This window comes from Ochlerotatus camptorhynchus, unplaced genomic scaffold (assembly GCF_037179485.1).
Source record: "Ochlerotatus camptorhynchus isolate MF236.1 unplaced genomic scaffold, CSIRO-AGI_Acam_v1.1 ptg000011l, whole genome shotgun sequence".
Taxonomy (NCBI): domain Eukaryota; kingdom Metazoa; phylum Arthropoda; class Insecta; order Diptera; family Culicidae; genus Ochlerotatus; species Ochlerotatus camptorhynchus.
This window is the reverse complement of record NW_027040503.1, coordinates 243179-345567: the sequence shown is the minus strand read 5'-3', so window position 1 is coordinate 345567 and position 102389 is coordinate 243179. Positions and strand designations below refer to the sequence as shown.

General features: G+C 39.6%; 3 protein-coding genes, 1 non-coding gene and 1 pseudogene across 4 annotated transcripts; 1 reads left to right on the top strand and 4 right to left on the bottom strand.

Moving 5' to 3' along the window:
* Positions 1-12461: 12461 nt before the first annotated feature.
* LOC135700326 (endochitinase-like) lies at positions 12462-14101 on the bottom strand. The gene is made up of 3 exons (XM_065220819.1): positions 14000-14101; positions 13235-13868; positions 12462-13173 (listed from the first exon to the last, which is right to left on the bottom strand). The coding sequence occupies exons 1-3, from the start codon at positions 14013-14015 to the stop codon at positions 12588-12590; spliced, it is 1236 nt and encodes a 411-aa protein (XP_065076891.1). The 5' UTR covers positions 14016-14101; the 3' UTR covers positions 12462-12587.
* An 8854-nt stretch (positions 14102-22955) lies between these two features.
* LOC135700216 (uncharacterized) lies at positions 22956-66924 on the bottom strand. Its single transcript, XM_065220663.1, has 11 exons — positions 66819-66924; positions 51649-52406; positions 51386-51583; positions 51034-51327; positions 50503-50976; positions 40915-41134; positions 40559-40851; positions 24594-24612; positions 24274-24339; positions 23659-24214; positions 22956-23593 (listed from the first exon to the last, which is right to left on the bottom strand). The coding sequence occupies exons 1-11, from the start codon at positions 66820-66822 to the stop codon at positions 22984-22986; spliced, it is 3492 nt and encodes a 1163-aa protein (XP_065076735.1). The 5' UTR covers positions 66823-66924; the 3' UTR covers positions 22956-22983.
* Positions 25061-26996, bottom strand: LOC135700495 (endochitinase-like). The gene is made up of 3 exons (XM_065221034.1): positions 26913-26996; positions 26151-26766; positions 25061-26088 (listed from the first exon to the last, which is right to left on the bottom strand). The coding sequence occupies exons 1-3, from the start codon at positions 26926-26928 to the stop codon at positions 25479-25481; spliced, it is 1242 nt and encodes a 413-aa protein (XP_065077106.1). The 5' UTR covers positions 26929-26996; the 3' UTR covers positions 25061-25478.
* A 14102-nt stretch (positions 66925-81026) lies between the features above and the next one.
* Positions 81027-81686, top strand: LOC135700207 (uncharacterized; annotated as a pseudogene).
* Positions 81687-92355: 10669 nt separating this feature from the next.
* LOC135700532 (U2 spliceosomal RNA) lies at positions 92356-92550 on the bottom strand. The gene has a single exon (XR_010517583.1). It is a non-coding gene; the product is annotated as a U2 spliceosomal RNA (small nuclear RNA).
* Between the last annotated feature and the right edge of the window lie 9839 nt (positions 92551-102389).

Here is a 102389-nt window from a genome sequence, read left to right as displayed (position 1 = left end):
TGTTTAAAATGTTGATGTGGGATACGTCCAACACATTTTAAAGTGGAGTAGATCAATGTGTGGATCTTGTGTTGTGGTTCAGTAGGAGTAGGTAGGAGTCTCATGTACGCTACCTGTGGAGCTCTCGATCAAGCAAGAAGTGCAAGTTTTGAAGGAAAATCTGGTGTGCCCGTTTTCCTTGGCTGTCTCCGTGGGCAGAATTCATAGGACAGAATCACAGCTTGGCCGTTCGATCACCAGCCAAATTAAGTTACCAGCTTGTCAACCGGAAGCCCACCACCCTTAGTCGAGGCCCGACCTGGCCATTGCTGCTGATTATCGTCCAGACGCTCAGCCCACAGCATCGTATGGTCACTTTGGGCAGCGCTGTCGCCATCTCGGCCAACAAAATTGTTTTGACAACGCGCTCTTCGTGGTCGGCTCGTCAGTGTTCGTCGTCAGCCCCTGGTATCGCTTGGCGGCAGCAGTTTCACCACGTGCATGCATCGTCGCTCCGGCCATCACGCATTCCGTGGACCCGCACTGTCGGTCTGTCAGCTCGCTAGCCAATCATTCGCCGGCCTTACCTCGACGCCGTACCACGGCCAGCTTTGATCCACAATCCGTCCTTCGTAGCCGTACCACCATTGTTCGCCACTGGTCCCGGCTATTGCTGACCGACTATACGGCCGAAATGACATCACACCGGCCAACTCTAAAACCGTTGTCCACTATTCCCACCGGCCAAATAAAGCTACAGGTAACATAAAGGGTGGAACGTTCAAAAATTGGTCAAGTATGATTAAGTGCACATGTTATTGTATTTTTCTTTTTGAAGTTCAATGACTACAAAACTACAGGAAAATTATTTGATTAGGCTTCCGATTTGTAACGCTGTTGTTCAGCACCATAAAGCTGAATGTCAATTTGCTTTGAAAAGTTTCTCATTTCCAACTGTTTTCTGAGTTTTCTTGAGGTTCCGCTTAACGATTGCCCAATATTTTTCAATTGTGTGTAGCTCAGGGGGTAAGTCAGAGTGACTTACCCGCTGAGCTACACACAATTGAAAAATTGTGCTAACACGCACAGAAACACACTTCGACACACTTCAAACACCCACAAACATCCTTCTGCTGCATGGTAAGCAAATTTTTCAATCAATTCTGGTACCACTGCAAATAATGTTGACATTCGATTGTTATCTTGGTGTTTTGAAAAAAAAAGAGAAAAAACTGCCGGGAAAGAAAAACATTCTGGATTTGAATTGAAAACCTCGAGGAAAACCACCATTCCGAAGAAAAGGAAATACGAAACCGGTTGGGATTCACGAAAGCAGCAGCGTCAGGAGGAACAGATGCTAGATAATGAGAAGATGTCTTGCAAGGAAACCAAGACAAACGCAACGGAACAGTTTCTGATCACTGCTCCACAAATGAATTGCAAATTGCACCCATTGCTTGATCCTACTTCACTGGTGGCACGTGCCCATTTGTCTTCCTCATGCAGCAAGAGGGCCAATGCCCGTGTCATGGACCAATCTTCGGACAAGTTAACTTGAACGGTAGCCGCATGCTGAGTAATATTTGATCTCTACAATTGCGAAACGATAATGGAACTCTATACTAATACAGCTGACGCAGTAAGTCACTTTGAGTCGGTGCTCCGGGCTGCGGTCGTATTAGCTCCAAAGAATCCTCCCGCCGGCCGGTTTGCTTTTTCATTAAACGAACAACAGTAAAGGAGTCGCAATGGAATCTGTCATTTTCGTTATGTTATGGTTGAGGATATGATTGCCAGTAAGTATATTTTTTGGTTGAAGTTTTGACAGCTCGGTCAACACGATAAAACACCCAGAAACACCTACCGCAGGGCTGGTAGCGAGTCACTTTTTAGTGACTTGGTCACTTTTTTCAAGCCAGTCACTAAAAATTCTCTTTTTTAAGGCCAAGTCACTAAAGTCACTTTTTCTTGTAATCAGTCACTATTTTCAACTTTTTTAGCGAGAATTTATTTCAAGATTGATCATTCTTTGCTTGGTGGCGTTTAAACGTTTTTCTATATCTACAGGATGTCTACTCATTTTTCAAAATAGAACTATCTGAGTTTTCCAAATTTTTCCAGTACTTTAACGGATAAATTCCAGGTTTATAATAAGAAAGCTATTTTTAAAATGCGTTAAAAATCTGCTTTTTTAGGTAGATCACAAACAACAGCAATTTACTCAAACTTTTTTTTAAGAAATGGCAATTAGTTTTAAAGAAACATTAGTTTTAAATTTAGAAAAAAAAAAATCAGGATAGTTCCATGATGTGCTGAAAAAAAAATCGAAAACCCTCAAGATGTCCCGAGAATTTTTGGGAAATTTAAAAATGTTTACGGGAATTCCATTTATTTCCGAGCAGAATCGAGATCTTTAATAGAATTGAGAGCTTTAGGGAAGCTTCGGGAACATCAAGACAGATTGGAGAATCAAAGGGCAGTTCAAATAATTTCAAGAAAATTGAAGAAACCTTAAAGATTTCCGGAAACTTCAGCAAAGCTCCGAGAGAATTTCTGGAACGTTATAAAAATTATATGAACATTCGGAAAACGTGAGAGTATTTTAAGCGTGTGTACTATGGAGATTTCAAGAAATTAAAAAAAAAGCGAGAACTTTTAGCAATCAGTGATATCTTTAAGAAATTCCAGAGAACCTGTTATAAATTTAGATACTTTTAGATAGTTTCATGATATTCAGACGAAGTTCCGAGTACTTCAAGGATGATCAAATAGCTTCAGAATAATCCCATTAACTTAAGCAAATTTGCAGAGCCTTACGAGGAGTTCCGTGGAATTATGGGATATTCCAAGAATTCTATGATTGATCCGAAAACGTCAGAAGCGTCAGGGAACTATGAATATATATCAGAAAATTTGATGGGTTATTAAACAAATTTAGAGAACCTCAGGTAACCATAGATAAGTTCAGGGAAAATAAGTGAGCGTTTATAATGGTTATAATACTTAAGGAAAATTGTAGAAACTTCAAGACAACGTTAGAAACATTGATGAAACTTTCGGAAGTCCTATAAAGTTCAGGGAAGGGGAAGAATTTGATTAGAAGTATTGTGAGCATCAGGCTAGTTTCTCAAACTATAAAAGAATTTTAGGGCAGTTTCATTAACTTCAGCAAAAATTTGAGAACTTTCAAGTAGTTCTGAAGACCTCAGAAAAGTTCATTCTGATTTCCATTGAAATATTCCTCAACATTTCAATAAAGCTATCCTCCTAATTCAATTTTCTTTTAGTTTTTCTCGGAATTACCTTGAAATTCTTTACAATAAGAAACCCTTCTCCAAATATTAATTGAATTCATTTCACTACTTTTGAGTTTCACTAGTTCCCTTGGAATTCTACTCACATTAAAAGTCTCCTAAGAATTCAGTGGCAGAAATGATTTTTACTCCAGATACTTGAAAATTTCTTGAAGTATTATAGCTTTTAAGTCCAGAACTACCTAGTTCAAATTTAAAATTTCTAAGAAATATGCATGTTCCAAACCAAAAAAAAACATCTAAAGCCTCTGTTTTTTTTTTTTAAATATATTTGTTACTGAATATTAATCCACTGTGGATCTTTAAAGTTCAAAGTGTGAATGTAAATAACGAGAAACATTAAATGCTCGTATTTTAAATTTTTTAATTTCGTTAAATATCCTTAGTAAGAAATTTATTTAATTCTCTGAGCCTTCCAGGTATTTTAAGGAAAAATAAAATTTCCTTAGGATTCCCGGTTTTCCAGGGTTTTGCAGTTAGTAGACACCCTGACTAATACCGTGGGTTTGGCCAATAGTTTGGTTTTCTATTGAATCTTTCGTTTTAAAGGTTCATATCGTATATAAGTGTTTATAAGATACTTGTTGAATAAGTCTAAAATATCAAACATTTATTTTCTGTAAGGTCACTTTTTAGTCACTATTTTTACAACTATAAGTCACTATTTGGTCACTTATTTCTTCAACATGGTCACTAAAATCACTATTTTTGATGCAGTTATCGCTACCAGCCCTGCTACCGACACCCAAAAACATACATGAAATACAATAAGCACAGACACACGGTGGCAGAGTTACTTACTCCCTGGTGCAGCTCCGGTGAGTTTGGAGGGTTTTTGTCGTTGGGTACGACTTGCACGTTGTTGGCGGTATACCGTTCCTGAGCCATTTTCCCGTAGTGACAGGAAGCGAGGTCTGGCCAAAACAGCACGGAACAACTGTGTTTCTTCAAAAAAAGTAGAAGGGTCTGTGCCTAGGGGCACAAACGGAAGCTTGACGTAGGACCGCTAGTGGACGGAATAAATGTGAAGAGCATTAAGTTCTTTTAAGGTTCAATTTACTTTGATGCATTTTTTAAAAATTCAAAAGCAGTTTTTTTCGACGCATTATTTTAGATTGCAAAAAGCTCGCGTCATTTTGTGTAAAATATCAAAAGGAATCCAATAGTGCGAGCTTTTTGCAATTTGAAATAATGGGTCGGAAAAAACTGCTTTTGAAATTTTCCAAAAAGCATCAAAGTAAATTGAACCTTAATTGATCAAATCAGGCATAACATTTGATAACGGCACAAAAACATTTGTAAACAAACATTCTAAGGCCCTTTACACGCGAACTAAAGTACGCCCACGCAAACCAATACCACTTTCGGAAAGGTGATAGTTGCCCCTATGCGATGATGTTGTTGGTTTGCGTGGGCGTACTTTGGTTCGCGTGTAAAGGGCCTAAGAAGGTTTGTTTACAAATGCTTTTGTGCCGTTATCAAATGTTATGCCTGAAATATCTATTATCTCAACTCTTTCCGGTTTTGAATTGTAGGCGATCCAAATTTGTAGTAATCTTTTTCAAAAAGAAAGTTAATTACGAGATTCAAACAAAATCACTTGCACCCCTGCTTCCAAGTTTGTGTGGTCGTTGGGGGCTTGTGGTTCTGAATATGGACAAACAAGCATAGATAAATTCTATTCCAACTCTTTACTGATGTAAGCTTGATGGCCCTGAAAAGGGCCGTTTTATTGAAGAGGACATCCATGGCCACTTACGTTTGGCGTGTTTAGAGTAGGTGACAGCATCACGGACCTCATTTTCCACGAACACCTTCAGCACACCTCGTAGATCAGACCGGAGATACGTCAGACACTGCGACGGCGAGCCAGACGACGGATGGTGGTTACCTCGAAGAATTTGCGATGACGATTGGCACCTCCTTTGCCACGACCTACTGCTACTATTGCTCACCACGCCGTCCGAAGCGAAAATGAGCTGATACCAGACAGCAGCGCTGCTTTATATCTTTTTAGGTTAAAGCAGAATGATGTGCAACCAAGTGGTATAAAAGCTACAAAGACTCCTCCCATTATGAGTAGTTTGTTAGCGACACTGGCTATTTTCTTTTTGCGTACACGGCGAATGAGAACGCCCCAAATTTGAGTTTAGTTCACTCACAATCGCCAAAAGTGTAGGAACTCAGCGATGAGTAAATTTGTCTCGTGATTTCCTGTGGAAAACCTAAAAATCTGCCAGAAAATGAGGAAATTGACGAAAATTTTATTCAGTCTCGGAGTAGTACCAATAGACTGAGTGAATCCAATCTTTACTCTTCTCAAATTCGGGATTTTTCCCTGGAAAAAACCTGGGAAAACAGGAGGAATATTTACTCATCGCTGAGTTCCTGCACTTATTTCTGAGATAACTAAACTCAAATTTGAGTCGTTCTCATTCGCCGTGATAGATATCGGCGCCGGTGGTTAGCGTAATTACCTCTCACCCCAGCAGGCCTGGGTCCAATCTCAGTCGGCGCCATCGGCATGTTCTAAGCATAACATCTCTGGGAGCTGCCTCCCTGGCGTCGGTAGCATTCAAGGGGGGGAGGTGGCTGTCAAATACGAACAATCGTCGCCTACCTCGCATGCCTCGCATAACTGGTTCCAAACGTAAACACGCCATAAGAAACATACAGCGTTTGTTTACGCTTGGAACCAGTTTCATACAAGAATGATCAGTAGGCTGATTTGACAGCACGTCCCCCCCCCCAGGTAGCATTGGAGCTCAGTACGGAAAACAAATCTCGCGTCACTTTTCAATAGGTCCTATCTACATTGATCGATTCTCTTCATCGACACTCTCTTTCGTAAATAACTCGGCTTCACAAATCTGGATCAACAATAGAAAAGAGCCCATCAGCATTTGTAAACAAACCGTTCCAAAGCCCTTTACTCACAAAGCGAAGGCCACCCATCAGCATTTGTAAACAAACCGTTCCAAAGCCCTTTACTCACAAAGCGAAGGCCACCCACACAAACCAAGACCATCATCGGATAGGGGAAACTTCTACCTACAAGATATTGGTGTTGGTTTGTGTGAGCGGCCTTCGATTTGTGAGGCTTTGGAACGGTTTGTTTACAAATGCTGATGAGCCCTATTCTATTGTTGATCCAGAAATGTTTCCTGCCGTCTTCGTCGAATTAGATGCTAGATTGTTGCTTCTTTCATCGAAAATATCCGGCCGTGGCGATTCAAAGTTGATCAAGGTTGATCAAAACAATTTGTATCCCTGCTTCCAGTTTGATTACATGAGCATTTTGTGAGGTCGGTGGTTCTGAATATGGACAAACAGGCAGATGAATTCTATTCCTACTCTTTACTGTAATAAGCTTGGTGGCCCTGAAAAGAGCCGTTTTGTTTCCAATGTTGGTGATGATTTAACCTCTGAAACCAAACAGAGTGCGTCTCTGTCACTTCAAAAACGTAGATGACATCCATGGCCGCTTACGCTTGGCGTGTTTAGTGTAGGTGACAGCATCACAGATCTCATTTTTCAGGAACACCTTCAGCACACCTCGTAAATCAAACCGGAGATACGTCAGACACCGCCACGGCGAGCCAGACGACGGATGGTGGTTATCTCGAAGAATTTGCGTTTGGTTCTGAACATGGCGATGAGTGTGTAAAATATTACGCAATTCCATCCTCCCTATTCACACGCACCCGAGGATCGGAGGCGAATGCCACTTCGACTTGTTTCGTCTACTTACTACTCTCTGACGACTGTGCTGGGGAAGCAGCATATGCATGTAGGTAATTGGTGGATTTGTTAGTTAATTCGACGCTTTTGGACAATGCTGAACATTTACCAGTTTTTCAATAGTTTCTTGTTGAAAATCAACATTCGGAAACATTGTTATCAATGCGTAGCCATATTTCTGATCGATTGGTGATAAAATTATTGAAATTGGACCAGGGGTAGCTGAGTTATTAACGTTCAAAATCTTTCTTAATTTGTTACATGTTCCATTTTGGGTTTTCACAAAGTGTACCCCCATATAGAAATCAAAGACGTAGTCCTACGTCAAAAGGCTACAATCGTTTTTGAAAACATGGTGCACAGGTGCAAATCGCCTGCCAAACCAAGTATTTTTTCGGGAATTTCGACAACTTTTTCTGTTTAAAGTTATCTTGAACCTTTCCTTTTCCGGTAGCCGTGTAAACTCTTGACCTGGGAGCTACTTGAAATCCGCCTTGACGTATATTTCATCGTTTATTAAAACGCAATCAAATTTCTGACGCAATCAATCTGCATGGGAATAATTTGGATTTCGCTTATGCGCGATTTTGATACGCTGTTCCTTTTGCTTCGACGCCATTTTGACTACTGAATTGAAAATGACAAAAATAAAATTGAGACAACATTCCGTGCACACAGACCTACAAAATGAGGGATGTTCAAGTTTTTTTAAATCCATGCTTAAAAAACGCCAAATATTGAGTCGACCAATTGTTGACCGCTCCTCCCTTTATATATTTCTGCTATAGGTCTTCTCACATCCGAAAAGTCTCCTACGTCAATACGCCCTGACATCCGGAACCTTTAAGGGACTTGAGTGCCCACCCCGGGAGCTGCCGTTGGTAAAGACCAGCAGCTTGAGGCTTTGGGTGGGTTTCCTTTAGGAATTCAGCGATTCCGGGACTGAAAAGTAGTTTTATAAGATATACCGAGCCGCGGTCCAATGCAAGAAAATAGAAATTTGGAGTGAATAAGTGAGTGAAATGAATTATGTCGAAAAAATAGAAAAAAGGTTGCCGACTGGACTTGAACCACGAACGTTGCGATTATCATACCTGAACTTTCTCCGCTGCTCTCTCCATGCTTCGGAACATGGATAGGCTAAAAGCGAATAAAAAGCGCTCATAGTACGATAACTCGTTTTCGTATACTTTTTTTTCTACTGAACGGGAAATGGAGAGAATCGTGGCAAGTGTGTGCATCGTTCAACAATGTTATAACTAAAGCTTACTGGTTTAGTTGAAAGCGTAGACAGAACACGGAATAAAAAAGATGAAAAATCATTGCATCGTCTGCAAGGTCAGCTTATATCATTCACTGCGGAGGATGATAGAAACATTAAATGTAATACATTTTTGGTTTGCGTGTAGTATGATGAGCTTTGGCATAGTCAGAAAATAGGGTAATGTTGTTCTGGGCATATAATATAACTTTTATTGGACTATTTTTTGATATTAAATGTGTCGCATGATAAGTTTTGGATTAAGTCAGAAACAGGTTACTTCCCCGGGATTTCCCAAAGCATATCTAGATGTGACCAATGCACAATGGTCCCAATGGCGTATTTAGAAAGACAAATATTTTCATCTTAGTATTCTTCTTTGGCCACATTCTGTGTTTTCTGAACGAAGACGAAGATTGGATTTTCCAACAAAGTGGAGCCATGTATTTTAAAATGGATTAACTGTAAAGTGACTTAACGTTAGCTTTTTATATCAAAAATTACTGAACTCTGATTTGAGCAGTTTAAAATAGCGGTTGCCTACCACGTAAACTTTATCATGGAGCAATATTATGACATTTTTTCTTCTAAAACTTTGAGCAACAGAGGTTTTATTTATAACCTGAAATTTATTGATACATCTTCTAAAAATCTCTGGTAGAAGAACGTCCTTAAACTGATTGGCTTATTACTAATTGAAAAATCTTCCAAAGGCCGTTTGCAATGCTGAGTTTCAAAATTATTTCAAACTACTCGACAGTTCTAAAATTTGAAACTGTCAAAAACCAAACTATCAGCGCAACGCACAGTTTTAAAAGGTGTTTGGTAACATATGTGTGCGTGTACACAGTTTGTCTGCCTTGGTGATTTTAGCACGAATCGGATCACCTGATGGCCTCTGGAATAATTTCTGAACAACCTGGTATCGTAAGAGAATATCTCAGAGTCATAATTTGAATTTTTGAACAGTTTGGGATCTTCAGAATAGTGCCCGATAAACCAGATATCTTCAGAATAGAACCTGAAGACTTAGCGGCGCCGGTGGTGTAGTGGTAAGCATGATTGCCTCTCACCCCAGAAGGCCTGGGTTCAATCCCAGTCGGCGCTTCCTGGATTTTCCGAGGCATAAAATCTCTGATCACGCCGTTGGTCCCCGGTCCATGAGTTGGTTTATCGATAGCGTAGCGTCCAGGTGTGGGAGCCAGTGCTGTAAATTCTCAAAATCATTTGAACATTTTTGATGAAAATGAGAAAAGTAGCTATTCGCTATAAAAGGGGACCTCGTTCGAATGGGTGATGTCAGTTGCTTAGTCATTTGACGAAGGCATGGATCATTCTCATTTGAGAAACGCTATATATCATTCAATTGAGTGTAACCTACACATAAACGGAGCTCTGGTCGACATTCCGGCGAGAAAGCTAAGCCAACCCGACACCAACCTGACTTCTACCAAACCCCAACCCGATGTTGACCCGACAACGACCCGACATAAACCCAAAATTGACCCGACAACAACACGGCATTGGGTCGACATCAACCTTAAATTATGTGGAGATGTGATTTGAATTGTTTAGCAGTTTGAAATAATAGTACCTGATCAACCTGGAGTCTTGAACAAGTACCCAGAGGTCTTTATGGAAATCTTAAAATTCATTAAGGTCTTTGGAATAATTTTGGAGCTGCCTGGAATCATATGGGAGGATATTTGAGAAATGTGATTTAGATAGCTGGATAGTTGGATATTTTCAGAATGATACCTGATCTTTCTGAAGTCTTGAAAAAGAAACCCGAGGTTATCATGGAGATCTCTGATCACCTAAAGGTCTTGAGAATAATTTCTGAGCAACCTGGTGTCATGAGAGAACATCTTTTCCTTTAATTTAACGTCGGTCTCTGTTCCGCAATCTAGTGCCAATCACCGACGGACATCGATTGCCATCCATTGACGGCAATCGAATGTGCAGGAAGGCAGCTTCCACACCTGCGTAGGATATCGCACCCATTCACAACACACATGGGCCGGGACCAACGGCTTTACTTCCCTTCCGAAGGAAGACGTGACCAGAGATTTTTATGCCTCAGAAAAATCCCACCGACCTCGGCCGGGATTGAACCCAGACCCATTGGGGTGTTAGAAAGCAGTCACGCTTCCCACTACACCACCGGCGCCGGCTATGAGAGAACATCTAAATAACGTGATTTGAATTATTGAATAGTTGAAGATCTTCATAATAATATTTTCATGAAATTCTGTGAAGATCCATGCATTTCCACGAAGTTCTACAGGGTGATTTAGATGTCATCGATTTCACAAATATTCAATTCTCAATGGGTAAAATGGGTGTATGTTCATTTTCGATATCGTTCATTTTTGATATTGTTCATTTTCATGACAATTGTGGCTTGTAAATAAAGGTAAAGGGAGAGAGATTTGAATTAAAATATGCTAAGTTGAAGGTTATATACAGTGTATCTCACAATTGAACGTACAGCTGTCCGTATATTTCACAAAAATAGCTGTACTAGCACAACTTAAAAATATAGATTTCTACATTTTTGGCTGCCATTTATAACCATTTATTGGTTATCGGTATAGCATTGGGCTTATTTGGATAATGTGTAAGAAGTTAGAACTATTTTAGAAAAAAAAACTAGATTTCCTCACAAAAAAAAAACACACACACACACACACATTTTCTTGAAATGCAATGATCTAATCATATTGAAATTTTGCTAATCTGTAGTCATAATAAAGATCTTTAAAATGTCGCTAATTTTACTAAAAACCGCCTACTATGAAAAAAGTTGAAAATCGACCGAAACTAAATTACTCAAACTTCTTACTGCCAATAAAATCCAAAGCTATACTGAGAAATCAATAAATAGTTTTTCAATCACTAGCCAAGATTTCAAAAATCTATCTACTCACAGTCTTTCAAAAAATTGCCCATTCAGGTGTACGCTTAATTTTGAGATACACTGTCGCGTACACATATCTGGAATATACTGATATCAATTTTTTTTTTCACCATTTTTCAAAGTGACACTTATTCCGAATCACCCTGTATACTATACAGGGTGATTACTTAGTGATACTGTAATATACTATGGAATTCCTGGAACTTCTATGATGTTCCCCGATCATTTATTAAATACTTCTCACACCTGCAATGCAATGATACTCCCTGAAACATTTTTAAAATACAAGTTCCATAAAGTTTACTATTCTCTGTGAAGTTCTCCTATTTTTGTGTGAAGCTCTTCGTATTTTTATGAAGTTCTCCGATGAAGTCCCCTAACTCGTCAGAAGTTCCCAAAACTTCTGTAAAATTCCCAAATTTCTATGAAATCCTCTCAACTACTATGAATTTCTCTGAACATTTACGAGAAACATCTATGAGCCCGTTCAAATAGTACGTAACGCAAAAAAGTGGATTTTTGAATACACCCCCTCTCGTCATTCACTTTTCCTATACCTAATATTTGGCGTCTATAGCATTGCCAGATTAACTCCCATCCCCTCTTGCGTTATGTAATATATGAATGGGTCCTATAAATACTTCAAAAGAAATTTGAAACAGAGTTCCATTCGTGTTTCAAACCAGCTCAGAAATAAAACAGAATTGTCGAGCAGTTGCAAATCTGGTGCAAAACAGTGCTCGAATAATGAAACTGCAATTCAGAATTGCGAGGGGTGCGTTTCTGTTCTACACACTTAGAAATACCTAATATTACACTTGACAGAATCCATCTTTGACATAAAGGATGAGACGTTAACAAACATGTCATGTAAAATTAAATGCTCCGAGACTGAAAAGTTCGAAAGCACGTTTGATTGAGCTGAATTTCGCGTCTATCATGACTCAATTTTTTTTTTCTAAATCTAAATCTTTTTTTTTAAATCCCCTTCAAAATTAAACCTGTTGTGCTCATTGTGCGTTGATACGACATAAAATTTCTCAATTCACAATTCGGTACGTCGAACGTCGATATTGATTGAGATCGGTAAAGGAACACTTTTTGGGAAAACGTGTGACACCAAGCGCTCAGATTTATCATGCCATTCTGTTCGTCACTCCATCATAGGTGCAAGCAAAGTGCAAACTGCCAAAAACCTTGTGCTCATATGAAGGTGATATTTTTTTTTGTTATAATTCTCATCTCATTAGTCGAAGTAATATGCTGAGATTTATTTTTAGTAATTAAATAGTTTTTGACACACTTGTTCGCGTCGTCGGTCGTACGGCACTTATAAATATAAATAAAATCACAGTTTTATCACGCCATGCGTTCATGGCCACGTATATAGAGTTTCCTTTTTCGTTTCTTCGTAGTACTTATGGATTACCCTGGTTAGCGGATACGGTTTTCCGCAGTGTCCACGATAATCATCCAAATCGAGCGAGAAAGCATATATTCCAGCCAGGCGATTCTTTACCGCCCAGTCAATTTTCGCTCTCAACGATCGTTCATCCTCGTAGCCAATCCACTCGACACTGTCGAAGGCATACGGACATTGTGCCGCTTCGTCCCATCGTATCGTCATGTTGGGAAGAATTGTACAGATTTCACAATACCCTAGGTATCCGGGTTCGTTGGTATACTCTCCAGCAGATCCTGCCCCAATAGTTGTTGCTCCGACGGCGTTGTCCTCCGGGGTGGATAGAAGATACGTCCTGCCGAACAGGGGGACACCGAGAACAACTTTGTTGGCAGGACAACCCCCACGTAACCACTGGTTGACTCCGTTTTGAACGTTCAATCCTTCGAAGTTACCTTCGTCGTGTGCACGGTCTGCCATCGGACTATGTACGTCCGCAAAATTATTCCACCAACCGCGTAGATCGTAGCCAATTACGTGGATAAAGTCCGCTGCCCTGTTGAACATTGTAATGATTAGAAGTGATCGGTGAATCAGAAATTATTAGCATTACTTACTCGCATAGGGCATCAATTTGGTACCCGACATCGATCCGTGAACGATCCGCTGGAACTTGCACGCTGACCTCCCAATCTCGCCTGGCATCCGTAAATGCCTTCTGCAGCTCTCGAATCAGATAGTAGAAATTATCCTTATCAGTGACGTTTCCACCGCGTTCGAAGTTCCCTGGGTACATCCAAACCACCTCCAACCCATCGAAGCTATACTTGTGCAAGAACTTCACCGCACTGGCCACAAATCTTTTTCTTCGCTCACGGTTTTCAGTCATCTTGCTAAACTTCTCTCCACCATGACCCCAACCACCGATGGCGGCCAGCAGTTTCAAGTTCGCAAACTTATCCTTCAGCGCCGCAAACCGACGGAACCCATTTTCTCCTATATCGAAATCCGGTTGCATCGAAGTCACCTCGTACGTTTTCTCGTGTATGGCCACAAAGTTGTACACCACATGTGAACAAAGGTCTCCGGGAATGTCCTCGATCGTGTAGGCTCCATCGTTCTGCCTCGCACGGGACCACGTCGTGTAGTGGCAGATGAATCTTCTTCCGTTGGAGCTATCGTCGACGAGACCTTCAACTCGATCGACCAAGGTCGCGGAGAAAAACACCAACAACAAAGCCGAGAGCGCCACTATAAGAGACGTAGATGATCATTAATTAAGTATGCAATGTTTCGCACTATCGATCATGAGAACTGATTTCAATAGAGTTGATGATATCAGCTAAAATCTGTATCTGTATTAGCCTAGTAACTACACTTACCACCTTTACTGGACATGTTGATGTTGCAACGGTCGTGATCAAACCGCAACTGAACGTGCGATCTACCGCTACCACCGGTCTTTATTGATGCGCTGATCTGGAAAAACTGGAAATGTGAAGCTGTTTATAAACACATCTATTATGGCTGTGGCTCTACGGAGATGACTAATGTGTGATATCCCTACCTAGGTAGAAGCCCTTTTGCGATTCGCAAGTCGTCTGTGGTTGCGTGAATGTCGATGAATAACTTCCATAGAGTGTCTCGTAGCAAATTGCGCCCTGGTAGGGAATTTGGTGCGTTGCTGATCTGCTGCAAAGTCGTTTGTTCTTTGTGGTAATAATGGTTTGAGGTAGATAATACTCTGGAGTTTTGATCGCGTAATGTTTCTTGGCAACCAATTGAGTTGCAATAAAACGTGTGAAGCTCTAGTAAATTGTTGGTCAGCTCGTGATCTGAGTAATCTTTAACAGGTCAGTGCGGAGAGTGGGATGTTTTTGTTTATATCGACAAAATACCATTTTGTTGTTGTTGTTTATGCATTTGATTTAAAAGGTTTGATATGATTTTGAAAGTGCGCTTATTTTGACATGCTTTATTCCAAAAAATCCCTATACTTCGCGCACCTAATCAATGATCAAAAATCCATACAAGCAAATTGTTGATAAGGCCTAATAAATAAACAATGCCCATGAATGCATAAAAGACCCAGTGACTTTTAGCAAAAATTACTGGTCTTCTGGAATCGATTAATAACCACCTGAATTTTAATATGCTCACATAAAGTGAACTGTTTTGTTCTGAAATTATCGTAAAATATACCAAAACTTAGTTAGCCCAGACCACGATAAACTGGGTTTTTCTCGGATTGCTGTTTTCCCACATGCGTTTATGAGCAGTATAGTATAGAAGGTTTGTTGAGAAAGATGCACATTGCACACATTATATGCATTGCTGTCGATAGAGATACTTATACTGATTTGAAAGCAAAAGCAAACAGTCGGATTTTTTTAGTCTTCAGCGTATCAGCTTCCGTCATTGGTAGCTTCAAATTGATTACTAGGATGGTTTTTCAAATTCATTGGGTATTTCCCTATACTCCAAACAAAAAAGCATAATAAATTAAATAAGTTCGTTTTAATTTGCAATCAGATTGTCTATCAGATTCTGAGAGTCATAACAAGCTGTGTGCAATGCATTCGCATTCTAATGACCTGATCCATTCACAGTGACCTACTACTGTTAACTACTCCGTCGACCCAGGGTTTCCAACAGATGCCTTTTAGTTGTTTTTATTTTGCATGGAAATCCCAAAACGAGATATTTTTTAATATGCATTGTGTAGGCTTCATAAAATTGTAATAGCCGAGAAATGGCTGTACTTTTCAATGTGCGCCGAATTTTAATTAGCGTAAATTAACACACCTTCTCAAGGGGAAAGACCAACCGAATTGGAAACAACACAACATCACTTGTCTGTGCCGTACACTTTCAGATATTCGGTATTCATCTCACTATTTTTTTTTTCTTGGGTTAGGGGCTCGCTTTAGCAAGAAAAACCTGTTTTAACGACAATCTTGGATGGTTCAGCCGGTTAATCCAGCTACTCTGTTCATTGAAGACCACTACTTCCTATGTTTTTTTCTTTGTGACTGAATTACACCTTGAGCATTCGGTTTAAATTTGATACCTTGTATGAACTGTAAACAGCAATCTTTTATTTTTTGTTGAATGATGCGAAAATTGTAAATCATGGTGAATCGAAAACATTCGTTTAATTCCTGTTTGATCAATATCAGATAGTGATTTTCTTGTTAACCGCATCATCAAGAAAATCCCACTCGGTGACATTTGATTGGCATCTGGAACAATTGGGATGCTACGTTCGTAATTGTATAAATCGCCTGAATCATAGAAGGAAATTTCTTCTTTGCTCTGCGCCAGTTCATGTGTAGGTAAATATTTGAGATTATTGCTTTAAATTGTGCAATATATGAGCCTTAGGATTTTATACAAAGATACATCATCAACACAGAACTTTTCTCTTCGAAAACTGTCAACTTCCAGACGACGGTGTGGTTTCCGTAAGAGGTCCGCATGCCGTGGAGTTGCAAGGACCATTGCAAAATTCCTTAAATAACTTGTCTTCTTGGGCTAGGAATCTAGGGATCAAATTCTCGCAACAGAAAACTTAACTGGTAGTGTTTACTCGAAAGCGGTACCCAGCCCAAATGCAGCTTAATCTTTTGGACAGAAACATTACTCAATCATTGTCTTTCAAGTACCTTGGGGTCTGGTTTAATTCAAAGTGCATTTGGAATGCCAAAATTACGTATTTGAAGCAAGAATGTCAACAGAGGCTCAACTTTCTCCGTTCAATTTGCGGCACATGGTGGGGTGCTCATCCGGGAGACCTCATAACGCTTTATAAAATAACTATTCTCTATGTTCTAGAGTACGGCTCTTTCTGCTTTCTGTCGGCAAGAAAATATCACATAATAAAATTCTACGTATTGCTCTCGACTGTATGCACTCAACGCATAACATGAGTCTCGAGGTTCTGGCAGGAGTAAACCCCTCCAGAAACGTTTCTGGGAGCTCACTCTCAGAATACCAATCAAATGCGGAGTGACAAACACACTTATAATTGAAAATTTTGAAGAAATTCTTGGGCTGAACAGACAATCTCGATTTATGAGAATCTATCATATCCAGACCATGCTCACTTCACCAATCGCAGTTCCTCAATTGAATATGATCTGACCATGAAACAAGCAACTCATGGTATTTCCGGATCAACTTTGACCTATTATTGACCAACAAGTCAATTACACGAAAAGACATTTTACAGACGGGTCCCGTCTCAATGGATTCACTGGCTTCGGTGTCTTCAATGAAAACTATAGCGCCTTCCGCAAGCTTCAGGAACCTTGTTCCGTATTTGTTGCTGAGCTGGCAGCAATTACAATCCTCGGATAGTCTCAGCTCGAACGAGGCTATTCGGTCGATGAAACAAGGTACTTACTTACTTACTTAAGGGTCCTGTGCACCACCAGCGCGGCGGTGCAAAGGGCCAACGTGAAAGACTTCCATCCTGGGCGGCTTCCTCGCTTTTGCCTTGACCTGGGCCCAGGTCAGATTCCTATCGACTTGCTTAATTTCCTTATTGAGGCTCCGCCGCCATGAGCCCCTGGGTCTGCCTCTGCTGCGATGTCCTGCCGGATTCCAATCCAGCGCTTGCTTGCAGATTTCGTTTCCGCCCCGTCGAAGTGTGTGGCCGACCCACCTCCACTTTCGCTCTCGAATTTTTGTTGCTATCGGCTTCTGATGACATCGACGATGGAGCTCGGCATTCGAGATCCAGTTGTGAGGCCACCATGCACGAATTATATACCGCAGGCATCGGTTGATGAAGACCTGCAGCTTTTGAGTGTTCTCCGCTGATACATACCACGTATCGCTGGCGTATAACAACACAGATTTCACGTTCGAAATTTCGGATTTTGGTGCGTTGACTTATCTGGTTGGATCTCCATACGTTTCGTAAACTCGCAAAGGCAGCCCTAGCCTTCTTGATTCGTGCACCTATGTCGCTCTTGGTCCCGCCGTCCGACGCTATTTGGTTGCCAAGATATTGGAAACTTTCGACCTTCTCCACTGCTTGACCCACTACCGTAAAGTTGGAAGGGTTGCCCGTGTTGATATCCAACGATGTGATCTTGTTGACTTTGATGGTGAGACCCGTCGCAGAGGAGCGTTCGGCTAGGTCATTTAGCTTACTCTGCATATCAGAGCGCCGTTGTGCTAGTAGAGCAACATCATCAGCCAAATCGAAGTCGTTGAGATGCTCCATGGTGATAGGCTGCCAAAGCAGCCCACGGTTCGGTACACGGTCAATTGCACCTACCATGATCTCGTCGATTACGATGAGAAACAGTAGCGGTGATAGTATACATCCTTGTCTCACACCAGCGACTACCCGGATAGGGTCGGACAAGGCTCCGTTATGCAGAACTCTGCACGTGAATGCCTCATACTGCGCTTCGATGAGGTTGACGATTTTATCCGGGACTCCCTTGCGTCTCAGGGCGCCCCACAGATTCTCGTGATTGAGACGGTCGAAAGCTTTTTCGTAGTCAATGAATACTAAATAAAGGGACTCTTGGAATTCATTGACCTGCTCCAGGATGATGCGGAGCGTGACAATATGGTCCACACAAGATCTTCCGGCACGGAATCCTGCCTGCTGCCGTCGGAGAGTCGCGTCTATCCGATTCAGGATAACTTTGCACAGAACTTTGAGAACAATACACAGTAAGATGATGCCTCGCCAATTGTCGCACACAGTCAGATCCCCCTTCTTTGGGACCTTCACTAAGATGCCCTGCATCCAGTCGGCCGGAAAAGTCGCGGTGTCCCAGATATTACAGAATAGTTGATGCAACATTTGTGCGGATAGCATGGGGTCAGCTTTGCGCATCTCTGCTTATATGCGATCGACACCTGGAGCCTTGTTGGATTTCATGCTTCGGATAGCTGCTTCAATCTCCTGCAGTGATGGGGCCTCGGAATTGACGCGAGTGATGCGCCGCACCCTAGGCGGATCATGCCGAGATGTTGATGGCTGGTTGGCCGTCGAAACTTGAAGAAGTTGTTCGAAGTGCTCAAACTAGCGTTTCAGCTGGTCAGTGGGGTCGGTAAGCAACTGTCCAGTCGTGTCCTTCACTGGCATCCTCGGGTTCATCCTTGCTCCACTCAGGCGTCGTGAGATATCGTAGAGGAGGCCAGTGTTTGCGGCTTTCTCCCCTTCGTCGGCCAGGGAGTTTGCCCACGCTCGTTTATCCCGTCTGCAAGAGCGCTTGACTTCCTTCTCTAGAGCCGAGTACCGTTGACGGGCTTCGTTCTTGGCTCCTCTGGTTCTCGCCCGCTCTATCGCGGCTTTTGCTTCTCTACGGTCCTCAATCTTCCGCCAGGTTTCATCTGTGATCCACTCTTTCCTCTGGGTGCGCAGCTCACCCAAGTTGTTCTCGCTTGTTTCTATAAAGGCATTCTTGATGGCCGTCCATTGTTCTTCTACGCTGCCACCTTCTGAAACGTCCGCAGCTCGAGTCTCAAGTTCTTCAACAAAATACCTTTTTACCGCTGGATCTTCAAGTCGGCGTGTGTTGAACCACCGCCCGAGTCTCTCCTCCCGTCGCTGGATCCGCGCCATGCGTAGGCGGATTGCGCCGATTAGAAGGTGATGGTCAGACGCGATGTCGGCACTGCGTTTATTCCGGACATCAAGAAGGCTCCGTCTCCATTTTCGACTGATGCAGATGTGGTCGATCTGATTTTTGGTATGTCCATCACGGGAAACCCATATGACTTTGTGCACTGGCCGATGGGGGAAGAGCGAGCCCCCGATCACCATGTCGTTATTGCCACAAAATTCTGCAAACAGCTCACCGTTCTCGCTCATTCAGTCCGTGTTGTCGGAGCCGATCTTCGCATTGAAGTCGCCAGTGTAGATCTTGATGTCATCCTTTGGAACCTTATCCACGATGGCAACGGGTTTATATCAAAATACTAGCCAACACCCAACCGGTGGATGTAAGATTCGCTTACAATTATGTGGGATTCATCATCAGAGGATGTAAGTGGAGAACGCATGAACCGAGGATGCGATATACCTAGCTTCGGTCCAATGCAAGAAAATTGGAGACCGAAAAATGTAGAGTGTATTAGTGAGGTAAATTAATTATGTCGAAAAAAATAAGAAAAAGGTTGCCGACTGGACAAGAACAACGAACGTTGCGATTATCAGACCTGTGCTTTCTCCACTGCTCTCTCCATGCTTCTGAATATGGATAGCCTAAAAGCAAACAAGAAGCGCTCATTTCCTCTCACACTCGACTTCGTATGCTTTTTCTGCTGGAGAGATTCGAGGCAAGGATGTGCGTTGTTCTACCATGTCATACATAAAAATCAAGGCAAATGCTTGCTTGTGTAGGTGAAAGCACAGACAGAACACGAAATAAAAAAGGCAAAAAACCATTACATCGCCTGCAAGGTCAACTTCTAACATTCGTTGCGATGTTCATGAACAGAGGATGATAGGAAATTAAACTAACATTCATTGTAATAGATTTTTGGTTTGCGTGAAGGTTGCTAGTTGTTTGATCTCATGATTTAAATTGATCGCATTGACAAGACCTACGATTAGAACTAAAAAAAAATTGATTTAAATCTTGTGTGAAAATTCTGAAAATCGACTTGAAAACATTTTTTAATTATTTCTTATTATTTTATTAGCGAGATTTTTAGCACAATGACTAATTCATCTCGTCATCTCGAAAAACATAGTTTTAATAAAAATACGTTTAAAGTTTCGCATCTGCTATACGTGGTTACAACTATACCTGCGCTGTTCAATACGAATTTGATAGGTTTTCTGTGTCTACCACGTACTTCACAACCTCTTTTCGTAACTTACAGGTACAAAATATCATTATAACATCTAATGGTTTCATAAACAGAATGCGACTGAAATTTTGATTTACTGTCAAAATTTCAATCGCATGAAAAGCTGAGCTAAAATGAAGGAAATCTATCCAAATTTATTATGCTCGTCCTTCTCGGTCATTCTGGTAACTGAAACAAGCTGGGACGAAAGCGGGAAAAGTGAAGAAATCTTTGGAAATGCCTTTAATGTATTCAGAGACGACAGAAATTTTCATACAACTCAGAAGAAGTCAGACGGTGGAGTCCTTATAGCTCTTTCGGCTAATTTTAACTCAGAACTCCTCTTTACACCAAAATTTACAGAATTTGAGCATATTTGGGTGAAATCACACATAGCCGGTGAAACGCACGTGTTCGCCTCAGTGTATTTCCAACCATGCTCATAAAAGCACTTTTGAAGCCTTCTTCCAAAGTGCTGAACAAATTCTATCTGAGCTTCCTCCTGAGGTTAAAGTTAACATCTATGAAGACTTTAATCAACGCCATGCTGACTTCATTCTGGACTCTGAAAATCAATGTATCTTACTCCCAGTGTCAATTGGCAATTATTTTTAAAGAATGTAGGAAATGTCGAAATTGGTATAGACGTGTTCTGCAAAATTTTATCAGAAATAATTTCGGAAGAAATTCCTTTGAAGAAAAAAAAGACGCAACAGAAACTCACAAAATCCAGTCTGGTATAACAGACAAATAAAAAACTTGAAAAATTGGAAGCAAAATGCACATAAAATTTATAAAAAAAACACAATAGTAGTAATAATTTATTAATTTATTTGGATATATGCGATCAACTGAATTTAGCTATCAGTACTGCATTTGAAGAATTTAATGCAAACACAGAACATGAAATAAAATCCTGTCCAAAGAATTTCTTTTATTACGTAAAAACCAAATTAAAATCTGACAATTTTCCTTCAATAATGCATCTTGACGAAAATGTCGGTGATAGCTCGGAAAAAAAACTGCTATCTATTTGCAAATTTTTTTCAAGAAATCTATACGACATTTTCTGAAGAAGATTTTGCGACCGCGATTATTTTGTATTTTTTCCAGAGTTTTCGAGGGACATTGGCCTCGATCGACTTCAAGTGCAGGTTATTTTTCAGGCTTTAAAAAATTTAGATGCCTCAAAAGGTCCTGTACCTGACGGCATCCCTCCAGTATTTATTAAATGTCTAGCAATGGAGCTCACTGCTCCATTGTTTTGGCTTTTTAATGTCCCTGGAATTTGGAACCTTTCCAAAAATTTGGAAAAGCCCATTCCTAGTGCATATCTTTAAATCTGGCCGAAAATCGGACGTACTTAATTATCGTGGTATAGCCATTATCTCTTGCTTTCCTAAACTTTTCGAGGCAATTGTCAACGAAAAATTATTTCTACAAATTAAAAACAGAATTACTGACATGCAATACGGCTTTTTCAAGGGTCGCTCGACCTCGACAAATTTACTTGAATTTATCGAGGAATTTATAGTCTATTCATTGAATGCAATGGATAATGGAAACCACGTAGAAGCTCTCTATACAGACTTTAGCAAGGCTTTTGACCGCATAGACATACCAATGCTACTTTTTAAATTGCAAAAAATTGGAATTGAGTCAGGGCTCATAAAATGGCTTGAATCATATTTAACTAACCGCCAACAAATAATTAAATTCAACGGAAAGAAATCGAGTCCAATTCAAGTCACTTCAGGCGTCCCCCGAGGCTCTCATTTGGGACCTCTTCTTTTTATTCTATACGTAAACGACATTTCTTTCATTCTCAAAAAAAACTTAAATTGCTTATTTATGCCGACGACATGAAGCTCTTTTTGGAAATAAGAAATGAAGAAGACATCAATATATTCCGGAATGAAATACACACATTCTACATATGGTGCAAAAAAGTTTATTAGAATTGAATGTAAAAAAATGCAACTTAATATCATTTAGTAGGAAAAGAACAACTTCATATATTTCAATTGTACTAGGAAATCAAAATGTAGAAACATGTGAAAGAGTTAGGGATTTAGGAATTATCTTAGACTCTAAACTAATTTTCATAGACCATTACAACACAATTATTCACAGGGCAAATAACATGCTAGGCTTTATCAAGTGCTTTAAATAAATAAATAAATTTAAGAAAACAAAACTGTATTCGAATATATACTAGTCTACGTTGGTTGACGAAATAAAATAAATTCTGAAAAACTTTTTTTATAGCGAAGTGAGTGCAAGTAACTCTGAATCCATCATCAAGAAAAAGTAAACAAACGAAAACACACTTTCAGCGTAACGAGTAAAAATGTAACTTAAATTCGGACTCTGCCACGAATAATATTACTTGTGTAGTTCAGTCTTAGTATTAGTCCAAAAATCAACTAGGAATTACTCACACATAAAAATACATTTGGCCGAAGCGAAGACATTTTGGCTCTTTTTCATAAAATAATACACTCGCTATTACTCCTACGTCTGTTTATTTCAACTCATCTCATTATTCGGATGGTCGACCCAAGAAACCGCCGAAATCGTCATCATCCTTCTCAATATATTCGTTCAACTTCCGGGTCAATGGGTAGGGTTCATCCGAACAATCCCCTAGATAGTCGTCCAAATCCAAAGAGAATGCATATATACCAGCCAACTGCTTTTCCTTGGCATACTTTATCTTCTCCTCGAGAGATTGCTCATTCTCATATCCTATCCACTCGCGACCTCGGTAGGTATAAGGGCACTTGCCTACGTCATCCCACAATGTTGGCCAAGGTGATCGCGAGATAAACTTCGGGCAAATTTCACAGTACCCAAGGTATCCCGCTTCGTGGGTGTATTTGCCAGCCGCTCCAGCACCCGTCGTTTGCGATCCGATGCCATTCTGTTGAGGATTGGCCAAGGTGTACGTTCTACCAAACAATGGAACACCTAGCACCATTTTATTTGGCAGACATCTGTTCGTGAGCCAATGCTGCACACCATCCTGAATGTTGATTCCACGGAAGTTGCCCAGATCGTGCGAGCGATCGGCCATGGGGCTATGGACGTCGGCAAAATTGTTCCACCAACCGCGGAGATCATATCCGATGAGATGAACAAAGTCTGCAGCCCTACAATGATTAAGCCAAATTCGAACTCTTAGATATGGGTTCCAACGAAACAACGGTATACTTACTCGCATAGATCGGCAATGTCGTAGCCAATATCAAGCCTGCTTTTATCCAACGGTACTTGAACTGTCACCTCCCAATCTTTACCGATCTTCTGGAAGGCTCGCTTCAATTCCTCCACCAAGTAAACCAAATTGTCTTTATCGTTTCCATTACCACCTCGTTCAGGGTTTCCCGGATATAGCCACGCAATCTCCAGTCCATCAAAACCGTACTGTTCCAAAAACTTTACCACGCTTTGTACAAACGTTTGCCTGCGCTTCCTGAAGGCAGCCATTCTGCTAAACTTCTCCCCACCATGGGCCCACCCTCCAACGGCGATCGTCGTTTTCAGTGTGGGAAAGTTTTTCTTCAGATCAACGAACCGGCCGAACCCGTTTTGTACGATGTCGATCTCACGCTGCAGTGGCTTCAGCTCGTACGTATCCTCATCGATACCAATAAAATTGTATACCACATGGGTGCAGAGGTTTCCCGGGACGTTCTCAACGCGGTATGATGCCTGTCCGGAGCGACCCTGGGACCAGGTCGTATAGTGGCAGACCAACCGCCGAGATTGCGCTGTTAAAGGAAAAATCAAGTTAAAAATACGTCCTGATCATATAGTTATCAACTCTTACCATCATTGATCGCCTCAACTAGGGCAACTGTGGCACATAGTGCTACTGTAAACAACAACACACTATCTGTTGAAAAGAGAGAATAGGTTCAAGGTCAATATCATTCCACTATTTCCACATAACAGCGATGTATACAACATGGGATTTCCCCTTTCAGGTCATAAAATTTTATTTGCAAACAGGTCGATTCTTCACACTCCTTTTTCGCCTGACTACGGTGTATCGGTTAACAGCCGGTTTCCGTTTGTAAACAAATGCTGCTACCTACCTAATTAACCGCACCGAACGAGATTAAGACGAGAGATAGGAAAGACACTTACCCTTAAGTTCCATGCTGTCTCATGGAGAATCCAACGAAAACTGTGATCGCAGGCGATCGATGCGGACAGTTTTATGTGAGTCTCTCTTTCGTTTAGAGAGGATTGGGATAGCTTTCGCAAAGAGAGTGAATATGCGAACTTATCTCTGAGATTGATTTAACATTTGAGAGCGAAAAGACTGAAGTTGAACGTTTCATTTTCTGATTATCTGGAAAATCCACGGTACTCGCGTTGACGACGACTCTGCAACTCTTCACTCTTAAGGGAAAATCCCACAAGCAACTGTCAGTCTATGTGTTGAACATGGCGGACTGTTCGTTACCCTTTCCACGGTGTCGACTACCTGTAAAAAGCTGGTAAATCTGGGGATTTCCATTCTAATCCTGAAATATCAGGGAATATCTTTATACATCAGGGAAAATCTCTGTACTTTGTTAATCCAAAATTCAACCCAAGATATATAATATGATCACCTCAATTTGTAAAATTTTACCGAATCATTTTTGAATGATTATAGGGGAAATGGCTCTAATGTTGGCCTATGGATCTAAGATTGGGCCTATCGCTAAAAATTTGCTATTTATCAATTTTATCTAGATGAACGCGTCATTGGGACGGTACTATTGAAATATTTTTGGTCGCTTTGAAAATTTAGTCGATTGCTGAATTTATCTATGGGGCCAAATTAGGGGCATTTAGGTCGACATTACATCCATTTCCCCTATGTGCAAACAAGGTGCAAACTGTGAAAATTCATCTCATGTGAAGGTGATATTTTTTGTTATAATTATCATCTTGTAAGTCGTAGTAATTTGCTAAGATTTATTTTTAGTAATAAATTAGTTTTCGACACACTTTGTACGGCACATTTTAATATAAATAAAATCACATTTTTATCACACGGTTCGCTAATGGCCACGTCACTAGAGAATCTTTTTTAGTTTCTTCGTAGTACTTGTGGATTACTCTGGTCAGTGGATACGGTTTCCCGCAGCGTCCACGATAATCGTCCAAATCGAGCGAGAAAGCAAATACTCCAGCCAGGCGATTTTTTACCGCCCAGTCAATTTTCGCTCTCAACGATCGTTCATCCTCGTAGCCAATCCACTCGACACTGTCGAAGGCATACGGACACTGTGCCACTTCGTCCCATTTATTGTTCATATTGGGAAGTATTGTGCAGATTTCACAATACCCTAGGTATCCGGGTTCGTTGGTGTACTCTCCAGCAGATCCTGCCCCAATTGTTGTTGCTCCGACGGCGTTGTCCTCCGGGGTGGATAGAAGATACGTCCTGCCGAACAGGGGGACACCGAGAACAACTTTGCTGGCAGGACAACCCCCACGTAACCACTGGTTGACTCCGTTTTGAACGTTCAATCCTTCGAAGTTACCTTCGTCGTGTGCACGGTCTGCCATCGGGCTATGCACGTCCGCAAAATTATTCCACCAACCGCGTAGATCGTAGCCAATTACGTGGATAAAGTCCGCTGCCCTGATGAACATTGTAATAATTAGAAGTGATCGGTTAATCAGAAATCATTAGCATATACTTACTCGCATAGGGCATCAATTTGGTACCCGACATCGATCCGTGAACGATCCGCTGGAACTTGCACGCTGACCTCCCAACCTCGCGTGGCATCCGTAAATGCCTTCTGCAGCTCTCGAATCAAATAGTAGAAATTATCCTTATCATTGACGTTTCCACCGCGTTCGAAGTTCCCTGGGTACATCCAAACCACCTCCAACCCATCGAACCCATACTTGTGCAGAAACTTTACCACACTAGCCACAAATCTTTTTCTTCGTTCACGAGTTTCAGTCATCTTGCTAAACTTCTCTCCACCATGACCCCAACCACCGATGGCGACCAGCAGTTTCAAGTTCGGAAACTTATCCTTCAGCGCCGCAAACCGACGGAACCCATTTTCTCCTATATCGAAATCCGGTTGCATCGAAGTCACCTCGTACGTTTTCTCGTGTATGGCCACAAAGTTGTACACCACATGTGAACAAAGGTCTCCGGGAATGTCCTCGATCGTGTAGGCTCCATCGTTCTGCCTCGTACGGGACCACGTCGTGTAGTGGCAGATGAATCTTCTTCCCTCGGAGCTACTGTCGACGAGCCCTTCTGCAGAGAAAAACAGCAACGCCAGAGCCGAGAGTGCCACTACAAGAGAAGTAGGTGATCATAAATTAAGTATCTATGCAATGCTATCGATCATGAGAACAGATTCCATAAAAATTGTAACCCTTTGTATATCATAGCTAAAATCTGGATCTATGTAGTACTGAATAGTGCTGAATAGGACTTACAATATTTGCTGGACATGATGATGCTGCATCGGTCGCGATCAAACCACAACTGAACGTGCGATGTGCCACTACCGGTCTAGTCTTTCTTGAATGAGCTGTAGATGCGATGAGCTGGAAAAACTGGATGTGCGAAACTGGAAATGATAAGCACTGCAATTGTAGCTATGGTGCAAATAGGAGTGCGATCTTGATGGGATTTTCCAAGCTTTCGGAAATTTTCAAGCTTTCGGGACTTTATTTGTATGTGCTTGTCCATCATAATGTTTAACCGGTAATGCTGGTAGAACGCGAAATTGTGAAATGCCTCGATGAACGCACGTAAGTAAATGCAGTGAAAGTGTTTTACCCAGGAAATCCTTGTTGCAACCCTTAACCGTTCAGAATATGGTGCTTACATGTGGTAAATGTGCTTGAAATTGTAATGGAATTTTTACTTATATTCAGATTTTTTTTTAAATAATTGTTGTTTGTTTAAACCGGAGTCTGAGTTGATCGCATTTCATCCAACTCCACCGCCGGCTATAGGGGAACTAATTGATTCTCTTTTTAGGACGATTACAATGAGTAAGCATTAATTAGGGTATATGTCGCTAACCTCGATCTAATATGAAGCCTTCAATTACATGTTATGCTCTATCTTATGTAATAATTGAGCTGCAGTCAATATTTCACTGCCAACAAGCAAGTTTAGATATTCCTATTACTTGCACATTATTTAGGCATGACTGAAAAATGTAAAACTCACCATTTTAACATGGAAACATAGCAGGTATGTGGATGTAATGTCGGTTTACTGTACTCAAATTCAGGGCTGATAGCAGTGTTAAGGAATAAAAATAGTGAATTAGTGATTAAAATCATTTCAAAAAGTGACTAAAAAGTGAACAAAATCATTTTAAAAAGGTACCAAAATGTGACGTAAACATTATCCGAAAACTTTCAAAAATAGAATCATGCAAATTGATTTGTCAGTCATCCAAAAAGGTAGGCATCGATTTCTTATCGGTACGCATTCGTCAAAAGTTAATATTGCAAGATCTTGCACAACTAAATTAAAAACTAAAAACACTGTGTAACAAGACCTTCAATAACAGAGATATATTACCATATTTGCAATTCTTATGGTCTCCTGAATTAAAGTCTAGAATAAATCTATTCTCTAACACGTCACGATTTTTATAGATGAACTATGATGATCTTTATGCGATCTGCGAACTTGCATCACGAAGGTGCTCTGCGTTTGCTTAGTTACCTAATAAGAAGACATTGCCTAATTATTAGAACTATTTCCGAAATGAGGAATGGAACGTCGAGATAGCGTTTTAAAATATTCCACAGAAATTATATTGATACCCAGATCTAATTTTTGAATTACTTAAAAAAAGATAATTCTTCTACAACAGGAGTTGCTATTCATTCTGCTGGACCGAACAAGGCTAAATGTGTCATTAGGTCGACTGTGAGAATGTGCCATTATAAAGGTTGAACCCAAAAAAATCCGCAAGAAAATCTTGTTGGGGGTTTCAAATGCGTTTTATTTTTCAGTTATACATTTGTAAGTATTATGCTTATTTTAAGACCATTGTTTAAGTCTTCCTTCTTACCATAGGCTATTTCTCAAATTTTTCTCCGCACAAGGCCCATCATCTTTTGCACGAGCCCTGTTCCCACTTGTTTGGCTGCCAAAATTCCATTTCCTCTTGAAATCTTTCAGGCCAATTGCAGTTCCACCCTTTTTCTTCAATATGTGCTTCACAATTGACCAGTATTCCTCAATTGGCCTTAGTTCCGGAGAGTATTGGCCGGAGTCATCACCTGGGAACCACTGTGACCCCATTTTCGCTGTACTACTGTTTGGTGGAATTTGAGTAGTGGCAGCTTGCCAAGTTCGGCCAGAATAGGCAATCCACCTCATATTGCTCCAGAAAAGGCAGTATTCTTTTCCGTAGGCACTCCTCCTGGTAAATCTGTTGGTTCATGGTCCCAGCTTTTAATCGCACAACTGCAGATTGCTTGCCAGAGAAGGAACTTTTTGGGGAATTTCAATTTCTTTTTGATTTTTTCACACCACTGCGTCCTAGCAAGAAGTACGGTCGACTTGTTACGCGCTCCGTTAATTTGGAAGTTTTCTCGCTATTATCTGACGTAAATAATCAGTTTTTCTCGCTTAGTGATTCCTGGCATAATTCCCGATAAATTTATCAAAAAGTGAGTTTTTTTCTGAGAAGAAAGTGTGTTCTCGGCATCATCGAAAATTGTTTTTGCGATTGGCAATTCGCCAATCATTTTGCGCACCATCGGTGCGTGGTCACGCATACCTGTGCACACGGATCATCGTCATCGAGTGTCAGCATCTGCCTCCACATTCAAACCGCTCATCCATCATCGTGTGTGCAGCTGAGTGCCGAGCTTCATACAAGCACACATCAACGAAGACCGCCCGCACACGCGGATCGAAGATCATCAAAGCTGCGCGTCGCTCCGCTGCTGCTGTGTAAACGCTCGGTGATAGTAGTATAGGATTATCAGATAAGTTTTTGTTCTTGTTTCTTTCTTTCTCCCATCAGTTAAATTTTAAGTTTGTGTTTCTGTGTTTGTATTTTTTTTTTTCTCGTGTATTGTTTCCGAGTAATTTTGATTATCGTTGCAGTGGTAGAGCGTTTTTCGCTCCCACTAGTACGGCAAAATGGACATTTTGTCGGAAGACGAAATGGACGTTTTGTCGGAAGATGACACCACTTTGCCACGCGATAGCAAGAAGGGTCGAAAACGTCTGTCATCCCAGAAATCAGATGATGCCATCCCTGCTTCGTCATCTCAGTCTGGTAATGGACAGGGACAGATAAGCCCCCGATCGCGAGCCTACCCAGAAGACTCGACTGGCCCATGGGTTGTTTACTTTCAGCCCAAAAAGAAACCTTTGAATGTAATGCAAATTACTAATGATCTGACGAAGCGGTTCTCGGCCGTGACCGAAATCTCGAAAGTGAGGTACAATAAACTTCGCGTTGTCGTCTCTAACCTGAAACAAGCTAACGAGATTGCTGCCTCCCAGCTCTTTACACTCGAGTATAGAGTGTACATCCCTGCTCGTAATGTGGAGATCGAAGGTGTGGTCACCGAAGCGAGTCTGACCCCCGAGATCTTGGCGAAGCAAGCGGTTGGCCGTTTCAAGAACCCCTTGCTTCCCACGGTTGAGATACTGGAAGTCCAGAAGCTGAACTCAGTATCTTTCAGCGAGGGTAAAAAGAGCTTTACCCCCACAGACTCGTTTCGGGTGACCTTTTCTGGTTCAGCCCTTTTTCACTACATCGAGTTAGGAAAACTTCGGCTACCTGTGCGTTTGTTTGTTCCTCGGGTCATGAACTGCCAAAACTGCAAACAGTTGGGACATACGGCCTCTCACTGTGGCAGCAAGGCACGCTGTTCCAAATGCGGGGAGAAGCACGAGGATGGCGCCTGCACAGTCACTGCACCAAAATGCGTGTACTGTAAGGGAACACCTCATGGTCTCTCGTCGTGCCCGGCGTACAAACAACGCGGGGAGAAACTAGAACGCTCTCTTAAGGAGCGTTCCAGGCAGTCTTTTGCAGCAATGCTAAAGACAGCAACACCATCAACCAACGACAAAAATCCCTTTGCTGTTTTGTCTGATGACGAGTCTGACTCTGACTTGGCTGAGGAGGGAGTTTCTTTCAGTTTTCCGGAAGGTTCTGCACGGAAACGAAAACGCATCCGTTCGCGGAGAGTTGCAGATAAGGAACCCCAAATCAGCTTGCCCAAATCAAGGAGTGATGGAGAAAAGGAAGTTTCAACTCCTCCTGGTTTCCGCAGAACTGACTATAACCAGAACTTTCCATCTCTCCCGGGGACATCAAAAACCCCTGATGGCCCATTTTTAAGAACAGAAGCCCCTTCTTCATCCGGGTTGTTCTCATTTGATCAAATTGTGGACGATATTCTCAAGTACCTCAATATTTCTGATCCTCTCAAAAGAATTGTTCTGGCAATGCTTCCTTCTGTGAAGACCCTCTTGAAGCAATTGACATTGAAGTGGCCCCTCATTGCAGCAATCATTTCCTTCGATGGATAATTTTCCAAACGAGGTCGGGGATTTGATCACTGTTCTACAGTGGAATTGTCGAAGTCTCATTCCTAAATTAGATTCTTTTAAGTTTTTAGTTCACAATAATGATTGTGATGCATTTGCTGTTTGTGAAACTTGGCTCTCTTCAGATATCGATCTTTCTTTTTATGATTTTAACATTATTCGACTGGATCGTGAGGATTCGCGTGGAGGAGGAGTACTTTTGGGGATCAAAAAGTGCCATTCCTTCTATAGAGTGAATCTTCCACAATTTCCAGGTATTGAAGTTGTTGCATGTCAGGCTATTATTAAAGGTAAGAGCCTTTGTATTGCTTCTGTTTATATTCCTCCTAGAGCCGTTGTTAATCGCAAACAACTTTCAGATATCTGTTCGGTACTTCCTGCTCCACGGTTGATTATGGGAGATTTGAATTCCCACGGTACAGGCTGGGGGGAACTGTATGATGACAACCGTTCTACTTTGATATATGACCTCTGCGACAGCTTTAATATGACAATTCTTAACAATGGAGAAGTAACACGTTTGGCTGGCCCATCCTCGAATGGAAGTAGATTAGACCTCACACTTTGCTCTAACTCATTATCGTTGGATTGCACGTGGAATGTGATCCAAGATCCCCACGGTAGTGATCACTTGCCGATCAAAGTTTCAGTTGCCAGTGGGTTCAATCCGTCGGAACCCGTTAACGTCGCGTACGATCTTACCCGTAATATCGATTGGACAAAGTTCAAGAATGTGATAGAAGATGCCCTAACGTCGGTAGAAGGGCTTCCACCGTTGGAGGAATATAACTTCCTCTCCAATCTGATCTTGGACAGCGCGCTTCAAGCTCAAACTCGGCCGGTTCCAGGAACGTCTTTCCGTAGGAAACCTCCTTCCCCTTGGTGGGACCAGCAATGCACTGAGGTTTATCGTAAAAAGTCCGACGCGTTTAAGCTTTTCCGGAAACGTGGAACACCCGTACATTTCGAAGCGTACTCGGCTCTTGAACGCGAACTCAAGAGCCTCATCAAAGCCAAGAAACGCGGATACTGGCGGCAATTCGTGGACGGATTATCGCGCGAAACGTCGATGAATACGCTTTGGAATGCGGCGCGAAGGATGCGTAACCGGTCTTCAAACAACGAGAGCGAGGAGTACTCGGATAGTTGGATTCTCAAGTTCGCGCGAAAAGTATGTCCTGATTCTGTGCCGGCACAGATGATTCCTCGCGAAACGACGAATTCGGTAGACGAGATCAGCCAGCCTTTTTCAATGCTGGAGCTCTCACTCGCGCTCCTTTCGTGTGGCAATTCGGCTCCGGGGGCTGATAGAATCAAGTTCAACTTGTTGAAGAACCTCCCAGACGTCGCTAAGAGGCGCATGTTGAACTTGTTTGGTCAGTTCTTGGAGCTTAATATTGTTCCGGATGATTGGAGGCGGGTGAGAGTTATAGCTATTAAAAAGCCTGGAAAACCCGCGTCAGATCACAACTCGTATCGTCCCATTGCGATGTTATCGTGTATTCGAAAATTGTTGGAGAAAATGATCCTTTTTCGCCTGGACAAATGGGTTGAGTTGAACCACCTACTCTCAGATACTCAATTTGGTTTCCGTAGGGGCAAGGGAACGAACGACTGTCTCGCGTTGCTTTCCACAGAAATTCAGTTGGCTTTTGCTAAAAAAGAGCAAATGGCTTCTGTATTCTTGGATATTAAGGGGGCTTTTGATTCAGTATCGGTTGAAGTCCTTTCAGACAAACTCCACGCTTGTGGCCTTTCTCCATTAATTAATAACTTTTTGTACAATTTGCTGTCAGAGAAACATATGAGCTTTTCTCATGGAAACTCTACAGCTTCACGATTTAGCTACATGGGTCTCCCCCAGGGCTCATGTTTAAGCCCCCTTCTGTATAATTTCTACGTCAGAGAAATTGACAATTGTCTAAGGGACAACTGCACGTTGAGACAACTTGCAGATGACGGAGTAGTGTCTATGACAGGACCCAGAGAGGCCGACCTGCAAGGACCCTTACAGGATACCTTAGACAATTTGTCTACTTGGGCTATCCAGCTAGGTATCGAATTCTCCACGGAGAAAACTGAGTTGGTCGTTTTTTCTAGGAAGCATAGCCCAGCACAAACGAAGCTTCAACTTTTGGGTAAGCCGATCACTCATTCCATGTCTTTCAAATATCTTGGGGTCTGGTTCGATTCCAAATGCACCTGGAGATCCCACATTGAGTATCTGAAGCGGAAATGCCAACAAAGGATCAATTTTCTCCGAACAATGACCGGAACGTGGTGGGGAGCCCATCCGCAAGATCTTCTAACGTTGTACCGGACAACGATTTTATCGGTTTTAGAGTACGGTAGTTTTTGCTTCCAGTCGGCGGCTAAAACGCACATCATCAAACTGGAACGGATCCAGTATCGCTGTCTTCGTATCGCGTTAGGATGCATGCACTCGACTCATACGATGAGTCTCGAAGTGTTGGCGGGCATGTTGCCACTATCGGATCGGTTTGCGGAATTGTCCCTCAGGCTCCTCACCCGTTGTGAAGTTATGAACCCACTGGTGATTGCAAACTTTGAGAAGCTTCTTGAGCTAAACCCTCAAACTCGTTTTATGTCATTGTACTACGTGTACATAACACAGGATGTCAGCCCTTCGCAGCATAATCCCTATCGTGTTTGCTTCTCCGACTTCGACAATTCTGTTCTATTTGATTTATCCATGACGCAAGAGATTCGCGGAATCCCAGAGCATCATCGTTCCATGATTGCTCCGTCAATTTTCGCTGCAAAGTTTGGCCAAGTTGATTCCGCAAGATCGTTCTTCACAGATGGATCACTAATAGAGGCGTCCGCAGGTTTTGGTATTTTTAACGAATTTCATAGCGCCTCTCGAATGCTTCATGCTCCTTGTTCCGTATATGTTGCTGAACTGGCGGCAATACATTATACGCTAGAAACGATCGCCTCACTTGCACCAGATCATTATTTTATTTTTACGGATAGTCTCAGTTCTGTCGAGGCTATTCGCTCCATGAGGCCGGTAAAGCACTCCTCGTATTTTCTCATGAAAATACGAGAGTTTTTAAGTGCTTTATCTTTAAGATCTTTTGTCATCACCTTTGCATGGGTCCCATCTCATTGCTCGATTCCGGGTAATGAGAAGGCGGACTCGCTTGAAAAGGTGGGCGCTATGGAAGGCGATATTTACGATCGACAAATCGCCTACGACGAATTTTTCTTCATTTATCGTCAACAGTCACTCGCCAGCTGGCAAAATAAATGGAGTGAAGGGAGTTTGGGACGATGGTTATATTCAATCATCCCTAAGGTGTCGAAGTGTCCTTGGTTCAAGGGGTTGGATGTGGGTCGAGACTTCATTCGTATGATGTCTCGCCTCATGTCCAATCACTATTCGTTAAACGCTCACTTGTTTCGTGTTGGGCTGGGAGACAGCAATCTCTGTGACTGTGGACAAGGTTACCAGGACGCAGATCACATTATTTGGTCATGTGCTGAGCACCGTGGAGTCAGATCCGAGTTGTACGATTCCCTTCGGGCTCGAGGTAGACAACCTAATGTTCCAGTTCGGGATATTTTGGCTAGACGTGATCTGGAGTTTATGCAACTCATATATGTTTTCTTGAAGAATATTAATCATAGATTGTAAGTTTGATTAACCTTGTGTTTAGTTTGTGTTTTGTATGTGTGTGTGTATTTTTTTTTTTGTAGATTTGTTTCGGTAATAATTGTATAATTACAGAGTTGATATAACGTCGATAGGATTAAGTATATGTTTTAGAAATAGTAACATTTTTGAATCATAAATCTTATTCCTAATTTCCTTTTCCCTCTCCCGATCCAAACAATTGTCATCCACTAACCTCGAGAAGACCGCGAGTAATCGGTTCCAATCCTTTAATTTTAGATTTAAGACATTTATAATGTATAAAGAAAATGATAACTTGGCTCTGTAAAGTTTATTCGATTGAGCCTGTACAAATAAAGCAATTAACAAAAAAAAAAAAAATTTCTTTTTGATTTTACATTCTTCCGGGTCACTCTTCCGGTCATCCGAGGTATTAAATTCCTGCCCAGGAATTTAATCGAAAACTGCCAGGAGCTGATAGACCGGGATTTTCGTTTTGAGCGCGCAGGTTCGAATTGCGACGTGCTTGTTCCGGTGAAGCCATGATGTAAACAAATTAACTTATCCTGACAACCAATGCATACTATGACTCTATACACTCTTAGCTTGATTAGGAAATTTTGAAAAAAAAATCTCAAAAAATGCCTTTATGGCAACATTTTTAATGTGTCCGCATTTGTTCGTGTTCACCCTTTAAGCTAATAAACTGTTTTAAACTGGTAAAAAATAGAATAAGACATGATGAGTCAAATATCGAGTGATTGGAATTGCTTATGCAAGATACCAGGAATTCATAAAATCCTTTAACTTCAATTCACAAGATCCCTGACGAGATTTTGGATCATTTGACATTTGACAGACTGACAAATAATCAACAATTTTGGAAATAAGGAAGCTTTCAAAACATTTTAACTTGAGAGGTGTCAGACTAAAGAAAGGAAAACAAGAACCTGTATGAACCATTTGTTTTAAGATCTCTTAGTCTTGTCTCTGGAGATTTGTTAATATTCTTCGATTATTTTCAAACTTTTTCACTTTGGTAAACTATGATATATTTTAGATTTAGTTTTAATTAATTCCAGATTATTTGTCTTTTTAATCTTTAAATTCTGTTGTCAATTGCATTTTAAAAAATAGATTGGGGTATGGTCTTCGATTAATTTGCAATACCTCTAACATTATAAGGTAATGATTCTACAAAAAGAACTGCAAGATGCGGGAAATTTACAAATCATAGGACTAAGACACTTTTGAAGTTATCAAGCTCAATTTATAAGTTTCGAGATGATTTTTGTTTTCTTTCTAAGCCTTCTAGAAACTTGTGAGATGAATATATAAAGGAGAATTGAGCACAAGAGAAACTTAAATCAATGCTGACTGATTTAAGCTGTAATGATAATCGTAAGACAGACCAAAAACTTATAAATCCCCTGTGCTACCGTGGGAAGGAAAGAGTCATAGAGCTTAAACGTACAAAATTCAGTACTAGCGAGAATTAAAAAAAAAACAATGGAAAAGAGATCCAGATTCCCGACAATTTTTTATATTGTTGACAATTATTATAGCTTATTGTCTACTCAGTTTTCTTAATAAAATTCCATGAGATTTCCCGGTTTTTCCGAATGTTTCTACGATAAAGTACCATAGTTTCATTAACCTATGATCCTAATTTCACGCATTTTTCAAAAATACAATCCAAATGTATAATGGAAATATTTTAAAATGAGCAAGAAATTATGATGAGTATTATTGACTAGTGTAAAGGATAAATATGATTTTAACAAATTTTACAACATCTTTAGAAAATGCTGAACATTCACGTGGACTCCACCTCAGAATTTACCTAATATTATCCTGAAATTCCCACGGAATTATCTTATCAATATTTTTTTAGTTCTGCTAGGAAATCCCAAAAAATCTTCAAAATGCTGCTGGGATTCTCCTTTGAATTATCTGATAAAAAACACCGGAATATTCTTAGAATACTCATCGAAATCCACTTGAAATTTAACTCAGAATTTTCTAGGGATATTCCTAAGAAATTCGTTGGAATCATTCTCATTGATTATATTTTGAAAATACTTTATAATCAAAATAATTAAAATTTCTAATTGGCGGCAATTTTTGATAATTATAACAAACTGTGTTGCAAATATACTTTGCTACCCTCCGTTTTCAGCAATATAGAAGTTTTTTTGTATTTGTAAAGCATGCGAAAGTGTGGGAGAGGGGGTGATATTTCGTTTTTTGATAGAGGGGTTATTTTCAAATAGGGAAAATGACGACTTCGGCATGACAGACTTTTTTCGGCAACACAAATTGAAACGCTAATTTCACTAGATTTTCTTACGAAAACACTTCCCTGAATGCATTCAAGCGATTCTTTAGGCTTTCAGCTTCAATTTGATTATATTTTTACCACTGAGAAAAAGCAATCTAACAGGGTTTTCTTGAAATGAAACACACGCAATACAAAATACTGGTGATTTCGAGTTGCCAATGCTGTTTAACACGCAACTCAAATAGAAAGGTTGCCGAATAAAAAGATGTTGCCCACAATAGTCGCTCGCACTAGAAAAGTTTGGAGCTTTGTAAAAGCGTTTCAGATCAGTTTTTGACAATTATTTCGACTTAAATTGTTAGAACAGCTGAGAGCAAAAGATTGTAAATAAACCAATACTACACATGCGTGCGTTCCTGAGAGAAAAAGCTAATAGAAAGATGGTCGCTGCTTAGATTGCCGAGAACACGCAAATTCTCCTATTTTAATGATAATCTAAAAATAGAAAACATTAAAAAAAATTACCAGAATATGCCCTTTAAGTTTGTACCCTAATGGGTTATTTTGTCACAAGTTGTGTTACATATATTATTTAACCCTAACAACAGTTGTTATATTTGTGATAGTACGTAGAAGATTGTGAACGTGTGCAAAAAAAATCGTGTAACGAAATAGTGTTAGGTTTTAAACGCTTATAATTTGGCCATTTATTGATGGATTTGAATTTTTTTTCACACCCTTTGATTCATCAATTCTGTTTGATTGACTTGTTTGGTATATCATAACTATTGAAAATTGATCAAATTTTTTGCCCCAATTAACCAATAACGTGCTCGCTTGCTATGACTATCGAAAGAACAGAGAGAGATGACTGGTTGCGAGGTTATAAAATAGCTTCAGATCAAAAGAACTCGAAATAATAGAAAATCAGTAAAATTTTGCTCAAAAATCTGCTTGAAAAAAAAAAGAAATAGGGTTGAGAACTACTTCGGCCTAATCGCCCATTTTGGGCCAGAAAACTTTAAATAAATCCATGCTTTCAGAGTTAACAAGTCAATTATGCGTTTGGTACGATACTTTAGTTAATAAGCTACCGAACGAAGTCAATGAGAACGCGTGATATGAAGGTTTGCACCCATTATTCCCAAACACAAAAGAAGCGCTCCGACCGAATCAATTTTTATCTTCATACGATAGGCCGAAGTGAATTCATTGGCGTTTCCATGGCGTTTCAATGCGTTAGGCCGAGTTTAGAATCCGTAGGCCGAGTTTGGCGTCAAGAAACAGTGTTAGTGAATATTTCAAAGATTGGTTTCTCTTTATCAAATCTTACGGAACATACGGAAAGGTAAATAAATTTGGAAGCCATCAGCAATAATAACAATCCGTTTGGTGCTAAACTGCGCTAGATTAAGAAATACTGAGTGCAGGTTGTGCTTAACAGGCCGGAAATGGGGTAGTTAACCCTATTGTACGTCTTTTAAGTAAGAGAGTCCCCTCACAATAATTAATTAATTATGGAGTGCTTTTTGAATAGATCGTATGAAACAAACGTAAAAAAATTGACATTTTAATGCTACCAGACACTACTCTCCTTACTCTTCCTAAGGTAAAATTTTGGCCCGTTAACACATTTCTGTTTCACTTTTTTTCTCAAAAAAAAAAACTATTTATCGTATGTGCCAACTGATCAAAACACAGCTCAATGTTACATACGACACCTAACCTCTATGGAAGTATTAATCGTCGTATGTAACTAATGTAACAAATTTGACAGAAGCGTAAAAACTGTACATACGACCTGTTGTTTGTTCATAATAAAAGGGCAAATTTGGTAAATCTTCAATATAAAACGGTTGTACGGTACACCGAATTAATGTAGGGTGTCGATATCGGATGTACCTTTGTTTACAAACAAATGATGTTGAGCTGTCAATGACTTGCGCTTACACTAAACCTGGTTACACTACACCGATGCTACACCGCAAAACAAAAACGGCATATGTATCAGCTTACAGTCGGTGTTCGGAGTTCTTGTAGAAAAAAAAAAACTAAGTTTCTGTAGCAGCTCGTGTAGTCACAGGTAGTCGTCTACATAATGCTTCCGAATGATGGCGCTCGCTGCCACCAGAAATCGATCAGCGTATTGGGATGCGTTGAGGTTTTTAATGTACTGTGCAGATGCCGGGGAACACGCTGACCCAAAAATGGCTACATCCATCAAGTATACTTCGGGACAAGAAACGGAGCACGTTTGTATGCCATACCGTAACTGTCCGGCAGATTCACGTCCTCTGCCTTCCAAAGAAGACCAGTTTCATAACGATCGTCGACTTTGACTGTAGTATTTTCCAGCAACTCGCGTGCTCTTCGATCTTCAGCTGATTCTGGAAGCTTGCTCACTATAGTCCGTGGTTCTTGCGTCATGAAAAACTCCCGCATCTTTTCGTGCAATTCCTGGTTAGTATATCCATTGTGGTAACCAACAAACCCCGTTGATGGTCCAGTTCCTCTCGGCCCGTAGATTGTCCAACCCAAATGTGATCGAACGGCAATCGGCTCGTTGGCATTCCCAACTCTCGACTCTAAGGGCGCGAGCAGAAATGCATTGTTGAGGCCGATCAAAACCTTTGGTGTGATTAGCCGCATACAATCCTCGCAAATTCTGGTATTGAATGGAGATTTGCCGAAAATCAGCTCGCTGTTTCGGCAGATATAGCTTCTTCACAGTATGCGCATCCTTCAGATCCAGACGATTGCCCGCTTCGCTTGCTACCTTCAGTGATACGCACTCCGACGATGATTCTCGGCGCACGATATTGCCCGTCCATTGCAGCGTCAAGGGTTGTGGGTTTCCACGTGTACCCAGTTCACGTACAATGCTCTCTTCGACGAGCGTCATGGAAGATCCTTCGTCGAGATAAGCAAAAGTGGAGATCGATCTACGTCCACTATATAGTGTTACAGGTACGATTCTGAAAAGCACCGGTAGCTTTCCATCCAGGTGCGTATGCAGTTGTCCTTGGTTGAGGCGATTGACTTGAGGGCCAGCATCAGCCTCACGATGTACCAACGGATGGTGTTGTTGACGACAATTTCCGACGTTGCATGTGATTTTGAAACGACACCATCCCGTATGCTCGTTTAAACATCGCTCGCATAGTTTCCACCGTTCCATCATTTTCACCCTTTCCCTGGACTCAAGCGATGAAACTCTTCGCAATTCCGTGTACGATGACCAGCCGTCTTACACACACGACAAGGGCTAACTGGTGGTAACGTAGCTGCAGGCTCTGCACTATGTGCACGAATGAAGCCCTTATCTTTCCCCTTTGGCTTATCAGATTTGGCTGAACCTCGTACCTCGACGGACAATGCCACCTCACTCGCCTCAGACACAATGCCTGACGCAAAATCCGCGAACGTTCGAAGTGTACCCATTCCCGTTTTGTTGCAGCCGGAAGTTTGTCGACCAACTCTTGAATCAAAACGGGATTCACTAAATGGTTGTGCAACCCTGCTGCATCCAAGTGGTCACATAACTCCTGCACTGCCATTCCGAAGGGTATGAACGTCTAGAGACGATCAACTCGCGGTGGGTCCGTTCGTCTTACCTTGTTCAACAAAGTATGAATGAGCTGTTCTGGACGTCCGTACAGCATGCGCAAAGTCTCAATCACTTGAGGCACGGCTTTCGGAAGCAGCAACCGGCTTCTTACTGAATCCAGGGCAGGACCTTTGAGGCATTCCTGAAGCCGCACCAGATTCTCCACATCCGTAAATCCACATGCCTCCGTAGAGTTGACGTAGCTACTGAAGAAAAGCGGCCATTCCTCCACCTTACCGCTGAAGATCGGAAGTTTCTTTGACAATACCTGACGGGCAGCCACCTGAGCTTTGGTTGGCCCTGACCCGTGGGACGCATGGGATTTTATCTTCAGCTAGCTCGATGGTGTTGGCTCAGGCTCGCTAGCATCTGACTCGACCGAATATTCGGCCGCCGATTCCTCTTCCTCACTAGTATTTGGCGAGGGATCCTTTTTCTCGGGAATTATCTTCAGCTTCGAATTCGGAATGCATTTTGGTGTCTCTTGCCAATCGAAAACCGTTTTATTTTTCTGACTGCTAGTCGCCGGTGCACCGTCAGCATCAGTATTCTTATCCTTAATAGTTTCCTTCTGGTTAACGGACTACAATTTATGTTTTAACCTTTGGAATTGTGTCCGTAGTGCGTCCTGCTGGTTTAGAAAATCTGTTTCTTCCTCCAACTCAATGCGGTACATTTCGCGTTGTTGCTCCAACTTCCTGTTCCTTAATTCCCGTTCCTGATCCAGCTTTTTTTGCTGCAATTTTGCTTCCAATTCCAAACACTTCTCCTTCAGTGCCCTTTCATGCTCCAATAGCCTCACCTTCCGCAACATTTCGTCATCCAAACGGTCAAAATCTGCTTGCCTGCGCGAATCATAGGTTTCGTCTTCTTCGGGTGCACCATTGCTTTTATTATCCTGTTCAACAATTTCCGGATCATGCTTGGGATTAGGATTTTTCTCGGGCTCGGATGGCTTTGCACCTTTCGACACTAGAGTTTTGTCGGATTTGTTGGGCACGGTAGCGTCAGCTTTTCCCTTTTTTTTTCCTCTCCTTCTTGCCGGTGCACTTGGGGCACACAAAGTTCCAGTCTGCCACTCCCGGAGATTCTCCTACACAATCCAAATGATACCAAACTTCACAGGTATCGCAAGCAACCATGTCGTCGTCGTCGGGATTGTTGCACTTTCCACAGCCGTGATCCATCTCAAAAGTGGGGTTAAAATCTTTTGAGAAAATGTTCGGAGTTCTTGTAGAAAAAAAACTAAGTTTCTGTAGCAGCTCGTATAGTCACAGCTCAAACTGTAATATTTAATCTTGTTATAAGTATTGTTGTTCCAGCATCTTAATATTTACTTACAAATTTTAGTTTTTCAATATATTTTTCACAACGTGAAAGCGTCTGCCGAACCCCAGTACAAAGGCTTTTTTATCGACCTACATTACCGAAACAATTTCATTTTAATTATAATTTAGAGGCCTTACCGAATAAAAAGGAACGGTTCAGGTAGCGATCAAATTTGAATTATACAGGATTTCACATTTTTACTATCAAAATCATTAACATTTGCGATCAAAGAATAATCTGACTTCTGTCCTTTCACACTTTTGTTTTTGTTCTTGACGTTTACTTCTTCTTCTTCTCTATCTTCGCTCATCCGGCTGTCAACGAACCAACGTTCTTCACTGATGCTAGAGTACGTCGTTGTCATTTCGGGCAGGGGTATCGGATCTTGTGCCCAACGGTTTCAACAGTCGGTTTATGTTTGTAAATAAACTCTAGATCGCGTGCCATCGATGCAATAGGCGTTTTTTAAACGACAACCAAGCACGTGTGAGCGATAAGAAAGCCGCCTATACACTTAAGGCGCAAATAGACGGTTCAAGTGTGTTGATTCAACTAATCCCCGATATGGTGATTTGGTATCTAATAGAGCTAGTCCTACGTCGACCAGCTTTCTGAACGTGCATTTCGCAGTTCAAGTTTAAACCGGACTTGTTCCATGCTGTCGATAGAGAATGCAACAAAAACCATGTTGGCCTATGGATCTAAGATTGGGCTCATCGCTAAAAATCTGCTTTTTATCAATTTTATCTAGATGAACGCGTCATTGGGACGGTACTAATCGATATTTTTGGTCGCTACCGATTGCTGAATTTATGTATGGGCCCAAATTAGGGGCAATTAGACCGACATTACATCCATTTCCCCTAGTAGTTTTTATTTAACACCAGCAAAAAAAACCTACTCCTAAGTATATTCTACCCAAAATTAATTTTAATTCATGTAAATTTGAGAATACGCAATTTACTCAAAAGTAACTTATTGGGCTGAATTATATCGTTGAGTCGAATCTCTTGTTCCTTTTTTGACAACAATAACGAGTAAAAGCGAGAGGCTCAACTCAAAATTAAGTAAAAAGAACTCAAAACAACAGAAAAGCTATTGTGAACAAAACTTCGGAAAGCCTTTTCTCGTGACTCGAGGCTCGCCTACGCAAACTAACAACATCTTTGGGTTGGGGAATGTTTCCCCTATCCGATGATGCAGGTAATTTGCGTTCGATTGGTGAGAAAAGAACAATCAACGGTTTGTATATAAAAGTTGGTAGTACCTTTTCAATTGATGGTCTACAATATATTGAATTGGTTCCGATTTTTGATAGATAGAAATTCTATCCGGCAGACTATAAATATAGCGACTATAATCTGAGTACACCGTAATGTGATCTCCCTTTATTTTAGAGAGACAAACGACGTAACGAGAGTAAGTGGGGAAACTTTGCTGAGAGATTCACGGCCAATGAGAGAGAGAGAGAGAGATCACGACTGGGTGAGAATAATTTTTGGAGGTTTAAATTTTATGGCAGTTTAAAGCAGCGCTGGAAGATAGACTACACATGAAAAATATGGCGACTGATATGATGCATGAGTGAACCTAGTCAGTTTGTTGATTACACCGTGGAATCATAGATCCTTCACCTCGAAAAGTAGGTCAAATAAGTAGATCGTAATAAATAATGTCAGTAATTTTGTTGAATGCAGATCAGAACTGATTTCTATTTTATAAAGTTATGCGCATTCTCTTGATGATAATGGAGTATCTGTTTCTGTTTAATTTCTTTGAAAACAATCGGGATCATTAGCTATCACATAGCTTAGTCAGCAAAGGCACGGTATATCGGGTATCATCAAGCCCGAGGGGGTGAGTACGATTCCCGGTCCGGTCGAGGAAATTTTCTATTCTTCCCTTGGCATAGAGTATCATTGTGCAATGTATGAAATTGGTTGACATGGAAAGCTCTGCATTAATGACTGTGGAAGTACACCTAGAACACTAAGTTGAGAGAAGGTTGGTTTAAATTATCAGTTTTTTCTCGCTTAGTGATTACTGGCATAGTACCCGGCTAAACAATTATCTGAAAGTGAGTTTTTCTGAGAAGAAAGTGGTTTTCGGCGTCATCGGAAAGAAAATTGTTCACTTGTAATTGGATATTCGCAAACCAATTTGCGCTTCATCGGTGCGTGATCACGCATACCTGCACACAGATCATCGTCATCGAGTGTCAGCATCTGCCTCCGCATTTATACCGGTCATCCATCATCGTGTGTCCAGCTGAGTGCCGAGCCTCATACAAGCACACCACTACAAAGATCGCCCGCACACAAGCATCGAAGGTCACCCACGCTGCGCGTCGCTTCGCTGCTGCTGTGTAATCACTCGGTGGTAGTAGTATAGCAGATAAGTTTTTTTTTCTCCTGTTTCTTTCTCTCGCCCATCAGTTAAATTTAATTTTGTGTTTCTGTGTTTGTAGTTTTTTTTTCTGTTTATTGTGTCTGTGTGGTTTTAAGCATCGTTTCAGTGGTAGAGCGTTTACCGCTCCCACTAGTACGGCAAAATGGACGTCTCGTCAGAAGACGATATGGACATTTTGTCGGAAGATGAAACCAGTTTGCCACTCGATGGCAAGAAAAGACGAAAACGTCCTGTCATTCATGGTTCGTCTCAGAAAAGCCCCCGATCGCGAGCCTATCCAGATGACTCGACTGGGCCATGGGTTGTCTACTTTCAGCCCAAAAACAAACCTTTGAACTTGATGCAAATTTCCAATGATCTGACGAAGCGATACTCGGCCGTGACCGAAATCACGAAGGTTAGGCATAATAAACTTCGTGTTGTCGTTTCTAACCTGAAGCAGGCTAACGAGATTGCTGCCTCCCAGCTCTTTACGATTGAGTACAGGGTTTACATACCAGCTCGTGATGTGGAGATAGAAGGTGTGGTCACCGAAGCGAGTCTGACCCCCGAGATCTTGGAGAAGCAGGCGGTTGGCCGTTTCAAGAACCCCTTGCTCCCCCCGGTGAAGATACTGGATGTCCAAAAACTGGGCTCAGTATCTGTCAGCGAGGGTAAAAAGAGTTTTACCCCCACAGACTCGTTTCGCGTGACCTTTTCTGGTTCAGCCCTTCCTCAGTACATCGAGTTGGGAAAACTTCGGCTACCTGTGCGCTTGTTTGTTCCTCGGGTCATGATCTGCCAAAACTGCAAACAGTTGGGACATACGGCCTCTCACTGTGGCAGCAAGGCACGCTGTTCCAAATGCGGGGAGAAGCACGAGGATGGCGCCTGCACAGTCACGGCACCAAAATGCGTGTACTGCAAAGGATCTCCTCCTCATGGTCTCCCGTCGTGTCCGGTGTACAAACAACGCGGGGAAAAACTAGAGCGCTCTCTTAAAGAACGTTCCAGGCGGTCTTTTGCAGAAATGCTTAAGACAGCCAAGCCATCGACCAACGAAACAAATCCCTTCGCTCTTTTGTCAGATGACGAGTCTGGCTCTGACTTGGCTGAGGAGGGAGTTTCTTTCAGTTTTCCGGAAGGTTCTGCCCGGAAACGAAAACGCATCCGTTCGCGGAAAGTTGCAGATCAAGAACCCCAAATCAGCTTGCCCAGATCAAGGAGTGGTGGAAAAAAGGAGACTTCTACTCCTCCTGGATTCCGCAGAACTGATTATACCCAGGATTTTCCACCTCTCCCGGGGACATCCAAAACCCCCGATGCCCCAATTTTCAGAACACAAACCCCTTCTTCATCTGGGTTGTTCTCATTTGATAACATTGTGGACAGTATCCTCAATTACCTCGATATTTCTGATCCTCTGAAAAGCATTGTTCTGGCAATGCTTCCTACTGTGAAAACCCTCTTGAAGCAGTTGACATTGAAGTGGCCCCTCCTTGCAGCAATCATCTCCTTCGATGGATAATTTTCCAAACGAGGTCGGGGATTTGATCACTGTTCTACAGTGGAATTGTCGAAGTCTTATTCCTAAGATAGAATCGTTTAAGTTTTTGGTTCACAATAATGATTGTGATGCATTTGCTCTGTGTGAAACTTGGCTCTCTTCAGATATAGATCTTCCTTTTTATGATTTTAACATTATTCGACTGGATCGTGAGGATTCGCGTGGAGGAGGAGTACTTTTGGGGATCAAAAAGTGCCATTCCTTCTATAGAGTGAATCTTCCACAATTTCCAGGTATTGAAGTTGTTGCATGTCAGGCTATTATTAAAGGTAAGAGCCTTTGTATTGCTTCTGTTTATATTCCTCCTAGAGCCGTTGTTAATCGAAAACAACTTTCAGATATATGTTCAGTACTTCCTGCTCCACGGTTGATCATGGGAGATTTCAATTCCCACGGTACAGGCTGGGGGGAACTGTATGATGACAACCGTTCTACTATGATATATGACCTCTGTGACAACTTCAATATGACAATTCTTAACAATGGAGAAGTAACACGTTTTGCTGGTCCATCCTCAAATGGAAGTAAATTAGACCTCACACTTTGCTCTAACTCATTATCGTTGGATTGCACGTGGAATGTGATCCAGGATCCCCACGGTAGTGATCACTTGCCGATCAAAATTTCGATTGCCAGTGGGTTCAATCCGTCGGAATCCGTTAATGTCGCGTACGACCTCACCCGTAATATCGATTGGACAACGTTCAAGACCGCGATAGAGGAAGCCGTGTCGTCGGTAGAAGAGCTTCCACCTTTGGAGGAATATAACTTCCTCTCCAATCTGATCTTGGACAGCGCGCTTCGAGCTCAAACTCGGCCGGTTCCAGGAACGTCTTTTCGTAGGAAACCTCCTACCCCTTGGTGGGACCAGCAATGCACTGAGGTTTATCGTAAAAAGTCCGACGCGTTTATGCTTTCCGGAAACGCGGAACACCCGAGTATTTCGAAGCGTACTCGACTCTTGAACACGAACTCAAGAGCCTCATCAAAGCCAAGAAACGCGGATACTGGCGGCAATTCGTGGACGGTTTATCGCGCGAAACGTCGATGAATACGCTTTGGAACACGGCGCGAAGGATGCGTAACCGGTCTTCAAACAACGAGAGCGAGGAGTACTCGGATCGGTGGATTCTCAAATTCGCGCGAAAAGTATGTCCTGATTCCGTGCCGGCACAGATGATTCCTCGCGAAACGACGAATTCGGTAGACGAGATCAGCCAGCCTTTTTCAATGCTAGAGCTCTCACTCGCGCTCCTTTCGTGTCGCAATTCAGCTCCGGGGGCTGATAGGATCAGGTTCGACTTGTTGAAGAACCTCCCAGACGTCGCTAAGAGGCGCATGTTGAACTTGTTTTGTCAGTTCCTGGAGTTCAATATTGTTCCAGATGATTGGAGGCGAGTGAGAGTTATAGCCATTAAAAAGCCTGGAAAACCCGCGTCAGATCATAACTCGTATCGTCCCATCGCGATGTTATCGTGCATTCGAAAATTGTTGGAGAAAATGATCCTTTTTCGCCTCGACAAATGGGTTGAGACGAACCACCTACTCTCAGATACTCAATTTGGTTTCCGTAGGGGTAAGGGAACGAACGACTGTCTCGCGTTGCTTTCCACAGAAATCCAGTTGGCTTTTGCTAAAAAAGAGCAAATGGCTTCTGTGTTCTTGGATATTAAGGGGGCTTTTGATTCAGTATCGGTTGAAGTCCTTTCAGACAAACTCCACGCTTGTGGCCTTTCCCCATTAATTAATAACTTTTTGTACAATTTGCTGTCAGAGAAACATATGAGCTTTTCTCATGGAAACTCTACAGCTTCTCGATTTAGTTACATGGGTCTCCCCCAGGGCTCATGTTTAAGCCCCCTTTTGTACAATTTCTATGTCAGAGAAATTGACAATTGTCTAAGTGACAACTGCACGCTGAGACAACTTGCAGATGATGGCGTAGTGTCTACGACAGGGCCCAAAGGGGTCAACCTGCAAGGACCCTTACAGGATACCTTAGACAATTTGTCTACTTGGGCTATCCAGCTAGGTATCGAATTCTCCACGGAGAAAACTGAGTTGGTCGTTTTTTCTAGGAAGCATAGCCCAGCACAACCGAAGCTTCAACTTTTGGGTAAGCCGATCACTCATTCCATGTCTTTCAAATATCTTGGGGTCTGGTTCGATTCCAAATGCACCTGGAGATCCCACATTGAGTATCTGAGACGAAAATGCCAACAAAGGATCAATTTTCTCCGAACAATTACCGGAACGTGGTGGGGAGCTCATCCGCAAGATCTTCTAACGTTGTACCGGACAACGATTTTATCGGTTTTAGAGTACGGTAGTTTTTGCTTAAAGTCGGCGGCTAAAACTCACATCATCAAACTGGAACGTATCCAGTATCGTTGTCTTCGTATCGCGTTAGGATGCATGCACTCGACTCATACGATGAGTCTCGAAGTGTTGGCGGGCATGTTGCCACTATCGGATCGGTTTTCGGAATTGTCCCTCAGGCTCCTCACCCGTTGTGAAGTTATGAACCCACTGGTAATCGAAAACTTTGAGAAGCTTCTTGACCTAAACCCTCAAACTCGTTTTATGTCATTGTACTACGTGTACATAACTCAGGATGTCAGCCCTTCACAGCATAATCCCCATCGTGTATGCTTCTCCGACTTCGGCAATTCAGTTAGTTTTGATTTATCTATGACGCGGGAGATTCGTGGAATCCCAGAGCATCATCGTTCCATGATTGCTCCGTCAATTTTCGCTGCAAAGTTTGGCCAAGTTGATTCCGCAAGATCGTTCTTCACAGATGGATCACTAATAGAGGCGTCCGCTGGTTTTGGTATTTTTAACGAATTTCATAGCGCCTCTCGAATGCTTCAAGCTCCTTGTTCCGTATATGTTGCTGAACTGGCGGCAATACACTATACGCTAGAGACGATCGCCTCACTTGCACCAGATCACTATTTTATTTTTACGGATAGTCTCAGTTCTGTCGAGGCTATTCGATCCATGAGGCCGGTAAAGCACTCCTCGTATTTTCTCATGAAAATACGAGAGCTTCTGAGTGCTTTATCTTTAAGATCTTTTGTCATCACCTTTGCATGGGTCCCATCTCATTGCTCGATTCCGGGCAATGAGAAGGCGGACTCACTTGCTAAGGTGGGCGCTATGCAAGGCGATATTTACGATCGACAAATCGCCTACAATGAATTTTTCTTCATTTATCGTCAACAGTCGCTCGCCAGCTGGCAAAATAAATGGAGTGAAGGAAGTTTGGGACGATGGCTATTCTCGATCATCCCTAAGGTGTCGAAGAGTCCTTGGTTCAAGGGGTTGGATGTGGGTCGAGACTTCATTCGTCTGATGTCTCGCCTCATGTCCAATCACTATTCGTTAAACGCTCACTTGTTTCGTGTTGAGCTGGGAGACAGCAATCTCTGTGAATGTGGACAAGGTTACCAAGACGCCGATCACATCCTTTGGTCTTGTGCTGAGCATCGTGGAGTCAGATCTGAGCTGTGCGATTCCCTTCGGGCTCGAGGTAGACAACCTAATGTTCCAGTTCGGGATATTTTGGCTAGACGTGATCTGGAGTTTATGAAACTCATATATGTTTACTTTAAGAATACTAACCTTAGATTGTAAGTTTGATTAACCTTGTGTTTAGTTTGTGTATTGTGCGTGTAGTTTTTTTTAATGTTTGTCTTCAAGATGAATAGAAATAAGTTCATGTTTTAGGATTAATTGAATATTTGTATAATAAATCATATTTCAAACCTCCTCCCTTTCCCCATCGAAAAAATTGTAAATCTCCACTAACCTCGAGACGACCGCGAGTAATCGGTTCAATTCCTTTAACTCTAGATTTAAGACATTAATCATGTATAATGCAAATGATAACTCGGCTCTGTAAAGTTTATTCGATTGAGCCTGTACAAATAAATTAATATAAAAAAAAAAAAACTAAGTTGGGAGCCAGTAAAACGATCGAAAATGAAGCCTAAAAGCGAAGACAACATATCAAGAAGACTGGCAATTCTTCCATTTTCTCAAATGACCGGTATGAGGCAGGCACAATCGTGTCATCTGCCGCTCAAATGTAAATGCTACGAACGATTTGGATAGCAAGGTTCCAACCTCAGAAGAAAGGTTTGCGTATTTGCTCATTTTTCTATGGGTTGCTTTACCCTTTGCTTAAGCGCAGCGCCACTGTGTCTGTCGCTCGGATTCAGGCAAAGTTACCAGTCTGCATGATATGTTGTCTTCGTTAAAAGCCTAGAACTAATCCCCCCCCCCATTAACCGTCCACCTGCTGCTTCTTGGCTGTCCTTCAACCAATTTCGATTTTTTGTATATGATAAGTGTCAACCACAAACTAGTTATCTACAGAAATTCAGCTCAATTGGTTGAAGGGCAGCCTAGAAATAGTGAAAAACCACTGGGAACATACGACACCAATTAAGTATCACATCACCTTCGGCAACACAGAACGAAATCCCCATATGCAATCTGTTCCCATATACGTAAATATACATCCCAAATATTCTCCTTAAAAAATATAACCTTTATTCTTCGGTCTCCCGACAGGCAATAATCTCTTCCACTGGACAACTCAGTCAATGTTAAACCTAACTAAATGCATCCTTAACAACCATCCCTTAGGACTCATCCACCTGTGCGGCCGTAGCATCCAGCATGAAGTCCTTGACAGTCTTCGCTTCACTCCGACACTCGGCCCGATCGGCATTCTCGGTCCAGTCGCAAACATTCAACACCGTGTGGAAAGCCGTATTCGATTTACATGAGAACTCAATCGGTTGTCCATGCACGCAGCGGTAGTACTTGGTGCAATCCGCCGACGCCACGTAGTCTTGACCTCCGGAACAATCGATGTTGTCTGCGTCTTCGTAGTCAACCGGCGCTGGAATTGGGGCAGGAGCTGGAGCTGGTTCGGGCTCCCGATCCTCTTCCTCTTCCGAGATATCCGGAGCAGGTGTAGTGGTGGTTGTTGTTGTAGTCCTTCGGGTGGTCCGCTTAGCAGCCGTGGTTGTTGGCTTAGGACGACGAGTCGTTGTGGTTGTAGGTCCGGCCGCCAGGGGAACCTCTTGAACAGAAGATTGCGTCGATGGAGGTCGGTTCCATTCAGGCTGTAAAATAAATTAGATTAAAGCTTATTTTCATAGGATATAAGACGCTCAACTTACCCTTGGTGTTGTTGTAACTGTAGGTTCGGGAACGGTGTAATCTTTCATGTGGTCATAAAGCACCTTCATCAGAGCATTCTCTGGACCACACATACCATGGAAGTCATCCATATCGATGGCCCAAGTCATAGCCCCGGCATAACCCTTCTGTTTGATCCATGCCATCTTGTGCTCTAGTGATTCGACATCTTCGTATCCGACGAACTGAGTGTCCTTGTAGGTATAAGGACAAAGGCCGACGTCGTCCCACTTTTTGGTCCATCCTTTTTGCTCATCTTGGACTTCCGTACAAATCTATATAACATTTGAATTAATAATTTGATACTTGAATGTAGATTAAATATGTTAATACCTCGTAATAAGCCAAAAAACCACTGGCATTAGTATACGGACCAGGAGCACCTCCGCCGGCTTCCTTATTGATATAAGATCCCAGAGTGGGATTCTTAGTACTGTCACTCAAGGTGAAGGTTCTTCCGTAGAATGGAACTCCGATAACCAACTTGTTCGGTGGGCAGCCATAGTTGACCCAAAGCTGAACTCCATCGTTCTACCGAATAAAAAAAATAATGAATTATCTCCGGAATCTGCCTACATAAACAAACAAATACTCACGACATTCAATTTATCGTAGGCATATTGATCATGCGGCCGCTTGTACAGCGGACTGTGCACATCGGCGAATCCAGCCCAGTTTCCTCTCAAGTCATACGTCATGCAATGGATTGCATCTAGATTCTCACACAGTTCCGGCACGTGATAACCCTCCTGCAAACGGAAGTTTGCCACCGGCACGGCCATCGTGATCTCCCATCCTCGACCGACGCGATCGAATGATCTTCGCAGTTCCTCGACAAAGTAGAAGAACTTGTCCTTATCACTAAAACTGCCACCACGATCCGCAGCGCCCGGATATTCCCAGTCCAGATCGAACCCGTCGAAATCGTACGCCTTCATGAACTGTATCACGCTATCGATGAATGAATCGCGCCTCTCCTTCACCGCCACCATCTGCGAGTACTTCTTCCCACCTTCCGCCCAACCGCCAACGGCGATCATAAACTTTGCGTTCGTGTATTTACTCTTCAGGTCGGTAAAGTTCCTGAATCCATTCTGTTCCAGATCCACTTCCGGGTCGATCACCAGCACCTTGTAGTTGCTGTCGTCCACGCCAATGAAGGAGTAGATAATGTGGGTGCACATCTCACCAGGAATGTCGTCGATCGTGTACCGTCCGACGTCCGGTCGGTAGATGGCCCAGTTGCTAAAGTAGCATACGATACGTGCCTGCTGTTGGCCTTGCGCTTCCGCTAACAGTAGTGCCGCCACCAAAGTGACACCGGTCACCAGACAAAGAAACGTTGGCCGCGTACCTGAGGTGAATTTAAATTGCTATTAGATGGATAGTTCTTTTGTTTACTGAGTGGTGTTTAGTTCGATGGGGTACGGATTTTCAGATTGGGAAACATATTTTTCAGCCCGGTGACACTTATGGCAGAAGTTTTGATTTCGCAAACAAACTTTTACAATTGTTAACCAACGATCACAAGCTACAACGGGGGGAAACGTGATGGCTAGGTTTTAAGAGACACGCAATATCAGCCGCACATTCGATTGATATGTCATTCATAGATTGATCTACTATCTACATCCGATGAACTCGAAGTCTTTCTGTGCGATACAATGTGTTGAACCAGCTTAGAGCCAATAAGTACAATCACAGCCGCAAAACAAAACTATGCAACTACATATGTCGGTTAAATACATTTTCAGATGGGCAATTGTTTAGGCTTCCCTGAACATAGACTTTCGCTGTGCTCGCCACACAATATATAAATACAAACAACCCACACACTTAGATTATTTTACAGAAGTCAGTATGTACTGATTTACTGGGTTTTTGAATTGCTGAAAAAGTCGGTAAAAATTCAAAATTTAATGACCGTTATCCTTAAGGAATCAATTAAATCGACAAATTTTCTTTTCTATCATTAAGGGGGTATTCCCAATCTTTTGCCTTTTTTCGGCCTGTTTTTCAATTATTTTTTTTTCAAGGAAAATGAATAGTAATGCGCCTAACTCTTTGGGATTCTTGTTTATTGAACATTAAAATTTACAAATAAATTTTTTTCGACACAAAAAAAGACATTATTGACGTCACAAAATGGCGGCAAACAGACCCCTGTTCGCCGCAAACGCCTGGACGGGCGAAGACTTTTCTCTGGAACGGCTTCATCTGAAACAGATTTCGTGATGAAATTAATAATCTGCATAAGATTCTCTGGAGCTTCTCCCGTTGGCAGCAAAAAATCTTGCAAATTAACAAAATGGCGGCCATATGAAAAAACAGGCGATTTTTAGCCCGCTTTTTTGCAGCTTTAAGGTGCTTCAAACAATGTTAAATGTTAATATTTTTGGCTGAAAGTAGGAGAAGCTTCAAAGAATTTAATAAGGAACAAAATGCGCAAAGATTCAAGTCAATATCTCTTATAGTTTTGGAGAAAAATCTTCGCCCGATAAAAAAATGTGGTTTCGAGAAAAACGCGTTTAAAGTTTTGACTTTAGTTAAAACCATTTGGGGGTTCTTACCATTAGTCAGCTATGCCTGGACACCGAATTCGCTGATCGGAAAACGGCTTGGGGGGATGAAAGTATATAGTCTAAAGTACAAAAAAACGTGAAAAAAAAAATTTGATTTTTTGAAAAAAAAAAAAAAGATCGGGAATACCCCCTTAAATGAGATTAACAGAACTAAGCCGATACGAGTTCGGAATAATATGCCTCATTTTTGAATTTTCCACAGATTTTTAAACTTTTATCGAACAGTTCCGCAAGTAAAAACTTACTGACTGGATTAGTGTTAAAAACATGTAAGGCTTATAAAAAGTAAGAGGTTGAGACACGACCATAAATTTGACGTAAGATTCGCGGTAACGCCACTGAGGACAAAATTACGCATTTTCAATAGATACTAAACAAAAACGAAAATTGATTGTAGGAATGTCTTGCTACAGTTTTCAAATTCACGATCAATCATAGAAATTTGAGGCTGTTTTGCTTTTTTCTAGCGTCATGGAGAAAACCTTAACTTAAATTTAAAGTTTATTATTAAGTTTTTTTTCTGGTTAATTGACAAGGTCATTCCATCAAGGGATTCGGTCATTGCGAGAATTTTTATGTACCACTTAAATACTGTTACGTATTTGATAGCTGAGTACATTGTCAAAGAGCTTTGGGGGTGATGTGGCTGGCAGAAAGGCGAGCGAAAGTTCAATGAAAATTAACTCTTAAACAACAATAATTTATTGTTGTTCTAAAAAAAAAACTGCTTTGTCGTGATGATTGGGTAATGCTGAGCTATTAGGTTGTTCAATACGGATAAGGCTGGCGAGCTGTATGTTGTTTGGAACGAGGGTAACGTGCTTGGCATAAAGGGCGAACACGAAATTATTGCGACACATTCAACAGGGCATAACTTTTTTACCATTGGGTAAAAATCAACAAAATTTTGCACACTTTCTCATTGATGTGTATTGTGTACATGCTGTCAAACTCGAAGTCGTGTTTTTCGATTCAACGAAAATGGAGGTGAACCAACGCGAGTTGCGAGAACAATTTTTTTTCCAAACACCTGGAATTTCCTGACCTGTCGCACCGGCAGTTGGGAAAAATGTTAAACATTCACCATTCAACCGTCTCCAGAGTGTTGAAGCGGTTCCAGGAGCGGTTGACGTTGGACCACGGCAAAGGAGCTGGAAGAAAACCGGGACCGGAGAAAAAAAAGACGGAGGGAAAGGTGGAGCGGATGATTAAAGCAAATCCCAACGTCTCAAGCCGTGATTTGGCTAAAAAGATCGGCATGTCGCAGAGCTACGTCCAGAATGCAAAGAAGAGAGCTGGACTACATACATACAAGGTACAGAACTTCCCAAACCGCGATGAGCGGCAACAATCGACGGCTAAAACTCGGGCACGGAAGCTCTACGAGAAGATGCTGAGAAAATATGGCTGCTGTGTGATGGACGACGAAACGTATATAAAAGCCGATTTTAAGCAAATTCCGGGGTTGGAGTTTTTCACCGGCAAGAGCAAGTTCGATGTGGACGACAAATTTAAGAAGAAGAAAATGTCGAAGTTCGCCTCCAAATATCTCATTTGGCAGGCCATCTGCTCTTGTGGACTGAGGAGTGAGCCTTTCGTGACAAAGGGCACAGTAAATGGCGAGATCTACAAATCTGAGTGCCTCGAGAAGCGCCTTTTGCCGTTCTTACAGCAGCACGACGAAGCTCCGCTATTTTGGCTAGATTTGGCATCATGCCACTATTCTAAAAGTGTCCTGGAGTGGTATGAGGCCAATTCTGTCCATTTTGTTCCAAAGGACATGAATCCGCCAAACTGTCCGGAGCTGCGCCCGGTAGAGCAGTACTGGGCAATAATGAAGCGGGAACTTCGGAAGAGCAAGAAGACAGTCAAAGACGAGAAGGACATGTTAAGAAAATGGAAAAAAAAACTGAGAAACTGGTACCGGATGACACTGTAAAGACTTTGATGGAGGGCATCAAGCGAAAATGCGTTCAATTTTACACTCAAGGCTCGATCGATTAACTTTTCTTTTGATTTTTGAAGTAAATATATGTATAAAACTACCCTAAAATTTTGGTTTGATTTTAAACATTATAAGAAAATTGGCATGACATTTTCGGTGTTGCAATAATTTCGTGTTCGCCCTTTAGATAATCCACAGCGGCTCACTACGAGCAATTGAATCTAATCAGTGGTTGAGGGCAGCCTTGATAGCTAGATGCTTACGGGGGGTCTTTCGTTGTGTGAATGAACAGCGTTTGGTGAGACCGGATGGAATTCAATTTGAAATCTGTGTTAGGGAAAGCGCGTTTCGCAGGCAATTGGTAATAATTTTAATTATCACAGCAACAGTTGCACATTCGTGCAACTTTCAATAGTGACATTTTGAAAAATGATAAACTCTTAATTTTAACAGATTCGTAGAAAACCTTCATATCGATTGGCGTATTATGAATTAAAATCCATCATCTCTTAATCAAAATCAGACCACTTTCATGCCGCAACCAACTTTGGTTTTTGAAATTGCACCCCCATTTCAATGATCCATACACAATCAAAACATTATACGTTGCATATGTTAGGCCCCTCTTTGAGTACTGTAGTATAGTCTGGGCTCCATATCAAGATACTCATATAAACCGCATTGAATCAGTTCAAAAACAGTTTCTATTATTTGCTCTAAGAAAGCTAGGCTGGACGAGTTTATCCTTACAATCTTATGAGTCTCGATGTTTGTTGATCAATTTGGATGCACTTGAAAAACGAGGGCAGTTTTCAATGATAGCTTTTATAAACGATGTTGTAGCACAAAGAGTGAATGCCACAAATATTTTAGAAAATCTAAATTTTTTTGCTCCCACTCGTTCCTTAAGAAACAGAAATATGTTTTATATTCATAACCAAAGAACAAAGCCTTTAAATAGAATGATGTCTTGTTATAATGAACATTATGAAACAATTGATTTGACAATGAACAAAAATTCTCTTAAAAACCGTTTCTTTTCGAGGTTAGTCAGAGATTGAAAATTAAAATAGATGTTAAGTGTTTTTTGTAATTTAAACTGGTCTACATTTGATTGATGACGAATAAATAAATAAATACAATACTACAGCTGTATGTTATGTGGAATGAGGGTGACGCGCTTGGCATAGATGGTCCACAGCGACTCACTAAGAGCTACTGATTCCGCTCATTAGCGGTGCGGCTTTTTCCTCCTTCATTGAATGGACGCTCATGTGGGCTGCAGCTTGCTACTTGCGGGCAGCTTTTCATTGTGTGCTGGAGAACAATGTTCAACGCCACGCACTCAAAGCACTGCTGATGATGACGACCGACTGGACACCATCACACACGGTGATTGAATAAGCACAAGCTATTGACAGAGTTACATGTGGTCAAAACCTAACCACTTTTCGTAATGCGGCTGATTTTAGTTTTTTTTTTTTTTGAAATTGCACCCCCAATATGTTGCCAAAAGACGTAATCCTACGTCAACAAGGTACATGGTGTCTCGGAAACTACCACCAAAAAGAGGTTGGATAGCGCCGTTGATACTCTCTCGGCACGCTGGTCACGACTTCATTTTTTTTTTGGCCGAGAAACTGTTTGTGCTGGAGCAGCCTCTTAGTGCACAAAATTATCGATTGTGGGCGACAACGAGGACAAGCATTCCTGCATCTCAAAACAACATTCCTCGGTTCCAAAGTGCAGCGTCAGTGATGGTTTGGGGGGCAGTTTGCAAGCGAGATAAACGAGAGAAACGTAAAAATCAACGCGGCATATTACAAAATGGAGGTTTTGGAGAAAGCTGTTGCCCTATGTCTACGACAACTCTACGGAGATGACTACTATGTGCTCCAGCATGACGATTCGCCAGCCCGCACAGCGAATGTGGTTCAGGCCTGGTGTCGGGACAATTTGACGGATTTCCTGCACAAAAAATGTGATCTCCCAGCTCCTCGGATTTAAATCCATTGGACTTTTTTGTTTGGTCCTACACGGATAAAAATTTCCTTATACCTTTTGGCAAATTTCTATTGCTGATTATACATAAAATGTATAAGTCAACTAATAAGCAGACGCCATGCAAAAAGTTAATGAAGATCATGTGTCAAATGAAATGTATAAGTGGTCACACATACCTTTTATGCAATCTTATAGGACCTATGTGGTTTGTCTTATGGAATGTATAAGGCTGATGTTTTGGCAAAAATGTATAAGTGAAACACATGGATAAAATAATTGATTTTCGTTTCGTGTACATGATGCCAAAGCTAAATGATTACAAAATCTGAAACTTGGACCAGTTCAAGAAAGTTATCCTCAAAATTTTGGACGAAATCCCCATGCAGTCCGTGCGTGCCGGTTGTGACGCGTTCGAAAAAGGGTTGAAGCTGGTGAAGAGATTCAATGGGGGAGGGGGTCATTCCAAGAGAGGACATTTATTATTATTATTATAGTCACTTTAACGCTCTTGGGTCATTCGTGACTTGTCCGGGGTTGAGATTTGAACTCATGACTTTGGCGTGAGAGGTATGTATGCTTACCACTACGCCCTAAGAGAGAACATGTTTTGAAAGTGTATCTGAACTTATGGAACACCCTGTATAACATCCACAAGTTTTTCGATTTTTTTACCCCCCTTCACCCTACTGTGGTATTCTGGTTGAGCGTGCACTAAAGTGTGGGAGAGCTTTCTGGGAGAGTTGGGCAGAAAGGGTCGGAGACGACGAAGGTGGAATAAAGATGGTGTGTTTTGATAATCTAAATGAGTAAGCGTAGTGTTTTGATTTGAATTTAATACCGATGATCCTGGGGATATCACATTGGCGATCCTGCCATGATGTTGGTAATTAAGGTTTTTGAGAAGTCATGCTGAATGTAAGTATCCCACATATTGATTTTGTTTTGGTCGTGGAAAAGAGTGAGTTTGGATGAAAGGCATATAGAGCTTTTCGAACTTGACACTTGTACCATTTAATTCGAGGGAGTGTGAGCAAGAGGGAAAGAGATTTGTAACCATTCATTCCAATGTGTTGGACGGAAAAATACGATTAAACGTCAAAAAGATCTATGAAAGCTTTGTGAAGTGTTGCCAGAAATATCATTAATACACGTTTTGAGGTTGAGCAGATTTTATGAATCATTGCCAATGTGTCTCCGGTAGCAAGAGAGAAAGAGTTGTCATGACTGTTTGAGCCGGTGAAGACCATGGCCAAACAAACAGAAAAATTCAGTAAATAAGTGGCTGAACAGGAATATGTCCATTGTCAAGCACACATTATACTGTTGAGCCGAGTTGAGCTCATGGCCATCAAGTATAACTTATTTTGAACCGATAATGAGACGATCATGGTCAAAGCTAAAAACAAAAATCAAATTAATAAAAATTACGCTGAGTATAGCTCATAGCTAAAATTACGCTGAGTATATCTCATAGCTAAAATAAATTAGAAGAATTCTCGTTACAGCATGCAAAGCTTGATTCCAGTGTATTGTGTAAATAAGAGTTTTTTTCAAGGCGACGCTTGTTGTGAAACAGAAAAGACACGAACAACAACAAAATAAAAAAAAAATAAACAGACTGGCAACAAACATTACGAACAAGGAGACTGAGGATCCTGTCTAACACGCTACCAGCGAGAATCCAATTCTGGTTAAAAGCTTCCATGCCGACTTCGTGTTTGCATGAAGTGATTGGAATTGCTGGAGCTGGGCGTGCGACAATTAAGGATTTAACCACACAAAAGGTCTATGATCGTAACGTTAAATTTCTGAAGAAATTTGTGAAACGCAAGATGAGTAAGTCATTTTTTTTCACGGTTATACATATCTCTTCTTGAATAGATGCTTTATTGAAATTTCATGATAATTCCTCAATCTCCATTTTATTTTATTTTATTTTTTTAGCTGCACCAGAGGAAGTATTAGGTTCAAACTCTTCTTTGCAACCCGAGCAGGAACTGAACGTTAACGACATGCCACCGATGACAACAGAAGCTTCACCTCCTGATGTTATAGGTAATGATGAACAGTCCTTACCCAAACGCCGAAACACAAGAGAAATCAAGCGGCCGCAAAGATATCTTAATACTGTGAACAACGATATTTGAAGTGATGTGAAAACTTATTAGTACTATTTCTTGGATTATTCAAGCTTTTGTTAATGGGGAGGATGTGGTATTCTGGTTGAGCGTGCACTAAAGTGTGGGAGAGCTTTCTGGGAGAGTTGGGCAGAAAGGGTCGGAGACGACGAAGGTGGAATAAAGATGGTGTGTTTTGATAATCTAAATGAGTAAGCGCAGGGTTTTTTGATTTGAATTTAATACCGATGATCCTGGGGATATCACACCTACGTTCTGCTTTTTTTTTCCATTCATATTACATGTAGTGTCACACATTCAAATACCCCCTCCCGCCCTAAGAGTCGATGTCATTTTTGAATCGCTCCTTATAACCTATTATTACTGTCCAATCTGAACAGCATTATTTATAACCTACAAAAGATATACAGAAATGGGGAAAATGCTTTCAAATGGGTCTAACTTTGTAGCTGCGCATTTACCGACTGAGCTAAGGGAGGTCCCAAAAATGATCGATCCTTCAAAGATCGATTCTATGGTATCAATTTAATCGATGGATCGATTCTAGTGCCGTGAATAGAAACGATCCGTCGAGATCGATCTTTCCCTGAAGATCGCCCAATTCTATTCTGAACACAAATGAGCATGTAAACAAAATTTAAAAATTCTTTAGTTTTGTGGAGAGAGATAGCTGTCTCTATTTTGTGGACATTTGTGGTTTGAGAGAGTTGAAATTATTCTCATTTTTAAGTTATCACCCGTTATTTGGGATAATTGGATTTGAATCTAACAATATATTTTATTTAAACAAATGCAGCTCATATTTTTCTATTACGTACGTTAGGGTGGGTAAATTTTGAAAAGTTTTTTCGATCTGCATTGAAGTCCCCAACAACTGTGCCAAATTTGAATGAACTTAGTTATGATCTTTGAATTTTGTATAGAATAATATATGGAAAACGAATCTAAACTATTCATATGCTTGAAAAAAATTCAAATATTGTTACAATTTGGATCCTAAGATTAAGATTAGAAGAACTATGCAGACCAACAAGGTACAAAAGGCCCCTAATCGCGACGAGAAGCAGAACAAGTCCGCCAAAACCCGTGCCAGGAAGTTGTACCTCAACATGCTGACGAAAGTTGAATGCTGCATCATGGACGACGAAACATATGTGAAGGCCGACTTCAAACAGATCCCCGGCAACCTATTTTTCACGGCCAAGGATAAGTTCAGCGTTCCGGAGCATGTCCGCACTCAGAAGATGTCCAAATTTGCGAAGAAATTCCTGGTTTGGCAAGCCATCTGCACGTGCGGGAAGCGGAGTGCACCTTTCGTGACCCAGGACACGATGAACGGACAGGTGTACATAAAAGAGTGCCTCCAGAAGCGGCTGCTTCCTCTCCTGAAGGCCCACAACGTCCCAACAATCTTCTGGCCGGATTTGGCCTCATGCCACTACTCCAAGGACGTGCTGAAGTGGTATGCGGACAATAAGGTCAATTTCGTGCCGAAAATGTTCAACCCTCCCAACACTCCGGAGCTCCGCCCCATCGAGAAGTACTGGGCGATTATGAAGCAGCACCTTCTTAAACGACCTAAGGTAGTGAAGACAGTCGAGGAACTGAAGAAAGTATGGGTTTACATGCAAAAAACGGTTGATTCACAGGTTGTGCAGAATCTTATGGCCGGGGTTAAGGCCAAGGTGCGGGCATTTGCGTATGGACTGTAAATAAAATACGAGTAAAATGGTAAAATGAAGTTTAATAGTTATTTCTCAATCCCTGAAAATTTGATGGCAATCGGATGAAAACTCGAATTTTGCGAATCAATTTTGTGTGTGGCAATTTCATCGTGGACACCCTTTAATAACGAGAAACCTCCAGATGTTCCAAAAATTTAAGATATCCCCATGATGATCATCGGGGAAGTTTAGATAACTTAAGAAATAAATTTTGTGAACATCACAGAAAACATAAAAAAAAAATTCACGGAAGACCAGAGAACTTCGGGAGCAGTTTAACCAATTTTAGGGCAATTCCACGAACATCATCAGAAGAGTAATAAGAGCTACATGGCGGTCCTCAAAAATTTTAGCAAACTACAAAATAGTTCCGATGAATGAATGGAAATATCGAGGATTTCGGGGAAGTTTCTTGAACAGACGGCGGTTTAATAAGGGAAGTATCAAGAACTTCTATAATATTTCGGAAACTTCAGGGAGGCTTTGAGCACTTCAAAGCCGTTCCATCAACTTCAGCGAAATTGCAGGAACTTTTAAGAAGTTTTTAAAATATCAGGAATACCCTGATAACTTCAGGGAAGTTAAGAAAACTTCAAAGAAGTTTGTGAGAACTTGAGGAACATTGTTGAAATTTGAATAAATTCCATAAACCTCAAGAAAGTTAGGTCTAGAGATCTTTTGGGATGCTCAGAGACCTTAAGGGCAGTGCCAATCATTCCAGGAAATATAAAAACGAAGTTTCAGAAAATTCAGGAAAGTCCAGAGATTTTCAAGGGAGGTTAAAAATTTCTAGGATAATTTCATTTATTTCTGGGCAGTTCCAATAACTTTAGATCCTCAGGGCAGTTCAATTAGCTTCAAGAAAATTGCAAGAATTTTAAAAAAGTATCAAGAGACTTAAGAAAATTCCGAAAACTTCAGTAAAGTTCCGAGAATTTCAAAGAATTTCAGAGAAATGTTCCGATAATTTTTTAATTTTTTATTCAAGAAATGTTCTTATTATTTCAAACTTGATCAGAGAGCTTCAGAGCAGATGTTCCGATGAATTATGAAAAGTGCAAGAATTTCAGGAATGTTCCAAAAAAATACTAGAATTGCGTAATCTTCAGAGCAGACCATGAATATCAGGAAAATGGATGGAACGATAGTGCAATTTCGGAACTTTTTGAAAATTTAGGAAACTTCATGAAGAAACGAAAACTTCATGTATGTTTGGATGTTTCGTGAGCTTCAAAAATGTTTCAAAAACTTCAGAGAAAAATAACTTCAAGGCCGAATAGAAAATTGCGAGAACTTTTAAAACGTTCTAAGAAATTCGGAGAAGTTTAGAGAGCTTTATTGAAGTTTAGAGATCTCAAGGGCTTTTAGGACGCGCGAACGTTTCATTCCAGGGATTGGGATCTTTATCAGGACTAGTTTTAGTTTTAGATCGTAAAGCGTTTTGCGCTACACATCTATAGGGTACATCTTTATATACCCTTAAGAAGGCCAAGTGTGACTGCTTTCTCATCCCAATAGGTCTGGGTTCAATCCCAGCCGAGGTCGGTGGGATTTTTCTGAGGCACAAAAATCTCTGGTCCCGACTTCCTTCGGAAGGGAAGTAAAGCCGTTGGTCCCGGCCCATGTGTGTTTGAATGGGAGCGATATCCTACGCAGGTGTGTGGAAGCTGCCTTCCTGCACATTCGGTTGCCGTAAATGGATGGCAATCGATGTCCGTCGGTGATTGGCACTAGATTGTGGAATAGAGACCGACGTTAAATTAAAGAATGAAGAAGAAGGCCAAGTTCAAACACCGAAACGTCGGGTATTTAACATAGTACTTTATTGATTTTCCGTTGACCTGAGTTAGTTTTAAATTTTATGGTGAGCTGATTGGAGACAAGTTTTATCCGTACCCTAGTTTTAGAGGAAATTGAATTTTGTGTGCATTCTCAAATAACACACAATTATGGGCCTTTCTTAAAGGGAGCGCATAAATTTGAAGGGGTAGGGGCGTTCATAAAAAATCAGTGATTAAGCAGCTCTAAATTTAGCATGACATCATTTACCGTCACCGCTAATGATCTAGTTCTTGAATGCTCATGTTACTTTATGTGTCACATAGTGAGTTGTGATTCTGGCTTTATTGGCCTACTCCCTCCTATTTAGACGTGGAAAATGTACTCTTGAATCTGTCCAAGTCTTTCGTTCAGAGAACCAAGGACCGGGAGGGACTGCATATGTACAAAGTGCAGAATGCTCCAAATTGTGACGAACGGCAAAATACGGTGGGAAAGTCACGGGCCAGGAAACTGTACACCCAGATGTTGACGAAGCCTCATTGTCTTATCATGGATGATGAGACTACTATTCTTCACCGCCCAGCACAAGTTTGATGTTCCGGAGGAAGTAAGGAAGCAGAAACTTTCAAATGCCAAACTCATGTGGCAAACGGAGTGCTTCGTTCGTGACTAACGGAACTATAAACGGGAAGATCTACCTCAAGGAGTGTCTACAGAAGCGTCTGCTTCCTCTGTTGAAGCAACACGAGGGCCCTACGATCTTCTGGCCGGATCTAGCTACGTGCCACTATTCAAATGTTGTCCAGGGGTAGTACGAAGCTAACGGAGTCACTTTCGTACCCAAGGACATGATACCCCACCCCCCAACGCACCGGAACTAAGGCCCATCGAAAAATACTGGGCTATTATGAAGCAGGCACTACGGAAGCATCCCAAGGAGGTCAAATCTAAGGAAGACATGAAGAAAAAGTGGGTTTCTGTGCAGAAGAAACTGCAGCCAGATTTGTACAGAACCTAATGAGTGGAATTAAGCGTAAGGTGCGAGCGTACGGTTATGGTATTGAAGTTGAATGAAATAAATATGCCAAAAGCTTACTAATGGGTGGGTTATATTTTATTGTATGAAACTTCGGGATCGGTCAACTAGGTAATTTTCTACAGCTTTTTTTCCGTGATGCAATTTGATTGGGACACCCTTTATACTAATGAAAAAATGGTACAGACATAGAAAGCTCTCAATTATTAACTGTGGAAGTGCATCCAGTACACTAAGCTGAGAGCACGCAATAAACTGGTATGCGATAATCAATAAGCTTGAAATACGAAAAAGAAGAAGAAGACAATGTGTTTTTATGTTCTCAATATGACCTACAATAATCACACTTCCACAGTTATTAATTGAGAGCTTTCGATGCCTACTACCATTTTTGCATTAGTATAATTGTGTGGCAAGTACAATCATACTCTATGCCCAGGGATTCGAGAAATTTTCCAACCCGAAAAATTCCTAGACCGGACCGGGAATCGAACCCAGTCACCTCCAGCATGGTCTTGCTTTGTAGCTGCGCCTTTACCGACTGAGCTAAGGGAGGCAAATTGGTAGAGTAAAAGCTCCTATAAATAGTTGCGGTACCTTGGAATCGTTAGGTTCCTATGATTGCCTATGGAGACTCCTAAGCTAAGGAACCTAACGCTTCTAACGGAGGAGCGTTTACCCTATGTAGTTTTTTAAGCATAGCATTAACCTACAGAATATTACCAAGTAAATGCTGTATTTGTTGACGATAAAACAATAAGTCCGTCTTACCCCCAGCTCCCTCATGTCATTACTGTGGGATAAAAATTGATCCTACCATCCACCATTACTATTGTGAACATTTTTAATCAATATTTGCTAATGAATGATTTATGAGTGACCGTGGTTCAAAAACGTAGTCAGTCATTCATGATGATGTTTGTTACGTTTTTTACCATCACCTGTCTTCACCAAGTAAAGGAGGTTGCAGGTGTTACGCAAAGATCAAGGTCAGCTTTATCCACGTGGTTTACAAACAGCGGAACAGCAATTGCTTGGAATTTCCAAATTGGAAAGGAGATTGTTTTATTTTGGGTGTAGGAGAGCGTTGTCAACCATGGGACAGAAGGAACAGTGCAACTCAGACTTAAATGTTATCCTTAGTATTTGTTTTGACATCAAATGAGCGAATAAATCTAGATTGCAGAAATAAGGTTACCAAAAGCATATAAGAATCAAGCAATCTTTGGCTCATGGATAACAAGCGCAGGAAAATGGATCCATGCGAATTCTTATGGAAAGATTTGTATGGTTCTTACATCAAGCACTCGCTAATACTAATCGTATGGATATATTGCGTATAGTTTTCTGAATGTAATCATTCCACGGAAGTCCGCTCGTTGGGTGTATTTTAAGTATGTCTTATAGAATTTTGTTTAACAAATTAAGGAATTAGCACAGAGAAAAAAAAAACATTGTCAATATGTTTGATTTAAACCATGTTTATAGAACATTCAAGGCGCTAAAGAAAGAAGTCTCCCTGATATTTGAAAAAGATTTCTTCCAGCCCTTTCAAAATTCTACTTATAATATTCTTCCTTTTTCAAGCCTAGTTGTAGTCACTTAGTCACTATGAACGGAGTTCCAACTAGACTTGACCATCTTGACCAAATATTTAGGACTTGTACTAACTTGACCAAGAATTGACTTTCATGATTACATGAAGGGCATTCAATTTGTCTGAGTAGGTTTGTTTAGTAAGGGAACTTTATTTAAAACTATTTTAAATGAAACATACGTTTTGAAAAGGTATTAGTCATAAATCATAAGCTTGGTCAAAGATAAAAGTTCAATAAAAATTGTTATCCATGATAAATTTTTGTCAAAATGCTAGATTTTTTACATTATCTCTATATTTTTTTTCTTATTGTCCGATCTATAAAAAAAATCCTCTCAATATTGTTTTTAATTGAAACCCTCTTGAAAATAGTTAACGATTTTCTGCAAACTCATCAATAAATCAACACACTGAATAGTCAATCGATGGTCATCCCAAACTCGACCTAGTTTTTATGCAAATTTCCATCCATCCTTTTTTCTATGGCTCTGCTTCTTAAAAATAGTGACATCCAAACTCTTTCCAGAGATCAATCGATCCGGAACATTTCTTTTCACCACTCATCAACAGGCTCTGCTTTGGTATGGAAAGAGTTTTTTTTTTATCGCATTTCACATTCGATTCAAATCTTGAAAGTGCCGTTATACCACTCATAACACTTTTAGGATCCACTTGATGGGGGGACATTTTGCAGAACTCGTTGATTATTCATATTTTTTTGCATCCCCGCCTTCGGTAACACTTGACACTTGCGATCCGGTTTTTTTGTTCCCGGAGTTCGTTAGGCTTTCACGAAGAAGAGAAACACTTTGCCAAATTTTTATCGTCACATTGAACTTCAAAAAAAAATGCGATATTTTTTTTTGCACACTGAATCCGTTGACCCCTGTGGGACACACATCAATTTCCACTTGATTTTGTAAACATATCAGTATGTTGAACCGGTAAACGCACTTACCCATCTTGCTCGGTCGAAGACCTATCCGCGATTAACCGATTCCATTCCGATCGAAAGGTGTATTTATACAGTTTAGCCGGTACGACGTGACAAGACCGACCGAGTAGCTCAGGTGTGATGGGAAGAAGTGTCTCTCCGGGCGGCGAGATGCGTTGATGGCCCACGAATTACGCTGCCGTGGGGTGTGACAGGCGCGGGTGGAACCGCTGCGATACTTAATCGTATGTGCGATTTTTCTTGGTTTTGTTTTGAGTTTGGATTTCTTTGGAACCTGTTGCTGCCCGAGTAGGAACGAATATCTCACACAGGTATTCTTCTGGTATCCAAATATCAATTTTAGTTATTTACAAAATATTTTGCATGCAATTTGCTGGTATTGTTCTTTGGTATTTTACCTCTTATGTCATGCTGATCAACACAAAATTTTTGTATCAGTTCAAAATAAGGTATTCATTAGTAATTTTCTCCTGCTCGGGTGTCGGCGTGAGACATTCTGGTGGCCAGATTGGAGGGCCTTTGCATATTTGCGAATCTTTTTTATGGCGTTTTAATTATTACTGGAAAATTGGAGAAATACGGAGTGATTCCATGGTTTCGCATAATTTTAGCTCATTACTCAACGAGTAATTTGATGAAAGATAAACAAAGCTAAATTGGTCATATTCTAGTTCCTCAGTACAGTAGTATTTGGAAGAAATTTATTAAAGGAATATGGACACCGATTGGAACTGATCATAAACTAATACAAGTAGGTATCGTATTCATGGAGGAAAAAGTTAATCAAATAAAAACTAAAGAACAAACTAGAATATGAATAGAAATTATAAAGGATCCAGGTTTTAAAAATAAGTTTCAGGAAAGCCTGAAATCAATTAAAATGAAAAATATAAATAAGCAGTCGATAGAACAAAGCTATGTGAACCTAGCAAAAAAGCTGAAAATGGCAGTCTTAATTACCATACAAGTATCAAAAACCCCAAGCATAGCAGCAAGGAGAAAGGCGTTTGATAAATTAAGAACAGCAATGAAAATAGTAAAGCATCATCCTGATATGCAAAATTATAAATATAAGTTAAGGAACCGCAAACAAGAGTTAGCTCAAGCTGTAAAAAACCATAGGGAAAAAGAAATTATGTTGTTCTTTAGACAGCTAACCGATTTTGATGAAAGTATGCGAATAAGGAAAACATATAGTTATCTTAAAAGTTTTAAAAATAGAAGAGCAAGAAATCAGTACAAGAGTATGGAATGATATTCTAAAGAATTGTACAGGTCCAAAAATAGAATTCTGCAACCAGCATGATTACGTTCCGCTACCAAACCCTCATACTTCAGATGAAATTGCAGCGTACCACGATTCGATTAAAATGAGTAACGTACTCGGTAAATGGGCTGAACCCATTAGACAAACGATCATCAATCGTTCGGGTTTTTTTTACACACAAACAAACACTATTGTACATATAAAAAGGAATTACACTCAGAAGCAACAGAGAGTTGTGTTCTGGAAGTGTAAACCGAATTTACATCTTTACATTTAACAAGCAAAAGAAAGAAGTCTTATCTTAAGATTAGCTAAATACTTTATAACTGGCGACAAGGAAAAAGTGCTTAGTGATTCTCTTTTCTGTTGCAGGGAATTTCTAGAAGAAACCGAGTTTCTACCTATTGCAGAGTTTTTGTGAAGAGTGCAGTGAGCTCGAGAAAACTTGAGCAGAGAAAAGACTGTCATCTGCTATGCGTTTTCATCTCGTTAAGGTTCAATTTACTTTATGATGCTTTTTGGAAAATTTCAAAAGCAGTTTTTCCGACGCTTTATTTCAGATTGCAAAAAGCTCGCACTATTCGATTCCTTTTGATATTTACACAAAATGACGCGAGCTTTTTGCAATCTAAAATAATGTGTCGAAAAAAACTGCTTTTGAATTTTTAAAAAATGCATCAAAGTAAATTGAACCTTGCTCGAGGGGGGTGACACATCTAAATCTCAATTCTAGATGCTCAAAAAATCTCACACAAGCTAATAAATCTTCTTTCTTTTCTCGCATCTACTTGCACCGCGCATCATCTTTTTGCAGGAAATCTTCAGAATTGTGATAAATCTTCTTTCTATCTACTCAGAATACGCGCAGCTAGCCACAGCAAAACACAATTTTTTATTTATTTATTTTCTTAAGCGCCCATTACACATGTCAATATATTAAAAACATCGTATTGTCAATTTTTCTTACAATATTATCAATACTGAAATATTGACAACATTAATGACAACACACTAAAGCGCTTGTTACACGGGTTAATATATTGACAGTAAATTGACACACTGAAAATATTATTGAAAAGGTAATATTGATGACGATGGTTGATGACGAGTATTGTTGAAAACTGATTTTCATTTCACTTTGTCAATATTCTTCCCCTACCCAAGAGGAGGGAGAACGTACGTCATTTAGATCGACTGACTCACAATACACCTTCGCGCATGTAGCGAGGTATGCAGTGTTGCCATTTGTTTAAATCTTCGTGTGTGATATAAAATCGATTTCAAACTAAATAAAAAATATATCTTTTTACAGTCAACAATCACCCAGGCTTCGTTTATATGGATGTACATTTTCTACAAAATCACAAGCATGATCATGTTATTTTTTTACTTCAAAATAACATAAATATTATCAGCGTTTCACATACCTACACGTAACGTAAATTAATTATTATATGTATGATTTCCATTTATACATGTTTACCAAAACAGCAGCATGATAGTTTCTATTTGGCGTGCCGTGAACGTGTTGGAATTCAACGCACTCGACAATCGATTTGATTAAATTCGAAAAATTTGGAAGTACATGTCATGTAATCTGTTGTCCTGTGCATTTTCTGTGTCCTGTCAAACAGTTACAACATTTGGTATACAAATTTGGTATTTGAATGACAAGTCGCAGAATTACTCACGTTCACGATACTTCCTATGTTAATTAATAAACTATATGTGTGGTCATTAATACAGTTTGTATGACACATTACATTAACTTTCTTGCACGTCTTCTGGTCATTAGCTTACTTTAATAATCATCAATAGTAATTTTTCAGAAAGTATAAGAGGATTTTCATCATGATAAATATAGTGTATCATTAAGATAAAACCAAAGATGAATACTAAGATGAAACTGTCGGAAGAAAAACTTTCTATTTTAGTGTCCTCTTTCACGGTCCCTTTCATCCAATGAATACCCCCCGTATGCAAGGGAATTTTGTGGTTTTGATGCCCCGTCGGTAGAAATGAAATTTTGCGCACTTTTTTTTATCAAAACAATCACATCAAAATCACAGATGTCCCATTTTTTAATTACTCGTTTAACAACTAATCGATTATTTTTTGTTCGCTGTGCTGCCATTTTTCTACCAATGATAGTGCAGCACATGTTTGAAACGATCGATGATGATCCTCTGGAGATGTTAATACTTATATCGGCATAATATAACCGATTACAAATATTTTACTTTTCGGTTCGTTAATCGATTAATCGATTATTCGAATGAAAATCGGCCATCACTAGATGAATGTGAAACGTCATTTCAAATATAAGGACCGTACATAAATAGTGATACAATTTGAAAGGGACCGGGGCTAATCACAAATTACGTCTCCACGGTAACTGAAAAAAATACGAGTGTTCACCGGTTGATAAAACTAAGCATTATATGTATGGGCAACATTAGGTAAACATTATTCTTCTAACGAAACAGGAGAGTTCAGTGATATCAAAAATAAAATTGGATGCTATAATTAATCACCTAGTTCATTCATCATTCTGTGAACAACATTGTTTTAAATGTATATGAGAACTTAAGAATAGACTTGGAATAGATCACTATATAACACTATTTATTCTAAAAATTTTGAAAATTAATTTAAAGTGTGCAAGTATAAGTTGGGTGAAATTTGGTTTCAATATATATCTACTAAATCAGGACTCCGCTGTTTGGTAATTTTTGAACTACGGAACTGTTCGGTAAAAGTTTACAAATCAGTGGAAAATTTTAAAATTTGGAGATTTTTTTCCGAAAATGTACAGACCTACCCTAATAAAATTGCTATGGTTATTTTGCTTAACGACGTGTTCCGGGTATCATCCAAACCATTTATGGAATAGTTCTATTATTTGGGTTATCGTTCGTTTATGTTTATTTTTTATTAGGGTAGTTAACCCCATTTAAAGATACAAATCAAATTTGTTGATTTTTTTGATTTCCTTCGAGTAACGGTCATTTGAAATTTTACCAAGTTTTTCAGCTGTGATGTGATGTGAATAGAACCCACCATCAGTGCAAGGATTACCTATGACTGCAGATACTTCACTGGTTGTAAAGTTCTGCCTGATGGTTTGTTGCAGCAGGGTGAATCAACTTCATTGAAGACCTTTGGAAGACAAACGACAAGATGTACGTCTATCAACACGTGACAAGGGACTGGCAAATCCACGAACCCTTGTCCAGTCTACAAATCCTTTGAAACCCTTAGGCTGCCCCCCAAACCCAGCATATAATAATGTTTGATTAATTAAATGTATTCAAAAAAGGGATATTTAGAGAGAACAATCTTCAACTGGAACGTACTCACCAAATCAATATATCCGGGAGCGCATTCTCGATGCTTAATTTTCTCTATTCATTTTTAAACAATTCCTTTTCCAGCGAATCCAACCACACAATAACGAAATATCACTTTTCTTCTTCATGTCACTCTGTGCACAAAAGCAATGCACACCGCAAAAACCCAACAATAGACCAGCGCGGTCGAGTCACACCGTCACCAAAGGGAGCGAGAGCAGAAATCATTTTAAATCGAATTATCGCGTCCGGGACACAAAACTATTCAAATGCGAGCACCGAAAAACTACACGGCAGCACAAAGATAGCCCGAGCTCTAAAAAAAAGCACGCAGCGGAGCAAAAAGACTCAACCGTTCTCATCCGCTTCTCAAAGCGGACTGAAATTTTACCAAGTTTTTCAGCTGTTCAAAAACTTCGGCAAATTTTACCGCCTTCGGTGATTCGAATTCAGTGTGTAGCTAGTATTTTCTATACAAACAGGTCCAGCAATCGTTTCTGTTTGGGTCCGAATGCAAACATTAACTCTATACACACTTTCGTTCCCTGATCCATGTTTCTTGTGTGGGGGAATTGAGTCAAGTAATATTGACTTTAATACATTGACGTAAAAAGGCTTCTAAAGTGGATCCTACACGATAGCTTTACTTGACAATAATCGTATTGTCAATACATTCTATATTGACATCAATACATCGGTATTGACAATATTTCTGTATTCACATCATCAATATTATTGTCAATAATTCCCCTTCGCGTCAATATATTGAAACGTGTGGGGTTCGCTTAACGTATTGCCATTAATGTTGTCAATATTCGTATATTGATGATATTGATGGCGAAATTTACGGTCAATACATTCTGAGGATTTTACAAAATGAAATTAAAATCAGCTTTTCGTCAATACTTGTCATCAATTCTCGTCTTCAATATCACCTTTTCAATAATATTGTCAGTATGTCAATTTAATGTCAATATATTGATATGTGTAATGGGCGCTTTACGGACATTGTTGCTGGTTCCATTGTGCCATTTCATATTCTCCGGAATATCCGAGAGAGAGGTGTGAGAAAATATCAGCTGTGAACAGTGAGAACGATTGAGTCAAGTGGTAAAGCTGAAAGTGAGTTCCACTGCGACAAGAGACAAACTGAGAGACAGTGAGCAAGTGACTTGTGAGCAGTGATGCCACATGATGCCACATTTTGATACAGAAATCTGTATATACAGATTACAGATTTTTGAAAAATATACAGATTTTTCAAATAAAGGGAATATATTTTGTATCGTTTTTTTTATATATATATTTATTAATTCCGATTAATAATCGTTTCTTCCTTTCGAGCAGCTTGAATTCAAATCTGAGCATCAAAACCAAATCGTATTTTTCACTAAATTAATTATTATTGTTTTAGCTTCGAATGGACTTGGAATCTTTCGAATGGACTTCTGGTGTTCAGATGTTCTGATTTGTCGTTGGAAGGAATATTAGTTTCTATTTCAATTTGTTTAATTAACCATGCCATATGGTGACAGATACGAAGGTTTATTAAATATATTTTTGTCAACTTGGTAAACAAGCCATTTTAAAAAACCCACCAAGTGGTTGATTACAGTTTGTGAGTCGAAGAATCAACTGGATATTTTTATATTTAGAAAGCGTAATTACAGAAATAAAGAATATTGCATGCAATTAGACTAAACTTTCTGTAAAAGTTCTGTGTTATGTCCAATGTCCTGATAAAGGTTTGCCTATTCTGAGACATAAATAAATCAAATTCTAGGGAATTGTGATAGTTCATTAAGGAAATTATCAATTGGAAACAGATTTGTCTCTTACAACTGGTACGTAATGTTTTGTATTTTCAGACAGTAGGAGAGATACAAAACACTACAAAAAATCAAGATTGTAGGATTTCAAGATTTTTAAAATAGACAAATTCTTTAGAAAGCAAATTTTAGTAATTTTTCAGGATTCTAAAGATTGAACAAACTCCATCTGAACTATGACTTTGCTCAATAGAGATTCAAGTAAATCAGCACTGAGACCATAATATAGAAATAGATTTTTTTACAGATTTTTGTCAGCCAGATACAGATTAAAAAGATTTTTTGCGATGAAAATACAGCTTCAATTTCGAAAAAAATGTGGCATCACTGCTTGCAATTGCACGTGCTCTTCCAGATCGTTCACTTCTCCGCTCATATTCTTCTAGAACTTTCACTTTTACTGCTTCCAGGGTTGTACCCGCATCAATCTGGCTCTGCAGTAAAGTTGCCAGCCCTTAATACGACTCTGGTAAACTTCTGAACAACAACACAATCTTGAAAGATTCCGTCAGAACGTGCTCTGCAGCTGCAAGTCGTTCATAAATTTCTTCCAACTCTCCAACGTGAAGCTCGACATCACCGGCTTCCGGAAGATTCATGCCCGACAACTTGTTCAACAAAGCCACTTGCGTCGTAATAGTAGATTTTTCGTGAAAAGCACACAGGCAGTTCCCGGTTTTCCCGGTTCAAATCTTAAAAAGTTCCCGGTTGTTGATATACAACAAAAAACGAAACTGTACGCATTTTTTAAAACGTGGCCAACTGTAGATTTTTAGTGGTTATTTGTGGGAAAAATTAAAGCCAAATTACAGAAAGTGTTTTCTAAAGCTATAGGAAAAAATCAACTTTATGAGTCACTTAATGTATTCAAAACAATTTATTGATCTTTCGCAATACTTTGATAAATCGAATTCTACCACTTTTTATGATCAATACATCTTATGATTCAAGCCCTAGAATTTATTGAGTGACAGAGATAAAGAAGATGTGTATTCACTGAAAGATTATTTACTAAAAAGATAGATTCCCAAGATTCTGGGGCTTTGAAATTTGTGTAGGGTCTGAAAACATAACTTTTCTTCAAAATTTGGAATTAATAACAATCTTCTTGGTGCTGTTAAAATGTGAGAGTTTAAAAATTTTCCAAAACCACAGTCATAATTGTCAAGGCTCTGAGAGAAGTATTTTAAGAGTTAAAACAAATTACAGAACAAGCGATAGAATCTTGCGGACAAACCCTGGAATTTTCAATAAAATTTAAAAGTATTCAAAGTGTTGATTTCAAAAAAACTATTCAGGAGGAACCCACATAGTTTTCGAAGGAGAAGTTCTGAGCAGAATTCCAGAATTATTCTGACATGAAGTCCTTAGAAATTGTTAGAAGAATTTGGAGGGATTTCTGTGGAGAAGATTGCAAAATCTAAATTAAATTATTAGGTAATTTTTGAAGAATCCCAAGAGAATTATGATGAGAATTCAACAAGAAACAGAGTTCTAAGAGTGTTCTGGCGATAATTTCAACCCTAGTGTGAATGATTCATCAAAGAGCTCCAACAAAATTTATTTCAAAAACATTGCTAATAATTAGGAAGAAATTCTTTAAAATACTCCAAGGGGTTTCTGAATATTTCCAAATTTCGAAAGATTTATGCTAGAGTTAACAGAAAATTTTGAAAAGGATTTCAATGAAATCAAAGTCTCCGAATAGGTTTAAGGGAATTCTAAGACGGATTCCAAACAATTTCTTAGAAGGGGTTTCAAGGAAATTCCAAAAAGAATTCAATAGTAATTATTACGCAGAGTGGTTTCTGGTTAATTTTAAAAGAATTCTATAATAAATCAGAGCAGAATTCCAAGTTCATTCTGAAATTCATATCATGAGAATTTTTAATAAAATTAAAACCCGGGAAAAGAATAGTTCATTTTCAGTTTTTACAAATATTTGTTTCTTAAGTCCAGCATCTTCAATATTTTGCTTTAAGGCCCATGCACTTTACATCTGAAATTAAATCGCAAAAATAAATTTGAAATATTGCTGACATATTAAATTCTAAAAACAATAAGACGGGAATCTGAAGAAAATTATGCAGCAAATAAAGAAAGACATTCATTTGGTAAATAATCACTCTGTTTCAATGGTTTATTCTGAGATTCTGGGGTGAAAATTTATTCCTATGGTGTGATTAATTTATTTTTCCCGGTTCTCTCATCGAATTCCCGATTTTTTCCCGGTTACTTTTCAAATTCCCGGATATTTCCCGGTATTCCCGGTTTTCTCGGTTCGCTGGCCACCCTGGACACAGTTTGTCCCAATAACCTTTTGCTGAAACAGCACTTTTCACTAGGCAATATTGGCTTTCGTCTATACAAAGCCCAACCGTCGCTCTAGCTTTGTGATCATCCTTTTTCCACTGGTCGGTCACTGGTTCTGGCTTCGGCTCAGCAATTAAATGCCAAACCTCTTCGCGTGTGAGCAACATTTCTATGCGAAATTTCCATGTGCTCCAATTTCGATTGTTCAACTTCTCGAACGTGAGGCTCTTCAAATCCGCCATTTTGTTCGCTCACTCGATTCGACCGCCAAATAGGATCGGCCAAAAAGGATCGACACAACAAAAATTTTCAAAAATTTCCTTCGCGCTTTCCGAAAACGCGTACTGGGCCCATAACCTGTGGGAGAGTACAAAAACTGCACAGGGAAATACGTGTAGATTTCGGAATACTGGAGAAAGTAATCGAACACAACACACATACGTTGTAAAGAGAAAATAGCTTTTAATGCTTTTCGTTTGGATGTACAAAGCTAACTGATGCACTCGTGTAACCTTCGTGCCTCTTCTGCGGCACAACCGTTCGCTGGTTAAACCAGTGTTAAAACGATGTAACTTACCAGTGGATGATGAGGGGCGAGATATTGCTATTTACCATCAAGAATGCCTACACGCTAACTTGAAAGTACTCATTAATGAGTAAAAAAAAGACCCATTTTGAAGAAAAGTGGCTTAACTCATTAATGATTAAACAATTTTACCCATTAATGAGTATCTGTTACCCATTAATGATTAACAATTACTGATTAATGGGTAACAGATACTCATTAATGGGAAAAAATTTACTCATTTAATGAGTTAAGCCACTTTTCTTCAAAATGGGTCTTTTTCAACCATTAATGGGTACTTTCAAGTTAGCGTGTAGTTCAATGCAGAATTGCTTGAATACTACGATCCAAACAAACCGCTTATAGTAGTCTCGGATGCTAGTTCTTACGGATTAGGAGGTGTTCTAGCCCATGAGGTCAATGGATTAGAAAGACCCATATGTTTTACATCGTTTTCGCTGAATCCAGCTCAAAAACGATACACGCCGTGTCATAAGTGGCGGATTAATCAACTTTCATGTACCTCGGGTTTTTCTTCACCAAAAGTTAGTTTGGGTGCTTACATTTAAAAATCGGTTAGTTTTAAAATATTCTATCGGGGGAAAATTGAATAAAATTGATTTGAAATTTTTGATTTTCTTTTTTTACCGTTTTTATGCATTTCATGGAGACGCAATACAGTTTGTAATTTAGGCATATGTTAAAAAGTTAAAGTTTGTACATTCATATGTATCTTAGAACAGTTTTTTTGTTTTTATCCAGTTCGTTTATTTGGAAGGCTCAATCGTGTTAGCTTTACGGAGCCATAATTCATTATTCATTGTTTTAAACAAAATTCACTCATATCTGTGTCTAGTAGGAGTTGGGCCGAATACTCGCGGCTTACTCGAGGTTAGAGGGGTACATTGTTGAAGGATAGGATCAGGGGAGGAGTTTGGGGTAGGGTTTCACTGTCTCATCAGAGTGTTGTCGCCAGTATGAAAGGTAGTGTGGTTCTAGCTTCGTCTGGAGTTCAACCTGCTATGGCGACCAGCGGGCGACGATGCTTAGAGCAGTTATTTTCAATTGATTTTATTTTGTTTTCATTTACGTCACACCCGAAACTTGACGTCTACTCTCAACTTTGTGGTTTTAGTACTTGCACAGTTGTACCATTTTTGCATTCGTAGAGCTAGACAAATATAGTGATACTCTATGACAAGGGAAGTTTTCTAACTAAATAGCAGCGCTTTTAATGAAGATAATCATAAAAAATACATGTATTTAATTTTTGATTGTTTATTATATTGAATATTTGATTTCATTTTGTAAATTGATGGTAATTATTTATACTGGTGCTGCGAACAAAGTTTAATTCAGTTCATAATTGTTACGAAAGCTTCATTCCTAGATTGGTCTCATATATGGCTACATTTGGCTTTGTTTGCATTACAGCAAAATCCAGTTACGTGGAATTTAATGATGTGAAACTTCGAAGTTGTTGGAAGTCTCAAAGCTTCCCAACTTTCACAAAATTCGTCAATAGATTGACGATACCCATCAATAAGTTCCATGCCAAAACATTTTTCAATAACCGAGCCAAGATTTTGCATCATAAAGGCATATTCTTTTAGACCAGCATCGAGTAAAACTTCTTTTTTGGTCAGTAAAGCACGACAATGTCTTCCAGCAAAACCAAATTGCGCATGTCGAGTTGCATTTGCAGCCTTAGCCCAAGATTCTGCAATGCTTGGATAGTTTTTAGCTATATTGTCGTAGGCACTGTTCATTAAACCCAAAAACAAGTGCAATGATGGCGGTGGACATACATCCAATACTTTCGTGCAGTCATTACCGGAAAATAAAGGTTTGTTTACACAATTGAAGAAGTTTCTAGCTTCCTTCTCCTTTCCACCTGATGCCATCCAACGTTCTGCAAATTGCTTTATCGACCCAAGCGTTCGTGGTTCACCTGTGGCAGTACCTAAATCTTTCTTATGCACCGTGCAATATGCACATGGATGAGTCGCACTATTGCCCATTACACCAGCTAGTATGTTGATTACTTTTAGATCACCTGCAATAAATCATTATTTAACAGTATTATATAACAAATTTGGCAATGATGCTACATTTAATCTTATAAACACTCACCTGCGACAAAACATTCAAGCGAAGTCAAATTTAGATGTCCCCAAAATTTAGATAGGTTTCCATAATTTTCTTGTATACCAGGAGCAAGAGCAAGGATCAGAGCTTGACGAACCCCTGAGTCCTTGAATCCTTGTTTGCATTGCTGCCTCTGCGTATCTTCAATACACAATACTATCTTAATTGACCCTTGTCCTCCATCAATTCCTATCTTCAGAAAACAATCATCCACATTTCTTCTAGCCTTAATGTATTGGATAAGACCTTCAACGCTGATACTCATAACAACGGGACGTTTTTCGGCAAGGCAAGATTTCCCTTTGGTGGATGATACATCTATAGTCGTTACCTTGAAGAAATCTTCAAGCTCACTCATTCGGTTCTGAAGTGCAGATTTCAACCCAGGTTGAATTGCTTTACGGTTTTTAACACGAATTTTACGTGCCAGCTTCAGCGTCTACAGAACAAAGTGTTCAAGGAAACAACATAGGTTAACAAGTATCTAGTATTAATTTCCGTGCATCATACCTTGCGCGTGCTAAGATCCAGGTCAACTTTCCAATTAAACACATCCTCATGAGAAATTGGCACCGTGTTTTCCTTCTCTTTTGTATTGATAACCTTAATACGACTAGGTTTTCCCCTTTGATTTGAAATGCTTGCAACTGGTTGATCTTTTGATAATTTCTTCCGTATAGCCGTTGAAACCAAATGATCTTGGCTTCCTTCCGCCATAACCGAAAGATTTTGAAGCTTAGTGTACTTGTTGAATTTATGTGGTTTTCCAGGATGAACTTGTGTCAAGCAAACATTACAAATTTTGATGACGTTCGGTGCTTTTTTTCCTTTCGATATAGAAACGTTTTTCTGCAGCGTTTGTTGTGCCACACGACAAATATCGCAATCCTGGTGTTTTGTTGAACCTCTCGTTATTATTCTCTTATGGTATTTATGCACAGGGATTTTTCGAAACTTTTCACCACTCTTACAGCTATATACCGCAATGTAGCAGCTTCCGCACAGCACTTTTGGATACATTTCATTTTGTTCGTCAAAATCGGGTAAAAAACACTCTTTAATTGTTTTTTCCAACGGTTTATGAATGTGTTTGGCCAGTTTCGCTTTATTGAAACATAGGAGACATATTTTCAACCGGTTTTGTTCGTGAGTTTTCTTCATGGTCACACGCAGCTGAACGTTATAATTAATACAAGCGGTTTAGTTCCAGAACACAGTAACAATGTTTTTGTATTTACTTCTACGCGGAACATGACATATGGTAACACGCTTAAATGAAGTTAACCATGTTGAGTATAAACAAAGGAAAAAGGAAATAGAGCTAAATTTAGCTAAATATTGAAGTCATTTTTTTTTATTTTTCCTCGACAGATTCTTTTCAATCCAACCGATTTTGAAATGTCATCAAAACTAACATCTGGAGATAAAAATCCGAGGTATATGAAAGTAGATTAATAATAGCGGCACCGGTGGTGTAGTGGTAAGCGTGATTACCTCTCACCCCAGCAGGCCTGGAAAAAACACAGTCGGCGCCGCCGGGATGTTCTGAGGCATAACATCTCCTTCGGAAGGGAAGTAAAGCCGTTGGTCCCCGGTTTATGAGTTGATGGGTCGATAAGGAAGGGTCCAGGTGTGGGAGCTGCCTCCCAGGTGGCGTCGGTAGCATTGGTGCTCAGCACGGAAAACAAGATCGACGTAAAACAAATCCAAGGAAAAAAAAGGAGATTAATCCATCTCTCCACAAAGTACATTGCGTATCCATGCAAAACCTACTAAAAAAAAACGGTAAAAAAATCCTAAAATTTAAAATCAAGATTTTTCAATTTTCCCCCGATAGAATATTTTAAAACCAATCGATTATTAAATGTAAGCACAAAAACTAACTTTTGGTGAAAAAAAATCCGAGGTACATGAAAGTTGATTAATACGCCACTTCGAACACGGCGTGCGACATCATTTAGAAGCATTGGCGTTAGTTTGCACCGTGAAGAAATTTCACAAATTTCTCTTTGGCCAAAAGTTTAAGTACATATATACTGACCATAAACCTTTGGTAGGTATATTCGGCAAATCCGGTAATAATTCGTTATATATGACTAGAATCCAAAGGTACACTATGGAATTGTCAATCTACGACTTTGAGATTGCGTACAGACCATCAAAACACATGGGAAACGCTGATTTCTGTTCGCAGTTTCCGCTGAAGCAATCGGTTCCGAAAAACCTGGACATAGGGTATATAAACAGTTTAAACTTTTCCGAAGCAGTGCCTCTAGATTATACTTTGATTGCTAGAGAATCTCGAAAAGATTCTTGTTTGGCAGAAGTAATGCGGTTTATTGGAGATGAGTGGCCTGCCAACGTTAAAAGCTCATTGAAGGATTTGTTTTGGCTGCGGACGGATCTTGAAGTGGTTCAGGACTGCCTTCTCTATAAAGAGAGAGTAATCATACCAATAACATTGAGAGAAAATATACTCAAAGTGCTGCATGCTAACCACATTGGCATCGTGAAGATGAAACAGCTTTTTGGCCAGGAATAAGCAACGATATTGAAAACTTCGTAAAGACGTGTGAGGCATACATCAAGATGGGTACATTTCCTGCAAAACCCAATCATAACAAGTGCATACCAACTTCGAGGCCTTCCAGCCGCTTACATGCTGATTTCTTCCATTTTGAAGGGAAAACTTTTCTATTCATCGTAGACAGTCACTCGAAGTGGGTGGAAGTAGAGGTCATGTTACATGGAACAGACTCAAAACGAGTAATTAGTTCGCTAGTCACTCTATTTGATTGGTTCGGGCTTCCTGATGTGATGGTTACAGATGGAGGTCCACCTTTTAACTCGAAGGAATTCTCTTGGTTCTTGGAGAAATATGGAGTGAAGGTAATGAAAAGCCCTCCTTACAATCCAAGCAGCAACGGTCAAGCGGAACTTCTAGTCAGGGTAGTCAAGGATGTTTTCAAAAAGTACCTTCTTGATCCAGAACTACGGCAGCTTGATTTAACACGTAAAATCAACTACTTTTTGATTAATTATCGCAATCAAAAAATCAATCACAAAAAAGTAGTCCCACCTGCATATAAAGTGTTATCCTATAAACCCAAAATTCTACTTGACTTAATTCATCCTAACAGACAATACAAACAATTTTAAGAAAACCTGACACGCAAGATATCCCTGTAGTAACTCCACCTAAACCTTATCCATTTTTAAAGCTGGTGATAGGGGATACCATTTACTATAAAAAATGCGTGATTTGTTAGAACAAATTTCTAAAAATATTTTTCAAATCTCCCTTCACAGTTCGACGATTATGGCCCACCGGAACCAATTGAAGTTAGTCCGGGATTTGAGACTGTCGCTGCCAGACTTCACCCAACGGAAGCGTGGTAGAACGGAGCCGGACAAGATACAATTCCTAGGCTGGTCAGAGGCTGAGGAAGGGCCATTCCTGGGTTTCTTGGAAGATAATTTGGATCCAGATTCATTCAGAATCAAAAGACGCAATCTGAGCGATAGCCTAGTCATGACTAGGAGTCACGTTCGAAATCAAATTTAAGCTGAAGCATCGTAATCCCACTAGTTTCAGAGTCATCTAACAGTAAAGCACACAGTGCTATCGAAGATTATGAATTAATTGTTGTTGAATTGAAATGTATTTCATGTACTTAAAAAGAACGTTTGAATTAGATTAATTTCGATAACTAATTATACTAGCTAGGTTCTTAAGGAGGAAGGACTGTAGCGTACCGCGATTCGATTAAAATAAGTAACGTACTCGGTAAATGGGCTGAACCCATTCGACATACGATCATCAATCGTTCGGGTTTTTTTTACACACAAACAAACAGTATTGTACATATAAAAAGGAATTAAACTCAGAAGCTACCGAGAGTTCTGTTCTGGAAGTGTAAGCCGAATTTACATCTTTACATTTAACAAGCAAAATATAGAAGTCTTATCTTAAGATTAGCTAAATACTTTATAGAAATCAGATTTATAGTTAATACATATTGCAATGGGAAGTCTCCAGGTTCAGATAGAGTTTTTGTAGAATATTTAAAAATGCTGATGAGAAAACGATGAATGAGTTGGTTAGAATTATTTAAATGGTTTATGTAGAAAACAAAATGCCATCAGATTGGAATAAGTCAACGCAGATACCCCCCAAAAAAGTCAGTAGCATCCCGAGCAGGAACTGATAGCTAATCGATAACAAATGAATATCTTAATGTGGTATGATACCAGATTTTGGTACGCTTGTGGTATAAAACTTTGTTTTGACACTATTCAGTTATCGAAATATTTTGTAAAATATCAAATCAATACCAAAATAACAAAATGTGATCTTTCAGTTTTTAGACAATAACACCTAAAAGAGTTATTGAATTGGTATTAAAAGACCTTCAAAATAACAAACTATGATATTTGGCGTCTAAAAAAGTGTCTGTTATCCGTTTGTTATTGTAATAACTAAATTATTTATTAGTTCGTTATTCATAGGACTTTTTTGAGGTATATTTTTTGGTATTTTACCTAAAGTTTCTGTCCGCATTTGAGTTGGCAACACCATAAGAAACGGTGTTTTCCTCTTCTCTTCAATTCGCTTTCTTGGATGCATCAGGAATTTTATATTCTCATGGACAGATTGCTTTCACATGCAAATACATTTAGCTTTAATCCATTATGACATATGTTCAACAAGAACCATATTATGCATACTGATGACCCCATGAAAGTGATCTTACCACTGACATTCACTCGGCGGTAAGCGCGAATAATTGCAATCCCTTCATTCGTATACTTTCATTACCCATCACACACACCCAAAACCATTTGTTTATGCTCAAATGCGCCAAACCTATTCCGCACGTGATTGGAATATCGAAAATCGGCTATCGATCATCGACGACTGCTTAGCCCGTAAACCTACAACATTCTAAACAACGAAGCCTCATTAGAATGCCGTCCATAGACTGCATAGTATACAGTACACAATATATTAGCAGAAAAATAAGCATACCTCCACAATTCTCGGCTTGGCGCTCAGTATACATGTTGCAAAGCCGGGTCGTCAAGTCAGGAAATAAGATAAGAACACAAAAGACACCCTTCCAGCGCAGCGTCGTACTTTGAGAAACAAAACTTACGAGATGGGCGTAGGTGGAATTCGCTGGCTTTCGATAGAGATATCAAATTAGTCTACATGCTTCTGCGTGTGGTTGTATAGATTGATGGGGGATGCACGTTCAGAATACGTTTGATAAAATCAATTTAACAGTAACACTTCCGACCGGCGAACGCCGACCGACAGACAGATCAGGGATAAGCTAGTCAGATAATTTGAGAAACGTGACCACATGTCCACCGCCGGACGGAACTCTAATGAGTGAGTTTGTGTTAGTTCTTGATGCACATTTATTTCGACTAGTGAATTGAAATGTATAATTCTAAATAAATCAAGCTTAACCATCCTAAAAGCGCAGCCCAGTTAGTCAAAAAACACTGAAGAGAACTTCAATGGATTGTTAAATCGACGACAATTTCACGTGCATTGAACTGAAACAGTGTAAAGTTTGTTATTGTAATTTTCACAGCAGTCAAACTCGCGAGTTTAGAAAAGCTTAAAGCTTTCGCTAATACCATAGAGGTAACTCTAAGACCAGAAGGTTCCGAAGAAACGAGCTCAACTTTTTGGCTCAGCTCTGGTACTATCTTCGGTCCCAAGCTAATCGATGCACCCCGCGAAACATACGAAAATCCACGAACCCCTCATTTTATCTGTCAAACTTTCATAGTACTTACATAGTGTAGTACCATAGAGGTAACTCTAAGACTAGAAGGTCCCGAAATAACGTGCTCAACTTTTTGGCTCAGCTCTGGTACTATCTTCGGTCCCAAGCTAATCGATTCACCCCTCGAAACATAAGAAAAACCAATAACCCCTCATTTTATCTGTCAAACTTTCATAGCGAATCAAAACAAACATTGCGTAGTACTAGAATTTCGACTAGAATGGGGTACGTTAATCGTTTGCTTGGGACCAATAGGCTAGTCAAGTAGTGAGCCAATTTAAAATCGTTAGTTTCGTATTGATTGTGGAAGAGATATGCTGGAACGAAATAAAAGTCAATAAATCATAATTTCAACAGAGTACTTACCATGAACTTCCTTTGATTGGAAATGTGAAAATGTTTAGCAGTCGACCGCTGACAGTTCGATTGTTTCTAATGTTTACTATTTACGGTAAACATTAGTCGACATTACTGTAATCATATCTCCAGAACAACATGTGAAAAGGGCATACAAGCTTTTTGTAAACAAACCTTTGTAGGCCCTTTTCTCACCAACCGAGGGTCGCCCACGCAAACCAGGAATATCATCGGTAAGGAGAAAGTGTCCCCTACCCGGTGATGTTAAAGGTTTGCGCTGGTGTCATATGGGTGGCGAGAAAAGGGCCTACAAAGGTTTGTTTACAAAAAGCTTGTATGCCCTTTTCACATGTTGTTCTGGATCTGTCATTGCATTCAAAAAGCTCGTCGATAAAGAAACGAGAAAAAGCTCCATATGGCCGACTTATGACAGGTAAGCAATGAAGTGCAAGGTAGAATCAAAATACACGAAACATTTGCACGGTTCAAAAAAAGGGGACACGGAGGAAAAGAAATCCTCGTGTACACAGATGCTTCAGTTAAAACATGTGTAAGTATGTATTGGTGAAATGATCGATTGGAATATCCATATGCATTAGTTTGAGTGAAGTAGATGTAAAATTAGTATAGGAGATTTTAAATAAGTATGCGTGAGACAAAGGAATAGTTGCTTGGTGTGTATGACCGTTCAGGACCTGAACCAGAGAAAAATTTGAAAGAAATAGGATTCACTCGACAGACTTTACGGCGAACGGTTGTTTGTCTCTTGCGGTCGCGGTTGATATTAACAAAATGGCTGGAAGGTACCACAATGGCTGGAAGGTACCACAGGTAGTACTGCAATTTATACTAGAATGGGATACGTTAATCGATTTGCTTGGGACCAATAGGCTAGTCAAGTAGTGAGCCAATTTAAAATCGTTAGTTTCGAATTGATTGTTGCTAATACCAACAATCAATACGAAACTAACGATTTTAAATTGGCTCACCACTTTAGTAGCCTATTGGTCCCAAGCAAACGATTAACGTACCCTATTCTAGTTGAAATTCTATTACTACACTATGTTTGTTTTGATTCGCTATGAAAGTTTGACAGATAACATCAGGGGTGTGTGGATTCATGCAGAACATGCAGGGGTGAGTGAAATAGCTTGGGATTGCTTGGGACCGTTGTTCTGGTACTGAGTGAGCCAAAAATAATAATGATTTTCTTCGGGACCCAGTGGTCTTAGAGTTACCTCTATGCTAATACCGCATTACAGTCTAGATTTCAGTGTGGAATGAAAATAATTTCAAAGTTATTTATATTAACACTAAATATTCCATTCGAATGCTCCCCACACATTATGACAACGAAATGTCAAACTTAATGTGACGTCTAGTTTTGACGTATAAATGCTGTTTAACTGGGCTACAGTTGAGGTTATTATAGTAGTGGAACCCATGAGAAAGCAATGCGTTCCACTATTATAGGAACCAAAGTTAGCAACTATCACTACTACTGGAACAGTGTTCCTATTAATGGAGGGCAAGTATTCGGAAAACGTATTCAATTTGATTACGATGTAATATTTTTCTAGCAAAATAGAGATTGAAAGCTAAAGATTGACATCTAAAAATTGTGTGCATATCATTTATTTATTTTTTAATAAATAACATGTCTTAGCTCCCCCACTACTAGCTCACCCACCCTATATTGCAAATTGGCGGTGAAATCATTTTGAGATAAACGAGTTATTTTTTACACCGAAAAGATCCAACTAGTTAAGGGTGTCCGATTACTTCTCGATTAATCGAGCTAATCAGGGAGTTAATCAATTAATCACAAACTCACTCATGTATCCTGCGCACCTTCAGTGGAAAGACTTCCACCCTGGCTAGCTACTTGCTATACTTTAACCTGGGCCCATGTCGGATTCCCGTCGACTTACTTGATTTCCTTGTTGAGGCTCTACCACCATGAGCCCTGCCCAAGTAATAATTTTGGTTTTATGAGGGTTCTGTAGACCATGATTAAGAAGAACTTGTAGAATGCTTTAAAACCGTGATAAAACTTGCAATGTTGCTTGGGCTGGGTTAGCCTCTGCTGCGATGTCCTGTCGGCCTTCAATACAGCGCTTGCTTGTAGATTTTGTTTCCACCCCATTCGTAGTGTGTGTACGGCAAATGCGAACGCCCCAAATTTGTGACGTCATATTCAACGGCTCGAAAAGAGGGTGGATGGGCCCTGGCGGGGTCTAAAACTGGTTGTATTTTGAAGATTACCTTATATAATAGTACTTCTGACAATTTCAGCGTTGGGTACCGAGGGGTACCTAGCCAAATCTCGATTCGAAAATGTCAATATTATGTGACGTCATATTGAACAGCCCGAAAAGATGGTAGGTGGCCCTGGCAGGGATTAAAACCGATTGTATTTGGATGATTAGCTTACAAAATAGTACTCCTGAGAAGTTCAGCGTTGGGTATCGAGCTATGAATCAATGATTTTAACCTACACATGTTTTTTTTTTCTTTGATTTGTTTTCCGTCGATCTTGTTTTCCGTGCTGAGCACCAATGCTACCGACGCCAGGAAGGCAGCTCCCACACCTGGACCCTACCTATCGACCCATCAACTCATGAACCGGGGACCAACGGCTTTACTTCCCTTCCGAAGGAAGGCGTGATCAGAGATGTTATGCCTCAGAACATCCCGGCGGCGCCGACTGGGATTGAACCCAGGCCTGCTGGGGTGAGAGGTAATCACGCTTACCACTACACCACCGGCGCCGCTAACCTACACATGTTTGAACTTGCAAATTATTTAAATTATTAATCTGGATATATATTTAATGGGTTTGTTCTTAATGGGTTTGTTCTTCAGTGTATGTTTATGTATATTCATTTTATATGTTTTATGTACATTCATTTCAATATTGATACTCATATGTTGATAATTGTAAACATTATAATGCAAGCTAAAAATATAGGTATATTCCTTGCACTTTATTATATAGCGTAAATGGACTAAAATATTCGCTATACCTATCCGTGTAACTTTTAAGAAAACCAGAATAGGGGAAATGTTGACTTCGGCAATACCTTAACCTATTATCGTCAGGGGGTAAACAAAGTCCTAGAGCACTCAAATTTGGCCAATAGACGCTCTGAAACACAATGTATCCACATGCGAAAATTGAGCTCTCAAGGACGTTGTTTACCCCCTGACGATAATAGGTTAAGGTATTGCCGAAGCCAACATTTCCCCTATATGATAAAATTCTGACTACGGTTTTGGAACCCACCCTTTTTTCAGAACATGGAACGTGACTTCACAACAGATGTTTGAAATTGCCGCGTGCACTTCGCTGAGCGCTGCTGCAGATGACCTTACAAAGTATATTGCGCTTAACGTTTTGGCGATAGCAAAGAGCGATAGGCTTTATTTAATTATCTAAGTGGGATTTTTTTTTGAAAATGATTTAATTCAATCCTTGTCGGATGGAATTGTTCAAAGCGTGGGCGGAGAAGATTCACAAAAATCTTCATGTCAAATATTATCGAATACAGGCAGATAAGAAGTAAATAAACCATTTTTTTTTTCAATATACGCCTTTTTAATGCACCACCAACGTAGAGTGTGCCACGCGAGTTCGAGAAGAAACGTCAACCAAACCGTTTGTTTACATCAGAATAAGTATTTTCCCCAACGCAAATAACAGCATTTTTCATTCAAAATCTTACCAATTTCCATCGGCAATTGTCTTATTGTACGATTTTCCACAAATCTGAACTGATTTGCACCTTAACTATTCACACACAAGAAATCCGGAAGATCATAACCACTAAGGCACTTTTCTAATTTTTCATTTTTCTCAACAAAAATATTCATGAACACCAGCAGGATCTTTTCCAAAACGTTACAGAATTAAATTTTTCAACTGTAGATTAAGTTTTGCAGCATCTCAGATGAATCAATTTATCAAGAAAAGTAAAAAAGTGTTCCGCTTCCTATGTCTCAAGGCAAAAATGTATGCTCACAACCACAAACGAAGTGACAGACGACTAACTGGCGAAGAAATCCATTTAAATAATGTGGTTCACTGTAATAGAATTTTCTTGGAAGCTTGTGCCATCATCCACCAGATGGGTTAGTTTTTTTGTTTTGATTTGAACAAAGTTGATTTTGTGTACAATGATTCTTTGACAGTGTGCAAAGAGTGCGTATCATTTTGTCATTTTTTTTTATGCATTTCAGTTTTGAGTAGAGTGAAAGAGATAGAACCAAAACATTCTAATTAATTAATTAATTTAGCTTTATTTAGGAGGTATAACATTCTAGTACATTTGGTGAAAATGCTAGTTCAATCTAGTAGTAGTGTTGTCATGTGGTACAATCCAGTAGTAGTGGTGTTGCCATGTGGTACACTGAAAAATTGCAATAGCAGGTTATAGTACGTTCAGACTACAGAGTTATAACATGTTATAGCGCTATCTTGATGGTGGTTTCTGTGTTGCAATTATTTGACAACCGTTATAACATGTTATAACTGCTCAGTCTGGACAGCGTTTTAGTCACCAAAGTTTTCGAGCCGCTCCGTCTGTCACTTCGTTTGTGCTCACAACACTCTTTTTGACGTTCTCCTATTCACCACCAGAGGTTGAATCGATCGTTTAGTTTCTATTAAAAAGGCCTATCAGCATACTCAAAACATATTCAGTATATACAATTCACGAATAAACTCATTGATTACATTTCGAGATAAAGCATTTTTTACAAAGTTGAAAATTTTATCATGAGTAAGTAGCACACTCGTAGCACACATTGGTTTATAACTTGTACTAAATATTTCGAAACGAGATTTGACTAGGTACCCCTCGGTACCCAACGCTCAAATTTTCAGGAGTACTATTTTATAAGGTGATCTTCCAAATACAATCGGTTTTAGACTCCATCAGGGACTGCCTACCCTATTTTCGGGCCATTGAATATGACGTCACAAAAACGTTTGATGGGCTATATATATAACATTGACTATTTCGACTCGAGATTTGAATGGATACCCCTGGAAACCCAGCGCTGAACTTTTCAGGAGTACTATTTTATAATGTAATCTTCGGCCAGGGGCCGCCTACCATCTTTTCGGGCTGTTCAATATGACGTCACAAAACCGTCCGATGGGCTGTATGTATATAATATTGACATTTTCGAATCGAGATTTGGCTAGGTACCCCTCAGTACCCAGCGCTGAACTTTTCAGGAGTACTATTTTATAAGGTAATCTTCAAAATACAACCAGTTTTAGACCCCACCAGGGCCCGCCCAGCATCTTTTCGAGCCGTTGAATATGACGTCACAAATTTGAGCGTTCTCATTTGACGTAAAGCACTAATTAATTCAAAAAACAAATATTAAGGTAGTCCTAAAAGAAAATCAATTGTAGCTCTACAGAGTTAAGATGTAGAAATTTGGTGGCTTTAGAAAATGTTCATTAAATTAACTGTTCTGCAACTTTGTTCAAGACATGGAACCATTATCTCGTAACTGGAAAAAAGTTAGAATTTGGATGTGTAATACTAGCTTAAAGATTATTCAGGTGTGTATTTCAAAAGATGCGAGATATCATTTTAAGCGAGATTTTAAGCAACTTCTTCCAAGACACCTAGTGTCTAAAACGTCGAAAAAGGGTAGAAAATATTTTTGACCATCTTTATTCAGATTCGTGCCACTGTGTACGGGGGCGAAAACGAACCACTTTTCTGTCAAACGCGAACCAGCTCGTGATTGGCCGCTTTGAAGTGCATAAGATAGAGATAGAGATAGATATAGATAGAGATAGAAATACAAGAGTAAGAAGCCAGTTTTCTCCTCTTCCTCTTAGGAAAAATGTTATAAATTTGAGCCGGAGATGAACCAGCCCAGGACTGAAATCTCCTTAATAAAGATAAAAAATTTATAAATTTACTTTCACAATAAAACAGCAAACTCAAGGGCTACTCAATAGATATATTATATTAAATATTCGAAGATTTTCCAAATATTTGATAAAAGTGGTTCAAATACGTAGATTTAGACTATCCTTCAACCACAGTATCACTCAAATCAATTTAAAGTAATTCTTTTGAAAACTATAAGCATTTTATATCTTCTCCCATACCCATACCTTGCCATGCAATATTTTGAAATCTGCATCATCAAGACTTTTTTCAAGATGGCAGGCCTATATTACGTGATATTCAGTATCTTAATACCACTGACAAACCGACATGAATGGCTATAGACGAGTGCACGGATGGATGTTACCATGAATTTTCTGCTCAAAACACACTACTGGCATCTGCCTTCATGTTCACGGAAAATGTTTAGCTGAATGTTACAGACTCCTATTGGCGTTGACGGCACCGTCGAAAAATCGTCTCTTCTAGAAAAGATTGACAGTTTCTAATGGGATTTTTCGGTGGAGTGAAAGGATAGTACCATAGAGGTAACTCTAAGACCAGAAGGTCCCTAAGAAACGTGCTCAACTTTTTGGCTCAGCTCTGGTACTCTCTTCGGTCCCAAGCTAATCGATGCACCCCTCGAAACATAGGAAAATCCATGAACCCCTCATTTTATCTGTCAAACTTTCATAGCGAATCAAAACAAACATAGTGTAGTACTAGAATTTCGACTAGAATGGAGTACGTTAATCGATTTGCTTGGGACCAATCGGCTAGTCAAGTAGTGAGCCAATTTAAAATCATTAGTTTCGTATTGATTGTTGATAGTACGAAGTCCGCCATGTTTCACGCACAGTCTGACGTTTGCTTATGGATTTTACCATAGGAGTATACTCTATAAAGAGCTAGAGAGTCGCCGTCAACGCCAATAACAGACAAGTTGTTGGATAACTAGGTCTATGTACTTCAGAGGTCAGAACATTAATAAATGTAGAAATAAGTTGTGTCAAATAGCTTGATTATTCATAGGCTTGTAAGATGTTCGTTTCATGTGGATACTATGGAACATTTTCCCCTCAGAAAAGGTCGTAAGGTGATAGCCATGATGAAAGCCTTCGGTTCCTTGGGATGATACTGGCACTATGTCTTCAACAACGTCCTCAGGTGCTGGTATCTCATCTTGAACATCGTCTTTAGGTGGGACCACCTCTTCTACAGTCAACGGTTCGTTGCGAACCAGAACTTCGTTAGCGTCTTCCAGATAACGTTGCCTTGTTGGTTAGTGTGAGAGCGGATAAGACAACCGTTCTCCTGAAGGACAGTGTAATTGAAACGGAACCTTTCCTCTCTATCACCTTTCCAGGCAGCCAGGATGTTTCGTTATGATGATGAGTCCCTGCATACACCAAATCATCAGCGGAAAATTCTCTCTTGACCGTGCCATGGCGTCGGTTGAATTGCTTGTTCTGCTTGCTATTTACAACTGATTAACAAGACTTGAGCAAATCTATAGGGTTGTAGTGATAGGCCTACCCAGGAACAGCTCTGCAGGTGATTTGCCATCAGGTGCACTTTGGTTGGGCGTCGACCGGTTTACGGAAAGAAATGTTTGGAGATGTTGGAAAGTTGACGTGTTTCCTTCTCGTAACTTCTTTAGTCCTCGTTTCAGTGTGTCCATTCAAAGAAAAATTAGCATCCTGCATCGAATAGTTGAACAAAAGCAGCATGAAATAGCATTATGCCATTTGCAATGATTATTTTTCCTATAAATTTGCAATGTGCTTTTTAAAAAAATATGGAACAGTTAGATGTACGCACATTAAGATTTCCTTTACAAACACTTTTTTCTATGACGTTTAGGGACATCAGTTGGTTCATTAAAAAACGATCTTTTGCATTGGAATACAGATTTCTACACGAAACGTTCAGATGTGAAAACTCTTTTGGCTCCATCTCCACTCAAAGGAGAGGAAAGCTTTATTTGAGAAGATTACGTGGGCCGATCCCGGCGGTACTGCAATACCGGGCCAACCCGTGGCGGAAGTGGAGCAAGCCCCTAACCGTTCCGCCCTTTTCCAAAAATCAGTTTAACATTTGTTGTCTCCCTATGGGAGATCTATCAGATGTTAAGCTGATAAGAACAGATAGGGGAATTTACGTATTCTCGGCAACGTAAGCAGCGACCTTCTGTCTATAGCCTTTTTCTCTAAGGAACGCACACATATGCAGTATTGGTTTGTTTACAATCTTTTGCTGCCAGCTGCTCTAACAATTTCAGTCGAAAGAATTGTCAAAAACTGTTTTGAAACGCTTTTACAAAGCTCCAATCTTCTCTAGTGAGAGCGAGTATTGTCGGCAACCAGTTTTTCTTCGGCAACCGTTCCATTTGAACTGCATGTAAATCTGCTGTTCTATTATCGGCAACTCGAAATCAGCTACAATTTGTAGTGCGTGTGTTGCATTTCAAGAAAACCTTGCTAGATTGCTTTTTCTCAGTGGTAAAAATACAGTCAAATTGAAGCTGAAAGCCTAAAGAATTGTTTGCATGCATTCAGCGAAGTGTTTTCGTAAGAAAATCGAGTGAAAATAGTGTTTCAATTTGTGTTGCCGAAAATAGTCTGTCATGCCGAAGCCGTCATTTCCCCTACTACACTTTGATCTTAGCCTTTAGGCCGAGAAGCGATAACTTTCAAAAGGCTGTCGGTGGCCTAGTCGATGCACGAGAACATGTACTGTCAGTGACGTTGGAATGGAAAATGTACACAACAAACTGGTGCCGGCTACCTGATTTCCTCTTCATGCGCATGTATGTAGTTGGTAGAGAGAAGAGAGGGTCTAGGTAAACGGTTCTTTGTTCATCACATCGACACGCAGTGATGCCACATTTTTTCGAATTTAGATGTTTTTTCATCGCAAAAAAATCTTTTTAATCTGTATCTGGCTGACAAAAATCTGTATAATTTCCGTATTATGGTCTCAGTGCGGATTTACGTAAATCTCCATTTAGCAAATTCCAAGTTCAGAAGGAGTTTGTTCTAAGTTGAGATTAATGAAAAAAGTTACTAAAGTTTGCTTTCCAAAGAATTTGTCTATTTTAAAAATCTTGATATCCTACAATCTTGATGTGTTTTGTATATCTTCTACAGTCTGAAAATACAAAACATTAAGTACCAGTTATAAGAGACAAATCTGTTACCGGCTGAAAATTTCCGTAATGAAGTAACTGTCGTAATTTCCTAGAATTTAATTGATTACGAAAATCTTTATCTTTACATTGGACATAACACAGAACTTTTAACTGGAGGTTTAGTCGAATTGCATGCAATAATCTTTATTTCTGTAATTACGCTTTTCAAATATAAAAATAATCAGTTGACTCTTGGACTCACAAACTGTAATCATCCGCTTTGTGGGTTTTCTAAAACTGCTTGTTTACCGATTTGACAAAAAAAATATATTTAATTAACCTTTGTATATGTAACCATGTGACAAGGTTAATTAAACAAATAGAAAGGGGAACTAATATTCCTCACAACGAGAAATAAGAACATCAGAACTCCATTCGAAAGATTCCAAGTCTATTCGAAGCTTAGAAGGAAAACAATTATTATTTATCATAATTAAGATAAATAAAAAATTATGTAAAATACATTCCCTTTATTTGAAAAATCTGTATTTATTTTTTTATTATTTGTATTTATTTTTTGAGTGTACATATGTTACGTATACACGCTATTTCAAAACTACCCAAATTTGGGTAGAATCCACCCAGATCGGTTAAATCTGAACCTACCCAAAAATCGGTAGACTATGCTGAGAGTAACAAGTTGACAAATAGATAAACATTTCAAAAGGTCCTATCTGACATTTGTAAACAAATCGAGTTTAATGCTTCTCTGTACTGCAGAGCTCACCATCTCTAAGTATCCCGCATAAACGCGAACCATCACATGACCTTACCGATAATGGTTATAAATTGTTTATAATCCCTGCTAAACTTCAACTGAAATGGTTATGGAACTTTACATGAACGTTTGTGTGATAAAGTTTTAACCTTATGTATTATGGTTTTTTGGAAGCGGACCTTACAAATAATGGGTTGTTAAGAACCATTACCATTCCAAATTCTTGTTTTCTCCATACATTACCGGAAAGAGAACTATATTAGAACGTTTTTACTTATGGTTTGAGAACATTAATGGTTATGGTTATGGTAGTCAGTAAGGTCCATTAATGGTTTTGTATTATCGCTCAACTTTACGTGAAATATATCGTGAATTGGTAATCAGTAATTTACAGGCAACCCTAATAAAAAATAACCATAAACGAACGGTAACCCAAATCATTGAACTATTCCACAAATGGTTTGGATGATACCCAGAACACGTCGTTAAGCAAATTAACCATACAATTTTTATTAGGGAACCAATTCGCGATATATTCCACATAATGTTGATCGATGTTACAAAACCATTCATGGACCTTACTGGTTACCATAACCATTACCATTAATGTTCTCAAACCATAAGTTAAAAGGTTTTAGTATAGTTTTCTTTCCGAAAATGTATGGAGAAAACAAGAATTTTGAATGGTAATGGTTCTTAACAACCCATTATTTGTAAGGTCCACTTCCAAAAAACTATAATACTTAAGGTTAAAACTTTATCATTAAACGTTCATGTAAAGTTCCATAACCATTTCAGTTGAAGTTAAGCAGGGATTATAAACAATTTATAACCATTTTAGGTAAGGTAAATTTATGGTTCACGCTTATGCGGGATTGTTCTAGAAATTTTAACTATCAATATTCAGAAAATTATAAAAATATGTGAAAAAACGTCCAATTTGAAAGTTTTTATAATATCGCACAGCTCTCTGATTGGACCTTAAACATGTTTACAGTCCAATCTGTCATTCAACCAAAAAAAAATACAAATGCTATTAGGACCTTTGTTTCATCTCGTGTTTCATGTGGAATAGAAAAACTGAAACTCATAATAGTTAGTTGGAAATGCTATACTAATATGAACATGAAGCTTTAGAAATTCCTATGGATTCAACATCTAACTGGGAAGTGGGATATGAGAAAGTTTCATTTACGATGCCTGTAATCAATCGCTCTGCTTCTGGTATGGAGTTGACGAATTAATTGCGATTTCAGGAGTACACCAAGGCAAAAGCTTATTCAAAATTCTGTCAAATCCGACATGCGATATTACAAGCGTGGATTTGGACGAGGATTTGGATCCAATTGCGGATCAACCACTTGAATTGCCAAGTGCTAAATTGGACGATTTACGCAATCTGATGCCATATTTCAAGCAAAAAGATTATTTTGTAACATTCCTCAAATACTTAGTTCCAGAAAAAAAAACAGGAAGAAGAACCATAATACGGTTGTAGACCACTTTGATGTGGATCTCACTCGGGATCTCGATCCACTGAAGGACAGCGATGTAGATTTGATCGAATAACATGAATGAATGTAAATTATTGATGAACAGCTTGAGCTAATAAATGTAAAACGAATCATGTAGAATGAAAAAAAAAGAGTTTGTTTATAAAAATATACCGAATATTAAAAAAATATGCAAATTTTCCATACACTTACATTTTTCCTGCATACATCAGAAAAAAAATAATGGACAAGTTCTTATTATAAACGTTGTTTACTTAATAAATTGGCAGAATAGTAGTTTTAAGCCCATCAACAAATAATGATGTAGTTGTAATTATCTGACCTCTAAACCGTATTCTTACCTCAACTTTGCAATCAGACCAATTTGACAGGTCCTAACTGATACTGAAAAAAGCCAAAGGTCCTATGTAACAAAACCACGAATTAAACCTGAAAATTATGAATAAAACGAAAAAACATACACTTCTATGTGTTTCCTATGCATTTGAGAACACAAAAGATTATCGTTTTATGTCGTAATTAAAAATGGCATTTAAAAACATATTGCAAAAATTCAAATCAATTTTTCTCCATTCAGCTTCAATGACAGATAGGACCTTTTGAAATGTTTATCTAGAAATGGACAACATCATCATGAATCCGATCGACTGTGTTCTTTTGTAAACTTGTCACTCCCAACATAGTTTGCTCATTTTTGGGTAGGTTCAGTTTTGACTGATCTGGGTGGATTTTACCCAAATTTGAGTTGTTTTGAAATAGCGTGTACGTAATTTAAAGCAGCATCAACATTTATAATGTTTCTACGAAAATGCCTTTTGAGTTCAATAGAGCTTTTTGACGTTTAATCGGCGCACACTACTGCACCACTTACATCGAACGAGTGCGAGCAAGAGGGAAACAGATTAGTACACTGTAACTGGAAAGTACCCATTAATGGGTGAAAAAGTGCCCATTTCTCGGTAAAGTAGGTAAACTCATAAAATGGGTAAAACGTCTTTACCCACTAATGGGTAAAGAGCTTATACGTCAAATCATGGGGTACTTTTTACCCATTTCCAGAACGCATTGTTTTCCGTAACTGGGTAAAAAAGTACCCATTTTTTAAAATTTATTTATGGGACTCAAATTTGTGGAATAAAACAAACATGCTTTTTAAAACGTTATAAGCTAAGAAATCATTCAAATCATATAGCATTTCTTACCTTGAAGCTTTTTGAAGCTATCACCATTCTTTAAACTATTCATATATATCATTTTTTGTAGTTTTCGGAACAAATGCACTCGAAAATGTAAACCAAGTATGTCAGCAACGTTATGGTGCAACAAAGATATTTTTCACCCAATAATGGGTAAATATGTACCCATTTTTGATCCCTGAACAGGTTTCGGAAATGGGTAAAAAAGTACCCACTATTTGAAATTTTCATTTACGCATTTTTTGACAGGTCCATACACTACCACAAAATGGGTACTTTTTCACCCATTAATGGGTACTCGCCAGTTACAGTGTAGGAAAACAAACCGTTCATTCATCCATGTGTGCTAGATAGAGAAAGACGATTAAACGTCAAAAAGGTCTATACATATACAGGACTGGCACGTGAGAGTGTTTGTTTGTGTTTGAAAGCAATCTACGAATTTTCTGAGATGATGAGATGACGACACGACCAATAATTTGGTGAATATTGGCGTTGACGGCACCGTCGAAAAATTTGCTCTTCCACCAAATATAGACAGTTTCTAATGCATTCAAAAAATGTACGCGATTAGTCGTCTTAAAAGCCATAGTAAGTCTTGTAATTTCTACGTAATCCTACACACTTAGAAATTATTACCGTATTCGGTATTTTTTTACCGAACTTTCAACAGCTGAACGTTCGGTAAACGAAGTGACTACCGAACAATCGGCAAACAGATTTTTGATTAGCTGTCAAAATTTAAACAATTTGGTAACTTTTTACCGAACTATTCAGTATTTTTTTACAGAACTGTTCCGTAAAAGGAAACTAGTCGATCTTTTGTATTTTAGTTATTTTTCAGTAAATTAAAATTTAAAGCTGTTGCTGGTGGCTGCTTTCATGCCGATGCCAGTCCAGAAACATGCTGCAATCTGATCCCGACAGAAAAGCACAGAGTATCTGGTTGTTGTGTCTGAAAAACGATCATAAAAATTAATGAAATGGGTATTTCTGACGGAATATTTAAGAGATGCATTATTCATGCACCTGTATTTGCCATCATACCTGCATTATTTTCCAGTTACTCTTCACTGGCACTTTTCAGTACAACACTTGATATAAACATGACCATCATTCGATTTGACAGTCTGGAATTAGTTACAGAAGTTCGGTAAACGTTTTTGTAACTTGCAGTTTGTTCGGTATTTTTTACCGGATTCGGAATTTACCTCGTTTTACAGTTTTTACTGTAATATTTTTTACTGAGTTCGTCAATATAATACCTAGATAACCGTCACTTCGGTAAACAATTACCGAATGTTGGTAAAATATTTTTTCTTACCGAAAAATCTGTAAGTTTATTCATATACCGAACAAGAAAAACGTCATTAAGTGTGTAGGTAGGTAATTTTATACGTTTAAAAAGGTCTGTGTACTACTGCTACCTAACAATATAGCTTTTTTTGGCTTTATTGGGCTGTTTACACTTAGTTAAACTAGCTCCATCAGCTCAACCTACTAGCGCGAATTTTAGCTGTTCTTGAAATCTCATGCTGCTAGATGCTGACGTCCTGGCTACATTTTAGAATAGTTCTAGTACGCTAGCGCTAGCAAATCTGCACAGATGTAAACACCACATACGACTTGACTACGACTACGAACACGAACGAGATTATAAAAAAACATCACGCATACACAGAATTGAAAGGGCCTTTCTTCATTCAATCACCCGTCTCGTCTGTTGGTTGTTCTCTTTCTTGAGCTTGAGCCGTATAGGTATGTATTGGTTGTGTTGAATTCATTGAATTTGCATGCGCTTTTACGTGCGAACGTAAAGGAGGGAAGATTTTTTGCTTATTTTTCTTACGTAAATGGGAAACACCGTTGGAGTAAAGATAGTCTCCCTGCTCAACGTCAACGCCAAAGGGATGAGTTTGTCGGTTTGCCTTGCTTCCATTTTTAATTTCATTCCCTCGTAGATTGTCGCTTTGTGTGGTTGGTGTTAGCAAAAATCTTCATAAAAATTTAGTAGGAAAATTAAACAGTTGGAAATCAATTTGTATCCGTTCGTTAAAGAGGTAAGTTTCAAGCATACTTATTCTTCAGAAACATGCCTGTATTAATACAATACAATGTTTTCTTCTCATCTGCGTTTCAGACTTCCTAGAATGAGGAAATCACCATTCTTGTTCATGTATCAGACGCCATACGCCACAATGGAATCCGATGTGCCAGCGGAAATCGAGCAGCCCCCATAGGGCTGCCGGTTCCGCTGGCTTTCGGAAATATGATGACTACTTCTCGTGTAGAACTTTGCCGTATCTGAGCATAGTGTTTTGATGTTTTAAATGTATGTTGATAAAACCTAAAATTAAATGCTAAACTAAATGTACGATGATCTGGCTTGTTTTTTTCACTGCGTGATTCTATCACAATCAATGGTATCTTGGAGGGAGGACAAAGCTTATAATTCTGTTGTATCGAATAGATAACACACGTGCAGCTGAATTCCGGGCACACATTTCTACATGTAGAAATGTATACCCGGAATTCAGCTGCTGATACCATGCGTAGGAAGAGTCAAATTAAATTGGATTAAGCATAAAGATATAACAAGATATGAATGAATAAATCAAAACAAGCTTTTTTGTGAGTCCTATCGTAAAGTGAGGTTATGTCATGGCGATGTTATGTATCGCAGTACCAGATTGAAACGTATCGATATTAAACTTGTATGCAAGTAGAATTGCTGATGTAGTGCCGTCTGCAGAGTTGCCAAAAATACAGAACAATCTATATTATTTGTACACTTAAAAAATATTGAAATCTAAATAGTATAAAAGTTACGCTAATTCGCAACTCTCCGTACGACGCAACCCGACAAAACCATTTCGTTAATTTTCTATACATCAATCTTCAAAGTCGTGAATCGTTTATAAAGATCTTTCAGAACATATTGCTACCAATCGTTACCAATGTTAAGATATTGATTGTGTTGCCAGATCAAAATATCGATTTATGTTGTAAAATCAAAATATCGATACACAACTGCTGATTTTATTTGTGATTTTTTATCTGCATAATTTCTAGTTTCGATCCCATGCCATCTGGGGTGTACTGATTTCGTTGTTGGTTGCTAATCCTCGGGTCCAAGGCTGCTGTTGATGAGCTTATCAACGATAGACAAACACACTCTAGTATGTGGTGTATTGAAATTTCTGTAAATTTTTTCATACATGAATTCAATATTTATTTGTCATAACCATCAACCAGTCAGCCATGTAGGTGTACAGGGTGCGTGACGAATTTTTGCAGTAAATGGCATATTTGAGAAAAAATACACCAGTTAGTTATTGTAGCAATGAATTTTGTGCGATTTATTTTCTTTCGCAACATATGGAAGTTGTAAGTAAATTTATTCAAAAAAATTGCCTTCCCTTTCGACGACTGTAGGTAGACGCTTCCGGAAACTGCAGTATGCACGTTTTAAAATGTTTCGATCCATAGATGTCATCACTGCCTTGATTTTAGCTTTTAGCGACTTAAGTGTGGTGTGAGGGGTTCTATTGGTATCCCGTTGGACGACGCCCTATACAAAATAATCCAACGGATTGATATTGGGACTGCTTGGGGGCCAAATTTCTTCCTCCCAAATTTACGAAATATTTTCCGTAAGCCATTTCTGTGCTTTATTAGCAGTATGAGCAGGTGCTCCGTGTTATCACTTTCCCAAGCCTTTTTTAATATTATACACTGTTCTTTCAGTCACATTTACCGACCGAATTATTTCTTTCATGCATACTCCGGCGCGCAACAAAGCGACAACGGCTGACAGATTGCTCTCTTGTTTCGACATCTTTACGTTTACTCAACATTGTTTGTTTAAATCTTACACCTAACAGTATAAGCTATCCAGTGCTGCCAAATATATCTAATACCCCGTTCACATTACAGCCTATATCACGTAATATAGGCTGTCTTGAAATGAACACTCATACAAATGATTTCCAGTGAAAACTAGATGTATGAGTGCTCATTGCAAGACAGTGTATATCACGTGATATACGTTGTAATGTGATGCACAAGCATGAGAAATTACTATTTGAAATTTACTGCAAAAATTCGTCACGCACCCTGTAATAGAGGTCAAAAAGGTATCCATTTTCCTCATTGGGTTCCAAATGCCGACAATCCCACCACGCATGCTATCACGGGTTATTAAATATATATACGTAAACTTGAAGAACTACAATGGTAAACATTTGCTGCGCCGCGGCCATCGGTCTTCTCGTTCATTTACCGGCAGATTGCTTCTTCCGATGAAATGCCGAATATGTCGATAAAAAATAATATAAACATTGCCATCTGTCACCTGGTGTGTCTCGAACTCTCTTTAACCAGCGATGCAAATCGATATCAAGGAGATTATAAATGTGCATCGATGGCAATCTTTGTTGTCCAAAGTTACGATGATATCAGAATTTAAATATTTATTGATGAATATTTGTAACGAATACTAAAGTCCATGTGACATATCGAAATTAAAAGAAATTTAGTATGGCACCTTTATAGATTACTATCATATCCCGACCAACCATTCGTGAAACTTCTTCAAAGTTCTTTGTACAAAAATAAAGATTAATGTCGGTAATTCTTTACTTTCAAGTTTCTTTGATTTCGATGAAAATATTCAAAAACCTTTATTGATCGATATACTTACATTTAAGATTATTTCTTTATCGGTCGCATGATATTGCGGATTTCACACCTGATTAGACTCCTGCGCTTAAAATAAGTACTCAGTAATATTTTCGCACTGGTCATAAAAGTTAAACAAAGCAGAGCTTCTTAATGCATTTCTTAATGCATGCTTTCTAGATCTTTAATTCAACAGTGTAGCTTGCTAGTTCTAAAGCTGTTACTGCTTTCAAATAAATCGATTTTTAAATTTTCTGGCCTGTGCGAAAATATTACTGGGCAATTATTTTTTGCACAGGAGTCTAATTTGGTGCAAAATGCGCAATAGTAATCTATAAAGATACCATACTAAATTTCTTCTAATTTCGATGGGTCGCAAGGACTATAGTTTTCTTTATAAATATTCATCTAAAAATATTTGAATACTGGTACCATCGTAATGTTGAACTTTGGCAAAGAACAATAATGATTGCTATCGATGCATATTTATAATCTCCTTGTTATCGATTTGCATCGCTGGGTAAAGAGAGTTTGATACACACTAGATGACAGATGGCAATGTTTATATTAGTTATCGACAAATTTGGTTCTTTATCGAGAGAAGCATGATCTGCCGGAAAATTAATGGGAAGACTGGTCGATGGACACGATGATACAAATGTTTGCCATTATAGTTCTTTAAGTTTACGTCGATACGCTCTCGGCCATTTCTTAAGAATCAGCGAAAG

What these genes read in the sequence shown, in the direction of transcription:
- LOC135700326 (XM_065220819.1), bottom strand. An exon ending in CAAATTGATGCCCTATGCGA is followed by an intron (nt 13,174 to 13,234) that starts GTAAGTAATGCT and finishes AATGTTCAACAG; the next exon opens with GGCAGCGGACTTTATCCACG.
- LOC135700495 (XM_065221034.1), bottom strand. An exon ending in CAAATTGATGCCCTATGCGA is followed by an intron (nt 26,089 to 26,150) that starts GTAAGTATATGC and finishes AATGTTCATCAG; the next exon opens with GGCAGCGGACTTTATCCACG.
- LOC135700216 (XM_065220663.1), bottom strand. An exon ending in CCTACGATAAATTGAATGTC is followed by an intron (nt 51,584 to 51,648) that starts GTGAGTATTTGT and finishes TTTATTCGGTAG; the next exon opens with AACGATGGAGTTCAGCTTTG. An exon ending in GACATTGCCGATCTATGCGA is followed by an intron (nt 23,594 to 23,658) that starts GTAAGTATACCG and finishes TAATCATTGTAG; the next exon opens with GGCTGCAGACTTTGTTCATC.